The 109,513-nt window shown below is 32.2% G+C and overlaps 13 protein-coding genes, 1 long non-coding RNA gene, 1 other non-coding gene and 1 pseudogene across 20 annotated transcripts; 8 read left to right on the top strand and 8 right to left on the bottom strand.

Annotated features, from left to right (window-relative positions):
* Nucleotides 1-1,452: 1,452 nt before the first annotated feature.
* LOC123209711 (cytochrome P450 71D9-like) lies at nt 1,453-3,700 on the top strand. Its single transcript, XM_044627844.1, has 2 exons — nt 1,453-2,375; nt 2,977-3,700. The coding sequence occupies exons 1-2, from the start codon at nt 1,485-1,487 to the stop codon at nt 3,586-3,588; spliced, it is 1,503 nt and encodes a 500-aa protein (XP_044483779.1). The 5' UTR covers nt 1,453-1,484; the 3' UTR covers nt 3,589-3,700.
* Nucleotides 3,701-4,229: 529 nt separating this feature from the next.
* Nucleotides 4,230-6,511, top strand: LOC123209702. 2 transcript variants are annotated; one of them, XR_006501112.1, is made up of 4 exons: nt 4,230-4,381; nt 4,481-4,541; nt 5,682-5,775; nt 6,215-6,511. It is a non-coding gene; the product is annotated as an uncharacterized LOC123209702 (long non-coding RNA). The 2 variants fall into 2 exon arrangements; XR_006501111.1 differs by having other exon boundaries at nt 4,476-4,541.
* A 799-nt stretch (nt 6,512-7,310) lies between these two features.
* LOC123193041 ((E)-beta-farnesene synthase-like) lies at nt 7,311-10,576 on the bottom strand. Its single transcript, XM_044605848.1, has 7 exons — nt 10,457-10,576; nt 9,673-9,943; nt 9,219-9,591; nt 8,891-9,112; nt 8,639-8,777; nt 8,253-8,495; nt 7,311-7,673 (listed from the first exon to the last, which is right to left on the bottom strand). Exons 1-7 carry the CDS (start codon nt 10,574-10,576, stop codon nt 7,377-7,379), a joined length of 1,665 nt encoding a protein of 554 aa, XP_044461783.1. The 3' UTR covers nt 7,311-7,376.
* A 16,204-nt stretch (nt 10,577-26,780) lies between these two features.
* LOC123226043 (probable galacturonosyltransferase 12) lies at nt 26,781-29,466 on the top strand. Its single transcript, XM_044650502.1, has 6 exons — nt 26,781-27,195; nt 27,453-27,511; nt 27,630-27,785; nt 27,878-28,468; nt 28,549-28,851; nt 28,956-29,466. The coding sequence occupies exons 1-6, from the start codon at nt 26,985-26,987 to the stop codon at nt 29,238-29,240; spliced, it is 1,605 nt and encodes a 534-aa protein (XP_044506437.1). The 5' UTR covers nt 26,781-26,984; the 3' UTR covers nt 29,241-29,466.
* A 2,435-nt stretch (nt 29,467-31,901) lies between these two features.
* On the bottom strand, nt 31,902-34,375 carry LOC123226049 (transcription factor ILR3-like). Of its 2 annotated transcripts, XM_044650515.1 has the most exons (5): nt 34,096-34,374; nt 33,157-33,225; nt 32,707-32,787; nt 32,446-32,608; nt 31,902-32,345 (listed from the first exon to the last, which is right to left on the bottom strand). In XM_044650515.1, exons 1-5 carry the CDS (start codon nt 34,233-34,235, stop codon nt 32,082-32,084), a joined length of 717 nt encoding a protein of 238 aa, XP_044506450.1. In that variant the 5' UTR covers nt 34,236-34,374; the 3' UTR covers nt 31,902-32,081. The 2 variants fall into 2 exon arrangements, with proteins under 2 accessions (XP_044506450.1, XP_044506458.1); XM_044650523.1 differs by lacking the exon at nt 33,157-33,225 and having other exon boundaries at nt 34,096-34,375.
* A 2,816-nt stretch (nt 34,376-37,191) lies between these two features.
* On the top strand, nt 37,192-38,324 carry LOC123192961 (annotated as a pseudogene).
* Nucleotides 38,322-44,731, bottom strand: LOC123212344 (kinesin-like protein KIN-14N). Of its 2 annotated transcripts, none has more exons than XM_044631451.1 (17): nt 44,494-44,731; nt 44,009-44,257; nt 43,756-43,900; nt 43,555-43,664; nt 43,333-43,452; nt 43,005-43,208; nt 42,625-42,801; nt 42,455-42,529; nt 42,216-42,362; nt 42,005-42,143; nt 41,804-41,913; nt 41,256-41,417; nt 40,957-41,159; nt 39,633-39,714; nt 39,451-39,555; nt 39,242-39,346; nt 38,322-38,676 (listed from the first exon to the last, which is right to left on the bottom strand). In XM_044631451.1, the coding sequence occupies exons 1-17, from the start codon at nt 44,560-44,562 to the stop codon at nt 38,497-38,499; spliced, it is 2,382 nt and encodes a 793-aa protein (XP_044487386.1). In that variant the 5' UTR covers nt 44,563-44,731; the 3' UTR covers nt 38,322-38,496. The 2 variants fall into 2 exon arrangements, with proteins under 2 accessions (XP_044487386.1, XP_044487393.1); XM_044631458.1 differs by having other exon boundaries at nt 44,009-44,254.
* Nucleotides 44,732-49,883: 5,152 nt separating this feature from the next.
* TRNAA-AGC lies at nt 49,884-49,956 on the bottom strand. The gene has a single exon. It is a non-coding gene; the product is annotated as a tRNA-Ala (tRNA).
* Nucleotides 49,957-51,658: 1,702 nt separating this feature from the next.
* LOC123227422 (formin-like protein 5) lies at nt 51,659-59,470 on the top strand. The gene is given in 7 exon segments (XM_044652215.1): nt 51,659-52,633; nt 53,668-54,306; nt 54,403-55,069; nt 55,207-55,406; nt 57,239-57,474; nt 57,613-58,267; nt 58,270-59,470. Coding segments are annotated over 6 exon segments (2,880 nt in total). The 5' UTR covers nt 51,659-52,633; nt 53,668-53,678; the 3' UTR covers nt 58,764-59,470.
* A 2,366-nt stretch (nt 59,471-61,836) lies between these two features.
* LOC123194929 (histone H2A.6) lies at nt 61,837-62,937 on the bottom strand. The gene is made up of 2 exons (XM_044608440.1): nt 62,658-62,937; nt 61,837-62,353 (listed from the first exon to the last, which is right to left on the bottom strand). Exons 1-2 carry the CDS (start codon nt 62,844-62,846, stop codon nt 62,135-62,137), a joined length of 408 nt encoding a protein of 135 aa, XP_044464375.1. The 5' UTR covers nt 62,847-62,937; the 3' UTR covers nt 61,837-62,134.
* Nucleotides 62,938-63,577: 640 nt separating this feature from the next.
* LOC123192884 lies at nt 63,578-66,595 on the bottom strand. Its single transcript, XM_044605583.1, has 3 exons — nt 66,342-66,595; nt 66,056-66,270; nt 63,578-63,918 (listed from the first exon to the last, which is right to left on the bottom strand). The coding sequence occupies exons 1-3, from the start codon at nt 66,435-66,437 to the stop codon at nt 63,714-63,716; spliced, it is 516 nt and encodes a 171-aa protein (XP_044461518.1). The 5' UTR covers nt 66,438-66,595; the 3' UTR covers nt 63,578-63,713.
* Nucleotides 66,596-70,068: 3,473 nt separating this feature from the next.
* Nucleotides 70,069-72,819, top strand: LOC123215469. The gene is made up of 2 exons (XM_044635580.1): nt 70,069-71,382; nt 71,915-72,819. The coding sequence occupies exons 1-2, from the start codon at nt 70,731-70,733 to the stop codon at nt 72,544-72,546; spliced, it is 1,284 nt and encodes a 427-aa protein (XP_044491515.1). The 5' UTR covers nt 70,069-70,730; the 3' UTR covers nt 72,547-72,819.
* Nucleotides 72,820-74,274: 1,455 nt separating this feature from the next.
* LOC123215722 (putative anthocyanidin reductase) lies at nt 74,275-76,594 on the bottom strand. The gene is made up of 6 exons (XM_044635935.1): nt 76,325-76,594; nt 75,631-75,798; nt 75,318-75,535; nt 75,072-75,231; nt 74,664-74,874; nt 74,275-74,574 (listed from the first exon to the last, which is right to left on the bottom strand). Exons 1-6 carry the CDS (start codon nt 76,470-76,472, stop codon nt 74,412-74,414), a joined length of 1,068 nt encoding a protein of 355 aa, XP_044491870.1. The 5' UTR covers nt 76,473-76,594; the 3' UTR covers nt 74,275-74,411.
* A 1,720-nt stretch (nt 76,595-78,314) lies between these two features.
* On the bottom strand, nt 78,315-82,634 carry LOC123213067 (calcium/calmodulin-regulated receptor-like kinase 1). Of its 3 annotated transcripts, none has more exons than XM_044632430.1 (8): nt 82,318-82,634; nt 81,216-81,577; nt 80,817-80,970; nt 80,517-80,643; nt 79,836-79,921; nt 79,651-79,722; nt 79,160-79,391; nt 78,315-78,896 (listed from the first exon to the last, which is right to left on the bottom strand). In XM_044632430.1, the coding sequence occupies exons 2-8, from the start codon at nt 81,527-81,529 to the stop codon at nt 78,808-78,810; spliced, it is 1,074 nt and encodes a 357-aa protein (XP_044488365.1). In that variant the 5' UTR covers nt 81,530-81,577; nt 82,318-82,634; the 3' UTR covers nt 78,315-78,807. The 3 variants fall into 3 exon arrangements, with proteins under 3 accessions (XP_044488365.1, XP_044488346.1, XP_044488355.1); XM_044632411.1 differs by having other exon boundaries at nt 79,188-79,391; nt 82,318-82,629; XM_044632420.1 differs by lacking the exon at nt 82,318-82,634 and adding an exon at nt 82,041-82,202 and having other exon boundaries at nt 79,188-79,391.
* A 7,549-nt stretch (nt 82,635-90,183) lies between these two features.
* On the top strand, nt 90,184-93,268 carry LOC123192386 (scarecrow-like protein 21). Its single transcript, XM_044604923.1, has 2 exons — nt 90,184-90,397; nt 91,111-93,268. Exon 2 carries the CDS (start codon nt 91,272-91,274, stop codon nt 93,021-93,023), a length of 1,752 nt encoding a protein of 583 aa, XP_044460858.1. The 5' UTR covers nt 90,184-90,397; nt 91,111-91,271; the 3' UTR covers nt 93,024-93,268.
* A 9,878-nt stretch (nt 93,269-103,146) lies between these two features.
* Nucleotides 103,147-105,976, top strand: LOC123217276 ((-)-germacrene D synthase-like). The gene is made up of 7 exons (XM_044638197.1): nt 103,147-103,305; nt 103,560-103,833; nt 103,909-104,281; nt 104,371-104,589; nt 104,866-105,004; nt 105,090-105,338; nt 105,427-105,976. The coding sequence occupies exons 1-7, from the start codon at nt 103,177-103,179 to the stop codon at nt 105,718-105,720; spliced, it is 1,677 nt and encodes a 558-aa protein (XP_044494132.1). The 5' UTR covers nt 103,147-103,176; the 3' UTR covers nt 105,721-105,976.
* The last annotated feature ends 3,537 nt before the right edge of the window (nt 105,977-109,513 follow it).

The following is a 109,513-nucleotide window of genomic DNA, read 5'->3' as shown; positions in this document are numbered from 1 at the left end:
CCATATTTTGCTCTCTAATTCTCTAATTACAATGGTTGATAATTCTCAAATAAAAATAAGAGTATATATATTGTCTTTCTACTAAAAATCTGGAAATTGAAAGTCAATCTTAATCTCCTAATCCAACCAAGCAAAATGATACATATCTCCCAAAAAGAAAGGAAAAGATATGGATCTTTAATGTAAATCCTTCCACCAAAAATATCCTTCCTTGTCTATCTCTATTAATCTTTTTTCCCAGCTGGTAATTATCTCTTTTCTTGGAAGCAAATCTTGATATTTAGTGGACCCTTGCAGCTGATCTAGACGTTCAGATCTGTTTTCCGAATTCTGCTCTCGTCTTTCACGTGCCCACGCCTAGTCAGCATCACGAAATTTCCAGTTTAATATATCTGCTCCAGTTTTTCCTCTTTTTGGCCCAACTTATTCCAAAATTGCTCAAAGCTTCCTAAATGCAAAAAGATAAGTAATTTCATTAGATTGAATCAAATTTCCACATAACACAAGAGAATTATAAATCAAAATAATAACAATTAATGGTCTTATCAATGAAAAATAAAAGTTTATATCATTTGCATGGAAAAAAAATCCATATTTAATATAAGTGACTTATTAGACTTAATTATCAGTCTTATCTAGCTATAATTTTGTTGAATTATTAAATCGGAATGAGTATTTAGCCAAGTAGTATAATGAATCATTTGTGTACTGATCTTTTCATATAGTGGTATTAAAAAAAATTCATTATTAAAACTTGAATGAAAGACCTCTTCCATAAATTTTGAGTATTTATAACATTAAACTAAATTTATTTTTATGTAAAAATAATTTAAATTTTATATTTATTGATAAATTATATAAAATTATTTTAAATATTATTTCTAAATAATTAATTATTCTGACTACCATCAAACTGTTTGATTATCAATTAGATTAAACTATCTTTTTTACCAAATTATTGTCTAATTATAAAAATATTAGATCCGACGATACACTTTTTACAATAGGAAATTATCACTATTCTTATTTCATCTGTGTCAAAAGGATAGGAGCTCATGTCACTTTCCCCCTCAATCCTCAACTTTCATATGTTACTGAAAAAAAAGTCTAGAAAATATGTATTATAAGATAATGCACCTTTCAAATAATTGAGTGTAACCCTTGAAATAATTGAGTATGAAAGGGTCCCAAATGGAGTCAACGTTTGTTAGTCCGGTCATGTCATTGTTATAAATTTGCTGGCACAAGGTGGCAGTCTCTTGAATCAAATCACTTCTACTTTGGGATATCAGATGTAATTACAAGATTCCTATCATTAGTTTAGCGTGTTGAAGCCTACAAAGGGTGTGGACTGTAATAACATAACCTGAGAAATCCGTCTTGCAAGTTTATTTATAAAGTGCATGTATTATATATATGTGTTATTTCAGAAACAATTACATAGTAAAATCCTAGTACTCACTATTCTCTTTCATCTTTAACAAATGGAGTTCATATTCCCCTCTTTGTCAATTTCTCTCAGCTTTCTTCTCTTCGTCTTCATGGTGATGAAAATTTGTAGAAGGTATAAAATCAATGATGGGAGTCGAAATTTCCCTCCTGGGCCGTCGAAATTACCTTTCATTGGAAATCTCCACCAGCTTGTTGCTATGGGGTCTCAGCCTCATCGTGCACTAAGAGATTTGGCACAGAAATATGGACCCCTTATGCACCTACAGCTGGGAGAAATTTCTACTATTGTTGTTTCTTCGCCAGAGTACGCTGAACAAGTGATGAAAACTCATGACGCCATATTTGCCTCAAGGCCTTATAATGAAGCAGTGAGTATCATATCTTACGACAATAACGGTATAGTCTTTTCACCATATGGTGATTACTGGAGAAAGATAAAGAAAATTTGTACTTTGGAGCTTTTAAGCCCGAAACAAGTTCAATCTTTTCGATCTTTAAGAGAAGAAGAGGTTTCTGATCTCGTAAATTCGATTGCTTCGAAAGCAGGAACAGTAATTAACCTCACTGAAGCAATTTTCTCGTCATCATTTGGTGTCACTTCAAGGGCAGCTTTTGGAAAAACTTGCAAAGATAAAGAATCATTCATAGCGGTTGTCAAAGAATCTACAAAACTGATAGCAGGTTTTAATATCCCCGATTTGTTTCCTTCCATCAAACTGCTCCAATCTATCAGTGGAATCAAGTCAAAACTTAAGAAGCTGCATCAAGAAGGTGAGAGAATACTTGAAAACATTGTCAATGAACATAAGATGTCATACAAGAGTGAAGGAGACAAAGGTCTGGTTGATGCTCTCCTAAAGCTTCATGAGAACGGTGATCCTCAATTTTCTTTAAGTCCCAATAACATTAAAGCTATAATTTTTGTAAGTACTTCTTCTACGATTACATCCTCATAGTTCAATGCATAAATTAATCTCTCTAACATTTGGTCAACATAAATTCTATAAAACGTTTAAAAAATCAATTAAACTAGATACACTTAAAATGTGTATTAAATTGGATTGTATTAATATATCACTAAATAATTAGATAATTTTGAATTATAAATAAAATAACACCTAATTAAATATTCGTATATTATCATTACTAATCAAATTGATTCTCTCTCTCTATCTATCTACCTATATAACTTGACAAACATAAAGGCTCCACCTTATTTGAGAGCTCTCTCATCTTTTTTTAAAATATAAAAAATATTCATGTCAGTTTAATAATAGTAAACCATCGTTACTAAATATTTAATAAAATTATGTGTATTTAATTTTATTGATATAACAGTATTGTAATATATTATGGAGTTCAAATGATTTTCTGCCATTATTTTTCCAAAGATGAACTATAGTCTATACATACATAGACTTTTCAAGATGAAATGAAGCATTCTGTGTATAAAGCATGATTTAAACTAGAGATTTATGTATCATTTCATGTAATTAACAAGCATGATTTAAACTTCCTTTACAGGATATTTTTGGTGCTGGAAGTGAAACATCTGCTACTGTAATTGATTGGGCATTTTGTGAGATGATAAAAAATCCAAAACTGATGAGAAAGGCACAAGTTGAGGTAAGGGAAGTGTTAAACGAAGAAGGGAAGGTTGAAGAAACAGGCATTAGTGACATGAAGTTCTTGAAGCTATTAATAAAAGAGACTATGAGATTACATACTCCCGTCCCTCTGTTAATTCCAAGGGAATGCGGAGAAAATTGTGAGATCAATGGATTCAACATACCTGCCAAATCCAGAGTGATTGTTAATGCATGGGCTATCGGAAGGGATCCAAAATTTTGGACTGAACCTGAAAGCTTTAAACCAGAGAGGTTTATTGATAGTGCTATTGACTATAGGGGGACTCATTTCGAATTCATCCCATTTGGTGCTGGAAGGAGGATATGCCCAGGAATTTCATTCGGCATGGCCAACGTTGAGCTTACTCTGGCAAAGTTGCTATACCATTTTGACTGGAAACTTCCCGATGGAATGAAGAATAAAGATTTGGACATGACTGAGTCATTTGGTGTCAGCATGAAAAGAAAAGATGATTTATGCTTGATTCCCGTTCCTTATCATCCATAGGCTTAAAGAGACACTTCTCGGAAAGATATGTATAAAAGTTATATTGTATGAATATTTCTGTATGCCGACGTAATAACTTCTTTGTCTTTAAAATCTTAAAAGATTATAGTTTCATCTCTTACAAATGCGTAATCTCCTTAACAGTCGATTTGAATCAATAGTCTGATGAAGTCAACTTTCTAGATATAATCTGAAGATTAATTTGAGGAGAAGATTAAATTCGAATTAGAGCTCAAATTTTGTAAAAGGAAACTCTCACTAGTTGAGTCTTTTGTCATTACTACTAAAGTAAATTAATTTGAAATAAGTGGAGCATTGTAAACCATGCTTTAGACGTTATTATTTCAAAACTCAGATATTATGAGAAAGATCAAAATTTAAATAAGGGATCGAGGAAAACTATGTCAAAAATTGACTTCAATATATTCATTATGTCAAAAGCTACACTGAAATGCCCAATATTTTTAGTCGGGTGCTTTAAATGAAAAATGATATAAAATAAGTAATATTTGTAGTATTGAAAACATTTGGGGTAAAATAAATTAAGCAAATGTCTGGGGCTTTAAGGAAAATTTTTCATTGAAACATTAAATAAAGGAAAAGGCTTTTAGACTTACTTTTTTAAAAAGGAAAGAAAGAAAGAAAAACAGAAGCAGAGGCGAGAAAGAGTAGAAAGAAAAGGGAAAGCAGAGGCGAGAAAGAGAAGAAAGAAAAGGGAAAGATGAGAAGAAGGCAAAAAAAAAAGGAGACGAAGACGGAAATAGAAAAGGAAATGGATGGGAAAGAAGAAAAGGTACCCATTTTCCCCTTATTTTAGTTTTAGGCTTAAATTACTGTTTAAATTTGGGGATTTTTAAAATTCTAATATGTTGCTTCAAATTAAAAAGAAAAGATAAGGAAGGAGGAGGGATTCATAGAGAATTTCAACACTAGCTTTGAGTCTACTCAAATCAGTGAGTGAGAAACAAACTTTGAATTGAAATTTTATTTTATGAAAATTTTATATTTTTATTTTTAAATCTCTGACAAATGATATTATTGATTTCATGGAATCTCTTATAAAGAATAAAATATTATGCATGTAGTTGATTTTGATTGTTGGTAACCATAGAGTAAAAGCCCACTTAATCCAATGTTGTGTAATATTAGAAATTCTGAAGGTTAATTTAATTAATGTTGTATGTGTGGCTGAGGAACCAAAGTTGTTTAATTTAGTTATGACTTAACTGAAATTTGGATATTTAATATGTTGATATTTTGTGTAGGTATAAAGTTGGAAGGTATTTAGTTCAGTTTGACAGGTGAAGGAAATAGTTAAGAGTTGATTGATTTGGTGTCGTGTATAGGTGTAGAGCTAAAAGATGTTTAGTCCAGTTTTATGCGATTGAAATTGCTAAATGTTATTTGAATATATATATATTATGAGATTTTATAGTTAAAAGTTTTATTATTCAGTTTCATGAAAGATTGAAATTTATGAATAAATTGTTTATTGATATTACTTGTTGTTGTAGAGTTGGATATTTAGTTTTGTTCTATGAGAGATTGAAATTTGCTAATATTATTTGGACTGATATTTTGTGAGGTTGTACAGTTGAAGGGTATATTACTCAATTTCATGGATGATTAAAATTGTTGAATAAATTATTATTAATATTATACGTAACTGTAGAACTGAAGAATCTTAATTAAATGATGAATGTGACTAGTTGGTTAGCCTAACTCAGTGATGGAGTGGTTATATTGTTGAAGGTTATCAAATTAGTGTTGAAGTTGGATATAGAGTTAATATAATTTATTCAATATGGTGAGAGCGTGACTACTTAATAATAATTATTTTAAATCTATTAATGAGTTATTGTGTAATGAATATGACATTAAAAAGATGGTAACACTCAAATATTTTCAACAAATGTATATCATGTGATAAGTGTTATGCCCGTATAGTGTTTTATGACGGGTATGACAGATTCCAGTTGCTCTGTCTGTGTAGTGTTTTATGTCAGATATGACAGATTTCAATTGCTCTGCCTATACAGTATTTTATGTTAGATATGACAGATTTCAATTGTTCTATCTGTGTATTATGTTAGACATGACAGATTTTAGTGTTATGCCCGAGCAAGATTACAAGATGTCGGGTATGACAGTTTTCTTCGCTCTGCCTATATAGGGGATACTCACCAGGTATGACAGATTTCTTCTTGAGAATATAAGTGGTAGTGTACAGCTCAGGTTATTGTTTTGGGGAGGGGTTCATATTAAGAAAGAAATAAATATGAGTTGTTACAAATCAATTTTTCTATTTGAATATGATCTTCCCCAAGCATTTTTATCATTAGTGCGACGTTTTCACAAAATTTTACATTTCTATTATTTTGGTAAGAACTTCAATGGTAATTCAAGAACGGTGTTTTTTAATAAAACTTAATTATCAACAATAAATGATTTTATTTTAGTGGCGATGGTTCAATTTCTTCTTAGAAATTTAACATCTTGGTTGGCTAATATATTATGAAACTGTTATATGTTCCTTTATATATATACATTCAGTTATTCTAGAATTGTTTTATAATTGTTCACTCACTAAGCTTTTAGCTCACCCTTATAAAAATTTCCCCTTCAGGACATCTCCAGGGTCGTGCCAAGCCGTGATTCCGCTCAAGGTTGTGCCACCATAGAACATCTTCCATCGGTGTCGTATTTGTTGTGTATGTGGATCTAGTGAATTTATGCAAAAAAAAAAAAAAATTGAATGGCTAGAAGCCTAACAAAAAACTTATTCTCATGTTTGAATGGAATATAAGATGTATTTATGTGTGTGTGTTTGTGTTTTGTGGAATATTTGAGCAGCTTTACAAGATACGTTTCGACCTCCTAAGTCTTATAAGAGTGTTCGGATATTACAAGTTTAGCAGATCAAGATGGATCCTGTCATACACTCATTAGAATATTAGTCTCTTTATATATATAGTAGAGAGACTTAACATTTTCTATTATTTACTAATGAAAGTTGTAAAGAAAGGAACAAACTGTATTAGCTACTATGAGCAGGGAGACATGCAATGAGAGAATATGTAAGGAAAGACCATGCAAGGAGATAATATTCATGGATCAACTATGCGAGGAGGTATTTTTTATCTTATCTCAATACATACGAACTTAAATGTTTCATTGAATTTAAATTAAAGATAAATCAAATAATTTAAAAGAAAATATAAGTAAAAATGTGATTATCACTAATTTATACTCCTGAATAACATATTTTTAGCATTTATTGGTGCAAGCAAGGTGAAGGGAGTCGCATGCACATAATGTTTATTTTTAAAATTTTTATTTCAGTATGTAAGTAGTGTTAAACTCTCCTGTCAAGATATAATTGGTTAACAGCATTCTGAACTAAACATTCTTTTTTTTCAAAAAAAATTTAATGCCTATTTATAGTTCGATTTATTATTTCTAAATTGTTTCACATTTATTTTGTATTAAAATTAGAAAAAATTAAGATCATTTTCAGTATTAATAGGAACTAAATAATTAAATGGAACTAATCATTATTTGCAAATGCGGGACTCTAACATTATAATAATTTTTATTGACTGGGGTAAATAGAATAAAATAGAACTCAAACCCAAAATGTTGCACTCTGCAATACATACATACATACACCAATCAAGCTGTTTACTAACATATTATATTACATTATTCAATGCCATCTTATATCTTGCCATACAAACATATATGCACTTGACTTATTCCATATATAAAGTGCTCAAGAGAAGTGGTCTTCAAATTATTGGGTCCCTAAGCACTGAGGCAACTTGGCCTTTAATTTTAGAAGAGTCACTGAAGGCATCAATATCAAGATCATCCTTGTACATAAATTCCATAGTACAAACATAGTGGAGAATCCGTTCAAGCAGAGGCATCGATATAGGAGTTGGTTTAAGCATGGCCTCATTCAAATCTTTCCAAGCGTCTGCAACTTGCTCAAAAATCGCCCTAATTGCCTCGTCTTCTGAAACACCATGTTGCTTCATGTAGCATTCAACAGCCGAAGGAACATGTCCTCTCTTTTGCTCAAACTAATTCATAACAAACGCATACTATTAGCATGGAAAAGGTGCAACAATAAAAAGTTAAATCTCACGTAACATCATACTCATAAACAAATCTCATATTGATAAAATAATAAAGAGATGTTAAGTTTATATGTGCATCTGATATCACTGAGAGATGTTATAATAAAACATGTGTATTTTGGATTGCAAAACTCAAAAGCAAAACTATGATGGATTATATATCCAAAGTAGAGAATATCTTAACAATAGTTAGACTATTAGACTAGAAATGTTACAAATGGTATTAAAATCACTTCACTGTGTCCTCTTGAACGATGATAGGGCAAAGATCAGTGAGGATAAGGGATTATTGTGATATCTTAAGTAAATCTCATATTGAAAAAGTATAGGAGAGATTATGAGTTTGTATGTGTATCATATTATATTGTTAGTTAAATAGTCTATGAGTTTTTTAGCTGGCAAAATGTATTTTGGGTTGCAAAATACAAAAACAGAACTATGATAGACAATATATCTAATATCAACAATATCTTCACAGTGAGTTGGATTATTAGAGCAAGAATGTTACATATAATTTCATACCCTGTGTGACGCTTTGTCATCCAAGAGTCTGCTGATAATATCTGCTGCTGTTATAATCTTTTGATCAGAGCACAACCACTCAAAATCCTCTTCCGTTGCACACAGGGCAATGAAGGGAATTGATATTATCAATCGGCAGCTAGCCGTTTCCAGTGCAACATCCATATATTCCTCAAATGTTGGAACATAACCGTTATTGAACCATACGGCTTCGGTATAATATGCTTCTATCACTCGTTGCACCTAGAGAACATTACACAAGAAATTCTCAAGAAAGAAATTTTATATACCGCAAGACAATTAATGCCGTTTTTGTTTGATATTCTTGAATTTTTATTCATGTCATGTATAAAACCATTTGAAGGGCAAAGCTTGAAATCACCTACCAACTTTTTTGTATAACTTATGCCGTATGGTCTTCCTTCCCGAGTCATATCTTCCTCAATTGCGCCCAAAATATCAAAGAGTGTCTTGTAAATGAATTTCATGTAGTCTGGAAGTGTATCTATGGCGTCAATGTCCCATCTGAAAATAAATATATTTTACGAAAACTGAAGCCAGGATTTTGGACATGAAAATCATCATAAATATACAATTTCTTAATTTATAATGAAACTCTGAAGAGATATATAATTTACCTTCTAATCGCTTCTGTAAAGAGTGTGAGTTCTTCAAGTGTACCATATGAGTCGAATGTATCATCTAAGAGGATTTGCATAGAGAAAACTTCAGTCAATTTTCTTATCCCATATGCATATTTTGGCTCATAGTTATACATTCCCAAGACCCAAAAGTATTCCTCCACAATTCTGTCCCTAATGTAAGGCAGCTCTTTAGTAAACCCTGTAGTTTTCCACCACCTGAAATAATAAATCTTCATGCCATTATAACCAAAACTAATAAACATGATTATTATATAAAAAAAATCTCAATTATTTAAAGAAAAAAAAAAAGAAAGGAACTTACCGTAAGATTTCATTGAGTTGCTTCTGGTGCCTCACTTGCAGTAAGTTATAATCCAGCTTCGCAAATTTAAGTAAAGTTTTATTGTGAGACTCATCTCTTGGATAGACGGACATGAAAAACCTTGCCTCAAGCTTTGGTACGCTCTTACGAATAGGACATTTTAAAGCATGATTTATTTCTTCTGCAACTTCAGGGCTTACACGAGATGCCATTAACTTAAGGTGAGTGGTTGTGAAAACGAGGGCTTCATCCAGAATATCTTCGCCACGAATGGCGAAGTGTGCTGCCTCATACAAATTTAGCATTCCTTGTACATCATTAATTAAGGATGACTTGAATTTCCCGTTTTCATCTTTAAACTTTTTAAACACTTCTGCTTACAACGACGACCTTTCATTAGACCTGCTTATATTTTATTAGTTTAATGAGTACTCATTAAGACTGAACAACTTACCACAAGAAACCTTTATTCCTTGTTGTCGAAGAAGTCGAAAATACACAGAAAGAGTGTGCAAATCATTGTAATGGTCGATGTCACAATCTTTAAAAATTTTTTGCAAAGCATCTTCTATCTCTTCTTCAAAGTTATAAGCCACACATACTTTTTGTGTTGTATCAATCAAGTTCAATTTCTGAAGTGGCGTATGATCTGTAGTATCCATTATCATCCTTTTTACCTCTTCTTTCAATTTTTCATATTCTTCTTCAGTTTTGGGATCAATTTTCTTCAGAAAATTAAAAAAATATACATGAATATATAAGTTAACCATCATATTTACACGTGAAAAAGTGTAACACTCATATCAAAATTAAAGTTGCATTAAAAATTATTACAGAGTAATGTTCCCACCCACCTTAAGCCTATAAAATAAATTTCAGTTTTTCCTTCAAATATATGTGTGTGTGTGTGTGTGTGTGTGTGTGTGTGTGTGTTATATAAAATTCCAATCCATTTAGTAATTGCATGCGTGCTCCGGTTTAAAGGCAGAATATGTAATCATCATATTTTCCTCCAGATAAGGCATGTAAAGGTAAAATATCTTTCTATAGAATGTATATATATGTTCTTATATACATATCTAAGTATTTTTAGGAGAGAGTATCTGAAACTTACCAGTTTCCAAAATATAAAATTTTAACTGATGACATTAGTGGTTAGTTTTTGTTATTATTTTTCCACGACTGAGCATTTTCTATATTAATACTGTAAACTTCTTATATGTGATGTGTTTGTTTACCTTGAATTCAGAATCATCTTTGAGGAACTGGTCCCCCCATATCGTGGGAAGGAAATTAGCAGTGGGACGAACAGGTTTGGGTGGTGAAGTTGCAGCAGCTGAAATCTGGGTAGACGACATATTTTTCGTTCAACTAATCACTCAAACTTTTATCTGTAAGTTTTTCCAAGAGCGATCATACTCTTATATAGAACCTATGGGAAAAGCAGATTAGAAAGTAATCGCGCTTTCCTAAATTGAAAGAGCTTAAATTCAAAGTGGGCCACAATGTTTTGAGACATATCTGAGATAAATGTAAGAATCATGTATATGGTCTCTATCTAAGCATATATATATACTGAATATGCAAGATAGAAACCAAAACTAAATTGCGGAATATTAAACACTAACCTCCAGCCATTGCTTGACGATTTGATGCAGAATAATCCTCTGGAATTGTTCTGAACCTTCGTCTTCCAGGTGATCTCTTTTTCTCATAGAATGGTGTATGTTTTCAGTGTAGAAAAAGCTCACCCAGGGACCCTATTTATAGCCTGAAGAAGCATTCTACCATCAAGAATGCTACGCAAATTGTGGAGTTATGACATGGGAGTTACAGACCATTACACCATGAAGAAGTAACTGCATGAAGCAGTTACCATTATCCCATGAAGAGGTAACTGCTGCAGTTACCATGCATGAAGCCATGAAGAAAGCAGTTACCATGCATGAAGCCATGAAGAAAGCAGTTACCATGCATGAAGCCATGAAGAAAGAAAAAACTAACATTCTCCCACTTGGTCTGTAACCCATCAATCCACATACTGAAGTAAAGAAATAAAATACATGAATCATGGCGATAAGTCCTCTAAGAACGAGTATTATCTTCCATGTATCACGATGTATTCATTCCTTTATGACTTAATGAATAAACCTTATGTTTATTCTAGGTCCAAAATTGATTATTTTCTCAACCAAAATGTGCACATAAAATGAGAAAACTTAATCAATTGAAAAACTGAATAATTTTATTATAGAAAATGTATATACATCAAATCACATGATGGAACTCACTACCATCACTATTACAACATGAGACCAACTCCCATTCGCTCTACATGATCCTTAAAACTTTTTGGTGGCATGCCTTTTGTCAAAGGATCGGCTATCATCAATTCAGTGCTGACGTGTTCAATGACCACTTTATTTTCTTTTACACGTTCCTTAATGGCTAAATACTTAATGTCGATATGTTTACTTCGACTACTACTTTTATTATTTTTAGCCAAGAAAACAGCAGCTGAATTGTCACAATAAATTTTTAACGGCTTAGAAATAGAATCCACAATCCTAAGCCTAGATATGAAACTCTTCAACCATACACCATGTGATGTAGCCTCAAAACAAGAAACGAACTCAGCCTCCATGGTAGATGTAGCAATCAATGACTGCTTAGCACTCCTCCAAGATATGGCTCCGCCGGCTAACAAGAAAATATATCCAGATGTTGATTTTCTTGAATCAACACAGCCGGCAAAATCCGAATCGGAGTAACCAACTACCTCTAAATTATCAGTCCGTTTATATATAAGCATGTATTCTTTGGTCCCTTGAAGGTACCGCATCACTTTCTTTGCAGCTCTCCAGTGGTCTATACCTGGGTTACTCTGATATCTTCCTAACATCCCAATAGCAAATGCAATATCAGGTCTTGTGCAAACCTGAGCATACATAAGGCTTCCAATAGCTGAAGCATAGGGAATGTTCTGCATTTGTTCCTTTTCAAGTTCATTTTTAGGGCATTGGTTCAAATTGAACTTATCACCCTTCACAATTGGTGCTATACTCGGCGAACAATCTTTCATCCGAAATCTTTCTAAAACTTTGTTGATATAGGTTTCTTGAGATAGACCTAGTATGCCTTGAGGTCTGTTCCTATGAATCTTAATGCCAATGACATAAGACGCTTCACCCATATCTTTCATATCAAAGTTTTTAGAGAGAAATTGTTTCACCTCATAAAGCAATCCTTTATCATTGGTTGCAAGTAATATATCATCCACATATAGAACAAGGAAACAAATTTTACTCCCACTGACCTTCTGGTATATACATTGATCCATGATATTCTCTTCAAAACCAAATGAAGAGATAACCTCATGGAATTTCAAATACCATTGACGGGATGCTTGTTTCAATCCATATATGGACTTCCTAAGCTTGCACACCAATTGCTCACCATCACTAGAGGAGAATCCTTCAGGTTGTTTCATATATACCTCTTCCTCTAAATCTCCATTGAGGAATGCCGTTTTCACATCCATTTGATGCAGTTCTAAGTCAAAATGGGCTACTAATGCCATTATAATACGAAAAGAATCTTTCTTAGATACAGGAGAAAAGGTCTCTGTATAATCGATTCCCTCCTTTTGAGTGAAACCCTTAGCAACGAGTCTTGTTTTATATCTCTCGATGTTACCTAATGAGTCTTTCTTTGTTTTATAGACCCATTTACACCCAATGGCCTTTGCCCCATTAGGTAACTTGACAAGATCCCAGACTCCATTACTCTTCATAGATTCCATCTCATCTTTCATAGCATTGTACCACAAAATAGATTTACTGCAATCCATTGCTTGTAAAAACGTAACAGGATCATCTTCGGCTCCTAAATTATGGTCAATTTCTTGTAAATACACTATATAATCACTAGAAATAGCTGATTTCTTCATTCTAGTTGATCTTCTTAATGTTGTAACACCATCCTCTTGTGGAGTAGAGTGTACAACTGGAGGTTCAACAATATCTGACGGTTGTTGAACAGTTTGATCTACTAGAGTATTATCAGCAACTTGTGGAATTTCATTGATTGGTTGTTCAACATCCATTTGAACTTGAGGGGTGTTGTGAATAACAACCAATCTATTACTCGAAATGGGTGGTTGAGTACCTGAATGATCTTTCTCAAAAATTAAATCCTGAGATTGATCGCTCCCACTGATTAAGTCATTTTCAAGAAATTTTGCATTTCGAGAAATTTTGCATTTCGAGATTCCACTATTCTAGTGCTATGTGATGGACAATAAAATCTATAACCCTTAGACTTTTCAGCATATCCAATGAAATAACCACTTATAGTCCTTGGGTCTAATTTCTTCTCATGTGGATTATAAACTCTTACTTCAGACGGGCATCCCCAAACGCGTATATGTCGCAAACTCGGTTTCCAACCTTTAAATAACTCAAATGGTGTTTTAGAAACAGCCTTGGTTGGAACTCGGTTCAATATATACACTGCCGTTTTAAGAGCTTCTACCCACAGTGATTTAGGAAGTTTGGAGCTGCTAAACATACTCCGCACCATGTCCAATAGAGTTCGGTTTCTTCTTTCTGCTATACCATTTTGGTCCGGAGAACCAGGCATAGTGTATTGGGCAACAATCCCATTTTCTTCAAGAAACCTTGCAAATGGACCAGGTGCTTGTCCATCATGAGTGTATTTACCATAATATTCTCCACCTCTATCTGATCTCACGATTTTAATTTGTTTTCCAGATTGTTTCTCTACTTCTGCCTTGAAAACCTTAAAGGCATCTAATGCTTCATTCTTGTTATGGAGCATGTAGAGATACATGTATCGTGAATAATCATCAATAAATGAGATGAAGTATTTTTGACCATAAGCGTCCATATCAGGACAACAAATATCTGTATGTATGATTTCTAATATGTCTGAACTCCTCTTGGCACCTTTCTTTGACTTGTTGGTTTGTTTTCCCTTTATACAATCCACACAAGTATCAAAGTCAGTAAAATCTAGAGTATCTAGTACTCCATCATTCACTAACCTTTTAATTCTTTCTATGGAGATATGTCCCAATCTCCGATGCCACAATGTAGAAGAATTTTCATTCATAACACTTCTTTTAATACCAACATTATCTTGAACATGCATCAAATTAAATGAAACATTATTTTGTAAATGAATTCGGAACAAACCATCAGACAATGTACCATTTCCCACAACTGCAGATTTATAAATCAAACTAAATGCAGTTTCATTAAATGTAAAGGAAAATCCAAAGGGTACAAGTCTTGAAACAGAAATCAAGTTTCTAGAGAAACTTGGAATATAAAAGGTTCGTTCTAAATCCAAAACAAAACCAGAATCTAAAACTAATCTGCACGTTCCGACCGCTTCCACATGTGAACGCATCTTATTTCCTGAATAGATGCTTTGTTCACTGGCCATCGGCTTCCTTTGGTTTAGAAAGCCCTGCAAGGTATTTGAAACATGGATTGTTGAACCAGAATCAATCCACCAAGTGTTATGACAAACATCAACCATATTAGATTCATAACATACAAGTGAGATTGGATTACCTTTCTTTTCAAGCCAAGCTTTAAACTTAATGCAATCCTTTTTGACATGTCCTTTCTTTTTACAGAAAAAACATTTGGATTCCTTCTTAAATTCGGGCTGATTGAATATTTTATCCTTTCCCTTATACTTAGCTTGGTTTTTCGTCTTTTTCCCTTGTGTAACCATATGTGCACTTTCATTCCTTTCAATCAACAACCTTCCTTCCTCTTGAACACACATGGTCAGAAGTTCATTGATTGACCATTTTTCCTTATGTGTGTTATAAGAGATTTTGAAAGGTCCATATTGTTGTGGAAGAGAATTTAGAATGAAATGCACCAGGAAAGATTCAGACATCTCAATCTCAAGAGCCTTAAGTTGAGCCGCAAGATCCCTCATTTGCATGATGTGCTCACGCACACCTCTAACACTAGTGAGCTTCATTGATGTAAACTTTGTTATTAGAGTGCTGGCAAGTGCTTTATCTGAAGACTCAAACTGTTCATCAATAGCCTTCAGTAATTGCCTGACATTATTACACTCAGGGATTGAACCACGAATACTAGCAGATATGCGTGTCCTGATGAACATCATACTCAAGCGATTAGATCGCTCCCAACGTTCATACAGGGCAATTTCATTCTGAGTGCTAGTTTATGTAGCTATAGGTGGTTCATCCTTCCTAATAGCATAATCAATGTCCATACACCCTAATTGGAGAAGAATTCTCTCCTTCCAAATTTTATAATTGTCACCACTCAAAATAGGAACATCACATACATTATCAGAGAAATTCACAGGTTGAATAACTGCAAATAAATATTAACATACACGCTTAAGTCACTAAATTTGAAGCTATCAAAATTAATATCATGTTCTACCAATGTATAAACATGCGTTAAATATATAAACCATATAACATAAAAACTGCCTGTGGGCTAAGTTTTTAATTTAAATAGGTTTATCTACAACTATATAAACCGTATGATAAAACTATCAAATTATATTCCTTTTCTTAATTCCTGTGGGTAGATTAAGAAAAATAATTTGTTATTTCATCATAATTAATCACATAAATATAATAAAAATTCCTGTGGGATAAAATTTATCATATTTATATTGATTAATTACAATTGATGTCATATAACTAAATGTGATTCCAGGATACTTAATGTATAACTTTGATATAATCAAAGATGCTGTGGCTACTCTATGATCAATCAAATATTATACTAATCACATGACATTTAATTTTATGCATATAATCCTTAAGAAATTATTTAAAGTATAATTTCATTTAAACTAAAATTATGCATAAAATTAATCATATAAATAATATTAAATTATTTAATAAACACTAAAAATTGGATAAATGAAACTTAAATTATCCAATTAAAATTAATAATAATAATTTTGGCAATCACATATTATAAAATATATTTTATTAAGGCCAAAAATATATTCAAATTGAACCCTAAATTCATGAAAACTAAACCTAAAGCATATAACAATGTATGAGGTCCCAAATTTCCTACGAAAACGAAATTGGCTGAGCGGCAAGTGTCTCATTCAGAACCTTGTGCATTGTGGCCTGGGTTCAAGACACGAAACTGAAGAAAATTTTAACATTTTAATAAAGTAGATGAACGACATGTCATCCACTGGAGATGAATGCAAATGACATATCGGCTGGCAGTGCATAACAAAAGAGACAGAAGTGATGCGTATGACATGTCGTCTGTAGAAACCAAAAGCAAACGACATGTCATCTGAAGATCGTCCCTGACCTCTAGCCGGGTCAAGATTCGGGTCGACAGACCCGTATACATTTTGCACTCTAAATCAGCCTATAAAACTCTGATTTTGACGTTCCATATATCAAAATTCTCAGTTTTTGATGTAGAATTCATCTAAATAAAAATTTTATTCAAAAAATGCCAACAGCCAACTTTCTCTCTCTAAAGAAATTCGGGATTTCATAAAATTATGCATGTTTAACACATCAAAGCAAGGCAGAGGCATAAAAAAGCTCTGATACCAAATGTAAGAATCATGTATATGGTCTCTATCTAAGCATATATATATACTGAATATGCAAGATAGAAACCAAAACTAAATTGCGGAATATTAAACACTAACCTCCAGCCATTGCTTGACGATTTGATGCAGAATAATCCTCTGGAATTGTTCTGAACCTTCGTCTTCCAGGTGATCTCTTTTTCTCATAGAATGGTGTATGTTTTCAGTGTAGAAAAAGCTCACCCAGGGACCCTATTTATAGCCTGAAGAAGCATTCTACCATCAAGAATGCTACGCAAATTGTGGAGTTATGACATGGGAGTTACAGACCATTACACCATGAAGAAGTAACTGCATGAAGCAGTTACCATTATCCCATGAAGAGGTAACTGCTGCAGTTACCATGCATGAAGCCATGAAGAAAGCAGTTACCATGCATGAAGCCATGAAGAAAGCAGTTACCATGCATGAAGCCATGAAGAAAGCAGTTACCATGCATGAAGCCATGAAGAAAGAAAAAACTAACAATAAAAACATTGAACCAGATGTAAATTCAAGCACAAATTGATTTTACTAATGAATGTAGAATTTAAGAGACAAAAACTAATTAATTATTCTTTACGGTTGCCGCTTGGCACTTCCTATTTATAAAAATGTTATCTTGGTGGAGAAGAAGAAAGAATTTTATATTGTATTTTTCTTACGTAATAAATTTAAAACGGTTCTCCAATGTGCGGCGTGGCGCTGCTAGCCTTCGTACAAGAGTATGCTTTCATTTTGAAAAGCAGACACTTACAGATGAAAAGTTTGTGATTAGTTGAAACAAAAATGCCATTACTCAGGTTTCGGTGGCTGCTATTAAAGGAAATATATTATTTTTATTTGTATATTATATTTCTTTATATTTGAGCTGTATTATAATTGTATAAATTGGACAACTTTTCTTCAATGATAGACCAGCTTATTCTTTCAAGCTGGATTTGTTCTAGAGTTAAATTGTTATGTTGATGCAGATTGGGCCACCAACTTACATGATAGAAGATCTACCACAGGCTGTGTCTTTATCTTAGACCTAATCTTATTCAATGAAGCTTAAAAAACAAATAGTGGTTGCTTTTTCTTCCACTAAGGTTGAATTCAGAGCTCTCAATTAAACAACTATAAAAATTACTTAGACCAAGAGTATTTTCAGTGAAAGTCACCAACAAGTATATTACTATTTAATATGTTTTCTCTTAATGCCAAAAAGATGACTTTTATACTAAACCTTTACCTGCTAATCGATTTTCTACAATGAAGGCTCATTTGAGTGTTTATCACATTGCTAGTTGCCTGCACTCATTCTCAGCTGTTGTCTCATCCTCTCAAGTTGGAATTCAATCTCACTCTTGTTATATTCTGGAAAAGCCAAAGTAACTCAGTGACTGTTATGTCGCATCTTTACTTTCAACCTCAAGGGGGGAGGTTCTTTCTTGGTTCATCATCCTTAATTTTTAGGGAGGATTTTTCTATTGCTAGTCATTCTTCTTTTAAATCAAACATTTTCAGGCACAAGCCAAGTCCTTCTCACAATTTGGCATGAGGGACGAAAGGAGAATGTAGAAGCAGATTTCAAAGTCAGACAAAGACAAAATGTGCTACTTGCTACTAATCAGTTTATTTCAATTTTTTCTAACCTTTAAAGGTGCAGCCCAAATCATTGACAAACTTTCGTTTGAGGGAGGATGTTGAGGATGTTAGCCTGGTTCAAAGAAGAAGGAAGCAATTGATCTTAATTATGCGTACTGTAGCGTCTAAATTAAAGGTAAATTAAATTATTTAAAAGATATTATGAATCAAAATTAATTAATAATCTCTTGACTGACATTATTTTAGCAATTATAGTCCTCTTCAAAATGATGGGCCTGGAGGAAAGAGGCAACTTGCTCCATTATTTAGTTACAAAATAATGTTAGTCAAGATTATTAATGTGATAATCACATGTTTGATTTGTAATATATTTTAAATTATTTAATTTATCTTTAATTCAACTTTGTTAGTTCATGATGGGTCCAAAGAATGCTGTAATTAATGGAAAATTAAAACTTGATATTTGTCAACATATAAAGATGTAATTACAAGACTCCTATCATTAGTTAGTCGTAATTTCAAACACTCACTTTTCTCTTTCCCCCTTTCTCATATGGAGTTCCTATTCCCCTCTTTGTCAATCTCTCTCAGCTTTCTTCTCTTCGTCTTCTCGGTGATAAAACTTTGTAAAAGATTTAAAACCAATGATGGATCTTTAAATCTCCCTCCAGGGCCGTTGAAATTACCTTTCATTGGAAATCTTCACCAGCTTGTTACTATGGGGTCTCAACCTCATCGTGCACTATGAGATTTGGCGCAGAAATATGGACCCTTTATGCACCTACAGCTGGGAGAACTTTCTACTATTGTTGTTTCTTCTGTAAGATTTATTTTGCAAAAACATAATAAAATAAACCATTCAATTCAATCTCAAAATTTACATTAGGGTTGGACTCGAGCCGAGCTAGCTCAAGCTTGAGCTCGAGCTCGGCTCGGTCGAGCCCGAGCTGGCTCGATAGATTTTTTCTAAAAAATTTTTTATATAAAACGATGTCGTTTTGATAATGAAAAATGACCTGAACCAAGTCAAACCGAACTCGAGCCAAACTCGAACCGAAATCTTGTATAGCTATATGTTATTATGAGTCGGTTGATGTGATATCCTGGTTTTACATATAATCAAATCGATTGATGAGATATCTCGATTCTGAATATAGAAAAAGTGAAATTAATTTGATATATAATGATAACGAGATCGACACCTGAGACGGGTGTTCAGATTTTATAAAAATGGATATACAATGCATCCGAAATGGATTCCCTCCAATACGATGACATAAAAAGGGCACCTGAGACAGGTGTCTAGTGGAATGCGTTATAGACGCATGTGACGGTGAGACTCTGTCGAGAATATCCATAAGAAATGATGAATTTATTAAAAAGGTCTACTAAGTTTTACAATTTATATATTTATTTTGGGGTGTTACAGGTAGGAAAAACAACGGGGCAGGTGGGGAGGCGACTGGATCAGCACGTGGAACTGCGCTTTGGCTATAATTATTTTATTTCTATTCCGATCATTTTCACAATAATTTACTTTATGGAATCTATGCATTCCAGAACTATCAATTTATTTATATAAGCTGAATTTTACTTTGAGACACTTTGCTACAATTTCTTTTTTTGTATTCCAATAAGTATTATGTGATCATTTCTCATAAACATCAAATTGTATTTGATGGTTATCATTATTATAAAATAAAAAAAAATTTAATTAATTACTACTAAGGGGTCTGTTTTCGCAATGGGATGTTACACTTATATACATATAAACCAAGGAAAACTCAACCGTAAAACACTAAGATTTGTTTTCTTAGGCTATCCTATAAGCACAAAAGGCTATAAAGTTTGGTTCATTGATGGTTTTAAATGTATTGTTAGTAGAGATATTGTGTTTAATAAATCTTTGTTCTATAAAGATCTTTTAGATTCTAGTCATAAATTGTCTAAACAGGTCTACATTAAGGTGGAGCATTCTAACTTATATGAAAATAGTGTTAAAAGGTCAAGTGATGAACCTACTCAGATCAAATTCATCCTCCAAAGTGTGAAGATAGGGGTCTGAACTAGCAATCATCATAGAGTCAGGGTCATTTTGATTTAGATGTTGATAAAACTGAATTATCTGAATATCAGTTAGCTAGAGATAGAGTTAGAAGGTTCATTAGGTTGCCTTCTAAGTATGCACAGGCTAATTTAACTGCATATACATTTCATATAGGGGATGCAATTGAATTAAATAAACTTCTAAATTATAAACAAGTTTGTAAAAGTGAGGACAAAGTTGAATGGATTAATGCCATGCAAAATAAAATGAACTCTCTGCAAAAGAATAAAACCTGGACTTTAGTGGAAAGGCTTGTTAATCAAAAAGTTATAGGATGTAAGTGGGTTTATAGAATTAAGATGGTTGTTCCTGGTGATGAACTAGCCTGGTTTAAGGCAAGGGTTATGGCTAAAAGGTTTTCCCAAGTAAAAGGAATGAACTATCACAAAGTATTTTTACTAGTTGTAAAGCGTGTTTCTATTAGATTAATGCTTCATGTTATAGTTTTATTTGATCTAAAACTAAAGTAGCTTGATGTGACTACTGCATTTCTCCATGGCAATCTGGAAAAAACAATATATATGGAGCAGCCTGAGGAGTTTATTAAGCCATGTAATGAAGATATGGTATGTTTACTAAAAAAATCTCTCTATGCCTTAAAACAATCTCTTAAACAATGGTATAAAAAATTTGATGATTATGTGTTATCTTTTGGCTCAATAAGATATAGTTTTGATCACTGTGTGTACTTTCTGAAATCTAACACTAAAAATTATATGTATCTATTAATCTATGTGGATTACATGCTTATTTTTTCAAAAAAAAAAAAAAGAATGAGTTAATTAACTTGAAACAATTGTTGAAAATTGAGTTTGAAACGAAAGACTTAGGGTTTGCCAAAAGAATAGGAATAGATATAAAAAGAGATAGAGATAAGGGTAATTTGTCTTTATCATAATCTGATTACATAAAGAGTCCTAAATTTATATGGTATGTTGAATGCTAAGCTTGTTAATACACTTATGTGTGCACATTTCAAGTTAAAGTATGCCTCACATGATACATCTAATGCTGAAATTGAATATATGCAAAAAATTCCCTATGCTAATATTGTGGGCAGTATGATGTATGCAATGATAGGATCCAGACCTAATATTACTTATGCAATCATTTTGGTAAACAGATTTATGGGAAAACCAACAAGGGATCATTTGAATGTTACAAAATGGTTACTTAGGTATTTAAAGGGGTTCTATGATCTTGGTTTAAATTTTTGTACTAATGGTTCTAACAATTTTCTAATGAAAAGTTATTGTGATTCAAATTATGCAATAGATCTAGACAAGAGAAGATCTTTGACAGGGTACATTTTCACATTTGGAGACAATGTAATAAGATGGAAAAGTTACTTACAACATATTGTGGCACTTTCTACAAAGAGGCAAAACATGTGGCACTTACTAAGGCTGTGAAGAAAGCATTATAGCTCAAGGTAATAACACAAGAACTTGGGTTATGTGATAATGTTCCAGTGGTATTCTGTGACTCTCAAAGTGCAATACACTTGTCAAAGAATAGTGTTTTCCATGAGAGGACAAAACATATAGATGTAAGGCTTCATTTTATTAAGAATATACTGAGTAAAGATGAAGTGGTTTGGAGAAGACTACAACTAGAGATAATCCAAGGGATGTCCTGACTAAGCTTGTATCTATCAACAAGTTTAAGCAAGCATTAAATTTGTTGAATGTCAGTTGTGTCTAGATATAGGATGCATAAGTGTTTCCTTGCTAGTTTAATTCACTGGTCAATTTTCAATAAGGTGGAATTTGTTATTTTGTGTCTCAAACTGATGAAAGCATTCTGGTAATTAGATGTGTAAGGGTTATGATGTTTTTAGTTTAGAATACAGGGGCATTTAAGTAAAACCATCAACAACCTTATTAGAGAGTTTTTGAAGGGGAATTAAAACAGATTTTTTTAATCTCCTTTTAGTTTTAATGCATTGCATCCTCCCTGGAGGTATCTTAGGGTTTTTTGGTTTACTCCGATCGCTCGGTTTTGAGTTTTCTGGTCCGATGAAAAGGTTGTGCCTTCCTTTGCTTTTCTATGTTTTAGTTATTTGTTGTAAATTTGCATTATTAATTAAGGGAACTCTTGTTATATTGTTAAAACTGAATTATTATTAATGAATTGCACTAGAGGAAACATCTCTGTCTTTAATGTAAGATTTTATTTATGAAATCTGAATCAAATATTTGCTTGTATTGCTTTTTTTTTTTTTTTTATTTCTATTAATTTTTAATAATAGATAAATCTTAGGCGAATATTATAACAAAGACATATTTTTCTTTCAACTAATCACGCAAACTTTTATCTGTAAGTTTTTCCAAAAGCGATCATACTCTGACATAGAAGCCACGTTCATGCGGCACTGCGCAGCTGAAAAACGTTTTAAATTTAATTAGTGTGAAAAACAGATTAAAAAATAATTCTTCGTTGGTTGGTTTCCAGCTAATCGTACGCCCCTAAATAGAAAGTGATTAAATTCAAAGTAGGGTATGTTTGTCATTATTATGAATATTTAATTGAGAATTTGAGACACATCTGATACAGAAACATCGAACCAGCTCTGTGAGTGCGAGTGTCACTCCGCGTGATTTAATTATTGTGTACAGTTGCTGCTTCACCCTTCCTATTTATGAAAATGTTATCTAGGTAGAGAAGAAGCAGCAACTTTTTATTCTATTTTTCATACGTAATAAATTTTAAACGGTTTTCCGATGTGCGGTGTGGCGCTGCTAGCCTACATACAAGAGTATGCTTTCATTTTGAAAAGCTTGCACTTACAGATAAAAAGTTTGTGATCAGTTGAAACAAAAATGCCATTACTCAGGTTTTGGTAGCGGCTTATGAAGGAAATATGTTATTTTTATTTGTGTATTATTTCTTTATATTTGAGCTGTATTATAATTGTACACATTGGACAACTTTTCTTCAATGATAGACCAGCTTATTTTTTCAAGCTGGATTTGTTCTAGAGTTAAATTGTTATGTTGATGCAGACTGGGCCACCAACTTACATGATAGAAGATCTACCACAGCCTGTGTCTTTATCTTACACCTAATCTTATTCAATGAAGCTTAAAAAACAAATAGTGGTTGCTTTTTCTTCCACTAAGGTTGAATTCAGAGCTCTCACTCAAACAACTATAGAAATTACTTAGATCAAGAGTATTTTCACTGAAACTCACCAACAAGTATATTACTATCCAATATGTTCCCTCTTAATGCCTAAAAGCTGTCATTTATCGTAAACCTTTGGCTGCTAATCGATTTCTACAGTGAGGACTCATTTGGGTGTTTATCACTTTGCTAGTTGCCTACACTCATCTGTTGTCCCATCCTCTCAAGCTGGAATTCAATCTCACTCTCGTTGTATTCTAGAAAAGCCAAAGTAATTCTGTAACTGTTATGGCACTTTATTACTTTCAACCTCAAGGGAGGAGATTCTTTATTGGTTCATCATCCTTAATTTTTAGGGAGGATGTTTCTATTGCTGGTCTGTTTTTTTTAAAACCAAACATCCTCAGGCGCAAGCAAAATCCTTCTCATAATTTGGCTCGAGGGAGGAAAACAGAATGTTACTTCCAAGCAAAATTTTTTCATAAAAACTGTATTCTTACGATGAATTTAAAATAAAGGTAGATTAAATTATTTATAAGATATTATGAATCAAACATGTGATTATCACATTAATTAATAATCTTGACTAACATTATTTTAGCATTTATTTTAATGGTAATCGAAGCCCTCACCAAAATAATGGGCCCCGGAGGAGAGAGTGCTCCGATAAATTATAAATTAATGTTAGTCAAGTTATTAATCAATGTAATAATTACAGGTTTGATTTTTACAATCTTTTAAATTATTTAATTTATCTTTAATTCAACTTGGTTAGTTCATAATAAGTGAAAAATTAAAACTTGATACTTGCCGACACGTGACCTTATAATGAAGCAGTAAATATAATGACTTATGAATATAATGACATAGTCTTTTCACCATATGGTGATTACTGGAGGAAGATAAAGATCTGGTTGATGTTCTCTTGAAGCTTCAGGAGCAAGGTGATCCTCAATTTTCTTTAACTCCCAAGCAATAATTTTTGTAAGTACTTTTTCTTGTACAATTTTTATATACATTCTTAGTTCAATGCATAAACTAATCTTTGTCCAATATTTGGTCAGCATAGATTCTATTGCCATTTGAAAAAATGGGCTAATGTAATTATGTACATATGGTTTCCTTTCTGTTTACAAAACTGTAAAGCTATATATGCACGAAGCTTAGCTTGACATACACCAGTTGATTGTATGATGGCAACTTTTGGCTTCGGTCGTGAGCCATTGATGAATCCATGCATGTCATTGGCTCTTCAAGGTGGGAAGCATGCACTTGAGTTTTCCAAACCCTAATAGCTTGATTGGAGTAGCAAAGCTATATAAGGTCGTTGTAAAGCTTTTGACGTTGGAGGCTGTGGAGAAGAACTGATTCTGGTCAGTTTATTTGTTTATGACCTCATTTGATATAAGGATTGCACGTGAAAATCAACCGAGAGAAGAAAAGAAAATGAATGAAAGTGCTAGAAAAAAAGAGAACGTAACTAACCGATTTTGTTTTTTACAACCGTATAAATACATTTCCTTATATACAAAATAGATGTCTGACTCTGACAGTACCATTTGGAATTTGTGTTAGCAATTTTTCACTGAAAATAAGGTTAATAAAGCAATGTTTTACATACTTATAATAATATACAATTAAATATAATTTTATTTTTAATTTAAAATCATCTCATATAGTATTAATACAAATATCTATATGTTTGACTCTTTGGAAAATTATCATTCTCGATTCTTTAAAGTGAACCCTGAACCCATTCGGTAGGGCTACTTATGTGCAGCTATTACATACATAATTCACAAGCAGAAACACTTAATACATTCCTCAAATGCAGAAATGTAACCTTCATACAACCATTTGGCTTCAACAAAGAATTCTTCAACAGCAACATAATTAATCAAGCTCAACAGAAAAATAAAATGCATACATAAATCATCAGAAATATGTGTGTAAATGTTCTACTCCATTAATGGTTATAATTAATTGTTCATTCTTATTATTATAAGTCTGAATTATTACTCAAAATCATTCTGGGTTATCTGTTTCAAATTTGGACCCATCCAACAAGGCCCCATTTGTATGTTGATATGTAAACTAGTCCAACAACCAATTTGGATTATTTGTTCTCGGTCCATGATTGTCTCACGCACCAAATGATTTCTTCTACAAAAAATTTGTTAAAATAAAAAAAATATATCGTTTTGATATAAAACTTGTTTAGTTTTGATAACTAACCACTAAAATTGTAACACTCTTAGACAAAATCTTATATCGATAAAGTATAAAAAAGATGTTAGGTTTGCGTGTATATCTCACATCATTTAAGAATGTTAAAAAGATACTGATTAAATAGTCTGTGAGTTCCTTAAATTATTAAGACGCATTTTATTTTGATAATGAATTAGATTATTAGATAAGAGATATTACAAAAGCCATTCTTTTGTTTAAGATGGTATTCAAATAATAAGCCAATATCATCCATGTAGAATACTTGACCAGAAGATTGAGGTACATATATAAACATCATACACAATCTTTGAAAGGCAATAAAAGCAATTGATGTAAATCTGTCAAACTTGAAGTCTCAGTCTCACTAACCCTCCCCTCTCTTTTCTTTCTATACTTTTCATGTGCAAATTGAAATACCAAATCTAAATCCTGACAAAACTATAAAATAGCAAATGAAATAAATAATATAAATGTCACCATTAAAGCTAAGCATGAACCAGCTTCACTTTCTCCCAAGTGATTTGTTTATTTGTTATTAAAATGATAGTAGATGTTCCTGTGTTTTCACTCCAACAACCAAAGGCCAAACCCCACTTCTTAGAGAAAGAGAGAAAGTCATTTTCCATTTAGAAACTCTGTATTGTCAAACTCCATAACTCTCTCTTCTAACTTTTCTAAGTTGTATGCTAAAATTTCAAGACTTCGTGTGCAGGCAAAGCTAAGTAACACCAAACAATGCCATTTCATCTTTTTATGTTTATTTTTGCTTTTCTTGTTTTGCTTTCTACTCTCTCTCAGCTTCCCTCCTAAGTCCCCAGTCTCTTTCTATGTAACAACCCTCTTGTTTCTCAAATTTATAATCAAACTGCATGAGCTCACAATACTTGCTGTGTGTGTTTTTATTTCTAGCCCATTTGCTAAGCAAGGTTAGGTGACTGACAGCAACATTGAACATACACCATCAAAATCCTCCTTTTACAGCATTTCTCAACCTGGCATTCTTCCAAACTTGTACGGCTAGCTTTTCTTTGGCAAGTTTTATTTTTTTGCAGCCGGTTTTGGTTTGTTCAGAGAAAATGCAGCTTCATATATCGCCCAGTTTGAGGCATGTGACAGTGCTTCCAGGCAAAGGTGTTAGAGAATTTATCAAAGTGAAAATTTGGTCCAGAAGGGTGTCATATCGAATGCTTTTCTATTCCCTTTTGTTCTTCACATTTCTTCTCCGGTTTGTGTTTGTGTTAACCACTGTGGACACCATTGATGGAGAAGCCAAATGCTCCACTATAGGTAGCTTAACATTCTTCTGAGCCATTTTGTTTAATCCTAAGCCAAGAAGAATATGTTTGCAGTATAATTTGACTTCTAAGCATTAACTTCTTTTTTTCAATTTTGTTTAGAGACTCGATGAAGAACAAAAATCCTCCATAGGCTGTTAGATTATTGTGAATGTCATTATTTTCTTTTTTTTCTGAAAGAAGTTGTTCATTGGTTCATAATCAGAAATTGATTTCCTTGCCTTTTTTTTTTTTCTTGTGATTTTATAGGTTGCCTGGGAAAGAAACTAGGACCAAGGATTCTTGGAAAAAGGCCTGATTCTAATAATGTAACCTTCTAGCCCATTGTTTTCACTTCAGATATTCTTCTTCTATACAAATTCTAAATGTTAGAAATGGGTGCTGCTTTTATATTACTTAACTAGAACTGATTTTGGTTTGAAAAAGGTCCCAGAAATTGTATACAGAGTACTAGAAGAGCCCATTAGCAAAGATGCATTACAAGGAAGATCTGATATTCCTCAGACTTTAGAAGAATTCATGGTAGAAATTAAGGAAACCAAACCAGATGCAAAGGCCTTTGCTGTCAAGCTTAGGGATATGGTATGTTACAAAACCGGCATTTTGGGAGTTCAATTCAGGCTGAAATAAGGCTATCAACCAATTTGGACCAATCAATATTGTGTATTTTACAGGTTACCCTTATGGAACAAAGGACTAGAACAGCCAAAATCCAAGAATATTTATACCGCCATGTAGCATCAAGCAGCATACCAAAGCAGCTGCATTGCCTAGCTCTAAGGTTAGCCAATGAACACTCCACGAATGCTGCCGCCCGCCTCCAGCTCCCCTCAGCAGAACTGGTTCCAGCCCTTGTTGACAACTCATACTTTCACTACGTCCTCGCCTCTGACAATGTGCTAGCTACATCTGTCGTTGCAACGTCACTAGTGAAGAACTCATTACACCCCCAGAAAATTGTGTTGCACATAATAACAGATAAGAAAACTTACTATCCAATGCAGGCATGGTTCTCATTGCACTCACTGTCACCTGCTGTAATTGAGGTTAAGGCATTGCACCATTTTGATTGGTTTTCAAAGGGTAAGGTGCCGGTTTTAGAAGCAATGGAAAAAGATCAACGCGTGCGGTCACAGTTTAGAGGCGGATCATCAGCAATTGTGGCAAATAACACCGAGAAGCCTGTTGTCATTGCTTCAAAGCTACAAGCACTTAGTCCTAAATACAACTCTTTGATGAATCACATTCGTATTCATCTACCAGAGGTGAGAATCACGCCCAATTCTCCCCCTCAAGAAGCTGACAATGCTCTTCTGATTTCACACTTAATGCATTTTGTTTGCAGTTGTTTCCCAGCCTCAGCAAGATTGTGTTCCTGGACGATGACATTGTGGTTCAAACTGATCTTTCTCCTCTGTGGGACATTGATATGAATGGAAAAGTTAATGGAGCAGTAGAGACATGCAGAGGGGAAGATAAGTTTGTTATGTCAAAGAAGTTCAAGAGCTACCTGAATTTCTCCCATCCTTTGATATCAAGCAATTTTGAGCCTAATGAATGTGCATGGGCTTACGGCATGAACATATTTGATCTAGAGGCTTGGAGGAAAACCAACATAAGCCGCACATACCATCACTGGCTAGAAGAGGTAACCACCCAAACATGTTTGAATCATGTCATAAAAGTTAAAAGCATTCAATTCATTCATTCAAAATGTTGAACTCTTATATCGTCCTGTTTCTCGCTATGCAGAACTTAAAATCGGACCTGAGTTTGTGGCAGCTAGGGACATTACCGCCGGGTTTAATAGCTTTCCATGGTCATGTCCATGTTATTGATCCTTTCTGGCACATGCTAGGGTTGGGATACCAGGAAAATACTAGCTTTGCCGATGCTGAGAGTGCCGGTGTCATCCATTTCAATGGCAGAGCAAAGCCCTGGTTAGACATAGCCTTCCCTCAACTTCGGCCATTGTGGTCTAAGTACATAAACTTTTCTGATAAGTTCATAAAAAGCTGTCATATCAGGGCACATTAAGTTGAATTTTGAGAGGATTTGTTGACCATATTAATGGTGAAAAATGTACTTGTATATGATATAAAAGGGAAAGAGATAAGAAGAGAGAGTTCTTCACTAATCAAATCCAACAGTACAGAATGTAAAATCAAAACAGCACCAGGCTTTTGTTTTCTGGATCCCTTATTCCTTTTGGTTAAATATTCAACACAAAAGCATTTGAAAGGTTTTATACCATTAGTATTTATCTTTTAGATTTCGACCATACGTAAACATATGACTCTTTCTTAAGTGCTTGACTAGAATACAAGCTCAAATCAGTAAAATTATAAATATTTACTAGAAATATGCTCAAATACAGAATCAAGACTTCAGCTTCAAGTCAAAACTTGTAATGGGTCAATGAAATTTGGATTACCTGTTGTTTTAGCAACAGAAAAAATAATAATAATAGTAATGTTGCTTTCTACTAAATAATGAAATGAATCTAGCAGAACCAACCAGGAACTTGAAGTTTGAAGGCAGACGTTTCCACAAGCAACCTTACAGTTAGATGTGGACATTTTGGGAGGGTATTTTCTAAACATTAATTTCTTTAGTCCAAATAACAAGCAAAGATCACAATTAAAAGAAATTGATAAGTAGGTCAGATTGGTCATATATAACATCAGATTATCAACAGCAACATCCTTTATCTTCATGCATCGTTCCACCAATGAAAATCAATGCATTGCTCAAGAATTAAAGCTGAAGTACAAATTCAACCACTTGATATGTTTAAACTAACAAATATTTCAACTAGAACATGGAAAATTTCATAACCTTATTGAATTTCTTAATACTTTCATCATTTAGTCATTTTTGTTAATAATCCAATTCGACAGTCCTCATCAAAAATGTAGTTTCTTCAACCTCAATTTGATTACATCATCACATCATCTTCTTGATTTACAATTAATTTTGACTATTAAAATGGCTTGACAAAATCAAATGTTTCGTTGGGCATCTTCTCAGAATCACCTTTTTAATCCATTCAGCAAGGATAATTCTCTTGACAGAAGAAAAATATGAAAACGGAAACTACAGTTTTCTCATACTATCAGCAATTAAGAAGTCTAAAACTGAATTAAAACATCATCCTGTGTGCCAAAAATATCCTGATTTGAATTGAGCTCCATCACTAATGTCACAAACAAAAATAGTGAGCATAGAGGATAATAGGAACAGTCTAAATTTCGGATCCGACATATTCAGTGTAGCACAGGTTAACCTTACTAGCAAAGCAAGACATTGGATGTAAGTCACATTCATTATTGCAACACAAGAAACAGAATTATAAAGTTATCATGTTATAGGCGAAATTTTTGACCAAAAGTATACAACTAAACTTACTTTTCCCTGTTGTATATGACACCAAAGATAGTCACCAAATTATACAAAACTGTCTCAACTTCACCAATTGATAGGCTCACGTTGAACTGGGAAACCACCTTCAATTCTCCTTCCTCTTCAACACACCTTTTCACTGCTCAAAACCCCATCTCTCACACGGTAAAAAGAAAAAAAAAAAAAAAAAACTCCTTTTCGTTTACTCAAAATCCCTTAAACTTCCAAGCCCATAATTGAATATATCACAACAGAAGTACGCACAAAACCACTCAAATCACTAAAATTCTCCTCCTCTTCAAATGCCCATCTGGGATTAAAACTCACCACTGGCTTTGGGTACAAACTGTCAGAAGTTGTGACTCCTCTGGCGCCTAATAAATTGCCACACCAGCAGAACTCAAAATTCTGATATTTCCTTCAGGAATTGAAGATAAGTCAACAAGTTCAACTTGTTTTCAAGAATGTGACTTAAAGGAGTTTTACAGCAGCTTCTATTCAGGCAATATTAGGCCTAAGAATTAACATGTTGACTGATTAACTTTTTTTCTATTGGGTAGGTCCTTAAACACATGAAAAGCAGGTTCAGAGAGGGCGGACGGTGAATCATATATGACTAGAATTTCAATACAGTATCTGGGTTGTTTTAATTTCTTAAGTTTGCCAGCAAGCTTGGGGTTGTTGAGAGGCCTCTAGAGGGTAGTTGCGAGGCAGGTTTTGGCTTCAAGAATGGCTTCTTCCTTGGTGGTTGGTGGGTGGAGAGCGATAAGGAGGAGCGGTGAGCAAGAGCCAAGGATTGAAGTTTGCAAGAGAGAATCGATGGGAGAGAAGACATATGTGCATATGGTCATGGTAATGAACTGCAAACGGCAGATATGGCAAGTGACTTTTGGTTTGTTGAACCGAGCTTGAAGGACTTGGAAGTTTTGAAGGTTTGTATATGAAGTTCGAGGAGACAGCAAGCCATTGAATCGAAGAGAAGAAGAAACGTGGCAGATTGGTGGCCCTTTATTTGCCACTATTTTTCTGACTTATTATTTTGCCCAAATGGGATGACAATATTCTCATTCTCCTCACTTTCCTCAAATCATTCGAGTTTTTACCGACTACAAATTCCTGACCTGAAATATATGCTAAGAAAAGTTACATGAAGAAATCTGTACTACTTAATCAACTTAATATGATCAAAACCTTCCTATCCTTGTCCTATCTATCTAAGATTGAAAGTAAAGCAGCCCCCTCAGCATGCTAGGAACTAGTGCAGTATGTAAAATACCAAAGGCCCTCGAATCAAAATTTGAAAATTTGGGTTGCCAGATAACTTATTAAAATTTACATGTAATGCCAGCAAGAATTCATAGAAGTACAGAAATTCAAGCACAGTCATCCACCAAATCCAATTAAAAGACTACAGCCAAGTACGGATACATTTGTTAGGTGCAAACTGCCAATCCAAAACCTTGTTAAGTTGTGAACTTAAGCAACTGGAGGGCGGAGCACATGATCCTGTGAGGTGTCCACTGCAGCTGGTGGCATGAATTGCCACATCGCAACTCCAGGGTAACCAATGAAAGGCACCAACTTGTTGCCAGGAGCTTGGCCTTGGGCTGCAAATGCAGCAGGAATTGTAGGAGGGGCCAAGAAGCTGGGTTGTGCGTTCATGGCCTTGAGTTGCTGCTCCAATTTCTCTTTCTCTGCCTTCAGCCTTTGCTTCTCATCACGAAGCTCATTCTTCTCAGCCTACATAAGAGGACATACAAATGTAAGAAAACATTAACATATAAAGCTTTAAGAAAATATTTCGTCCTTATGGTTCTTACAAATAGTAAGTTAGACTTGCCTTCAACTCTTTAATCTTCTCTTGGAGACTAGAATTTGAGTCCTTCAACTTCTGGGCCTCACCCCGCAGTTGAGTAACCAACCGTACAGCATCAATCAAAATAGCTGCCTTGTCTGTTTTGGGAGGCCGCCCAGGCTCCAAGATAGAGCCTAACTCCACAAACCTATAAATTATGCCACAAGTATTGGCCATTCATGCTTCAGAATGAAAGAAGAGAAAAAATAGAAGATTGAGACAGAAGCAAAGTGAAAAAATGAGTACTTATCGTTCAGCCTATCCCTACGCAACTTCTCCCTACATGCCTTGGAGCTAAATGCAGCAGTGCACGATTCAGATCTACCCCTGCATTATGAAAAATGGAGATGAGAAATATTTTTCAATGAGACATATATTGTTTCATGCAGCCTAAAAACCCACAGTATTTACACAGTAAGGCAGCTGATAAGCAGCATATATTTAGCATGCACAAGCTCTTAAGTAAAGGATAACACAGGTGGGTCAAAATGTCATTTGAATCCCTAAATAAGAAGTGCTTCTAAGAAAGGAGAGTGTTGAAAATCTCATAACAACTCAATTTATTCGGTAATGGCTCATATAGAATCATTTTGGCACCATTTTCACAGAATCTGCTGCTCAAAATTCATGAAAGGCACACAGATACCTATGAGTAAGGTAATAAGCAGGAAAAAGAAGATGAGGGAAAGTGATTACCTCTTTTTTGAGCCACTTTCATTTGGGCCATCTGAATCCCCAAATGAGGCATCAGTGATAGAATTCACACTAGGACAAGAACACATCAAACAGAAAACTAGTAAAGACTAAATAAAAGAATATAAACAAAAACTTAAAAGAAGTGCACTATACAATTACACAGTCGGATCTTGCTTAAGAATGAAAAAGGAAAAATCATTTTTCATTCTCACTGTTTCTAAACATATTGAATGATTTGAATAACTAGAATTCTATAATATTCACATTTTGCAAGAAAATGGGAATCAAACTTCTAATTCAGCTTCATATTAGTAGCAACCAAACATAACTGTCATTCTCACAGTTCTATGTCTATCTTCGGCCTTAAAAAACCTGAACAGAAAACACTCTTTAGCTAGAATACATTGTTTTTGGAGACAAAGAAACTAGAGGTCTTCTTTGAAACATTAGCAAATGACTTGTTCCATCCATCAAAAAGCCAGTTCCTAAACTCTAATCGGAAATTTTGAATGCATTCAACAACATGGGTTTCAGCCACAGATCTATAATCTGATGAAATCTGTGGTTTTCTTCTTCAGGAAAATTTGACACAAATCTCCAATGAATTAACCCCACAATCACGCAGCTCTTAAAAAATATAACAATAAAAATCATCAATAAATTTTGCAGAATCATTTCACGATTATCATATTAAACACGATAATGAAACTGAACAAGAATACTGAACCATATCATTCTTAAATCAGCCTTCTATATGCAACTGTAGCGTCAAATTCAATTGAAATGTCCATATCACATACCAAAAAAATGGCTGCTAAAAATTTTAATCTTACCTCAATTTTCGACCTTTTACAAGCCCTAATTTATTAATTACGCAAAAACATAAGAGAGAAAAACCTAATCATAGACATAAGACCATTTTCATCATATATGTAGTACCTGACATTAGAGGGGCCGTTCATGGGTTGAACAGGCCAAGTAAAACCCGCAGCAGAGACAGAGAAATTGGCATCGTGAACAGGCATGTCGTCGATCATAGTGAAATCGTACAGCCAATTCGTATTTTCCGGGGAAACCATTTCCCTTTGCCGGAAAACTTCAATGTTTTTTTTTCCGGCTGCAAGAAATTTTCCTGACAAACTGTGCAAAAGAAAGAGAGAGAAAAAAAAAAAAGAATCTATCCGTCAATTTTGGGAGTACCGGTGTGGTGTGGCAGGTGGTGGGGTGAGAGAAAACAGGGTTCTTTGCCTGGTCTTCTTGGGCTTTTCATGGGCCTGGGCCTTGAAGCCCATTCAAATTTGGTAATTTTGAAATATTAATTGAAAACGTTTTTAATATTTTTCAAAACACTTCGAAATTGAACGCGTGTGGAAGTGGAAGTGGAACATGACAACACCATGTGGATAATTCAAATACAAGCAAAAGGATGACTTGTCTGTTAACTATTGGTCAATAGTGATGTGTATAAACAGTGATGTAAGGAGTAAGTGGCTTCAAAACTTTAAGGGGGTGTTTGGTTTAGGTAATGTTTGATTATTAAAATAGAAAGATTACCTTGAAGATAGATTACTTAGAAGATTACTGGGTATAAATGATTACTATGTTTGATAAAATTTGATAGGTATAAATAATTATTGTGTTTGGTTAAAGGTAATAAAAGATTATTAGTAAATTATTTTATTTAAATGTCTTTGAATATAATTATTTTTAAATATTTTTTTATATTATTTGTCATATTAATTAAAAATAAATTTATTTTTATCTCAAAAAATTAATAAATAATAATTTTTCTATAATAAACTCAAGATTACCCAGTAATCTTTAAATACCTAAGGTGAAAGTGGTAATCAGATTATCACCTATATTAACTGTCACGTCAGCATTGGTAATAGAAGATTACTGTAATATTTTATTACTAACAAACCAAACAAGGGAATAAAAGATAGATTACCAAGGTAATCTATCTTACCGCCAACCAAACGCACCCTAAAGGTTTTTTTTTTTTTTTTATCTCCTTGAAGAAGCGTCTAATTGCTCATACCCAAAAACGCTATTCATTTGTGGCTAAAATTTTGAATCATTTGCTGCTTTTGGTCAGTGGCAGCCCCCACATCTATTTGATTGTGGCATTTTAGGTGATGTTTAGCTATTAATTTATAGCTTAAAACCTGTGGGCTAAAGAGCTGGTATCAAGGCAATTGTTTTACCAATTTGGAAAAGTAAAAATATGCATTGATGCTTTTATTTTTTACAATAAAATACCAAAACGCACAAATAGAAATTCTGCGTGAGGTTTAAGAGGTATTGAGAAAGAGGAAATTTTAAAAAAAAAAAGATAAGGATGAATAAGAATAAGAATAATGAACAAGGATAAATTTTAAAAACCTATTAAAGGGCATTTTTTATTTTTTTATTAATTTTACAGTTAAAGTTAATATATTTTATTTTCAAAACTAAATTATAGAAGAGACAAATCAATTTTCAAATTTAAAGGATGAAAGAGGTTGTTTAAACAAATGTTGGGTGGGAAATAGTAATTTGGCCTTAAATTTATAGCATAAAAATGATTTTTTTTTCCCTCAAAATTTCAAAGATTACTATGCCCATCACCCAAAAAAAAAAAAGAATAAAAACCACCCACATCTTAATTACAAAATCTAATAAATCTTGATGGAAAACAATGTTTATGCACATTTTAACTCATAGAATTGATGATATTATTGATTCTTTTCTGTATTAGCTCTCACAAGTTTGTCAATTTGATCTACTTCCTTCTATGTACATACAGTTTTGAGTATGTAATTATGTACATATATAATATATTATCATGTAATTGAGTGTTATTTTATTTTTAATTTAAAATCACTCAATCTCATAATGACGTATTATCATTGTGTCTAATTGCGTATTCAAAATTGTGTAAATGTAGTTTTATTGTTAACAAAAAGGTCAACATGACAGTCATCTCCATCCTGATAACTAAAATGAATCACAAAACAATTAACCACAATTTTTATGTTTGGTGGTGTCAACAGAGATAAAAAATCTAACAGTAAAAATTAACTTAAGGTGTGGTGTTCTTCATTTATAAAATTTAACCTCCATTGTTGAGCTACGTCATCAGTATAAAGCAGAAAATGTTAGGTGGTAGAGCGATTGACACTATGATCTGATCTGTAGACAAGTTTTGGCCTTGGCTTAAATTGAAAAAATAATGAAAACCCTGAAGTCACATGACAGAAATCATATTTCACATGTTAAGAATAAAAAATTTTTATGCAGATTTATTAACTTCTTGTCACATGGACTTGTTTCCTCTTCGATCATCAGAAATCCATCCAAAAAAATTTTGGATGGATTAAGGCCAGTTCTTCAAAGAAAGGATTGAAGTCTTCCAGTGTCCATTCCCCTGCATTTTTCTTCTTTCCTATTCTTCTTTCTTCTTCTTTGCAAGGAAGAAGAAGCAATTTATTGAGATTTTTCTGCTAGGGAAGATTTAATTTCAGGGACTTTTACTTGTTTTGATTGTGTTTCTATATATATTTTTTAGATAAGATAGAATATTGATGGCATAATTTTTCTGCAGATTTACTTTCTCTAATAAATATGCATAATTTTTCTGGGTATTATGAGCTGAAATCTGTCAAAATCCTAGCTTTAGAGGATAAAGTTTTATAGGATACTACTGATTTTGCGATTCAACCAACCATATCCATTATAAATTTTTTTTTTTTAATGAGTAACTTTACTTGAGTCTGACCATTTCTTTCGCTTTTAAGTTATATTTTCAATCTAATCAGGTATGAACTGACCACATTAGATAGAAAAAAACTGGTTTCAAAGCCACTCCACCAAGTAAGTAAAAAGATTTTTTAAATCAAAGTTTGGCTCTGGCCCAATGGCAAAACTATCCTCAATAAAGATATCATCCTAGTGGTCAGAAGTAAGCATTACTTTCTCCAGTGGATATAACTGAAACTAAGCTAAATTCTCAATCTATCATACCTTAACACTCACTCTTTTTTTTTTTTTTCTACACTGGCTCATTTAGCAAACTCAAATGGTATTTCTGAGACCCCACCAACCATGCCAAAGCTTCCAGATTTCAAAAATCACAAAAGAGAGTTGAAGTAATTAGTTTTTCAGTCAACAAAGTAGAAAACATGCAAGAACAACCAGTACAAACTATAAGAAAAGTGGCATTAGACCTTGCTTCTATTTCTACAGCACTTGCTCCAACTACTACTAGCAATGAAGTCTCTCTTGCTGAAGATAATGGTTTCTGGATCACTGGCCCTTTACCTATCCCTCCAATATACAACAGTAAGCAATATTAGAAGCAGTTTTTCCCATATAGCTTATTGATTATAAAGTTCTTATGTTATGCTTTAAATACAGATATTGCTAATGAGAAAACCGGTACACCTTCTTTCTAAAGAAAGGAGTCTATATGGCAAATATTGGAGTCAAAGCCAGCATGCATAGACTAAAGCAATATGCATTTGATCTCCTGGCAATGGCGGATTTGGTTACAACTGATACACTTAAATAAGTGAGAAAATATATAACTCAATTCCACTTTCATGTACCATGATTTTGACAAAGTTATATCAGCCACAGCAGCCAGTGATAAGCAGCCTCTTACTGAGTTGGCCAACAGATCGTTTGACAATTTTGAGAAGGTAAATGAACTCATATATGTAAAACTTCAGTACCCTTTTAATGATTGAAACATGGAGTAGCTGACTTGTGACTGTTATATTTTCAATGTGTTTACAGCTTGAAGATGTTGCTAGGACAAAGAACTTCCTGCAGACAGAATCATATCACGCATCCACAACTGCTATTCTTCAAGAGGTTATGGATGGTATGGGATCAATCTGCAGAAAATACTGCTTCCATGTGGGCGAAAATCAGTGTGGTTGTTCAATTGCCGGGGATAAATCTGAGGATTGCAGGATCAACTTACCTTTGGTTCCCAAATACGTGCTCTTTGTTTGCTATACTTCCAAATTTGTGTTGTGAGTTTGATTACAATTTACTGTGAAAAATATGAACTGTCTCGATAAGGCAAGCTAGAAAAAAAGAGTCCTATACGTGAACATAGGAAGTACAGTTCAATGATACATTGAATTTTGTGAATGAAATGTTAGAATGGATCAATATCAGAAGTAATACACTGAATATTATTGATATAAAATAAAAAATTTCTTTTCTATACAAACACAAGCAGCTCATGTTAGAATCACAGTAAACTCTGGGTTCATTGGTACTAGAAATATACATATAAGCCAAAAATAGAACGAAGATTAATCCTTCAGGATGTTGTTATTTCAGAGATCAGCCATAGCTCAAGCGAGGCTCCGAAGACCGCATGTTAGTTTGGCGTCGAGGAGTTCCAATCTCACAAGCATTAACCCTGGAAGCAAACCGGAGTGAACACAGCGACTCACCCACTGAGGAAGGCTCAGGAGAGATGTTTACAAACATCAATGTCTTTGAGTCCCCTCCCAGACAAGGCTGTTAATTCAAAGAAAGTTGGAAACATCATTTACAATTAAGAACAAACCAGAGCCAACTAAAAGATATAAAAAATTCAAAAAAATTACATATCTTTTATTCTGCACTTTTTCGCTAGTCAATCAAAATTTCAATTCACCCACCAATACAAAGGGCAAAAATTAGAAAAGACACAGGATTTTCACTGTTTCAGGCCATGGTCTATTAAATCTTTCATGCTCAGCCAAGCTATACACACTGGTAGTTGAAAGATCAAATTACAAACTTTATAAGGTTCTTTTATATTTTGTTTTGCTTGTCCAACAGTAAGGTGATAAGAGTTTTCGAAACCAGACCTTTGTTCTTATTTCCTGTCTTCATTCGGCAATGGTGATTTCGTGCCTCAGAAAGTGAAGTTTTAACTAAATTATCCTCTAAGGTTTGCTAGGGTAATCACTATGACATGAAAAATTTTGTTCTTATGGATTACCTTAGGAAAAATAAGAAGTCAGACATTGCTATAGAGCCAAAGATCTAACACAACACAACCATCGTATATCCTTAGTTAAACCTTTAAAACAATTACCTGAAGAAGATAAGTGAGCTTTGAGTTCCTAAATGGTACATGGTCCTCCCTTTTTGCCAAGGAAAATATCACATCGCTTAATGATGACAAGCTTTTATTAATTGCCTGAACACAATTGTCAAGGATTCAAAAGAAAATTTTATTAGCCTAAAAACAGGAACTACTAACAACAATAGAAAAAGCAAATTTATAGCAATATGTTCAAGTACTTGAGTCTCTTTTAGTCGATCTCCAGTCGATCCACTTTTAGAAAGACGTTCACTCCCCGCAAGATCAATTAAATTCAACACACCTTGTACATGTTGTTCAGTACTCTAGTGGAAAATAAATATACAGAGCAAATCAGCATCTATACAAATTAGTCGATGTAACTAGCATAAGGGTGTCATACCTCATTAACACCAGATATCCGCAATGTGAAAACAAAATGGCTCCTTGAAGATTGCTCATTCAGCTGGGTCTTGCCTACAGACCTGAAAAAACAAAGACAAAGTTTTTAAATGGCAGCAAATGAATTAAGAAAACTATGATGATGCAACTTCAAAATATATTAGAAGCTGACAGAACCACAAATTTAAAAAGCAAAACATAGACCTCAATAAAAAGCAACAGCAAACAGTAGGGGTGTACATAATTTGGTTCAAACCGTAAAACCGAACCGAACCGCTTAAAAATTATAATTTGGTTTGGTTTGGTTTGTAAAATGGTTTGGTTTCGGTTGGAATTTTTCGAATCATTTTTTTTCAGTTCAGGTTGCGGTTTCAACAATTTTCAAATCGAATTGAACCGTAAACCGTATTTTTTTAAAATACATATATATAATTATATTTGACAGAATTTTCTAATAAACAATTAAGTGTATAATTTGTTTTTTCGTATTTATTTTATCATTTTCTTTACATGCATATTTTATATATATATATATATATATATATATATATATATATATATATATATATATATATATATATATATATTTATATTTATTTTACGTGTATATTATGTTTTATAAAATTATAATTAAGTTAATTTTATTAAATGATATATATATATATATTTAGAAATGAATGAATTTAAAATATTCAAACTAGGATAGTTGAATCATGTATTGTATTATATATCAAAAATCTAATTTACTATATCACATATCATAGTAGATGATATGTCTTTTAAAAATTAAAATAATAAAACACTAATAAAAGAATAAAATATTATAACTAACATATCATCATTTTGAAAAATATCACAAACACCCTTAATATTTTAAAATTTTTTATATACACCTCTAATGCACTATCATTTTTTCTATAAAAGTGTATCAATTTATATTGGTAATATATATCATATCGTATAATACGTTTATAATACCGTATTAATTTAATACACCTTATAATATGAATTGTTTTTCATCTGTATCATAGGACATAATACATATCATGTATCGTAAAATATTGATAACTATAATTCAAACCATAATTCAAATTGGATCAAACTATATTTTTTCAGTTTTGTTTTGTTTTGTTTGAAATCAAAAATTATTTGGTTTGATTTGAAAATTTTTCAAACCGTTTTTTTCGGTTTAGTTTTAAAAAACTTTCAGATCATATCAAACCGAAGCGTGCACACCCCTAGGAAACAGCCACCCTACTATGCTTTGAGACTTTTTTCTTAATATATGGATATCACTACTCAACTAAATATTCTAAACTGGTTACCTGCTATGTGCAGCCCGATCCAAGAGATATGAAACCTCCTTAGTACTGCAGACATCCACAATGGTAAGGTCAGAAACATGTGTGTTTCCATTTGCGTCATGCTTAATGGCATATTGTTTTCCAGCAGTACCATTTTCTGTCCGTGTTCCATCTCGATTTAACAGATCACGGATTGTTTCGTTGTATATTTCTAACATTGAAACCTATTGATGTTTGTAAAAAGTGAAAAGAAAAATGTTTTCGTCAACCACTCAAAAAAGAAGCAAAACTACCAACAACAGCTAGATATGACTGCTTACTTGCATCTCATATTTCCAGCCTTGAGTTTGAAGAGATTGCCTAGTTTGAAAAATTTGTTCAAGCGAGCGTGGTATGAGACCCTTTTGATCTGGATGTCCAGGTTTGCCCATCATGGTATAGGTTTTTCCTGAACCTGTTTGGCCATATGCAAAAATGCAAACCTGAAAAGAAAAACTAACATCTCTTAAAAAGCTGTAGAATACATAGGTATGCAGGGTAAACAGCATGACAAAGTTAAGTCTATGCAACATGAATATTTATGAATTTAACTAATCAAAGATTGCTCAGTGTAGAGTCAAGTTTAACAGAAATACAGTTCATAAACAAGTCGTAAAATGTCTACAAACACAAGGAACACATCAAGCCTAGGGAAAAAATAAGCGAATAACATAAAAGGTTTCCTATAAAGATTGCACAAAATGAATTTAAAAAGAAAACTTGATATCCAATGTAACACAAAGGTATGGACGACGAAATTGCTTTGCACAAGCATATTTAGACACTGAATAAAGGGAAAGAGTAAATCTAGAAGCTAGATATAAATCACCTTATAACCATCAAGAGCACTTTGAACAAGTTGAGAAATCTCAACAAAGACATCCTCTTGAGGTGCATCAGGCATAAACACTCTATCAAATGTGAAAGAATGTTTTTGTCCTGAAAAGAACATAACAATGAGTTCAGTTCAAATAATTAAAAGAACAGTATAGCAAGCAAAAACTCAGTGGTTATACAACTAGAGACATACCATTTTGCATAATATCAATGCCCCTTCCAAGGGCTTCAGTAGATGTTGGATATGATATTACTCTGCCTTCAGTGCTGCAACTATCATCAGGCAAAAGAGGTCGCACTCTACAAAATACGCGGATGTTCCCTTTAAGTTCCTGTAACATAAAAGAATCCTTTTCAGTCAATGCTTTACATTTACGAAGGAAAATATTATAAATGATTATTACCAAGATGGTATTATGTAATTTTTTGCGTAGCTTCTCTCCTTCAATAAGTTTAAATTCAGCTTCTTCCAACTGATTCTGTAACTCACTGATGAGTTTTCTCTGCCCTTCAAATTCAGTTTTTGTCTCCAATGCCGATAAATCGGACATCTAGAGGGCAATGAAATGTAATTAGATAATAAGTTGAACCAATAGAAAAAGACGTGACATGATATAATAATTATAAGAATAGGTGGAAAAACCTGCAATTTATTCTCTGCAACAGCTAGCTGATCTAACAATATCCTCATCTGGTTACTTTGTGACAAACATCTTGCCTGTAAAAGAAGTCCAACATCAAAAGGCATTATTAAAGGGAAATACATAAGATGCTCCCATCGGAGAGCACATTAAACAGAAAGGTAAAACTGACCTCTAATTCGCTTGAATTTGTTGCTAACTCCTTATAATTATTTACTTCAGCTGTTAAAGCTTGCACTTGCGAAAGTTGGCGATCACGATCATCTCTGACTTGTTGGAGTTCCACCCTAAGACAAGCAACTTCATGCACCAGAGCATCTTTTTGTTTCATAGCCTCATCTTGAGAAACCTAAAAGATTTTAAAAGATGTCAAGATGGAATATGAGTACTATAAGAAAATGGAGATAAAACAATCTAATTTTCAGCTCAAAGATAAAGGTAAAAATAACTTAAATACATATACACTTCACAATATATGGTAAAAACAATTCTATATATCATAATGCCTAATCTAAGCAGCAGAATACGGTTCATGCAGAAATAAAAACTCACTTTACATGAAGAAAGTTGTTCTTGCAATGATTTATATTGACCCCTTAAGGTGCTGAGGTTCTCCACTATAGCAGCTTTCTCTTTCTCTCCACGCTTAATATTTTCATGAGCTGCATCAATATCTTTTTGGAGTTTAGTATTGTAATGCTGCAAGCTTGAGTTATACTCCTGTAATAGCTTGTACATATCACTAACTGACAATATCTGCAGTGTTGAACAAACCCAAATTAACACATTAACCACAACATATGTGCACTGCAATCAAGAGGAAAGGAAAAATATGGGACATAAGTACTTCAAAGAGTACAAATTAGATTTGTTGCAGTACCCTCTGATTAGCACTCTGAAGCTCCTCTTGAACTTTCCCCAGATCTTCTGACAGAGAGGCATGTGATCTCTCAATATTAGCTCTAGTCTCTTTCTCCCTTGCAAGGGAATCCACTGCAGCCTATTTGTTAATATTCGAAAGAAAAGAAAAAAAAAAAAAACCCTGAAATCAGCAAGATAAATTTTTTACAAATCATAATACATTTAGTACTAGCAGTCTTACCAACTTATCCGATTCTTCTTTTGCAAGTTTCTCTTCTAAAGAAGAAAAATTCTTTCTCAACTCCACAATTATCAAATTCAATTCCTCCTCCTTGTTTGTTTTTGCTAGTTCTACAGTCAAGCACACCCACTAGCATTTACAAACAGCGTAGACAAATATGTAGAAAGAATGAAATTAAAAAAATAAATCAGTCAAGCATACCCAACTCTGCGCACTTTTGTTCATTTAATTCCAACTCATTTCTTAACCTCTCAAGCTCAAACGCATAGTCTCCCTCAAGCTCTTGAAACCATCTAATGCAAAGCCTAAGCCTCTTAATGTACTCCATCATATTCTCACATCTCTCCTGAAATTCCCAAACCAAGCAGTCCAAGTAAAAAATTAAACATTAAAAAAAAAAAAAAAAAGCCCCACTATAAACAACAAAATGGATCATTTTCAAGTATCAGCTCACCTTGTAATTATACTTGTTCTTGTATTTCATTTTCTCATTCAACAAAGCTTGAACATCCTCTCTTGTAAACTCAATAGTTCCACATTCAGAACCCGCAATGCTAGCCGGGTTGCTATTCGGGCCAAGATCTTGGACCCCATTTACCACTGAAAACGCTAGCCGGATCCTCCCATTATTTGCTGTCCCAACCATTTTTTCCGCAGATATCTCTTCTTTATCCCAACTCACCTCATCACCACTGCACCTCTTCTTAACACATTCACAACAAAAATATATATATATTTAGAGGGTTAAAAGAGAAAACTTCAGAATCAACCCATCAGTCTTGAACAAAAACACTAAAAAACACAAGAATGCACAAGAGAAAGAACTGATCTTTGACCCCAATATTAAAAAACAAAGAGAACCCGCTCAAAATGAGACCATAAAGAAGCAAACCTAGTGGTTAAAATAAATCAAAAAAGAGAAAAGACAAGAAAGCCTACATCGGAGGAAGCGCTGGGTTTCGTTATGTTATTGTATAATGGAGGTCTGTTCTGGCTATTAGAAGCCATTCTGAGGAAAGAGAGAGACGAAGAATTTGGTTCCTCAGAGAAGTGGGACCATGGATTGCACTCAAAGCTACCGATGTAAATCACAGCCGTTACTTTTACGATCAGGAAGAGGAACGACTGATGGATGAAGTGAACGAGCTCCCCCGCCTCCTCTCTACTGCCACTGAGACAGCCAGTGAAATAATAATTTTTTAGACATTAAATAAACTGAAAATGCCGTAGGGTCAATTTTGTAAAAACATAAATATTTTACCGTTGATTTTGAATTTTAAATTCTGTTTTTAAACCACAGCGGGCGGTATACTGTATTGGAAAGCCTGTTTATTGATTATAATGACTATATTACCCTTTTTTATATAAAAAATGTATTATTATAAGTAAAGAAATTCAATTAGATATTCTAGTTAAAACAAAAACGTCATCGTATTACTAATTACTTGGTAAATCGATATATTCGGTTGAAACAGTCCTTTGATTTTAACTAACAGTCGACAAATGAGGTAAAATTACCCGGTAAATAAGACTGGTATGAATGTTCATCTGATCTGTTTAAACCATATAAAACCAAAAGAATTTTATTGAATTAATTATTCCACCTGAACTTTGGTTAAATGACATTTTCTTACATTTAAGTTTGAAAAGTATATTTCTCTACCCATTTATCAATTTCTTTAGTGAATATGATAGATTCAGTGAAATAATTAGATACACTTTAATGATTGACTTAGAAGTTTTGACTTTTATGTAATTATTTATATATCTTTATGAAAAAATAACTAAAATTTCTCATTCAAAAGAAAATTTATTTACTTTAACCTCAGTTTCTCATCCTTTCATATTTGTTATCCTCACAAAATTGACGAAGTTGTTTGGAGGCAACACTTTTCCTTTCAAAACCTAAGAATTTCAATAATCGATTCTCTTCACTTAATTTTAAAACTCAGTAATAAAGTACTAAAGTTTAAAATTGTTTCTTAGTTGAGAATCAATTAAAAAAATTATATAATGAAAATGTTTACGTATTAGACTTTCTAATAACAATAAAATCATCAGTTACAAATGAAAAAATCAAACAATTGATCTATCTCTTTATATTCACCAATTAAGAGTCATCAATCGAGAGCCATAATTGTTTCCTCTCATTCTTCTTCCATCTTCTTGTCCATTTCCAATCATTTTTTATAGGGCTTTTCAAAGGGTGCAGGAAATAGTCATTTCATCAAAGTTCATATGGGAAATAGTCATCTGACCTAAATAGAAGTAGTTTAAATGAGAATATGATAGGCTCAATATGATAGCACAACTAGATTTACATTACAATAATAATAAAAAAATTTCACATGCAAGGCATGTGGCCCCTAAGAGATCTATTAGGGTTCCCAAGATGTATGGACTTTTGTGAGTATGATCTATTATTAATATTTTGACAATATTTCTTACAAAAAGAGGAAAGATAAATAATTATAATGCGGGAACTTTGATATAAAATAAAGGCCAAAGGACTATTTCCCACCTAAGGTATACTACAATCTCAAGTTTCCATCTTTTAATTATGGAAATACTAAACACCTACTCATGGCCGGTTAAATTTAATAGAACTCTAATGCTTGAAAATTTATCTCTTTTTGCCCCCCAAAACTTTAAAAGTTAAAATTTTTTCTCAGCTTAAGTTTTAAAAAATGACATTTTCACCCTAGAATTTTGTTTTGAAATCTTCGGTGACATTTTCGGCTCCATTGCCGATGGCCTCTCCCTCCCGAAGCATCCTCTCCTTTCGACAATCTCTTTCCTCTCATTTGGGCGTCCAATCGACGTCGGAGAAGTCTTGGGAGATGAAAAACTTCCCCAACGAAGTTCTTCGTCTCCCAAAGTTTCTCCAACGTCGATCAGACGTCCAAATGGGAGGAAAGAGATCGTCGAAAGGAGAGGATGCTTCGGGAGAGAGAGGGTGTCGGCAATAGAGTCAGAGATGTCGTCGAAGATTTCAAAACGAAACCCTAGGGTGAAACTGTCATTTTTTAAAACTTAGGCTAAAGAAAAATTTTAGTTTTTAAAGTTTAGGGGAGCAAAAATAGATTATATTTTAGTTTATTTTTTAATATGATAGAGAAAATGATAATTTTACCTTTACCATCGTTAATTTTAACTGTTTATAGGTAGGTGTTTGATATTTTTATAGTTAAAGGGTGGAAACTTAAAATTACAGTATACCTTAGGTGGAAATAGTTCTTTGGCCTAAAATAAAAAGAAGAGATCTTGTCTCATGACACAAGTTAAGAAATTAATATCACTACTCATTCAACGCTGCCCAATAATTTAGTGAAACAAAGCTATATAAAGACACCTATAATTTATAAATATGGGTATTAACGATATCAAGCCATTATGTAATTATATATTATTTTTTTATTAATTTAAAATTACTTAATTATATAATGATTAATAAAATTACATATATTTATTTTAAATATATAAATAGATATATATTTGATGTTTATTATCATATAATTGAGTGATTTTGAATTAAAAATAAAATAATATTTAATCATATAATAACACATATAAATATATACATATTTATATATTTAAAATAATATTTGTATATATTATTAATAGATACAAAATTATTTATTTGTAAGCGTGGAGATGGTCATTGATGCCCCTTTGCTAATTGTCTACAACTCTACAGGTGTCTCACTCACAAACTTAGTTATGACTAAAATAAAATCGAAAATAAAAAATTTAGGATATTAATCTTCATTTGGGTTCCAACTTCCATGCTTAGAATTTGGAAAACCTAATTTTAAGATAAATTAAAATTAAACTGCACACTGGCCGGCTTCTGATTGTATCAACCGCAAACTAAACTTCAACCACCTCAACTTATTTTTTTAGCCGCCCACAAAAAATAGTATAAATCTTCACAACTAATTAAGAAAAATATAAAAATTAATGTAATTGTTGTAGCAAATTCTGACCTAAATCATAATATTTATAACATAGTATTTGTTAGGTAAATAGCAAATCAGAGACATGGTTTCTGTCTCCAAAAGCCTTAAATAACAAGACTAGTGATGTTAACCTTAAGAAAAAGTCTAATTTTTTTTTTTTTTGTTTTGCTGTTGTTGTTAGGCCAAAGGACTTATTCCCACCTAAAATATCTTATTTTCTCAAGTTTTTATCTTTTATTTTTGAAAATCTCATCTACCCACCCATAAATGGTTAAATATATAAGTTTTAAGAACAAAACCATCATTTTATATATAATATTAAAATTAAATTTAAATTTTACTTCATTTTCCCTATTTAAACCCTAAAAATTCTTCCTAACTTCAATCACTCTAGCCAGAGGTTCAAGTAAGAGAAGAGAGATCGTCGGAGAGAGAAAAAAAGTTAGGAAGGTGAGGTCTCTGGTGATGGAACCGTGTTTGGAAACTAAACCCTATGAGAGAAAGTTTTATTTTTTAAAACTTGATTTAGATGTGAAATAATTAGTTTTTAAGGTTTAGAGGGAAAAAAAATAAATTTTTAAAGGGTCTGAATTCTGTTAACTTTAAAGAGGCATTTGGTTAAGGTAATGTTTTATTACTAAAATAGAAAGATTACTTTGAAGATAGATTTCTTAGAAGAGTATTAGGTATAAATGATTACTATGTTTGATAAAATTTGGTAAGTATAAATAATTATTATGTTCGGTTAAAGGTAATAAAAGATTACTAATAAATTATTTTACTTAAATGCCTTTGAATATAATTATTTTTTATATTATTTGTCATATTAGTTAAAAATAAATTTATTTTTGTCTAAAAAAATTAATAAATAATAATATAATTATAATAAAATCAAGATTACCTCGGTAATCTTTAAATGTCTAAGGTGAAGATGGTAATCAGATTATCACATATATTACTTGTCACGTCAGCATTAGTAATAGAATATTGGTAATCTTTAAATGTCTAAGGTGAAGATGGTAATCAGATTATCACATATATTACTTGTCACGTCAGTATTAGTAATAGAATATTACTGTAATCTTTTATTATTAACAAATCAAACAAGGGAATAAAATATAGATTACCAAGGTAATCTTAAAAAACTCAAACCAAACACCCCCTAATAGGTAGATAAATAGGATTTTCAAATATAAGGGGTGGATACTTGTGAAAACAAGATATTTTGGATGGGAATAAGTCATTTGGCCTTATTGTTATAAACAAGTAATTCCTCTTGCGTCAAATGGGTGTCTAACACTTACTTTCGGGGAAAACTTTTTCTTCACTCTTTTTCTCTAATGGCTAAGGGCAAAACAAGTAAAGAAAAAGTTAGAAGAAGTAACCATCTCAGTAGTTGGCATATCTATTTGGTTTTTGGTCCTCACCTTAATTAATTCAAGCCCGTCTTTTTCTCATTGAAACGCATTTCACCTTCCATCCTCTTCATATATATAAATAAATTTTCGGTATAGACATTTCTGTGTACCTAATGGAACAAAGACATTTCTGTGTACCTAATGGAACAAAGACATGACATCTTCCTCCAAAGATAATTCTTGATGTTCGTGGCTTGCCTTTTTCTAGGTAAATGGCAGCAACTGAGAGAGAGCAAACGTTATGTCACTAAGGTTATGAACATTATCTGGATACTAAATTAGATATCTAAAATTAAGTGTGTATAATTCTTTCGATAAATGTAAATTAGTGGTTGCTTGGATGTTAAAAAAATTATGCATGCCACATTCTTTGTGAATTTGCCTCTTTTTCAAGCAATCTTGTCTCGTTCTCTTCTCTTATCATTTGGTCCAGCGTAAAGATGATGAAAGGGAAGCTACTACTTGATGATTCTTTCCATATGGAAACATAAATTTAGATTACTATGGCACAAAGGAGTGATGATTTGTCTGTTCAACAAATTTAATGATTCTTTAATCTTATACTTGATCTAAAATTAGTCCCAGTATCAAAATGATTAGTTGAGAAGATATATTCAATTGGGAATCTTAGGCTCAGTCAAACAAAACAAAATGAGCAAGCTTCGAAATATGGAGCTGTGTCAGTGTCAGACTCCTAGCCTTATCCTGTCGGTTGCAGAAATTCCCAAGGTAAGAAAGCACAGGAGAAGTTTTGTAAGTTTGGAAGCCTGTGATGACCGGTTGAACATAATTAATTCCTTGACATAACTGCAGTAGTGGGTTCCAAAGATTTTGGGCCCCAATTTTCTTGGAGCAATTGGAATTGGGTTCTTGGTTGGTGTTGCCCGCAGAAGAAGTGAAAAGAATGGAATGTTGTGTGGGCCTGATCGGAAGAGCAAAATTAAACCCAAAATGGAGATGCGGGGTATCGATCCCCGTACCTCTCGCATGCTAAGCGAGCGCTCTACCATCTGAGCTACATCCCCGTTTTTATTATTTCACTCTTAAATAGAAACTTTCACTACAAAAATGATACATGCAGCCAATGGCTCGCCTCAGATTTTTATGTGGAAGTTGTTCAAGTTCTGCCTTTAGCAGTTTGGTCAGCCTGAAAGCAATCAACGGTAGTCCGGCTGATGCTCTGGAGATGAGATAAAAAGATATATGACTCAAATTCTCAGAGAAGAAAGGCATCAGAAGGGTCAAAGAATTTTCCGGATAACAATGGACTGAACAGAGAGCCATCACCAAATACCTTATGCACAGTTATACTTCCCTGTGACAGGAAATTTTTGAAGACCTCTTCACCTAAAGCAACACACCATTTATGTGGCATGTGATCTTCTGTATGAACTTCAAGCTTAATGTAACTAGTCATTCCAGGATGAACTCACCAGAAAACTGAAAAAATAAACACCTTAACTTCCCCGGAAAGAATTTTGTGGTTTTTTGATGCTGAAGAATTAACCTTTAGTTAAAAGCAGTAGACAAATCTTCTCTTGGAATATATAGAGGGCTGTAAGTAAAAACGGAATACTTTTCTGCTAGGCCTCTGTATTTGCCAAAATAAATCATGGCAAGCAGATCAGCAATGAGAATTCCAGTGTGTAAAATCAGGAAACAATTTACCTGGACTTCCTCCATATGATTTTCATTTCTTAAAGCAAGTGTAATCTAAGGAATAAGGAAACCTTATGAAAGGAATATTTAGGGATGGATTCCTGTTGCATATTGCAGCTTCTCCCTCTAGAGAAATAATATTTACTCTTCCATATCTAGTGACTCTAAGCTTTCTGACTACCAAAAATGAAACTTTGTGCACTGCATTGCCCCTCTAGAGCTAATTTTTTTCCAGAAGCATGGTTTGTATCAAACCAATGGCCATGTGGATTTTTGGCTATAGCAAAAGGCCGGACGGCCGCTTAATTTTAGTACCGCCTGTGAGAGTACAATCCACAAAATTGTGGTGCATACCAAAACCATCGGTCATACAGGCCGCAGCTTTGGGCAAGCAGGTCGACTCATGGAGATACAACTCAAAAGGGTTTGAACCATGGCCCTGACCTTGTTTATATTATACCTTTATTAATTTATGAGAAATACTATAATTTATTATTATTAATATTCAACTTAGGATTTTTTAAAAAGATATTAATAATTTTATTTCTTATTTTTAAGAAAATAGTTTTAATATAAGTATCGAATTTATGAGAAAATTATATATATATATTTTAATTATTTAAAGAAAATATATTAACAAAATATTATTATATAAAATATATTTGAAAAAATCCACATTAGGAAGGACTATTTTTGAAATATTCTTCCCGAACATAATTTCAAATTCTTTAAAACAAATCCTAAAATTAAAACTAAAATTTGAATAATGGATAAAAGTTGGTGGATTACCACACAATTTAGAAATCATTTCCTTCAAACATTTTATTAGTTGCAATATGAAAAAAATATTAAATAAATTTAATTATTAGAAAACGTCCCAAAATAATTTCAACCCATTTAACTCATTAATCTCACTATTATTACAGTCTAATTAATAATAAAAAAGTTTCAAAAGAGTTTTTTTTCAGTTTCAAAATTAATTTATAATATTTTTATCATTTATTTTATCTAATAAATATTAATATAATTAATAAACTACCATTATTATTTTTTTTTTTTTTCTCATTCTTGGTTCACCACTTTAGTCACAGAAATTGCAAATTTTAGTCTTTATTTTGATCTGATTTGCCAAAAGTAAAAAATAAAAATGAAATAAAATAGAAAAAACATGAAAACGAAAACAAAAACACAAAACATGCCTAAAAATTCTTCCTTTCTCGCTGTGAGCGTGTCTGCAAATTTTGTTTGTGAAGGGAAATTCTTCATGACTTTTCCAGCTTAACGCCTGGACTTCCATTCACGGCCAATGCAATTGATTGGATCTGGTCGAAATTAATGACCCTTTCATTATTTTATTCATATAGTGAAAAGGGCATTCCTTTTCATCCCTTTTTGTGCATTTGCATCAGGGTTTTCAGGATTTTTTTTTTTTTTTTTGTATTAATGTTTGACTTTTTGATTGATATGGGGTTGTGGTGATTTGTGTAGCTCCTTTTGAAGAATTGTTTTGATTGGTTCTTTCTTTGTGGGGTTGTCTTTACAAGTGATCTGATTCCATGAATTGCCCTATTTAGGCAAAGTAAATTCTGGGTTTTGTTTGGTTTGGTTTGTTGAGTTTGATTGCAGTTTCAACTTTTCATTGATTTTTTTTGAGGTTGAGGGTGATATCTGAAATATTGTACATACCTGTTGTCGGTTGGACCATTACAGGGGTTTGTTGATTGAAAATTAAATTGGATTGGTCCCAGGTTTTCTAAAATTGAAGGTTTCATTGTGGGCTTTTTTTTTTTATGTAATGAAGAAAGTTTATGAGGCTTTTGCTTGCTTTGTGGGCTTTAGGTCTCGATGAAATGAAAAGGTCTGTGTTTGATTGTAAAGATAATTCAAGGGCAAATGGGTGTGATGAGAGCAGGTTGTTTCATTTTTTTGGTAGTTCTACTTTGTGGATCATTAATGATCACCTCAGACTACATGACGAGGAGCGAGGAAATGTTTCTCAACAGATTAATTAATCCGGAGACTGGAGAGGTGGACAATGAACTGGTAAAGGACTAACTTTTGTTTTTGTATTTTTGTGATATTTGTATGCTTGCACCGTTGGATTTGTTGTTTCAAGTTATGAGTTTTGGAAATAGATAGATAATATAAGTTTATAAAAAGCAGGTAACAAATGTTGTAGCAATGAGCATATATCGTCATGGTGGATTCAACTTCACTTGTGAAGATTACTTACTGGCCAAAGCCTGACGTTTGGTCATGTAACAAAAAATTTGTGTACTAGATAATTGTCCCAGCAAAAAGTTAATTAGTGTAAGGTGTCACAGTTTGCAGTCCCTGGGTATCTGTCATCTCCACCATATAATTTGCATTCATGGAAAACAGTGGAGATAATGTTGCTCCGACGTATGATCTATTAATGTCTTTATGCACCAACTTCTTCCTAAAAGTTTGTTAACTATTCAGAGGGTCTGTATTTATGGGGTGGTAGTGCGTATAAAATTTAAAACAGTTAGACCAGGGCTTGAAAGTTCATTTACTGAACCTTATGATTTGCAATTTTATGCAGACTTCCAGTTCAAGTTTCCGTTATGATACATCAATATGAACTAGCTTAGTTTGCATGTTGAACTTTTCTTTTAGCATATTATGTATGACACACTGTCATTCTGCATTACTCTGTGAAACATATTTGCTGAAAACATGCTTTAGAATCATGGATTGCTGTGCTTCCTGTGCTTACATACAATTACAATCAGGGTACATTCAGGGCTGAGGTCGGCTCAGTTTGCATATAATAGAACTCGAGTTCGTCGAAGCTAAGTTCGAATTCAGCTCAAATTCGGTTCGACTTGTTTCGAGTTTGAGCTTTTAACTAGCTCGTTATTAAAACGACATTATTTTAATGCATATTGGTCAAAACGACATCGTTTTATATCAAAATTTTTAATTCGCAATCTTGAGCTCGAAAATGTTAGCTCGAGCTCGAGCTTGAGCTTAGACAAACTCGGCTCGAATCCAGCCCTAGGTACATTACAATGAGTGACAATTATTTTATTTGTTAAATTATCTGATTTCAGGCAGAGCTACTATGGATCAGTTGCGGAGAGGACTTGATCACTTGGGGGATCTTATTGAGGATCTCAACGTATGCCTTCTAGAAGAAACACCTGGTAGCACCAACGAAATCAAGCCAAAAAGTCAGTCATCGGTAGAAGGGAACATTCAGAAATTGAATAATGTGCTGCATCCCTGCTTGAAGCGAACTCTTTTGCAATGTATAAGAAAGAATACCAGGTATCTTGAGTTCTTACTTCCGAGGCCTGATGCTCCTAGGCAGAAACTGGACCCTCAATCACATCGGAGAATTGCTGAATCTGTTGCCAATCCCCTGGGTCCATCTCATGTCCTTGCCCCCGGCCACATCCCATCACAAGTTTCTAATAGTTTGCCTCGTACTTCAACCTCATCAGAGCCATTTTCCCCAGTTGATTATAATCAACCACTTCTTGTTGTTGAAAGATCTTCTAAGAAGTCTGGTTCTGGTAAAAAGAGTGATAATGATAATACTATTATCGTTGCTGTAGTTGTGACAGCAGCGGTGACATTTTTTCTTGCAGCATTGCTCTTTTTCTGCTGTGGTAGGTTAAGGAATGGTGGAGATATATGGAATGATGAGAGACCCCTTCTCAGTGTAAGCATGAGCGACTACTCCATGGGTATGTATTATATATTTTTTATACATTTTTTTGGTGTAATCTACTAGTTTTAACTACTATCTGTTGCTCATTAATATTTTGATCTTTCGGGTCCAGGAAATGCATTTAAAGAAGAGAAGCTCGGTCATCAATCACTGGATGAAAAATTTGCAGCGCTAGAAGCCATTGGCCGTGCTGCCAAATCCTCTGATGATTCGCTAAACACATCTAACAATATAAATGGACAGGTGTTACCACCTTTGAAGCCTCCCCCTGGAAGGACTGATGTCGCCCATCTTGGAATGCCTCCCCTGAAGCCACCTCCTGGCAGGGCACAACCTCTCCCTCCTGAACCACCTCCTTCTCTGAGGCCTCCTGCTCCTCCTCCTCCCCCTCCCCCTCCTCCTCCAGCTCTTATAAAATCTTCTGAGTCCACTGGCCCTTCTGCCCCTACACCACCACCAGGACCACCACCTAAAGCTCCTGGTGTGAGACCAGGTCCACCACCTCCTCCACCACCTAAAGCTCCTGGTGTGAGACCAGGTGCACCACCACCTCCAATTCCAAAGGGTGGTCCTGCTCCTCCTCAACCACCACCACGGATTGGTTCAAAAGCCCCTCGGCCACCTTCTGGACGAAAACATCCATCTTCCAGTGAAGGTGCTGGCACAGAGGATTATGGTGATGCTCCTAAAACCAAGTTGAAGCCATTTTTCTGGGATAAAGTTCTAGCCAATCCAGACAATTCAATGGTTTGGCATCAGATTAAAGCAGGATCATTCCAGTAAGTGACAAATTCTCTCTCTTCACTCCCTTGCCTCACTTGCTCTCTATCTATTGCCATGGAATATATGCCTTTGGTTCAGCCTATAAAATATTTGAGTATTATTATCTGCTGAGTGTAGTACGCTGTGTACACAGGTTCAATGAGGAGATGATAGAAACTTTGTTTGGGTATGCACCCAATGATAAAAGGAAAATTGAAGGCAAGAGGGACTCTTCTGGAGATCAGGCTCCCCAGTATATTCAGATTGTTGATGCCAAAAAGGCACAAAACTTAGCAATTATGTTGCGGGCATTAAATGTGACAATGGAAGAAGTACGGGATGCACTTCTTGAAGGTTTGTTTCTCTCCACTGCATTTTTTTTTTCTTCTCTTCAACAAATCTGTGTCGAGTTGTTTGTGTCAGAGAATGCAAGAGCATGGCTGCATATGTTTGTGTGTTTTACACAGAAACAAAATGGAAGGGAGAAAATAAAATGCCAATATAAAGCTTACAAGTGGATCAGACAAAATTTTTATCTATTTATTAAACATTTGGTTTTTTTTCTCCGTTGACTGAATACTACAACCGAACATCATTAAATACAGTTCAACTGATGGAGGTTCTAATACATAAGTTCTTTTGGTAAATGCCTGCTATTTTAAAATTTCAAAATATCATATTATACTGAGCTTAATTGTGTTAGTGATTCTGTGTGGCACTTTGTGAATATAAGGACAGCCCTATACGATGATTTGTGTTAGTTCTTTACATAAACTGCACATTATTTGGGAAAAGAAATTGGCTGAAAACAGTTCACACATCTAATACTTTGTTGATGCCTAGTAATTGAGATACTGAAAATTTGCATTACATGCAATGTAAAGATTTAATTGATATGCCGATTGCCTCCATTCTAACTCACAAGACCTAATTGATTATCATAGCACTTACATGAAAATGAAGATATTGCCATTACTGGGGCATTGTGAGTTTGAATCGTGATTACCCCCAAGTGTACCCATGTTTGAACCCTCAGGAGGAACCTCTTGATTAGATTCAACCTTGTAAGTTTTGGGGCTAGGAAGGACAGTCACTGTGCATTTTTGTGTTTCTGAAACGCCCCAAAACTGGTATGAAATATTTCGGGGAAGTTTTAGAAATTTCAAAAAAGTTTAAATGCATTTCAAATAAAGAAATGTCTTTCTTTGTTATATATCCCAGATGCCGATGGTCCGAACTTTCTTTGACATACTGGGACGCCGAACTTTCTTTTAAACTTCTTATGTAACACAGTCCAACAGCCAAACTTTTCAATGTAACATGGTTTAAACTTTCTTTGACACATTCAAACTTTTCTTTACCTTGAAAGTTTAAACCATGTTACATAACAAAAAATCTTGCTTAGAGGGACAGTCCAAGGCACGGGAGATGTAAGGATTTTGGTATATATGGAAAAATCAGTGGTGGGTTCTTCGTTTTTGGTATATACAGAAAAGAGTGGATTTGGTGGCTATGTATATAGCATTTGTAGATTCCATTTCCGCGTAATGATTGTTCAATGTGTTTGTATAAGCATCTTTGAAACGCAAGAACTCAAACCACAAATTTTTGGTATCAACATCGTTGCTGGTTTTACTAATTTTGAATCTGGAAATGCCCAGTTTTACTGATCTCCAATCAACGATCTTCTTCTTCTGTTTTTGGTCTGATTTCTTCCTTTGTTTGCCTATAGAAAAGAAAACTTTGCTTTGTTTGAGTGGGTTTTAATTGCTCTTGGTTTTTTATGAGTTACTGCTATTGTTTATTTTTTAGTTAAAAATTGATATTTATAAAAAAAAAAACTATATTTTTATTATTTGTGCATTTCTCCATGCTATTTCATACAATTTTGAGAAATGTGTTTTAGTATTTTTGCGTTTCTATCTCCATGCTACTTAGCTTTTGGGAGTGTGTTACAACTTAATTTTATTTTCCTTGAGCCCAAACTCTTGGGATCTGTGGTTCAACTTATTAATCTTAAATACGCTTAATATGTCTGAAAGGTTTAGTAATTTTTTTTTCTATTTATATTTTACACAAATTTTTGCCGTGAGCCACTCATTTTTCCCTATTACTGCTTAATTACTGTTATGATTCTTTAGGGTATCTACAGGTTATGGTGATCTAACCTACTTCTATTAAATTAGGGAATGAACTTCCTGCGGAATTTCTTCAAACTTTGTTAAAGATGGCACCAACTGCAGATGAAGAGCTGAAGCTCAGGTTGTTTAGTGGTGAACTTTCTCAACTTGGGCCTGCTGAGCAGTTTCTTAAAGCCATGGTTGACATTCCATATGCTTTTAAACGAATGGAAGCATTGCTTTTCATGCGCTCTCTTCAGGAGGAAGTTGCTAATTTGATGGAGTCCTTTGAAACTCTGGAGGTAAGCTATTAGTCTTTTAACTTGCACCTCTTGTATTATTTTGTCATACTACTAATGGATGTGTCTATAACTTCTCATGGTGTTTTGCATGTCTGCTAACAACTATCTATTTTGAATGCCATTTGATGTCATACATAGGTTGGTTGTAAGGAACTCCGAAGTAGCCGACTATTCCTGAAGCTGCTAGAAGCTGTTCTTAAAACTGGCAATCGCATGAATAGTGGCACTTTCCGTGGTGGTGCACAAGCATTCAAACTTGATACACTTTTGAAATTATCAGATGTAAAAGGAGTAGATGGCAAGACCACACTATTGCATTTTGTTGTTCAGGAGATAATCCGTACTGAAGGTATCAAAGCTGCTCGTGCAGCAAGAGGAGAGAGCAAGAGCTCCAACAGTTTCAATATAGATGATTTTCAGGAAATATCGAATGATGATGATATGCACTACCGTAGCCTTGGTCTTCAAGTAGTTTCGAATTTGAGCAATGAACTTAAAAATGTGAAGAAAGCAGCAGCTATAGATGCTGACAACTTAACTGGGACTGTAGCTAAACTTGGCCATTCATTATTAAAATCCAAAGATTTCCTGATTTCAGATATGAAGAATTCAGAGGAAATTAGTGGATTCCATGATAAGTTAAAAAGCTTTGTTCAGAAAGCTGAGGTTGATGTCATGCGGTTGTTGGAGGAAGAAAAGAGAATTATGGACCTGGTGAAGAGCACTGGTGATTATTTCCATGGGAAGGCGGGGAAGGATGAGGGTATACGTTTGTTTGTAATAGTAAGGGACTTTTGATAATTTTAGACAAGGTGTGCAAAGAGGTGCGTGAGGTACAAAAGAAATCTGCGAAAACACACAAAAAAGAGGGATCTACTGGATCGTCTTCCTCTGATCCCAGCCAGCAACAAATGCACAAAAATGAGGGATCTACTGGATCATCTTCCTCTGATCCCAGCCAGCAACAAACACACAACAAAGAGGGATCTACTGGATCATCCTCCTCTGATCCCAGCCAGCAACATACACACAACAAAGAGGAATCTACTGGATCATCTTCCTCTGACCCCAGCGAGCAACAAACACACAAAAATGAGGGATCTACTGGATCATCTTCCTCTGATCCCAGCCAGCAACAAACACACAGAAAAAAGGAATCTACTGTATCATCTTCCTCTAATCCCAGCCAGAAACCATCTCCGGATCCTCGCCAGCGTCTATTCCCAGCAATTGCTGGGCAACGTATGAATGATTCTAGTTCAGATTCTAGTTCAGATGAAGAGGAATAATTTTCTATGGGAGGTATTGCCATTTTTCACATCGTCAAGCAAATTTTGTTCCTCAAAATTCTAATATTGGAAGATAAACTACAAGGCAGGGAAGTCTTCTGATACTGCCCCATAGCTTCTACTTCTTCCAAATTCTAAAAAGTATATCCTGGTCTATTGATTTATCCAGGCTACTGTCACGATGAAGTTCGACAAATGATAAATGTTGCCCCAGGGCTTCTGGAGTTGTCATTTGCTCTGGTGGAAACAATTCATGCGAAAATCAGTAAAAAGGTGATCAAGCCTATGGTGAATTCATGAACTTGTCAGAGTTGAAATTTCATCACAACAGAAACCGGGGGGAAGAATTAGCTGAGGATAGATTCATTGTTTTACCCTGAGTTGTGTTTCATAGAGTCTTAACTTTGTGCATTAGTAGTTAGATATACAAGTGATATTCTTGTTTTTGTTCATGTAATTCTTTTTGTACAAGAATTATGTATATTAGGAAGATTTTTTCATCTGATCTAATTCATGGGATGCTGAGGTGGATAAACATTTTGTAGGTTTTTTTTTTTTTGTCAGTTGTACTTACTTGGAGAGGCAACATATTGCAGTTGCTTTTGACAATAACTGATTTTCAGTTGTAATTGGTTAGTGAGGCAACATTAACAGATGGAATCTGCTATGTTCCTGGATTATTTTATATCAAACTCTTATTTGTTTAATATTTTGAAGAGGATTCCAATTCCAAATGTTATTCATTTCCACTAAACTCATAAAATAAATAATCCACTCTAAAATTTTCAATGCAATTGGCCTTCATCAACAGCAAGCTAAAAATGAGTTAGTATGCTATGTATTTCTCTCTGTTTTGGTGACAGTTGTTTTCCTAATTTGTTTGGTCTAAAACTAGCCTGTTAAAAGGAAAAATCAAATATGACTGAGCATTAGAGGGGTCTACAAGACTTGGAACCTGCAATTACTTCAGGACTTATTCATAATTACATGTTACTGTTATAAGCTTTGTTGATACTTTTCTTAAGAGAATTGCAGAGGTGACACAAAATTTTGGTGAAGATCATTATTTTGGGATGACAAGGGAAAACTTCTTTGTTAGTGTTATACAGTATTCTCCAGCTCACAGAATATTTCTCTCAAAAATAGTTTTTTTAAGAAACTTATCGAACAATCATAATTAACGACTAACTATTTAACTAATAATTGAAAAATACTTTCTATCTATCAAATTACAAGAGACACAATTAAATATTCCAATTTAAGATAGAGAGAAGACCTCTGTTTAAAAGTAAATCACTTCAAGATCTTTTGCAAAAATTTTCTTATACTCTTATATGATAACAAGAGGAAACTATCATCACATTTAACTCAATTATATAATGTGAATAAATCTATAAAACACTGTTTAAATTAAGAATCTATTGATTGTTCTAATTTGATTATAACTTCACATAAATTCTATGAATACAAAGGACCATTGAGAGACAATGGGAGAAACATATACAGTGACTAAAGTATCAACATACATAAAGACAACTTAATTGTATTCATCTTCTAAAGGATATTCACTGCAAACATAAGTTAATAGCTACACTGTAGATATAAACATTTATGAGTGAACCACATTAAAAGCTCCGTGCCTCCGTCCTTCATTGACATATAAGCTTTAATATTCTCTGTGTTGTTTCAGAAGGCTATAAAGTTTGTTATCAAAAAAATAAACATGAAAAATCATGAAATGAGCAAGTTAATTTTCAAAGAAACAAAGGGAAGGCCTCAATGTGCAGGGACACTGTTATATGAGAGACTTCTTGGGTCTGATAAAGAGGCTGATTCAGATGCCATAAGGAAATTGGGCTAATAAATGAACCCAATAAATCATTTGTAAAATGGGTTAAGATTGCAAAGGACACCTGATTTAAGATCCTCCCAACTAAATTTGAGTAACAGAATTTCAAGATTCCAACTGCCACTAGAACTACAACAATTCTCAGCAAATTGAAACCCTCTGATTCTTTCATTCTCCGGAAAAATGCCTAATCGGAATCGGATTTCACGTGATGCCCAAAAATATGAAGCTCTGAATGTTTTGATTGATTTGGTTTTGAAATCGTTCCATGATGATAAAGAGATGAAGGATGTTGATGGTGAGGATCCAGAAGCCCAACCCCAGATCGGTTTATCAGAGAACAACACAAATGATATGAAGGTAGACGATGTACAAGTTTCAGAAGAGGCACCCAGCAATCAAGCTGTGGACAGAAAAGGGAAGCGGCCACTGCAGGCCTCAACTGAGGAAGAAACCATCAAGCCACAGGAAAACGTCAAAGAAATAATTCTTGGTGGTTCCCGAGGATTGCAGTTTGATTACATTAGAAACAATGAGTATCTTAGTAACTTGGTGAGTGACACTGGCACTCAGAGGCTGTTTCTTGAGGCGATTCTTGCCTACTTTGAGGAAAGGAGAGACCATCCACTGAGGATGGAGAACAGAGAAGACTTTCTAACGGAGACTCTCGGAATTGTGGGTGTTCGGATGCAGGACTTCGACAGAGCAATAAGGATGGTGTGGCCCAATGTGCATGACTTACGAATAAATGCCATTAAAGAAGCCTTGAGAAATGGCAGTTTTTGCAAGCACCAAAAAGTGAAGAAATATTGATGCTGCTCGTTGATATGGTCTTCTGGTCAGTGTTTGATGATTCTGTCACTGTTTTTTGAGGTCTTTCTGTTTCTTTCTTTCTTTCATACCTGGAATGATCGCCCCTTCACCATAAATAAAAAATATTCATATTATGAAAGATTTCTTCTTCTCGTCCTACATCAAAAATTGCATCTCTGTATGTTTTGTACATGTTAATGAAAACATATATTATCAAAACATATGGATCTAACCAAAGGATTAATTTGATTGGTTCAGTAAAAAGACCAGAATTCAAATAGCATAACCTCCCATGTGAGGTGCTACCAAAAACAAGACATATCATGTAAAAAACTTTTCTGCTGAAGCTATGGATTCTGCCATCTATGAAATCATTAGATGCCCATTTGATAGTTTAAAAAAAGAGACAACTTGAACTTGAATCCGGCATTCATATGGCCAATAATTGAAGAGCCAGGAAAAACAAAATAGGATTTGAGATCTCAATTCTTCTATTAAGCAACTACCAGAAGAAGATCATATACACAACTACTACTTTGACAACTATAGCCACTACAAGGAGCTACTGCCAACACATGTGGCTCAGAACCCTAATTTTGAAACTCAAAAAAAGAATTAAAACTAAACTAGATGAAGACACTAAATTGCATCAGAAGACAACATTAGGGTTCTCATTTTCAATTTCATTTATCTTCATTCAATAAATGAATTAACTGTCGTCATCAGCACCAGCTTTTGAGCCAGATGCCCCAGCCTTCTTGGGGAGGAGGAGGTTGTGGATGTTAGGCATGACACCACCGTTGGCGATTGTGACATCTCCCAGAAGTTTGCTGAGCTCCTCATCATTTCGCACTGCCAATTGAATGTGTCGCGGGACAATGCGAGTTTTCTTGTTGTCTCGTGCAGCATTTCCAGCTAATTCAAGAACCTGAAATAAATAAATCACCCAGATCCATAAAAAAAACCCCAATTCAATACCAACCCACCAAAACAATAACACCACAGATCCACAAAATTCAAAATTTTCAAATAAAATAAAACACCAGATCCAGAGAAAATTGTTTTTCATTAATTTTAGCAATTAAAATCCAAAATTTTAGATTAGTGTAAAAGGTCATAACCCTAGATCAACAAAATAGCAAGTTTCTCATCTCAATTCATCTTTATTATCATTAAAACCAATTGAATAGTGCAATTAAAATCAGAATTAAGGAAAAGACGAAAAAAAGTACCTCAGCAGCGAGGTATTCAAGGACGGCGGCCAGGTAAACAGGGGCACCGGCACCTACACGCTCGGCGTACTTCCCAGCCTTGAGGAATCGAGCAATACGCCCGACGGGGAACTGGAGACCAGCCTTGCTACTCCGTGATGTGGCCTTCTTGGACGCACCGGATCCGAGAGTTTTGCCCCGACCCGCCATCTCGACAGAAGAAACTTTTAACGAAGAGAATTTTAAAAACAGAACGAGAAAGAACGATGTAGCCTTCACCCGTGTTAATGAGGAAACGAAATGGAGCTAACGATATATATAGAGAGTTGAAGAGGGTGAGAGCTGACAAATGAGAGAGAAGTACGCGGACCGAGACTGAATACCGTTAGATTTCTGATTCAAGAACGGTCAGGATTCGTTTTTGTTTTCGTTTACCGCTCTCAGTTGATGCTAGTGATTGGGTTCAAAATTGGAAACGGCATGCAAGTTTCACGATTTTACAGAATGGTCCTTATATTCAATTTTATTTAAATAATATCCAAAATTTTGTAAGAGCTTCTGATTAAATTTTGTGATTGAATTTGGTTATATTTTAGTTTCAACATATAAAAAATAAATTAATTTTCTTTCAACATAATTATTTATTTTCATTTGCCAAAATTACACAAATAATGTGATTAAAAAACTTTAAAAGTTCTATCAATAAATTTTGTCGAAGATCCTCCTTTTATTAATCAATTCAAATATTTGAATTAACTCGAGAATAACATAATGCTAATTAATGAGCAATATTATATTTTCGAGATGAAACTTTAAAATTTCCATTTTGGGTTAGTTAGTGTTTTTATTTTAATAATAATATATTAATTAATTATCGATCGATTTTTATTAATGTTATAAAAAACAACGCATCATTTTAAATGAAAATTTTGATGTATATATATGCATAGTTAAAGTGTAAATTTGTTTTTTCTCTTAAATTAATTAATACAAAACTACTAATTAAAATTAAATACATTATTATCTCAAAATCGATTTAACTTGTAAAGAACATTGGTTCTTCATAAGAGGAAGATGTTAAGGATAAACATTATTAGTGGCTTCATGTCCAATGGTGACAGGTGCAGACACATATTGTGCAATGCAGCAGAGGCCATGAGCAAAGCATAAAACACCACCAATCAACAAAAAATGGCTATGGGTTATCCCACATGACCCCTCTGATTTTGAGTTCGCTAACATGCCAATCACCAACATAGGGAATCCAATGGCCACCACAATCCTGAAATATAAACATTTGTTCGTTACATAGTATAAATCAGCGGTATCAACACGATGATGATATTATCGATCATCGAGAATTATTAAACTGATTTTAATATATCATATTAAAATATAAATAATATTATATGTAATTAATTTTTAAGTATTTAATTGAATATTTAAATAGTGTTATTATGTGTTCAATTATACGATAACATATCATATATAATTTCCTAATTAGGGACCCAAAACTGAAATCTAATACAAAATTTTTTTTTTTTTTTTTATGCATGAATTAGAGTTACAACAAATTGACATGTGAATAAATTAGCAAGGGATTAAAAAATCTACGGATATTAGGCCTCTTGGGTCGGGTAAAAGTCCCTAGGCCCAAATGTGTTGGACCATATTTGACTTGATTCAATCATTCACATCGAAATGATCCAATTTACAAGGCCCAAATCCCATCCAATCCAATCCGTCACGCTTACGATTAAATTAGGCCAGATAGTGTGCCGCCCAAGGTTTTATCAAATAACATTTTCCACCCTCTGAGTTTCGTTAAACCAAACTCTCACCCGTCATCCACTTCTATTAGTGAATTTATTTGGTTTTTTTGAAAATTTCTTTTTAACCTTTTTATTGAAATTGCAAAACAACCATTAACACTAGGTATAAATATCAAATGATTAATACATCTTTACTAATTAAAGAAAATTTATTACTTACACTCAAGAGAAAAATCAAAACTTTAATTTTAAAATTTTACATTTTGGTCATTTCTTTAGAGATGTAATTGTTATTTTTAAATCTACCGATGAACATATTGAAATTTTAAAATTGTAAAAATACCCCAAACTTTTTTCAAAATTTCAAAAATCCCCTAAATTTTTTAACACCTCTCACATTTTCAAAAAATGTAATTCACCCCAAGACCTTTGAAAAGAGAAAATAGAAAAAATAAAGGTAAAAATAAAAAATATAGACAAAAAAGAGAAAAAATATAAAAATTTATACAAAATAACCTTTTTACCTTTTTAATTTAATGTAATTCATTGATAAAATTATATGATAAATGAGGATTTAATTTTTTGAAATATAAAATATGGGAATTTGTTATTCCACATGAGAAATGACAGTTAAGTCATTAATGATAGATTTCAGTCATACAATCTAAAGATTTGGTAATGATGGATGTATATATATGCCAGACAATATATTAATTGCATTCCATTATTAGAATGAGTATGAAACACATTTAGTAATGTGATGGCTTATTTCAAGAAATTGACAAAAAAAAAAAAAAGGGTAGATTGGAAGACTTGGGTTTGATGCTTTGTCAATGAACTTTTATGAATGTTGCATATATTGTCCTTTTTTTTTTTTTTTGTCAATTTCTTGAAATAAGCCATCACATTACTAAATGTGTTTCATACTCATTCTAATAATGGAATGCAATTAATATCAAGCTTGTAAAAACTTTAAACAGACTCCACTTACCATTAATTCTAAAAACAATAATACGTCCAATTTTGGTTATCAAATTGAGTATATATTATATGTGAATTAAAAATTTTAAATTAATGATAGAGTAACATCAATTATATTATGATATATTAGAGATGATAATTTAGGTTTAACTTTAAGGGTTTCGACCGTAATAAGAGTTTCTCGATAAAAACGAAGAAAATGATAGGGATAAAGATGTAAAAAATCTCGTAATATATGAACATGTGTCCCCTTCTTGCCCTATCCTTATTTTTTTATATTAATATATTTACTTAAAATACTATCATATCTTTATAATTTTAGATTATTTATGTTTTTTAAATTTATTTAGATTTTTATTGTGCATATTAAAGTGGTTAATATATTATATTTGTAATATATGAAATAGTGGGTCGATTTTAATTTTATTTAATATATTTATATTGTATTTAGAGAATATAAATAACAGATTTTCTTTTATAGAAATAGAAAATAAATTTTTCCCCTCAGAGTTAGAGAGGTGATGGGGAGAAGATGGGGATTGGGATCCTCTTCCTGCCCTTCCTCGTTGTCATCTCTATAATATATTATTTAAATATTTAATTGAATATTTAAAGCTAGGTGTATATTATAACACTGCTACAACTTACAAGGAACGATAAACCTACCATGAAAGGATGAGACAAGCGAACCATAGTCGCAGGTTGAAAGCGGATCTTTCAAGCTCCTCCGAGAAGCACATGCACATGCAACCCCACAGCAAATTAACAGCAATGTGTGCGATAGCTTGCAGCGTTGCTGCAACCAACCCAGACTTAAATGCTTCATGGCTCGGCCCTTTACAAGCAGAACTTGAAGAACCCCTCAGCCTCGTATGAGTTACCTGTTCATTGAATCAAACCAGAATGATTCATAAACTTCATGCTTTCGACATAAAGAATCTGTAATCTGTACCTTGTTTGAGTTGATTTCTGCTTTGATCCCAAAAGTACCAGCAACAACATCCACTGAAACTATCAGAAGACAAATAAGAGCTCCAGCTTTTGCCATCTTTCAAATTTTTTTTTTTTTTAAAGTAACAAAATGGGTGAAGAACCAGGTTCCAACTGCTTAATTTATAGATGATTTTTGTTTTCAGTTGGGATGAGAGAGAAGCTTAAATGTTCCGTATGCATTTATTTAGCACAATGGGGAATTTCTTTTTACTTATAAAGCGAATTGATATGTGAAAAAGAAGTGTCACCTTATTTTGTTTTTTGCATTTCGACTTCTGCTGACTCTCCCTGTTTGTTTTTGCTTGGATTTTAACGAGCTTTCTCCTCAGTATATAGATTCTTGGGGGGGATACTGTTACTGCAAAGAATTAAAATGCTATGATGAGAATTATATTGTCGTATGTTTTGAGTATACCAGAAATATAGCCTCTCATCATAATACAGTCTACCATGGCAAATAATACAAAATCAATAAAACTGTGTATTTACTTTAAATACACAAATTAGTTTAATTTTATATGTATTATCATATGATTTGATGTGTATATATTTCACAGAAACGTAAAATCAAAGTAGGTGATAAAGTAGCTAGAAGACATGGAAATAAAGGTATCATTTCAAAAATTTTGCCTAGACAGGATATGCCTTATTTGCAAGATGGAGTAACTGTTGATATGGTCTTCAACCCATTAGGAGTACCTTCGCAAATGAATGTAGGATAGATATTTGAATGCTCGCTCGAGTTAGCGGGGGGTCTGCTAAATAGACATTATCGAATAGCACCTTTTTATGAGAGATATGAACAAGCGGCTTCGAGAAAACTCATGTTTTCGGAATTATATGAAGCTAGTAAGCAAACAGCAAATCTATGGGTATTTGAACCCAAGTATCTAGGAAAAAACATAATATTTGATGGACGAACGAGAGATTAAAGATAAAGTAATATCTAATCATATAATGATATATATAAGTATGTATATATTTATATATCTAAAATAAATACACATAATATTACTCGTACAAAATAACATTATCATAGATACTACAATTAGACTAATCACCAAATGTAAGATGATAATAATAATAATAATAATAACAACATTAACCAACAACCCCCTGAAAAAACAAAGTCAAGGTGGTAACATCGAAACCAATTTGAGTTTGGACACTTGAACAGAAATTGGCCTGATAAATGGTATTTAGATTAGTGAAGATATCAACAATCCAAGCATTTGTGGGAATTAAGGGAGGACAAGTGATTGCGAGCTAAGCGAGAATCTATCTTAATATGAATGGTTTGCGTATTCAAAACATTATGAATAATCTGAATGACACTTTTTTATCTCACTTTTATTCATCTACTATTTATAAAAAAAGTAAAGTATTTTGTTTTATATCAATTTAATATTAAAAACAAGAGTTTTTTTTTTAAATTTAATATAAATTTGATGTAAATAAGTTATTTTTATAACTAAATTAACTACAAAATAACCAAAAAAAAAAACCATAAAACAACTTATAATTAACAAAGTAAAATTCATCGTTATATAAAGAAATCTTAAAATTTTAATTTCAAATCTTCAAATAAAATAACAAATAATATGATGAAATATTATTTACTTAGATTAAGATGAGTTTGAAGTATGATTTTTTTTAAATGAAAATATAAATAAAAATAAGTTTGAGATGTTAGGGTTTTAAAATGAGGGACGAGGGTAAAACAGATGTTAAGTTGAGGTCTTCATTATAGTTATAACATGATTAAGAAAATTTTAAATTAATTAATTTGCCTAAATTGAATCCTACTTATAATCAAATTTAAAATTTAAAGTGTAGTTTAAATTAAATTAACACAATAAGCTGAATTTATAATTAAAATTTGAATTTATAGTAAAAGGCCCTTGGAGGGCCCATCCAAGCTCGCAGTGTCGTCCCTGTGTGAGGCCCAAGTCAATGAAATGATGAGCATTTGAAAATCATTAAAGGGGTATTGGATTGTTTTCTTCAAAATGGGTTCTTTTATATTTACAACATACTTTCCGTCATCTAAACATTTTTATTATTTTATATACTAAAATATTTATGATTTTATATAAAATATAATTTATTATTATTTAATATTATAATTTCATATCATTATACTATTAAATATATTATAATTTTTTGTTATTATATTATTTAATATTATTATAATATAATTAAAGTATTAATTGTTAAAGCTGGAATTGAGTTGATCATGATTTAGAAATGAATAATAAAAACATATGAATAATAGGTTAGCATTAACGCCAATGCCAAGACTTGGCATTAACACCAAAAAAGAAAAACACGAAAAATAGGTTGACATTAATGTCAAGGCTTGACATTAACGTCAACTCATTCTTCATATTTTTTAAAGGCCAAACGACTATTTTCCATCCAAGGTTTGATGTTTTCTCAAATGTCCTCCCTTTAACTATGAAAATACTAAACACTCACCTATGAGTAGTTAAAATTAACGGTGGTAAGGGTAAAATCGTCATTTTCTCTATAATATTAAAAAATAAACTAAAATATAATCTATTTTTGTCCCCCTAAACTTTGAAAACTAAAATTTTCTCCTAGGCTAAGTTTAAAAAATGGCAGTTTCACCCTAGAGTTTGGTTTTGAAATCTCCGGCGACCTCTCCGGCCCCATTACTGATGGTCTCTCCCTCCCGAAGCATCCTCTCTTTTCGGTGATCTCTTTCCTCTCATTTGGAGGCCCGATCGACGTCGGAGATGCCTTGGGAGATGAAGAACTTCTTCGGGAAGACGAACCCAGACGAAGACGAAGCCGTCATCTTCATTTGGGAAGACGACCATCTAGAAGTTATAATGTTTGTTATTGAGTGTATATATAAATAAGTAAATGCCTCTTTTTCGCCAACTTTTGTGCTCTCAAAGTTGCATAGAGATGAGTGTTCAAAGCTCATAATGAGCTCTTCTTTTTTTGACTCTGGATTTCATTACTGTTGCTGTCCCATAATCCACTGAATCAAAACTCTCTGTATTCATACCACAAATTTGAAGGATGCAGCAATTTGAATCCTTCAATCTAGGTATTGAGGCATGGAGGTATATTCACAGCAATTCAAAACCATGACATTTAATGTAATTTTTCATTTTTGCTTTCTGGGAAGTTGAAAGGAGCATCTTCAAAGAGATATTCAGGTGTCACTATTGAACAAGCACGTAATGTTCACTCAAGAAAATGTGGTTCAATCTCCAGAACTGTCTGTGAGCTCTGGTAATAATATTTATCTTTCATCTTTATGATTTTAACGGTGGAGTTTGTGAGGATGAACTCATTTCTTTTCTTGCCAGCGGTGCTTAATTATATTACCAATCAATGCCTCTGGTTTTGTTCTTATATTATTCACGGGAGAATTCAGTGGGCACCCATTTCTTGATTACATTATTGCCTTGGTTAAGATGAGATTAAGAAACATGTTAATATGGGCACATTCATTAATTAATCTCTGTTAACTAAAGCCATTAACTATCTCTTCTTCTTCTTCCATATTTTACCCAAACTTAACTGTTACCAACTTTCAAATTACCACACAGCATATTCTAAATAAGAAAAACAAAATGAACCCAATCTTTTTAATTTGATTTTTAATCGAAATATGTTTTTTAACTTTTAATCAGAAAGTATTGTACTGCAACAAACAAAATCTGCTTCTGTTTTTAGTTTAAGAAACATGGTTTGGATTTTTTTTAACAAAATTGTTTCAGGCAATAGTTTGATATAAAATCTTCAAAACGAGCAACACAAGTGAAGTTCTATGGAAATTTCAATTGAAATGATATAGAAAAATTAAAAAGTCTCTTTCTTAGTAGCTTTCACAATGTGTTTTCATGCTTCGTAACTTACATTTATTGGAGCCACTGAGCATTGTTCTTTTAGATTTGTTGTCATGTTCCCGAGAGCCAAAAATTCTCCATTTCATATTTAATTTTTTCCCTTTATAATGGGCTCTCTTCTTGGTTTTTGGCTTTGACTTAATTTGTCTCTTTCTCTTTTTCTCCGTTCTCTTCCATGGCACCCATTTTTTTAGTAAAAGCTCCTAAATGTTACATGTGTTGATAATTAGATAAGTCTTATTTTGGATTGCTTACAAGAGCATAGTACTTGTAAGTGTTGGTTTGTTTCAGAAAATCAGAAGGAGGTTGCAGCGAAGATATATTCAGTCTCAAGTATTCAGCTTTCATGGTGAAAAAAGTGATGAAAATGGAAATTGAAAGTGGGTTGCTTTTGAGAAATTAAAATGAAAGAGAGTTACTGTGAAGAGTTGTGAAGTATTTTAGAGTTGGGAATAGCAAATATGCCAACAGCGTGGTTCTCTTTGAAAAAATCTTTGCATTGCAAATCAGAGCCATCAGAAGTTCATGACCCAAAATCCAGGAAGCATTTGAGTACAATCTTGACAAGAAAAGCAGGGAGGTCAGGTTGTTCAAGGTCTATAGCAAATCTTAAAGATGTTATTCATGGAAGCAAGAGACATTTAGAGAAGCCACCAAGTTGCAGCCCAAGATCCATAGGGAGCAGTGAGTTTCTCAACCCATTAACTCATGAAGTTATACTAAGTAACTCAAGGTGTGAGCTGAAGATTACTGGGTTTGGTGGGTTCCAAGAAGGGGTTGGCGGCGGCGGTGGCGGCAATGGCGGTGGATCAACTTTTGTGGGTACTTTAAGGCCTGGTACACCAGGACCTGGAGGGCACTCAACTATGCATTATTTTAATCCTTCTTTTATGACCACATCAACTCCCCCAAGAAAGACTCGTTTTCTTTTGTCAGATAAAAAAGCGTCTGGATTTGGGGGTTCTAATGTTCATCATGGTGCTGTTCATTCAAGCAATAGAGTTTCTCTTGAGATTGATTCCAATGGATGTTCCACAGTGACTTGCCATAAATGTGGAGAGCACTTCACCAAATGGGAAGCTGCTGAAGCACATCATCTGTCCAAGCATGCTGGTGGCAAACTTTTGCTAGCAATTTCAAGTTTTTTAGTTTATCTTGTTCTCATTAGTAGCTTTGGCTAAAGCATCTGTGTGTGTGTCTGTGTTTTTGCATCCATTGTTCTCCTATCCTGGTTTTATTAAAATCACCCACGTCTCTGACCACAGAATTTGGGAAGAACTTTTACTAAACACAGATTCCTGCTTGTGCACTTTTGCTTTTGGGTAAAAAGATCACTTATTTCTCCTAGAATGTAGATTCTCCTGCAAATTCTTTTCAGAAAATGCAAAGCTTTCTGGTTCTTTCTCTTTGACTGCATGTTTATCACTTAAAGCCAGAAGAACTAAAGTATAACTTATCAAAAGAATAAAATCCTAACTTTTCGCTGATTTTCAAGATGCAAGCTTCTGCAGATTGGATTCAATAATTTCCTATATGTCTTGACTTGCTTTTATCTTTGGAATCTTTTTTTTTTTTTTTTTAAACCAGGGATAGAAAATTTTAGTATCTTTTTTCTTTAACAGCTAATTTTACTCTCTTTTGACAGTTACGGAACTTGTCGAAGGAGATTCATCAAGGAAAATTGTTGAAATCATATGCCAGACAAGCTGGTTAAAGTCTGAGAACCATTGTGGTAGGATAGAAAGAGTCTTGAAAGTTCATAGCATGCAAAAAACTCTTGCTCAATTTGAGGAGTATAGAGAAATGGTAAAGATTAAAGCTAGCAAACTCCCCAAGAAACACCCTCGATGCATTGCTGATGGAAATGAGCTCTTGAGGTTTTATGGTACAACTGTGGCATGCTCTCTTGGCCTGAATGGTTGCTCAAGTCTATGCATATCAGAAAAATGTTGTGTCTGTCGTATTATTAGACATGGTTTCTCAGTCAAGAAGGAACTCAAAGGTGGAATAGGTGTATTCACAACATCTACAAGTGGAAGAGCTTATGAATCTATTGAAATTATTGACAAAGATCCGTCAATAAGGAAAGCTCTGATGGTATGCAGAGTCATTGCTGGGAGGGTTCATAGACCATTGGAGAATATACAAGAAATGGCTGGCCAAACTGGGTTTGATTCATTGGCTGGGAAAGTTGGTCTCTACTCAAATATTGAGGAGCTCTATCTGCTCAATCCTAGAGCTCTCCTTCCTTGCTTTGTGGTAATCTGCAAAACCTGATGAAAGTTAAAATAACTGCTTACATGCAGTTATCAAATTATGTGAATGCTTTCAGTTTTTGCTTCTTGGTACAGTGGTTTTTTTCTTTTTTCTTCCTTTTTTTTTCTCTTTCTGGAAGGAGTTTCACTTTTCTTTCTAGGTTCTTATCACTTGCCAACATATCTGATTTGTGCCACTCAATGTCAATTGTTTCTGCCTATTCATAACGCTTAGCCCAACTAACACTACTTGTATTTGTTCCTTTTCATTCAAGGCTTGTGTTGTTGATGCAAACTGATTCAGTTATACTCCATTTATGTGCTTTAGTCTTGCATTTTATGCAGTAAAAACTTCACATAATGACAGATATAGGATTTGGGCACAGATAGTGGGTGGTAGACAAGAACAAAAAACTTGTTTATAGATGCTACTTTATTAGGCTTCATAGATCTTACAGATAGGGTGAAAGAATGATTATATTAATTCTAAATCATGATTAGATTCCAATTAACTTTCACAAAACTAAACAATCAAGAGTACAAGACTCTTCCAATAGTGTTAGTGTTAACACAATTAATGTCCAATAGCCATATTCGGTTAAAAAAAGGCAGGTAGTCCTGTGTTGAGGGTGATGAATCAAACAAAGATTAGGCCAAACAAGAGGACAAAAATCTAGTATGTTCATTACCTTGAAATTAAAGAAAGGTAACTTTAATTGGTCCCTTTACAAGTCTTTTTCATCATCTATCTGGATTAGTAACCCTGGGATAATTATTTCATTTTCTAAACTGCAATCTGTACTGTACAGCTAGCTCTTAATGCTCTTCAGGCACATGTGCCTCATAAATGTGTACTAATACTTCTCTGAATTACGAATTCAAAAATTGAATGGAGATTTCAGTATTTCAATTGTAGCCTTTAATATTTGGACGGGATTGTTTGGAAGCAGATGGAGATATTTACAGCAATTGGCCTGACCCCTTGATTTTGACTCTTCACTCCGGGGGGCTGCCACTTGCCCTGCAAAACTTCAGATTATGTTTACCTTCTGAGTCATTAGGAGCACACTTATGTCTGAACTATTTTCTCCAGAATTGAATTAGAAGTTGGAGAAAGTATTGCAGAAAAGAGGGTAAAAATTGGATTAAGAGAATAAAGAGATTATAAACATGATTATATGGTAGCATGTTTTGTTGAATAGACCAGCTGGATAAACTAGAACTATCTTAGTTACCCTTCTGTACAAGGCATATGTGAATAAACACAGTAAGCACTAAGCTTTTGGTGCACTTTTAATTGTTATCATCATCTGAAAAGGAATGTTGATTGAAATAAAGAGTAGGATCTAGCATACTAATATTGGACAAAAAGAATCCATTAAAGCTCATTCTTTTGTTGAGACAGTATATAGCATTTGGTTAAAAGCTGCATAGGTTGATTATAACCTTTGCAATTACCTCATTCCCCCAACTTCTTTCTTAGTTCTTGCTAGACCCTGTAGCTCTGCAGAATAAAGTAAATATTTAGCTTCTTAAGGCTCCATAGTCCCCCCAAGTTATATCTCGCTCCATTTAATTGTTCAACTTTAGATTACATAACTAATTAATGTGTTTTGAAGATAAACAACTACCTTAGATTTGTTGATTCCTATAGGACATTGAAGATAGATAATTTGACGCCGCAATTGACGCCTTAAACTGGATCAAAAAACTGAAGGTCAAGTTTCGGTTCTGTCAGCCGTTAGGTCCCTTCTTCAAAATATTAATGACATTAATGAATTTTGAGATCTTGAATGGTGAGAAAACATATACCAAACACAAAGTATATTTATGTTTGAATTTTCTCTCATTAACTCCTCTTACATATAACAGAATCAATAGTAGCACCTAACATTGCTTTATAATGGGAGAAAGAAAGCCGCAATCCATGCAATAGTCTATTGTTTGACAAATTATATCTTCTATGCCATGCTTGTAAGTAAAACCCAAACTTTTTAACTTCTCCGAAGAAATCTCAGAAGGTACTGCACTGTGATTCTCCCCATTAAATCTGGGAACATAGTGAAAAATCAACTCTTGGATCGCATAATTCCTATATAAATCTTTGTTTATGCATTTAATTAAATGACAGAAACTTACTTTTGCAAATTTGAGGAAGGGTACACTCGGTTTAGATGCTTGACCAGTTCAGACATTAGACAACTCTTAGCGCAACACATGTATCGACCTTCTGCTCTAGCATTGCCCATCAGAAAAATGTGTGCATTGCATATGTCTTCAATGTGAACTAAAGCAACTGATCCCATTCTGGTATTGACAGCAGACAGTATTGAAATGAACTTGGAATCACCTGTAGATGTAGCCAAGTTTACTAGTTATTATGTTTTCATCACATGTGTATGATACTTGCATTTGTTTGCTACCAGGCACATGCAGCATCAACTTTGTCTGATGCAATATAAGCAGAATCATTCAGTCACCTCTTTTATTTTGTGAACTATTCAACAAAATTTTTTATTGAAGAGTTACCGAATGTAGAAATTTAACCTGTTATAGGTGACAAGAGGACGCGAATGCTTGATGGAACACTTGAAGTCAGAAATGGTCCGGCAACAGTAGTTGTAATTACAGAAACAAGATCAATGTTATTTTCCTTTGCGAATTCGAATGCTGCTTGCTCTGTCAATAGCTTGGAGAGTACATACACCTGAGACGGTGAACTGTGCTTTAATTAACAAAAAGATTGAATAGTTTAATATGGACAAAATGTTAAGAGACAAGTGAAAGTTTTACCCATCCACTGGCTTTTGTACTCCAAACTTGATCAATGGGCGTCTGACATGATTCATCAACCACTGACCTCCATGTTCCTTCACTGTCTTTGGCAGTAATTGTACTAATGGAGGATGTTAAAACAACCCTTTTCACTGATTCATAATTCAAGCAAGCTTTGAGGAGGTTTAATTTCCCTCTGATCGCAGGGTCAATAATATTTGATTGAACGTAAGTTTCTTCAAGCTCAAAAAAGAAGAAAATCGGTGTTAAAATACTCTTTCTATACTGCATTAATGAACTAATTTAAGCAGGATATACACATATACAGTACCGATGTTGTGTTTTTCAGGGATATCAAATTCCATTGAAGCTGCCACATGAAATACACCATCACAGCCTTTAACAGCATCGTTAAAGCTCCCTTCTACTTGAAGATCAGCTTCAAACAATCTTAGTCGGTCACAGCCGGTCCATAGTGACAGAAAGTGCGGAATCTTTGCTGCAAATTTAGTAACAGTTCAGGTAAATTAGATTGATCACAGAAATGACATGGGGCCCTACTTGTTTCTTCACAGCACAATAATGCTAAAAGATTTGTCCAAGGAAACTGAACTACAAAATTTTCTGCTGAATCCCTATAACTAGTCTGGCCATGAATGTTAGTGAATTTTCTTAAAGATTTTATATTCTTAAAAATTTCTCGATCAAAAAGCTTGTTTCCAAATAATTTTTTATCTATTTTGCACAATTCCACCTTGAAAGGGTGAAATAAAAAACTTTGGTATGTTATACAGAAAAGCAACCCTGTAGCATCTTTTTTTCCAGAAAGAAAGAAACACTGATATTAGCCAATATACTGAATTGAAATGAGGATTTTTAAGTCACCAAGTTAACAAATTCATTAATCCTTTAATTGTTAGTCAGCTATTGGAGAAAAAATTCCTACATTTTCTTTTACTTTGGATCCCCTCCAAAATACATATATGTAGACTGATGTTTATTCAGAAACTAAGTAAAGAATTAACCTGGATCTCGGACTGTGGCATGAACTATGCAGCCTTTTTCAAGAAGGGATTCGACCAACCAGGACCCAATATAACCAGTGGCTCCGGTGACACAATAAGTCTTAGCTCCCTCTCTTTTGCACTCCACCATGTTAACTACATCCTCCATCTTCTGCAACTCTTGGCAGCTGTTTAACAACAGCCCAATTTTTACTATCCTCAATCACTGTGTAACATCACGAGCTCCTTTTTCCAACAGGAATATAATTATTTTTTCCTTCTTTATTATGCATTACAAGTTTACAACTATTATCTGTTAGCAAGTCATAAAAAAATTACATAATGAGCGGACGGCCTTTCTTATCGTTTCTGCATAAAATATTGCAGCGTGATAGACGTAGAACAAAAGACAAACAAGCGGACTGCATGCAGGCCAGACTACACGAAGAAGAAAAGACAAACATGCGGACTGCATGCAGGCCAGACTACACGAAGAAGAAAAGACAAACATGAAATTTGCCGTCTCTACGTGATTGGTGGATTGCAGATGACACCTATTCAATTCTGTTTTGATTTCTTCGGTAGAACTAGAAATTTCTGAAGTATTAGCATCAGATGAGTGAAGCAGTTTTTAAGTTGTTTTACAGGTTGATGGCAGAAAATCGGTGATAATTCAACCTTAAGTTTTTATACGTACAGACTACCAAAGGGGCTATGGATACACAAATTGAGGGCAACTGATACAATTAGGTCTAAGCCCACCTATGACAAGTTAATCTGACCTGATTACTACAACTATTAATAAACAATTAGATAGTTAAGATGACAATTGAACTTGTATTTGTATTGTCCAAAAACTGCCTCCCCTTGAAAGGGGAATGCATATTTTAAGAGAAGTTTTTTTTTTCTTCTTCAAAAAACCAAAATATACATCCCCTCTATACAGGTAGTACAGGAATGCAAATAGGGTCATGGAAATTGACTCAAATCAAACCCTCAAAATGTATTCGAATCGACAACATGAACAAAATTAGGAATTCAGACTCACTTTCTTATTTTACAAAATTATAAGAGTAGACAAAATATTGATATGTTTGTTTAATATTGTCTTACAGATACATTATTTACAGTCTGATTTAATCTCTCGTAATGGTGCAACCATAGATGTTTGTTTTTAACCTTGAAACAGTCAGTCTTTGTATCTTCAAAACCCTAAATCAAAACAAGTAAACAAGGAGAGTGATTGAAGAGAGTTTGTATTACTACAAAGAGTTTAGCTACAAAAGCTTTACACTAGCTTTGCGAGTTCGTGTTTCAAACTATGTAGAAATGACCCTATTCCTATGTCAGGTCCATAAGATGTGGCTGCAAAATGCCCCCTCCTCAAGTTGTGGCTGCAACTGGATCCTTAGTTACCAAGTGCAAAATGTTGCTCAAATTACTTGGAAAAATCTTAGCAATGGTGTGGAATACTAGTAGAGACAATAGGCTTCTAGAACTTTCTAGACCCTTTCAACATTATTAAGTTTTTAGAACTTTCTATTATCTTTTATCACCTTTGTTTCCTTCTAGAGCTCTGTAAATCCTCACGAATATCTCAAAACCTTCTAACAACTTTTTGAAACACCTCGGCCAATCTATGAATTATGGGAAAATACTTGATGAGAGTAGGAAATGGGGCAAAACTTAGGAAGGGACGATCGAAACATCAGGAAATATTGGGATTTTATTAGTGAATGGCCAAGTTTTTTCTTCACATTTTTTAAGGTCCTTGCTCAAATTTGAAACTGCCTGAAGAATAAAATTAGTTGGTCTGGCGGAGTCATTCTGCTTCAACAAACCAAGCTTGAATTGAAAAAGGCTTAGTTCATCAAACTCGAATTCAACTTGTGATCGACGCCTATGTTGCCGCATGAGAACTCGAGTTGCCACATCAGTCCCATTCCCTTGTTTGTTTACTTACAATTCCAAACTTAAGAGGAAGTGCGAGAGGATGTGAAATTTCTTCCCCTGTTTCAATGTGATCTGTCTTATAATTAATAGTTACCAAATCACGATATATACAAAATGTAATTCCCTTTCTGCCCTTCGGACCGGACCTATACATATTTAACAAAATTACAAACAGCGATTCTCTCTCCTAGCACTATCAGAAATCAAAACTACTTGGGTGTCCTAGCTCCTCTAAGCTGCAATTATATCACAAAGCAAGAACCAAAATTAAGGATTTTAATGAACAAATAAATGAAAACTCCATAGTCTAAACATCAGGTGTTTCAGCTGCACTATCAATGGACTCTTCTCGCCGGTGTTCAGGGATTGGAGTCTTTGTTCCTTGTTCGAGATCAACAGACAAGTCATCTGTGGTGGCAGAATGAGACTTTCTGTGATGCCTCCTACTGTGCCTCATTTTAAGGACTTTCGACAGCACTTGTACAATGTCTCTCATGGATGCCCGTTTTCTTGGGTTACGGTTGACACATCTATAAGCAAGAGCAGCCACTTCATTGAGCTCTTGCACATCGAAATTCCCATCCAAACGAGAATCTCCAATTTCCTCCCATCCTGTTTTCCCCTCGGTGTCCATTGCAGCCTGATCAGCAAATGACAGATATATTAGCTTGAGAAAGAATTATCAAGCATATGACTGGGAAACACATGCACTTAATCAAAAACAAGGTACAATGAGAAATCATGAAAGCTATCCATTATAACCATCGCCACATTTCCATTCACTGTATTATCAGAGTTAGACTTGTATTAACTAAGAATAATTTTGGTTTTGATGAATCTATTTTTTGCATAAATAAAACATTTCTCTTCAGCTGACTTTACTATCAGTTTGTTAAATTCTACCTGAGAGAAACAGAGAAAGATATCTTACAAGCTCAACATATTCAATGAGACCTTGTAAAGGGTTTCTGCCAGCTATAAGTTCAAAGAGCAACACTCCGAAACTATAAACATCGCTTTTCTTGGTGAACTTCCTCGTAGATACATACTCAGGGTCAAGATATCCAAATGTTCCCCTTATATTGGCCGCATGTTTATCTACCATCTCTTCTCTTGAAAGCCCAAAATCAGCTACCTGGTTGAAGCAGACTAATAAGTTCCAATGGATTAAAAGTAAGCCACTATAGAATTTCACTATATAATCCGAAAACAGAAATTCAGGGAAAGGATTCTGATCCTTTTACACATAACTATATTATTTGATTGAATCTTCTGGATAAAGAAATGCAATGAAATATTCAGACCACAGTGTGATATGGCAAGTTAGATCTTAATATTATTGTGTATTCCTCTCAAAAACATATATTAATTAACAATCAACATATGAAGCATACCCTGGCTCTCATGGAATGATCCAACAGAATATTGGAAGATTTAATGTCCCTATGTATAACTGGAGGAACTGCCTGAAATAAATATATGAATTTAGTTGGGGAGAGAGCCACTAAGCATAAAACGGTGTGTAAACAGAAAACACATTCACAAATACATAGGTTAGTCCAAATCAGAAAAAGCTTACTCCATCATGTAGATATTCCAATCCCCTTGCTACATCTAAGGCAATATAAACCCTCATATCCCAGCTTAATGGTTCATGATTTTCACCTGCGTGGAGAAGAAAACAAAGTTCTTTTCACAAGGTTTATGCATATGAACTTAATTTTAAAATGCAACAACAGCCACCAGAACAACCTATAATAATTCCATTGTAAGGAGAATGAAACAGCCAGAAAATTAGAGAACAAGTTAATACTAAAACTAGCTCATGGTTGTTTAATTCTTTCCCCCAGTGCTTGCCATTAATACAAACTATCATAAACAGTTTTTTCAAAGCTTGTAAATATCAAATTGGGTAGTTGTTCAGAGATTAGAGATTACAGTAAGAGAAAAAAAAGCAGCAAAAATATGGTTTGGATGAATGACAGTAACCTATCAAACAGGGGAATTATATATAAAAATAGAAGAGATGAAAAGTCTAACTGTGAATGGATGTGTCAGTTACTGAATCCTTAATCGTGCCAGAGGTCTACAACTGATTCATTTTAAAAGATCATCATGCCAATAGTTGACAGTGACAATCAACATAGAACATTTTTTTAATTCCCTAGGATTGCATAAGATATCTAGAGAACAACTGCTCTCAGAAAATAAACTGATCATCCTATCAAACTTCAGCTGAAAAAGTTGATAGCCATCATACTGTACAAATGAGAAGCCAAGCTGCCTTTACTCATGTAGACATATATAAGAATGTGCTGGCCCTTTTCTGCACAATATCCAACTAAATTCACCAGGTTTCTATGATGCAACCTTCCTAATAACATGACCTGAAAACGGTTATAAAGGCAAAATGTTAAAATTAACAAACAGAGTAAATGAGTGTAATAACATATACATTCCAAGACACAAAACAATGTTCATAGAATATTACTAGGCTAAATTTGTAGAAGTGCATTTATTAATTATTATAAGTCTATATTAACCATTCACCAATCACTACCTCTGTCTGGAATTCCCTCTCTCCTTGTTTAGAATTAGTTGCAAGCACTTTAACAGCAACAGTCTCACTGGTTGACATCTGAGCTTTGTAGACAGGACCAAAAGCACCTTGCCCTATTAATGTCGTAAAATTGTATGTTGCCTTTTGCAAATCCCTGCATTCATATAACAAGGACAGAGTTAACTGATAGAAAGGAAAAGAAGATGGAGTCTCTCAAATTAACAAAACCTGCTAATAGAATGAAAGATGTTATAAGATTTATGGCAACTTTCAGTCCAACCAGACTGTCTTGCATTTCAAAGAAGAAAGATTTACGGTTACTCATTACTTCCTTAACTGTACTATCTTCACATGCAAGTTAAAAACAAAAGAATGCAGCAGCTTATAAGGAAACCATACTTAAAAGAATACACGGGAATCCCAGACGCTGACACCACATTGCTCCTCTTAAACCCTTCAAGCCACATGGATTTGCCATTCTGTCCAGACTTCACAGGTGACTCTGGAGCAATGGTTGAGTCTGATAATATACTACAACAATCAGTACCATTTGTACGGATAGGAATATTGGCTGCCCTACGGGAACTAATATTCCCCGTCTGGGTTCGTTTCCTATGGTACCTAATGCAAAACAGTGCAGAAATAGCCAAAACCACTCCTATCACCACTCCTATAGAGATCCCAACTATCAATCCAGTTGACTCTCCTTTCATTTTGTGCCTTTAAAATTCTCTATACAAGCCTCCAATCCATTTACAGAGCTGCAACATAGACATCAGTCAAAATATGCTTAATGAATCATATAAATTTTTGAGCTGATACTAGAAGGTCAAATTTAGAACTTTAAATCAAGCTCGATCATGTAATAGATAAAACAAAGTCAAATTTAGAACCTCTAGAAGAAATTTTAAGCATGATTCAAGTCAAATTTGAGATAAACTAATCAAATTCACATCAAACTAACAAACAATTTAGACTTCAAGGAAATCTCAATCATCGATCATTACAATATAAATATACCAAAATCTTGTAAATTAAAATCACTTGATCAGATTTCCGTTAATCAAAAGCTGACTAAAATCAGATATTCATACAATGAAAATTCTCTGCCTTCATATTAAGCATAATGAGCTACGTCAAATCATGATAAAGAAATAGATCTGTTCTATGAAGGCGAAAACAAGAGGAAGAAAATTAAAAAGGGATTTGAATTAAAAAAATTACACAAACTAAAAGAAGAACAAATTTTCGTTGACTTGATAAAAACTTTCCTCTTGCTTTTTCTCTTCTTTTCTGTTTCTAAGCTTTCTTAGCAACCAAAAAGAGCGTGAAAGAGAAAACAAAGCAGAAACTAAACGAACTCGAGTTCTCAGATCAAGGTATGAAAACAAGAGAAACTATTTGAAGCAACAAAAACAGGTCTCACAACACTTAAAAGAAAAAAAAAAATGAAAACGCAACGTGTTGATCAAACCAACACTTTAACTTTAAAGTCAAGTACCTGTTAACTGCCTAAACAGTTGCATGCAATCTCGAAGCAAAAACACTAAAAACTTCTGTAAAATGCCTCCGCGAGATTCAAAACAGGAAACAGCAACTGAAAAACTGGAATCTGAAAACAAAAGAGAGAAAAACCGATACGATCTGCTTCGACGAAACAGAGAAAACAATGTTTGGACAGAAAAAACAAACAAATTGAAGTATTGTTTTTGTTTGTTTTTTGTATTAATTTATTTAAATGCAAAAACTAAATCGCGCCTCAATCACGTCGTTGGCCTTGGATTTGGAGAAGGTGAATTTCCAGTTTCCGAACATAGCCTTGACATTTGTGAAATGACGAATATATACTTGGAGAATTTTTGTTGGAAGATCTTCCTGGTTTTGCTTGGGTGTGCCAGGGGACCAAAAGTGATGAAACAACTGGACACGTGGGGGCCTGCAGGGCCAACTACAATTTTGATGGTTGTAATTATGATTGGACAAGGATTTTGCCTTTATAAGAATAATTAACTTTAATCCAGATTATCAATAAATTATGTCACACAAATCATACAACATGTTTATCTATCAATTGAAATCACATGACGTATTATTAAATGCATGATTATGTTTGACTCAATTTTTTTCCTTAGCCAATTAAAATCCAGGATGATATAATTGAATTTAATTATAAAATCAATCACATCATATTTTATATTTGTCATATAAAATAATATGATTTGACATGACAACAATAAGACATATAAATAATTAATTTTAAAATATTATTCAACGCATATGATGTCTTAGGTCGAGTATGATTAAAGTAAACAACGTAAATATTAGAGTAATGAAATAGGGAAATTCACTATTTTACCCCCTCTTTTAAGTAAAAATACTTATTTTTTCTATTTCTAATAAAAATGTTCACTTTTCATATTTTTAAATAAAAATATCTTAAATATTTTTTAAAATATCAAAACTGTTATTCACTACTTTTATATAAACTTCTCACTTATATACATTTCTCATATCATTCAAACACTTATTCTCATTTTCATTTTAAGTCAACATTTGATATTACGGGTTTATTTGAAAAAATTTGTATTTATGAATTCGAGTTAAAAAATTAATTCGTAAGAAAAAAATATTTATACGAATCTTAACTCAAAACTTAATTTTATTTGTTAAATCTAGTTCGTATTTTATGTAAACGGGAAATTTGAATATTTGACAATAATTTAGGAATAAAATAAAATATTAAAAAAATACGAGAACATTTTGATATAAAATAAAGTATGAAGGTTTTAAATGAAATGTTAGGAATAGATAAATACATTTAAATATATGACAACATATAAGAGTATGGAATAAAATATTAGATAATTATAGGGGGTTAAATGAAATATTAAAAAAACATGAAAGTATTTTGATATTGAACATTGTAAGATGGTTTTAAATGAAATGTTAAAAGTAAATAGATGCATTTTGATATAAAACATCATATAAGAGTGTTAAATGAAATGTTAGATAATTGTAGGAGGTTTAATAAAATGTTAGAAAAATTACTTTTTTATAAATGAAATGTATATAATTTTTAAATAGAGTTTTTTTTTTGGTATGATAATTAGATTTATAGTCATTGTATCAGATAAATTATTATTTTATAAGCGTGGTTGAGTCTTGACTTCAAACCTTCTCCTCAGAAGTTTTAATATTTTATCAGTTTTGTTAACTTTGAGAGATTATTAATGTCCATCAAAATTGGTTCAACTTAAATGAGTATTTAAGATGTTCATCTTCTTCAACAATTTTTCATTTTTTTATATTTTTTCTTAACTATTATTCTTTTTAATATTTAATTACCTTTTTTTTATTTCTTTTATATTTTTTGACAACTTTTTTAACAAACTCACCGTTAGTTCTAATAAATTTGAGCTTAATTTTTCTATTCAAATCGAATTTAAAACCACAATTATATGAGTTTGGTCAACTAAAATCCATCGGTATAAGAGAAGGAAAACGAAGGGAGTGGTTAATATTGGAAGTTAATAGGTAAGAAAATATAGGGATTGGTAATGTGGAACTATCAAACTAACACACCTAATTTATTTGAGAAATTTATATAGACAATTATAACAATCTTACCCCACTTCAAATAACACTTTTAAATCAAAGTCTATGCAATTGAATCCCACAACCACCCCATATATGTCATCAATATATAAAAGTCCAAACAATTTCATCTCCTTATTTGACCATTTCTTTTTTTCTTTTATTATTATTTTTAATTTTTTATTGTTATTTTTTATATACATATGAGAAGATGGAGAGATATTGCGCCACATATAGAGTTTTAGATCTTTAGGATAATATTTTTTATGCCATAAATTAGATTTTTTAAATAAGTAATAAAAATAATATAAAGGGTGATATGAGTCTTTTCATATGTGGGGTTAATGTAGTAACTTCAACTTTCAATACTAGATTACAAAATAAAAGAAAAACGTTTTTTTTAATTAATATAAAAAGCAATGACAGTAATTATCTTTACATTGAGATGAAGATAAGACAAAAGTTAATAAAGAGATTAAAAGATAAATTTATGGGATTTAGTGAATAATTAATTAATAGTCAAATTACTTTTAAATTATCAAAATATTGGGATCACCAACTCTGATCAGTAGATTGGTCATTTTAACTATATTAATCAAAAAAAATAAAAAGTAGTCAAAAATAGATGAAGATGTCGTAGTTGTGCGCGATTTGCCCCACACTATAAAATTAAAGAGCTTCATGGCAATGGGTGTTTTTTTATAAACTAATTTTTTATTTAGGCTTTTTTAGTTTTAAAGTAGTAGTTTTTTTTTTTTTTTTGAGTAGTTAAATTACTAACCAAGGAAAAAAGATGGCTAAGGTTTCATTGTCTAATAAATGTTTTCATATTAATATTTTATTATATATAAATATATATTATATATATATATATATAATATATATATATATTATATTATGGCTATTTCTTGAGTTTTATATATCTAGAAATAAATATTTATATAATATATCATCATATAATTAAATATTATTTTATCTTTAATTTAAAATTATTCAATTGTATAATAATTATCATTTTAGTGTTTAGTTCAGTATTCAAGACTCGATGTATATAATTTTATTATTTTTGTTTTTATTTGTATTATGTCACAAATTTGTGGGTGAAACATGTCACACTGATAATGGTCTTTTATCTCTCATAAATAATATTATATACACAAATAATATATATAATTTTATAGATTGATAATAACATATTATCGGGTAATTGAATAATTTTAAATTAGTAATAACAAAACATTCAATTATATACTTACATGCCATTGTTTGTGTATATTATTTATGCATGCAATTTTATTCATCTCTTATAATTTCATGACGGCCAAAGAACTATTTCCCACCCAAATTTTACCTTAATCTAAAAAATATACCTACGATAGATAAAAACTTAAACACTCACTTATAGAGTAACTTTGTTAGAATATTTAGTTAGAGACAAGGATAAAATCGTGATTTTATCTCTAAACTCAAAAACCCTAAAATTTATATTATTTTCTCCTCTTAATTAAAAAAAAACTAGCAATTATTCTTATGATTAAACTTTAAAAAATTGTATTTTCCCCTAGGGATTTTTCTTCTATCTCCAACGATCGATTGCGGTTCCTGCCATCGACCGACCTTCCCACTATCATCTTCTCTCCCAGTCAACATTCCCATCGGACCGATTTCGTTGGACAAAAACAAAGATGGAAGAAAATTCCCTAGGGAGAAAACACAACCGGTCACTGGAGATGGAAGAAAAATCTCTAGGGGAGAAATGTAATTTTTTTAAGTTTAATAATGAAAAAAATTCTTTATTTTCCAAATTAAAGGAAAAAATAATATAAATTATAGGGTTTAAGGGCAAAATAATAATTTTACCTCTACTTCTAACAAAAAATTCTAACAGAAATTAATTTATAAATGAATGTTTAAATTTTTTATTGATCGTAGATATATTTTTAAAATTAAGATAAAATTTGGATATACAATAGTTCGTTTGGCCTTTCTTGAACGCAAACTTTTAGTCCAAAGAAGATTTTTATGAAAGTAAATAAAGTTTTGTGAAATTTCTTTTGTACTACGAAAAGTATTTTCAGTATTTTTTTTAATCATTTTATTAAAATAAATAATTTTTTTTTCTTTTTATAGAATGAAAATGCATAAATAAGTCAACTATCCACCGTTTGAATTATGGTACATAAAATGGTTGCCATCTTGTAGTAATCATACATAGATGCGCTTCTCATGAAAAACGTGAAGAGCTAATAAGCAAACCCATACTCTCCCACCTGTGATTTGTATTTATGTTACTACAAAATTTATGTATTTTATTTTAAATATTTAATTATATATTTAAATAACATAGTATTATATAATTAAATATTATTTTATTATTAATTTAAAATTATTCGTTCATATAATAAAATATTATTAAATATTTAATTGATTTTAAAAATTGAATATATATAATTTTATTATAGTATTTATATGCGCATGAGCTTCAAGCAAACCCATAGTTTTCCAACAGGGTCCATGGAGCATCCATGTGATTGCCTCATGTGTCTCCATGTGCATTTGTTCTCCTCATCCTACACTCCACAGTTTCTTCTCAATTCCGGCTTTTCAATGACCCCAGCCCAATAAATTACTATAACACTTAACTTTAGTGATGTATCATTTACATGATTGATCCATATGATAACATTTATAAAAAGTTAACAACACAAACAAAGCTTATTTATAGACAAGTTATAGTTAGTTATTTACCTTTTTGTCCCTGAGATTTGGGGTTTTTTCGTCTTTTAAGGGCAGTTACAAGGCCTTGACTAATTACGAAATAACGATGGGCTTTGTTTGATTGGGCTTGTCAGGATTCAGATGGATTGGTCCAACAAATCAACATCTGCCAACGTATCTTCAGTCGATGACCTGCACGTGTCAGAATCACAACCATGTTTGATTTTGTTGTTTTGTTCACCGGGACCCACTCTGTAGCTCGCAGCCACACCATTTGGGTCCGTCCATTAAATGACCTGGCATCTAAAGTGTATTGGTTTTGTTTGACCTTTTTAAGGAGTGGGAAATGAACGAGAACACAGCTTACTTTCGGATTCCGGCTATAAACGCACGTGTTGTTCTGTTGTGTTTGACTTTGACCAAAGGGAATAATGTGATGTGATAATCAAGTAGGGTGCCGATCTTACAATTAGTTTTGTAATTTCATATGGTATACCGACTCAACAGTGCAGCAGCCTTCTAGAACAACACGTGCAACTGATTAGATGTTGTGATAATTCTTGACGTGGATAATCAACTTTATTTTTTTATTATTGAAATAAAATATTTTTTTAATATTTTTATTAAAAAGATAAAATTTATATTCTATTATGTAAAAACAAAACAAAAAAATCTCAATAACAAAAAATGTTTTATCTGTTTTTATTTTGTGATAAGTTTTATCTTTATTTTTCTCTGTTATTTTGTCTTCTAATAAGACGGATTTAGATGCATTGAAGGAAAAACGAATTTTATGCATGCTAAAAAGTTAAAAGTAAGTATTTTTTATGCATGCTATACAAAAGAAAAACTGATTTTTCTTATTGTTACTATTTACCTTTATCAATTCCTAATACTTTAAGTAGTAGAGATAAACTTGTAGAAAATATATATATATATATACACAAAAATAATTATTAAATATATACCTATTTTGTGCCTAATGAAAGTTGAAATTAAGAAAAATCTTATCCGTAAACCACAACACTTTACATTTTTTTTCAAAACTTTTTCCGTTTCAAGCTAATAAAGCTAATACGAGGATTTAGAATAAAAAAAAAGGTATAATTTGATGTGTTTGTGAGTTATAAATGTTCATATCAACATACAAAATATCTATATTACATAAAACATTTATATCAACATTTTTAATGAAAAAAATTATCATTTTATTCTTATTTAACACAGGTTAAAGTCCGATGATAATTAGGTAAAGAAGGAAATTTTATAACCTTCTAAATTCTGACAAAATTATATTAACATTTAATATAAATCTAAATAAAAATAAAATAATAAAACCGAAATTTTAGAAAACCTTCAGATCGTAATTAAATTATAATTTATGGGTACATAAGATATTGCAAGTACAGAATGTAACGTGACTCATTTATACTTATAAGTATTCTTCTAGCGTTCAATTAAAAAAATCATATAATTGACCATGTATAAAATAATTAAATTTAATTATTTTATTCATCAATAAGACCATATTCCTTTCCGTATTCTCGATTACACATGTCGTGTGAATGTAGAACGTTCAAACAACTTTAAAATATAAGCATGTGTCCAATTCTTATTAACACAACTTAAAAAGGCAAAAAGCCCACATACATTCCCCATTATGCTAAAAGCATACTCGTATTTATCTTATTCCATTCCCTCGATTAGACTCCAACTTTACATTTAATTATGATTAAGTTATAATTGATTGATATTTTCAGAAATATTGAGATAATTGCTCTTATTAAAATATAATTAAAGATTTTCTTTTTATTCTTTTAAAAAATATTGGTATTTTTTAATGATTCGATTAGTTTTTATTTTTAATTAATTAATGGCCATGGGATTATTTTTTATCCAAATTTTAGCTCAATCTCAAAAGTATATTCATAGTGTTTTAAAAACTCAAATATCCTTTTATGAGCTAATTGTTGTTAGAAGTTTCAGTTAAGATTAAATGTAAAATCGTTGTTTTATCAATAATATTAAAAACATATAAAATTCATTATATTTTTCCTTTTAAGTTTTAAAAATAAATAACTTCACCTTTACTTAAAGTTTTCTAATTTTGAAAATCATATTCCCCCACCCCCCCTATTTTTCACTCCTCTCGCCATTATCTCTGGCTCCGACTACCTACCATTTCAACGCTAAATCGTTACCACCTTTGTCTTTTCACCTCTTCTATCGAATCCACTCATTGATAACGACAATTTTTGTCAAATTCAGATAAATTGTTTGGATTCGTCAAAAAGGTGGAGAGACGAAGACGACAATGGTTTAAAATGAAAAAAAGAAGTTGTCAACCCCAAAGATGGTGATCAGAGGAGTGGTGAAAAAAAATCCTAGATTTGAGAGAAAAAATATGACTTTTCAAAGTTAGAAAACTTTACGTAAGAATGAAATTGCTAATTTTTAAAATTTAAAGGAGAAAATTTAATGAAAATGATTTATTTTTAATATTATTAATAAAATGAGAAAATTTTAATAATAGTTTGTTTCATGAGTGAGTATTTGAGTTTTTAAAATATTGTAGATATATTTTTAAAATTAAATTAAAACTTGAGTGGAAAATAGTCCAATAGCCTTAATTAATTCATATCACTTGGTCTTGAGCGCGTGCCACGTCAGGTCAAACGAGTCAAATAGAACAAAGGTCTTCTGCCTATGTGTCAGTACGTAAACTTGATTAGTGGCATTTTGCTGGTTTACTTTCATCCTTAGACACGCCTAAAAGCGTATGAGCTGGCAACCATGTGAACGTCACGTGAGCATCATCGGCCAAGCACGGTTTAGTTATTGTGACAGCGCGTGAGAATCCGTCCTAGAATAATTATCAAGTAGGAGCAATAAGGAAGAAAACATGCCCCTAGTAGGCGCGTGGCGTGGGTGGGAGTACATAAGCAGTTTCCACAAACCAGAGGGAAATAGCAGAGAATGTTCTACTAAAACGCAGACCAAATGGTCGGCGTGTGGACATCCGTTATAACGTCGTGACCAGTCGCCGCAGTACAACAAAGACCATCTCTTATCTACCATCCAATCAGCTTCTAACGCTCCAACGACTCCTGTCACCGTTATCCTCGTACAACTTCTGTCAACTCCCTCTCCCTCTATAAATACCCCGCTCTAGTTCGCAGCTGCCCTTTCGATTCAACCGCTGCAATTTCAAACCCGAACCAAACATTCAAAATTTCAAATCAACGTTTCTTCTTCACCAAGCTTCTCAGGTAATTACAAAACTCAATTTAAATATTACTCATCATATTACTTTTTAAATTTTTTTAAATATCATTGCTGTTTGAAGAAGCTTGAAGAATTTCTTAATATGAGAAGTTAATTAAACATGTTTCTGGAAAATTTTTGAATTGGAGAACTGTATTTCGATATATATTGTTGTTGTTAATGTTTGTTTTGAATGCTCTTTTGATATTATAGCTGGAACTTTATTTCTTGAAAATGAACTGTGAAAGTTTCACTGTTATGTTGAGAATGACTTGGTTCTAATTATACTTAATAGTTATTAATTAATTCGACTGAAGAAACTTTTTATTGTTTTTCAAGAAAATGTAAGTTGACTCTGTGATAGGAAATAAGAGGTTGCTTGAATTCGTTGAATTAATCTTTTTCTGTGTTAGCGTGGTTTGTCGTGCCCGCCAAGAAATGATAAATTAGTTGTTTAGAGGACCAGAGGGGATATTTTCTTATGTAGTTTAATCCTTGCTATGGATTACAATAGTGGGTGTTGGTTACTTTTTGTTGTGTTCTGGTTTCAATCTTGTTATTGAAGCTCAATATGCAGTGTAGCTGGTGAGTAGAGTATTATGTTGAAAACTGTAATTGCTGTTGCATCTCCTTGGAACATGAATATGACGAAGTTAATATTGCATCTCCTTGGAGCATGAATATGAGGAAGTTTATATTGGTTTGATTGTTGTTGCAGGTTGATTTCTAAGGTGCTTACGTTTACATTCTATTCTAGGAATTATAAAGCTGCACATAGTTGTTGACCACTAAGGGTGTGGTTGATCAGTTTCTGCACTGGTAAATATATTTCCTTTTGGATTACATATTGTAGAGAAGAACTGATGTTAAAAGTGTAGCATGGACTCTCACCAGCTTTTCGGATTGGGTGTTTCTAGTGGAGGATTATCGTATTCATCTTCTCATCCCACTGTCCCTTCGGTAGCTAATAGGTTGATGGGGTCTCTAAAATTTGACATCAAAAACTCACCTAACTCGCCTTTTTCAAGTCAGTTTGAGTGCGATGCTGTTACTACTTTGAGTGAAAGCCAGGAGCACCAAAGCTCTCCACAGAATCTTTCTGTGCTCAGTCCTTCTTGTAATTCTTCACTGGAATCCAGCAGTTATTATCGTCGGTTAAGCCCTTCTGTAGACAGCCTAGCCCTCTATCCTGGAGGGACTTCATATGTAGAGAGGGCAAATTGTAGCCAGAAGATGGAATACTTTTTGCAGGAATTAGAGACTGAACTGATGGCACCTGATGGAGACAAAGAAGCAACCACACCGAATGGTTCTTATGGGGAGAGTAGTAGTCTGCATGAATCTGGCCATCATAGATCTAGAGCTTCTTGGAGACAGAGCAGTCAGAGTTCACATGTGATTCAGCCTCAGCCATCTGTTATTTCTAGGTATAGGCCATCGCGGGAGCTTGCTTCAACAGAGAATCAGTTCAACCCAGTGCCAGAATCATCGTTGCAGGGGTTTCCTTCAGGCAATCTGAAGCAGTTATTGATTGCATGTGCTAAAGCTCTATCTGAAAACAATATTAATGATTTTGATAATTTGATTGCAAAGGCAAGAGGTGCTGTATCTATCAGTGGAGAACCAATTCAGCGTCTTGGTGCTTACATGGTAGAAGGGTTGGTAGCAAGGAAGGAAAAATCGGGCTCTAACATATACCATGCTCTTCGTTGTAGGGAGCCTGATAGCAAGGACTTACTTTCTTATATGCACATCCTTTATGAAATCTGCCCATACTTGAAGTTTGGTTACATGGCAGCCAATGGGGCTATAGCTGAAGTATGCAAACACGAGGATCGCATCCATATTGTTGATTTCCAGATAGCTCAGGGAACCCAATGGATGACTCTCTTGCAGGCGCTTGCAGCTAAACCTTCTGGGTCCCCTCATGTGCGAATTACAGGAATAGATGATCCTGTTTCAAAATATGCTCGTGGCTATGGATTGGAGGCAGTTGGCAAACGTTTGGCTGCAATCTCTCAAAAATTCAATATTCCTCTTGAGTTTCATCCTGTACCAGTCTTTGCTCCCAAAGTGACCATGGAAATGCTTGATGTCAGGCCTGGGGAGGCTCTCGTTGTGAACTTCCCTCTGCAGCTCCACCACACCCCAGATGAAAGTGTTGATGTGAACAACCCAAGGGATGGGCTTTTAAGGAAGATAAAGTCCCTTAACCCAAAGGTGGTCACCTTGGTGGAGCAAGAATCAAACACAAACACTGCTGCTTTCCTCCCTAGGTTTGTTGAAGCCCTGAACTACTACTTGGCAATGTTTGAGTCAATTGACGTGACCATGCCAAGGGACCAAAAGCAGCGAATCAATGTAGAACAACATTGTTTGGCCAGGGATATTGTGAATGTTATTGCTTGTGAGGGAAGGGAGAGGGTGGAGCGGCATGAACTCTTTGGCAAATGGAAGTCTAGGTTTACAATGGCTGGATTCCGGCAATGCCCTTTAAGCCCATATGTGAACTCTGTGATTAAGAGCTTGCTCAGGTGTTACTCAGAGCATTATAGACTGGTGGAGACTGACGGGGCAATGTTGTTGGGTTGGAAAGACAGGGCTTTGATATCGGCATCTGCTTGGTGCTGACGGTAAGAATACACATGATAGATACAGAAATAAAGTCTTTACTTGTTGTTATAGGGTGTAGATGATGTAACATCAGCCATTGGATGTGTGTATAATGAGTGTTGCCTTCGATCTAAAAATTTCAGTGGCTGGCATTTGGTTCTTTCTGTATTTCTGTAGCATTAGTTGTGTCACCATTGTTCTTTTATACAAATGTTTCTTTGTTAAAATTTTGATTATACATGGATCCTCTGTTTCTGATCTTATAATTCATGTACTTGGTGCAGTGTAAACATCTGTTTTGTAGTTCGATGATGAACTCACTGTTTCAAAGCTAAATTAGAAAGTGACCTCAACTTGCCTAGCAGTGCTCCTAGCTACTTGACTTGGACTTGCTAGGGGTGTGAATGACCGGTTTGAAAGTGTTTTTAAATTAAATTAACAAAAAAGGTTCAGACAAATTTTAAATCAAATTAAATTATTTTATGTTTTAAAATAAATTAAATCAAATTAAAAAAAATACGGTTTAATCTGATTTTGAATTACAGTTTAAACATATTAAAATCAAATAAAATTAATTAAATTATAATTTTTTAAAATATAATATAAATATATAAAATAAATACAAAATATATACATAATATACATGTAAAAGAGTTGATAAAATAAATATAAAAAAATTGTATATCTAATTGTTTATTAAATAATTTTGTCAAATATAATTATATATATGTATTTTTAAAAAATACGATTTATAGTTTAATTCAGTTTAAAAATCAGTCAAATCATAACTCAAACTAAAAATTGTTTTTAAAAAAATCATCAATTTAAACTAAACTATTTTATAAATCAAATCATAATTTTTAAATAATTTAATATAATTTTATTATTTAAATTGGATTATATATACTCCTAAGACTTACTACTAGTTTTACCCTTAATTTGAAAATTTTGTGAAATAATTAATATCTTTCTGAGAGATGATTAAAGTTTGAAAAAGAAAATCATGTAAATATTTTAGTCAAAATTGTAGGGCGTTGTTTGATTTGTATTTAAAAAAGTCTACTTTTTTTTTTAAAATTTTTTTTAAGGTGAAATCCATATATTTGACCGAATTTCAAGTTTTGACTAGAAAATAAATACACGAAAGGGAGAAGGAAGGCCCGGACAGATGTACGATTTTTGCCAAGAAGAACCTTCGTAGCTCTATCTATCATTATTTACCAATCAATGCCTAACAGAAATTTATTTATTTATAGTGGAAGTAAATCTTACTGTTTTATTGAACTTTGATAGGTTCAGTTTTAAATATTTAACACAAAATAAAGGAATTTCTGAACAAAATGACTTTTAAAGAAGTAGAAATAAAACTTCAATTACTGTTATTCATAATTTTGTAGAAATGATAAATTACAAAATCACCCTTCTGATTAGCGTCGGGTCAGGTCAGGTCACTTAAGTAAGTCCATAATAGATCATATATAGGCGAATTTAGTTTGAAAGTAGAGTTTCCTCCTCCAAGTTTAAAGCAATGTTTGCCCAAACAAATACCAATTAATTTTAAGTTTCTCTTGTCAATAAAATTATGTATATAACTTCAATAAATAAAATCAATGGCATAATGTAATTCAATGGTTCGATTTCTAAATTATACAATTTTTCACAATATTTTTTGTTTAAAACTTAATTTAAACAACTTACATATCAAAAAAAAAAAAAAATCTAAACACATTCTATGCTCTTGACTAAATTAGTAATATTTTATATTACAATAAAACTACGTATATACATATTTTTTATATATAATTTTATTTTAAATTAAAAATAAAATAACATCTAATTATAAGATATCACATTATTTGTATGCTTAAATTACGTATAAATAATTATTGTATTTAATTAGAGATAATAAAATATTATTAGTATATTATTTTAGGTAATAAATTATTACTAGTATATTATTTTACTTAAATGTCCTTGAGTATAATTATTCTAAAATATTTTTTTATGTTATTTATTACATTAATTAAAAATAAAATTATTTTTGTCTTAAAAAATTAATAAATAAATATATAGTTATAATAAAATTAAGATTATCTTGATAATCTTTTAATATCTAAATGAATGTGATAATCATATTACTTTTTATATTACCTACCACATCACGATTACTAATAGAAGATTATCAAAATTTTTTATTACTTACAAATCAAAGTAATGTATCTAATAAATGATAAATTATTAGAGTAATATTTTAATCTTTTGAACCAAATGACTCCTAAAAGTGATATTTTTTGAAAATGTTTTATAAAATCAGTTGGATTATGTGAAGATGAAGTCAATGTAAAGATAAATGACGATAAAAAAAGAGTTTTGTTGAGATTTAAAAGTGTTTTCATTAAAAAAAAAAATAGTTACAATTGAAATTAGCCAAATCTAGTGCTGGACTGAATCCAGTTGGCTCCAAATTGAAAATTAGTTTGACTTGATTTGGTTTTAATTTGAAAAAGTATATATCCTCATTTTGAAAAAAAAAAAAAATGATCTCTCTCATAAGAATTGAAAGAATAAGAAATAAAAATAAATGAGAGAGTTTGAAAGATTGAGTGGGAGAGTTGAGAGATTGAATGGATATATATAAAGAAAATTTAAAAAAAATTTTAAAAAGTGTGGGTGGAAACAAATTTTTGAAATTTTGGTCCTCTGCAAAGTTTTGGAAATATGCAGGGGGGTCCCCTGCATTTATTTTGCAGGGAATTGTAGGGACCATTGGTGCTCCTTTTTTAAATTTTAAAAATAAAAAAAATTGAAAAGTTATGGTTCATAAAATTTGAACCACCAGTTTAACTGCCCGTTCATGAGTCGGATATGAACCGATGGTTCAACTGTTTAAAAATAAATAAACCGAAACCGAATCATTAAAATTCGGTTTCAGTTCTGATTCAAACCGGTTCCAGTTTTACTGATTTCGATTCTGATTTTATCTGGGCCAGTTTCAGTCCAATTCATAGGCCAAACCGGTCTGTGGCCAGGTCTATGCCTAGCAATGCTCTTTGCTACTTGAGTTGGACTTGTTAGAGGTGTGAATGACCGGTTAGAGAGTTTTTTAAATTAGATTGAAAAAACAGTTTTAAAAAAAATTAAATTAAATTATTTTATGTTTCAAAATAAATTAAACCAAACTGAAAAAAATAATTTAGTCTGGTTTTGAATTACATTTTGAATTTATTAAAATCAAATGAAATTAATTAAATTATAATTTTCTAAAACATAATATAAATATAAAATAAATATGAAATATATATACAGTATACATGTAAAAAATTGATAAAATAAATATGAAAAAAAACATGTATCTAATTGTTTATTAAATAATTTTGTTAAATATAATTATATATATGTATTTTAAAAAATGTTATTTATAGTTTAGTTCAGTTTAAAAATCACTGAAATTATAACCTAAACTAAAAATTATTTTTAAAAAATTTATTAATTTAAACCAAACTATTTCACAAATCAAATCATAATTTTTAAATAATTTGATTTAATTTTATAATTTAAATTAAATTATGCATATTCCCAAGACTTATTACTGAGATTACCCTTTAATTCGAAAATTTTGTGACATAATTAATATTTTTTTGAAGATGATTAAAGTTTGAAAAAGCAAATCATATAAATATTTTAGTCTAAGTTGGAGGGTGTTGTTAGATTTGTAGCTTGATTTATATTTAAAAAATCTAAAGTTGATGCACTATGTCTTCTCTTTTTTTGGATTTGTTTTTTTTGAAATAACATTCTAAATGAAATTCTTTTTCAAAATTTATGAATGCATGAAAGTTAAATTTCAGCCTTCCAACACACACATGGAAGGGGTTGAAAATATTTATTTAAAGTTGGCCATCTCTTTAAATTTTGCATTTTTTTAAATACACTACTTTTATTTTCTCTTATTCTATTATTTAGAAAAAGGGCAAAACGTTTGTTATTACTGTTTGAAATTCTTCATCTTGGAATTTACTGTTTGAAATTCTTTTTATATTAAAATTTTGCATTGAAAATAATAATTTTGATGTATTCTTTCTTTGAATAATTAAACGCTCATCAATATAAATATCATTAGCAAAGATTGTTGTTAGGAAAAACGAGCTAGATTTCAAACAATTTTTGAATATCATATTTGATATATTCTTTCTTTGAATAATTAAATAAGCTATTCTATAAATAAATAAAAAACCTATCATCTAAATTAGGCTTACAAATTTTTGTTAAATTATTAATTGAGACAGTATTTGTAGTTGCATTAACAAATAAAATTGAAAAATTTTAAAAATTAATCTATATTCTTCTAATATTCCTTTAATTACTTTATAAATATTATTGACTGTATGTTGGTCATTAAACACCTTAAATGCTAAAATTCTTTTTTGTAATTGAAATTTATCATCTATCCAATGACAAATTATCCCTATATAAGAGTGAACTTGTCAATGCTTATTCCAAATATCACTACATATAGATACATATCAATCAAAATTTGAAAATAATTGAATTAATTTTTTTTTTGTTTTTTATATAAACTTAATAATGATTTTTTTAATGTGTTTTTTGGAATAGTTTTATGTGTATGATTTAATGCAGTTTTACAATAATTATTAAACCTAAATTTTCATCAAAACTAAACGCTAAATGATCTATTTCTACCATTTTTATAAATTCTTTTTTACTTTTATTATCATTGTAAATAAATAAAGATTTATGTGGAGAACTATACCCAGTTGTTTGTGTTTGACCTTTATTTTGCCCAATTTTTTTTGGATGCTTCGACTCCAAGTGCCTCTTGAACATCCCATATCCACTTCCTTGCTTGAATTTATAAATTTGCTTACAATAATTGTAAGCAACTTCAAAATTATCATTTTCTTTTTGTATTTTCTTGAAATGAATCTTGAAAATATTAGAGGTAAGAATTTTTTGGAAGTGTTATTTCATCTCTACATGTTGAGGTTGTTGTTACTGCTTCACCTCTATTTATTGACTTCTATTTTCTTGTATTGAAAAATCTTCTACAAATTGATCTTTATTCACATTTAATATATTTGAATATTGACCAAATCTCTTATTATCTGGAGAATTTTCACTACTTGCCATTTTTGATAATAAATAAAATTAATTATGTAAATAAATTATATGATTAATTATGAAAGATAATGAAAAATAATAATAAATAATAAATAAAATTAATTATAGGAATAAATTCAACAATTAATTATGAATTGTATAATATAAATAGAAATTGGAATTAATAAAAAATAAAGAAAGAATTTAATTGAATTTGATTGAAAGATTGAAAGAGTATTAAGAATTGAAAGAATGAGAAATTAGAATAAATGAGAGAGTTTGAAAGATTGAGTGAGAGAGTTGAGAGATTGAATGAATATATATAAGGAAAATTTAAAAAAGTGGGGGTGGAAAATATTTTTGAAATTTTGCAGGGAACCAGTGGTCCCCTGCAAATTTAGGAGACTATTGGTGCCCTTTTTTTAAATTTAAAAAATAAAAGAAATTCAAAAAAAATTTAAAGTTTCGGTTCATAAGATTTGAACCGCCGGTTTAACTGCCAGTTTATGAACTGGATATGAACTGGTGGTTCTACTATTTAAAACTAAATAAACCAGAATCGAATCGTTAAAATCTGGTTTCTATTTCGGTTCAAATCGGTTATGATTTTACCGATTTCAATTTCGATTTTATTTGGCCTGGTTTCAATCTGATTCATGGGCCAAACCGGCTTGTGGCCAAGTCTATGCCTAGCAGTGATCCTAGCTACTTGAGTTGGACTTGTTAGGGGTGTGAATAACCGATTAGAGAGTTTTTTATAATTAAATTGAAAAATCGGTTTTAAAAAAATTTAAATTAAATTAAATTAAATTATTTTATGTTTCAAAATAAATTAAATCAAACTGAAAAAAATGATTCAATCTAGTTTTGAATTGTAGTTTGAATTTATTAAAATCAAATAAAATTAATAAAATTATAATTTTCTAAAATATAATATAAATATAAAATAATTCGAAATATATACACAGTATACATGTAAAAAATTGATAAAATAAATATAAAAAAAACATGTATCTAATTGTTTATTAAATAATTTTTTAAAAATATAATTATATATATGTATTTTAAAAAGAACAATTTACAGTTTAGTTCAGTTTGAAAATCACTCAAATTATAATATAAATTAAAAATTATTTTTAAAAAATTATTAATTTAAACCAAACTATTTTGTAAATCAAATCATAATTTTTAAATAATTTGATTTAATTTTATAATTTAAATTAAATTATGCATATTCCTAGGACTTACTATTGAGATTACCCCTTAATTCAAAAATTTTGTGACATAATTAATATTTTTTTGAAGATGATTAAAGTTTGTAAAAGCAAATCATAATTCAAAAATGTTGTTAGATTTGTAGCTTGATTTATATTTAAAAAATCTAAAGTTGATGCACTATGTCTTCTCTTTTTTTGGATTTTTTTGTTGAAATAACATTCTAAATGAAATTCTTATTCAAAATTTATGAATGCATGAAATTTAAATTTCAGTCCCCCGACACACACATGGAAGGGGTTTAAAATATTTATTTAAAGTTGGGCATCTCTTTAAATTTTTCATTTTTTTAAATACACTACTTTTATTTTCTCTTATTCTATTATTTTAAGAATAGATTACTTTTTGATTATTATTGAGTATAAATTATTACTATACTTGATAAAGTTTGCTAAAAATGGATAGGCCAAAAAATTATTGGACTAGAAAGTTGGCCCCAAATTAAAAGTTAGTTTACTCGACCAAGTTGGCTCTAAGTTAAAAGTTGGTTTGGTTCGATTTTGTTGAATTCTAATTTGAAAAAGTATGCAATATAATAATCAGCCTAATTAACACGAGGCATTATCGAATAATTTCTTTAGAAAAAATCAAAAACCCCTTTGCAAATTAAAGTATAAAAAATCATATAATAATATTTAATGTGTTTCAATAATAATAAACGTGTTTTACCAATGAATTTAAATTACATATTCGAGTTATATAATATAAAGTTTTTATACTATAAATTTAAATCAATTCAAATTAAATTATTTTTATTCGATTAAAATAAATTAATGTTGGGTTGGTAAACTCAAATTAAATTATTTTTTATTAAAATTAAATTTAAATCAACGTATATTTAAATCCAGTTCGGTTCGTGTCACCCCAAACCAATTGTGTGACATTCGTTATCTGAATTGGTGATTAGTGATTCTTCGATATACAACCACGTCTTTATCTTCTAGCATATCTGTAAAAATTTTTTTTTGTAGTTGGAAATATTTTTCAATCTTTTATAAGTTAAGTTCATCGAATTCATTAATAAGGTTCACAGTTGATGGGAAGTAAAAGTCAAAAGATACTTCAAAAGATCTTCCTTATTCCAAGTAAAATATTTTAATTCTTCCAATAATATAAAAACCATTCTATAAAAACACCCTTAAATGATAAATATATATGAGCAACAAAATAACAAAAATCAACATAGACAGATAAAAATGCAATTCCATATTGTTTTACTAAATTCTTTTATATTAAAAATTTTGCATATATTTTCAGAATTTAATAAGACATTTGAGATCACTTTTGCAAATGAAAATAATGAAATATATAAAGTTTTATTAAAATGGAGAAAATAGGATCTTAAAACATAATTCACCAACTGAATTACAAGAAATTATTTTGATAAAAAACATCGAAACTTTGTATTTAGATTAATATCTTTATTTTTGTATCAGTTTTTTTAGGTTTTTAACTGTGATCTTATATAAAAAAATCATATGCATGTTCATTTATTTAAAAAACCAATTAATATTTTATGTATGAAAAAAATTCATGATGAGTGGTGAAATGTTTTCAGAGATGAAAACAGTGTGAATAATATAAATATGTTTTCGGTTCTAATCCCTATTTTTATTTGTCAACAAAAATTATTTAAAACAATATTTTTTATTTTCAAAATACAAAATGAAATGAACTATGAAATTGTCTTTCACATTTTTCTAAATTTGAGAAAACAACTTGACCTTCGTAGGAATGAAATACAAAATAGTTACACATACAGACTGACATGCAGTCAAATTAAACACTTAAATGTCAAACCTTAAATCATAATAACACCTAATATCAAAACCTAGGAGAAATTTAAAACTAAAATATCAAGATCAACTATATAAGTAACAAAATAATATTAAATATACAATTTAATATCAACTATATATATATATATTTTAATTGACCTCTTGTTGTAGTAGCTTGACAAAAATTTGAGGACCGAGTGACTAGGTTCTAATTGAATATTGATGTCTTTTGGATGTGGATAATATTACATATGTTTTATAAAAATATTTAAAGATGTTTTATGTTTATTTATATCGTTTAATGTTAAAAAAAAGTATATACCCTCTTTTGAGAAAAAAAAAAAGATCTTTCTCTCATAAGATAAAATTATATATTTTTTAATATTATTGTTAAATAAAAGTTTTACTTTTGTATTTAATGGTAGGTTAGAAATTTGTGAGTGTTTAAGTTTTTTATCTGTTATGAGTGTATTTTTAAGTTTGAACTAAAACTTGGGTGGGAAATTGTCCTTTGCCCAATGGTAAATAAAGCTAAACCCCAATTATGTTTGGACATACAAATTAAAAACATTTCTCTTTGGATGCATTTGATTATATTAACACAAATATAAGGGTATTTAAAAGATTTTTAGGTATAAATCATATAAATAATTATTATATTTGATTGATATTAATAAAAATATATTAAATATTATTTTACTTAAATACTTTGAAAAAATTATTATTAGTAAAAATTAGTATTAGTTTGATTAAACTAACATGTGTTAACATTTGTTTTGTGTAAATTTATAATATTTTTATTCTAATAATTTTAGGTTTTTTGATATTATTAAATTATAAAATTAATTAATTAAATTATTTTTATAAATTGCTTCCTCTTTGTCAATATTCAAAAAATTGATTTCGTTAGATTTGATATACTCTATTTGTTTCATTATCAGTTAATATATTAAATTGATTGGATACATACCTTATTGTTGTTAAAAAGTTATATCTTTTTAAATAAATATATGTTATTGAATTCTTTACAAAATTTAGTATTTACAGAAAAAAAAAATTATATTTTTTTATATTTATATATTTTCTCACTTTTTGTTCTTATATTTTTGATAAAATGTGTTTTCGCAACTCTGTCCTTATGCTTTCATTTCCGTGTTTCATAGATATGCATAGATCGGGAAAATTACAATATTGGAATTCAAAATATGGAATAGGGAGACTGAATATTGCAAGCTTAGTTGACGAAGAGACTGACATTCCGGGCGGCAAGAGGAGCCAAAGGTGTCGAGGTCATTGCAAAAGAATCTCAACCTCCCAACCTTTGTACTCTTTCTTTTAATTTATTATGGAAAACCAAGTTCTTTTTGTATTCTCTTCAACGTGCAGCTTCCAGGAAATTAACCAGAAAGAATTAATTATGTTTTGGCTTTCATGTTGTCACAATAAGTTAATAAATTATTCCTTGCTTGGTTTGGTCTTTGTGGATAATACAACTGGATTTGGCTCATACCCAACTGTCTCTTCGTAGTTGAATTGACTACATTAAACCAATGATTAATTTCATAATTACTAAATCATATATCGATGAGTCTTGAATCTAAGCTTCCCTCATCTGGAGATTCTCATATTTTTTATCACTCAAATTATCTGTTAAGAGTAACATATACCTATTGATTTAAGAGAGTTTCAATCCATATTTTCAATAAAACTTCTGCATCTAATTTTGAGTTATCATATGATTGAATAATTTTGAATTAAGAATAAAGTAGTTCTATATGCCCATCATATCAAACTATCTCTTTAGAGTTATCATATTGAATTTGATATTTTACCAATAAGTCGTGAGCCTAAGCCTCCCTCATTTAGGGATTATCACATTCTTTATCGGCCTTGTTCTATCGGCCTTGTTCTATCTCTATATAATACACGAGCCTGAAGCCATTCTTAAACTCAAATTCACAAACATAAATTGTCTAGTTGTTCTCTACCAGAAATTCGTCATGTCTCTTCAAGTTTCAGCGCTTCCTACTTCAATGAAAGTTGCCAAGGAAGACAGAAATCGTCGCTCAGCAAATTTTCATCCTAGCATTTGGGGGGATCGTTTCCTCTATTATGCTAGTAACTCTGTGGTAAAATACTGCTTAGTAATTTCTCTCAATTCAACTTGAACTTGCTTGTGACAGTTTCTTTACAAAGTTTTTTAATAAATGTTACACAATAAGTGTTACCTGGGCCACTGGTTTTCCTCTTTACCATACATAAGCCAATTCTCGTACCATATTTTTTAATATATAGTAGTTTGTTTCTCCTATATATATGCATGTAAATAATCCTACATGTATATTTTTGCTAATGACCTTTTTTTCTGCATGAGGTTGTGTAGGAAAGCGATGATTGGGAAAAACAACAAAAACTGAAGCACGAGATTAAAAAAATGTTATTAGCAGAAGTGAATAAGCCAGCACAGAAACTTGAGTTGATTGATGCAATCCAGCGGTTAGGTGTATCCTACCATTTTGAGACCGAGATTGATCAAGTGTTAGATCAAATCTATCAGCATCACCAACACATTAATTTCAGAGATGACAACGACGACTTATACTTTATCTCTCTTGAATTTCGATTACTTAGACAACAAGGCTACAGAATCTCCTGCGGTATATGTTCTTTCTCCTTGTCCCTTTCTTCTTCAGCTTTAGTGTACGCTGTCTAATTGTGATATGTGTCTGCAGATGTATTCAACAAGTTCAAGGACAATAATGGGAACTTCGGGGCTTTTCTTGAGGAAGACATTCGAGGAATGTTAAGCTTGTATGAAGCTACGCATTTAAGGGTGCACGGAGAAACTATACTAGATGAAGCGCTTCTTTTCTCTACTACCCACCTTGAGTCCATGGCGGCCAAATTAAGCACTCCACTTGCAGCTCAAGTTAAGCATGCCTTAAATCGACCTCTGCGCAGGGGTTTACCAAGACCAGAGGCAAGGCATTGCATGACTATCTATCAAGAAGAACCTTCGCACAATGAAGTTCTGTTAACCTTTGCCAAGTTAGATTTTAATTCATTACAAAAGCAGTACCAGAAAGAACTCAGTGGAATTTACCAGTAAGTCATATATAAAAACCACCATTAATCTCTCGCTAGCTAGGCTGTGCATGGACTATTTTATGATTAAAATGAGTTGTGTCACGTAGGTGGTGGAAGGATTTAGGCCTTGCCAGCAAGCTACCATATGTGAGAGATAGAGTGGTTGAGTTGTACTTCTGGATAGTGGGAGTATATTTCGAGCCTGAATATGAGTTGGCTAGAAGGCTTTTAACCAAAGTGACTGCCACAACTTCCGTTATCGATGACACCTATGATGTCTATGGCACAGTCGATGAACTTGAGCTTTTTACCTCGGCAGTTGAAAGGTTATTCAAATTCCCATCTTTAGCCATGATCCCAAATCCATATTTTATTATAATATAATTATCAATAAAACTATGTATACCCACTTTGGGTACACAAATGTGTACACATTTATATGTGTCATTATGTGATTGGATAATTTTGAATTAAGAATAAAACAATAACCAATCATATGATGACACATATGAGTGTGTATACATTTGTGTACCCAAAGTGGGTACATATAGTATTGCTCTATAATTATTTTGTTTATAATAAGCTTGAATTTTCCTTTTCAGGTGGAATACAAGTGCCGTAGATCAACTGCCTGATTACATGCAAATAATTTATGCAATGCTCCTTGATATTTATCATGAAATGGAAACAGAAATGGCCCCCAAAGGAAAGCTATACCGCGTTCACTATGCAAAAGAATCGGTAAGTTTTTTTTCCCAGTCCATTAATTGGGGTAATTTAAAGCAAGTGGACTGCTTAATTGGTATTCATTATTATGGTTTCTCAGATGAAGACTCTAGTAAGGAATTACTTTATTGAAGCCAAATGGTATCATGAAAATTATGTACCCACCATGGATGAGTACATGACTGTTGCATTGGTTACTAGTACCTACCAAATGTTAGCCACAAATTCTTTTGTGGGAATGGGAGATGTTGCAACCAAAGAAGCCTTTGAATGGTCAGTCAGCAACCCTAAACTCCTGAGGGCTGCCTCAGTAATTTGCAGACTCATGGATGACATTGCCTCCCACAAGGTATCGGTACATACAATATTTAGAAAAAGTTAAAGTTTTTTCTGATCCAATATTTAGCAGTTAACCAATTGTGTGTTTATACATACAGTTTGAGCAAAAGAGGGGCCATGCTGCCTCAGCCGTAGAGTGTTTCCAGAAACAATATGGTGCAACAGAAGAAGCAGCATACAAGGAATTTCGAAAACAAATTACAGATGCCTGGAAGGATTTAAACGAAGAACTTCTCCTCCCAACAGCCTTGCCAATGCCACTCCCTGTACGAATTCTTAATTTTTCGCGAGTGATTGATGTTGTATACAAGGACGGCGATGGCTACTCTGAAGCTCAAACTTACCTCAAGGATTATATTGCCTCTCTTTTTATTGACCCTGTGTCAATATAGCATTGCCGTGACTAAATTATTTTAAGATGAACGAATATATAAATATGAATTAACTGTACTTATATAAACGGTTAATATTGTATATGTAAATCCTATAAACAAATTGAGGGACATTATTTTAAGAATGTATCCTTCTTGAATGTACTTCAGGGAGGTCTCATGGCATAAAATTCTTAAATAATTTTCAGTGTACCCTTGGCTACCCTTAATCTTTTTTTCTCATTTTGGTTTTGAGCTTTATTTACACAAAAATTAATTTGAAAATTTTGTGAAATAATTAATATCTTTCTGAGAGATTATTAAAGTTTGAAAAAGAAAATCATGTAAATATTTTAGTCAAAATTGGAGGGTGTTGTTTGATTTGTATCTTGATTTATATTTAAAAAAGTCTAAAGTTTATCCATATATTTGACCGAATTTCAAGTTTTGACTAGAAAATAAATACACGAAAGGGAGAAGGAAGGCCCGGACAGATGTACGATTTTTGCCAAGAAGAACCTTCGTAGCTCTATCTATCATTATTTACCAATCAACGCCCAACAGAAATTTATTTATTTATAGTAGAAGTAAATCTTACTGTTTTATTGAACTATGTTCGGTCCAGTTTTAAATATTTAACACAAAATAAACGAATTTCTAAACAAAATGACTTCCAAAGAAGTAGAAATAAAACTTCACTTCAATCACTGTTATTCATAATTTTGTAGAAATGATCAATTACAAAATCACCCTTCTGATAAATTACAAAATTATGTATATAACTTCAATAAATAAAATCAATGGCATAATGTAATTCAATGGTTCGATTTCTAAATTATACAATTTTTCACATTATTTTTAGTTTAAAACTTAATTTAAACAATTTATATATCAAAAAAAAAAATCTAAACACATTCTATGCTTTTGACTAGACACGTCAATTGGGCCGGGCTAAATGGAGGCCCGGCCCGAAGCACGAAAAAAGGCCCGGACACGATAAAGCCCGGCCCGACACTGTAGAGTGTCGAGCCAGGCCCATGGGCCTATCGGGCCAGCCTAGGGCTTTAATATTAGGCCCATGGGTTGGCCCGGCCCGAACTGTTTATATATCTATTTTATTTTTTTTTTAAAAAATAAATCTATTTTATTTGTTTTTATTTTCACTTTTATTTATAAATCTTTTAATCACTCAATTTCAATTATTTCATTATATTTTCAATTTCATTAACTCTCTTTCGAAAAATATCTAAATTCGTAAATAATAATTATTTATTTTTGAAGAATTCAGAGATTTAAATATAAAAGATGAGTAGATAAATATTATATAGTAGATATATTTTATTTATGTTTTGTAATTTATACCGTATGTAAATTAATTTATTTGTACCATGTTATTAATTTATAATATTTTTTTATCATATAACTACGGTATTCCTCCGTCACAAGTGAGGAAGTATAAATAAAATATTCGAGATACTATTATCGGTTTTAATAATTGAAAAAAATTTATGTTAAAAAATGTTAATTAAAATTTAAAAAAAAAATTGATTAAATGGGCTGGGCTGGCCCGATTAAAGCCCAACCCTGCCCAATTAAGGCCCGTTATTATATGGGTCGGGCCTTGGGTCTTTATATTTTAATGGGTCGACCCAGTCTGAAGGTCCATTATTGTTTGGGCCTTAGGCCCGACACGACCCATTAGCCGGATGAGCCGAGCCAAAGCCAGCTTGGCCTGACCCATTGACATCTCTACTCTTGACTAAATTATTAATATTTTATATTACAATAAAACCATATATATACATATTTTTTATACATAATTTTATTTTGAATTAAAAATAAAATAACATGTAATTATAAGATATCACATTATTTATATACTTAAATTACGTATAAAAATGTATATATATAATCATTCAATTTTAAAAAAATACACACAATCTCGTATTTTGTAAAATTTTTAAACAATCGTTCAATTTTCAACATCTCCGGCTTAAAGTTAGTTACAAAATGGTTAATATTAACACTCATTAACATAAATATCATTAGTAAAGATTGTCGTTAGGGACAACAAGCTAGATTTCAAACAACTTTCGAATACTATATTTGATGTACTCTTTCTTTGAATAATTAAATAAAATATTCTATAAATGAATAAAACAAAATCAAGTCTCTAATTGACATTTCACATTAAAATCACAGTAAGGGAGATATTTTAGTATCAAAATTAAAAGATTATTTTAAAAAAATATTATTTTGATAATTATTGAGTAAATTATTATTATATTTGATAAAGTTTGATAAAAATGAATAGGTATAAATAATTATTTGGTATAAATTGTTACTATATTTGATAAAGTTTAGTAAAAATAGATAAGTATAAATAATTAGAGGTAATAAAATATTATTAGTATATTATTTTAGGTAATAAAATATTACTAGTATATTTTTTACTTAAATGCCCTTGGTATAATATTTTTTATGTTATTTGTTATATTAATTTAAGATGAAATTAGTTTTATTCTAAAAAAATTAATAAATAAATATATAGTTATAATAAAATTAAGATTATTTTGATAATCTTTTAATATTTAAATGAATGTCGTAATCATATTACTTCTTATATTACCTACCATATCACTATTAGTAATATAAGATTATCGAAATTTTTTATTAAATATAAATCAAACAAAGTAATGTATCTAATAAACGATAAATTACTAGAGTAATATTTCAATCTTTTGAACCAAATGACTCTTAATGGTAATATTTTTTTAAAAATATTTTATAAAATTGGTTGGATTATGTGAAGATGAAGTCAATGTAAAGATGAATGAGGATAAAAAAGAGTTTTGTTGAGATTTAAGAGTGTTTTTGTTAAAAAAAAAATAGTTACAATTGAAATTAGCCAAATCTAGTGTTGGACTGAATCAAGTTGGCTCCAAATCGAAAATTAGCTTGACTTGACTTGGTTTTAATTTGAAAAAGTATATATCCTTATTTTGAAAAAAAAAAAATGATCTCTCTCATAAGAATTGAAAGAATGAGAAATGAGAATAAATGAGAGAGTTGAGAGATTGAATGGATATATATAGGGAAAATTTTAAAAAGTGGGGGTGGAAATGGATTTTCGAAATTTTGGTCCCCTGCAAAAATTTTGAAATATGCAGGGGACCGTACATTTATTTTGCAGGGAATTGCAGGGACCGTTGGTGCTCCTTTTTTAAATTTAAAAGTTCCGGTTCATAATATTTGAACCACCGGTTTAACTGCCCGTTCATGAACCGGATATGAACCGATGGTTCAACTGTTAAAACTAAATAAATCGGAATCGAATCGTTAAAATCTGGTTTCAGTTCTGGTTCAAACCGGTTCCAGTTTTACCGATTTCAATTTCGATTTTATTTAGGTCGATTTCAATCTGATTCATGGGCCAAACCGACCCGTGGCCAGGTCTATGCCTAGCAGTGCTCTTAGCTACTTCAGTTGGACTTGTTAGGGGTGTGAATGACCGATTAGAGAGTTTTTTAAATTAAATTGAAAAAACAGTTTTAAAAAAATTTAAATTAAATTATTTCATGTTTCAAAATAAATTAAACCAAACTAAAAAAAATGATCTAGTCTGGTTTTGAATTAAACCAAACTTAAAAAAAGTTTAGTTCAGTTTGAAAATCTTTGAAATTATAACCTAAACTAAAAATTATTTTTAAAAAATTTATTAATTTAAACCAAACTATTTCACAAATCAAATCATAATTTTTAAATAATTTGATTTAATTTTATAATTTAAATTAAATTATACATATTCCTAAGA

This window comes from Mangifera indica, chromosome 1 (genome assembly GCF_011075055.1).
Source record: "Mangifera indica cultivar Alphonso chromosome 1, CATAS_Mindica_2.1, whole genome shotgun sequence".
Classification (NCBI taxonomy): Eukaryota; Viridiplantae; Streptophyta; class Magnoliopsida; order Sapindales; family Anacardiaceae; genus Mangifera; species Mangifera indica.
The sequence above is the reverse complement of the archived record's forward strand: the minus strand, read 5'-3'. Positions and strand labels throughout refer to the sequence as shown.

Excerpts from the sequence above, each read along its gene's own strand:
- LOC123209711 (XM_044627844.1), top strand. The coding sequence starts at position 1,485 with ATGGAGTTCATATTCCCCTCTTTGTCAATTTCTCTCAGCTTTCTTCTC. Across the intron at positions 2,376-2,976 it reads ACATTAAAGCTATAATTTTT|GATATTTTTGGTGCTGGAAG; the intron begins GTAAGTACTTCT and ends CTTCCTTTACAG.
- LOC123193041 (XM_044605848.1), bottom strand. The coding sequence starts at position 10,576 with ATGTCGTCTACCCAGATTTCAGCTGCTGCAACTTCACCACCCAAACCT. Across the intron at positions 8,778-8,890 it reads TTTACAGAAGCGATTAGAAG|ATGGGACATTGACGCCATAG; the intron begins GTAAATTATATA and ends ATTTATTTTCAG. Across the intron at positions 8,496-8,638 it reads TAAGTTATACAAAAAAGTTG|GTGCAACGAGTGATAGAAGC; the intron begins GTAGGTGATTTC and ends AATGTTCTCTAG.
- LOC123226043 (XM_044650502.1), top strand. The coding sequence starts at position 26,985 with ATGCAGCTTCATATATCGCCCAGTTTGAGGCATGTGACAGTGCTTCCA. Across the intron at positions 27,786-27,877 it reads CTGTCAAGCTTAGGGATATG|GTTACCCTTATGGAACAAAG; the intron begins GTATGTTACAAA and ends TGTATTTTACAG. Across the intron at positions 28,852-28,955 it reads ACCATCACTGGCTAGAAGAG|AACTTAAAATCGGACCTGAG; the intron begins GTAACCACCCAA and ends CTCGCTATGCAG.
- LOC123226049 (XM_044650515.1), bottom strand. The coding sequence starts at position 34,235 with ATGGTTTCCCCGGAAAATACGAATTGGCTGTACGATTTCACTATGATC. Across the intron at positions 33,226-34,095 it reads AACGGCCCCTCTAATGTCAG|TGTGAATTCTATCACTGATG; the intron begins GTACTACATATA and ends TTCTTGTCCTAG. Across the intron at positions 32,788-33,156 it reads GAAAGTGGCTCAAAAAAGAG|GGGTAGATCTGAATCGTGCA; the intron begins GTAATCACTTTC and ends TTCATAATGCAG.
- LOC123212344 (XM_044631451.1), bottom strand. The coding sequence starts at position 44,562 with ATGGCTTCTAATAGCCAGAACAGACCTCCATTATACAATAACATAACG. Across the intron at positions 43,901-44,008 it reads AGAACAAGTATAATTACAAG|GAGAGATGTGAGAATATGAT; the intron begins GTGAGCTGATAC and ends TGGGAATTTCAG. Across the intron at positions 43,209-43,332 it reads TTCAGAGTGCTAATCAGAGG|ATATTGTCAGTTAGTGATAT; the intron begins GTACTGCAACAA and ends TCAACACTGCAG.
- LOC123194929 (XM_044608440.1), bottom strand. The coding sequence starts at position 62,846 with ATGGCGGGTCGGGGCAAAACTCTCGGATCCGGTGCGTCCAAGAAGGCC. Across the intron at positions 62,354-62,657 it reads TTGAATACCTCGCTGCTGAG|GTTCTTGAATTAGCTGGAAA; the intron begins GTACTTTTTTTC and ends TATTTATTTCAG.
- LOC123192884 (XM_044605583.1), bottom strand. The coding sequence starts at position 66,437 with ATGGCAAAAGCTGGAGCTCTTATTTGTCTTCTGATAGTTTCAGTGGAT. Across the intron at positions 66,271-66,341 it reads CAGAAATCAACTCAAACAAG|GTAACTCATACGAGGCTGAG; the intron begins GTACAGATTACA and ends TTCAATGAACAG. Across the intron at positions 63,919-66,055 it reads GCTTGTCTCATCCTTTCATG|GATTGTGGTGGCCATTGGAT; the intron begins GTAGGTTTATCG and ends TTTATATTTCAG.
- LOC123215469 (XM_044635580.1), top strand. The coding sequence starts at position 70,731 with ATGCCAACAGCGTGGTTCTCTTTGAAAAAATCTTTGCATTGCAAATCA. Across the intron at positions 71,383-71,914 it reads TCATCTGTCCAAGCATGCTG|TTACGGAACTTGTCGAAGGA; the intron begins GTGGCAAACTTT and ends CTCTTTTGACAG.
- LOC123215722 (XM_044635935.1), bottom strand. The coding sequence starts at position 76,472 with ATGGAGGATGTAGTTAACATGGTGGAGTGCAAAAGAGAGGGAGCTAAG. Across the intron at positions 75,799-76,324 it reads TGCCACAGTCCGAGATCCAG|CAAAGATTCCGCACTTTCTG; the intron begins GTTAATTCTTTA and ends CTAAATTTGCAG. Across the intron at positions 74,575-74,663 it reads CCTTCCTCAAATTTGCAAAA|ATTTAATGGGGAGAATCACA; the intron begins GTAAGTTTCTGT and ends CTATGTTCCCAG.
- LOC123213067 (XM_044632411.1), bottom strand. The coding sequence starts at position 81,529 with ATGAAAGGAGAGTCAACTGGATTGATAGTTGGGATCTCTATAGGAGTG. Across the intron at positions 79,723-79,835 it reads TGGAATATCTACATGATGGA|GCAGTTCCTCCAGTTATACA; the intron begins GTAAGCTTTTTC and ends TATTTATTTCAG. Across the intron at positions 79,392-79,650 it reads ATCATTCCATGAGAGCCAGG|GTAGCTGATTTTGGGCTTTC; the intron begins GTATGCTTCATA and ends TGCTTCAACCAG.
- LOC123192386 (XM_044604923.1), top strand. The coding sequence starts at position 91,272 with ATGGACTCTCACCAGCTTTTCGGATTGGGTGTTTCTAGTGGAGGATTA.
- LOC123217276 (XM_044638197.1), top strand. The coding sequence starts at position 103,177 with ATGTCTCTTCAAGTTTCAGCGCTTCCTACTTCAATGAAAGTTGCCAAG. Across the intron at positions 103,834-103,908 it reads AGGCTACAGAATCTCCTGCG|ATGTATTCAACAAGTTCAAG; the intron begins GTATATGTTCTT and ends ATGTGTCTGCAG. Across the intron at positions 104,590-104,865 it reads TTTACCTCGGCAGTTGAAAG|GTGGAATACAAGTGCCGTAG; the intron begins GTTATTCAAATT and ends TTTCCTTTTCAG.